We start from the raw sequence: 142,875 nt of genomic DNA on the forward strand, positions 1-142,875 counted from the left end.
GAGTCTATCATGGCATGGATCATGATGGGCCCCTTTTTGACTGACCACAGTGTGATCACTAGAAGAAAAAGGACTCCCGTTTGAGGCTCTTGAGTGGAATCTTTGACCGGGTTGGTGAGCCCATCTACACCCGGTCGCTGTCTTCCCCCACCGGCTTCATTTCGGCCACCTCAGTAGCCTCCGCGCTCGCGGATGACGCCGCCGCCAAACGGGTAGGAGGCTTCTTCTTTGCTGGGCACTCTCTGGCGAAGTGGCCCCCATTTCCGCAGTACCAACACAGGTTCAAATGCTGTCGGCGGGCCTTTTCTGCCACATCCAGCCTAGGGCGCACGTTGCCCAGCTGCATCGGCTCGTCTTCGCTTCCCAAGGGATTGGGGCCTGGTTGTGGTGGTCTCCAAACGGGGCGAGGCTGGGCGCTGGCGGTGGAAGGGGGTTTTGGCCCGGCTCTTCCACCCTGGCCCCGGAGCCACTGCCTCTTATTGGCGAGCAGAACTTCCGCCCGTAAGCAATGGGCAATGATTCTCAAGGGAGTCTGGGGGCTCCACCTTGGAGATTTCTTCCTGCATCTCATGGTTAAGACCCTCATGAAACTGTCCTCTGAGGGCTATGTCATTCCAGCCGGTGTTTTGAGCTAACACCCGGAATTCGGCTATGTACCGTGATAGCGGTCTGTCCCCTTGGAAAAGGCGCCGGAGTTTGTGGCCAGCCGCCTCTTGATCATTCTCGATTCCCCAGGTATTCCGTAGGTGAGCCAAGAATTGCTGTGCGGTAGCCAGGTATGCGGAGCCCGCATCGTAGAGCGCTGTTGCCCATGTGGCCGCAGGTCCATCTAGGAGACTGTAAATCCACGCCACTTTGAGATCTTCTTGAGGAAACTCCGTGTGGCGGGCTTCTAGGTACGCCATGCACTGGCGGCGAAATACGTGAACTTTGGAGGCTTCTCCGGAGAACTTGTTTGGCAAAGCCAAAGCAGGGAGACGGGCTCCTCAATCCTTCAAGCCCCGAATCTCTCCTTCTTGCTTCCGGAACTTGTCCCGGATCCGGTTAAACTCATCCTGGGAAATGGTGTAGCTGGCCGGCGGCGCGGCCGGTCTGGCTCCTGGTGTCACTGACATATTGGCCTAGGTTGCTTGGTGCTTTGGTGGTGGCAGAGACAAACTGTCACACACCAGAGGCAGCGGAGCACCAAGAACCAAACACAGAGGCCAATAAAACTATCTAATATCTTTATTAAGGAAATATATAAGAAGGATAAAAGCAAGTAGAGAATATAGTCCAGAAACAGACCTTTCAAATGAGGCCTAAAATAGTCCAGGAATAGTTTGTCCAATAAATGATATTAGAGTTCAAAGTTAAAATCCAATAACCGAAACACACACTATTGCCAGGCAATAGTGTGGGGAATTGTCCAAAGTCTTTCAAGGCACAAGGTAAATCCACAAGAAGGCTGGGAATAAGGCTTGGATCTAGGAAACAAGGTCCGTGGTTCAAAACAAGGCAAGGTAGTCCAAAAACTTGATTCTAAGAACAAAATCCGTGGCTGAGAACAAAGCAAGGCAATTCTTGGATACTTGAACAGGCGAGGAAAGGAAACTGGATTGCGGACTTAGCGAAGTCCACACTAGGCTGGAAACATGGAATTCACTCCCGAAGCTGAGCTGTTGTCTCCGCAAAGAATCAACAGAGCCCGATACTTTTATCTGGGTCTCGTTTCCCGCCAAACGGGCATCCAGCGTTCTCTTTCCCTAGAGAACAGGGAACGAAACCCAACTTGCAGGTGTGAGACTCTCTGGATTTTCCCAGGGGAAACATGGCTAATCAGTGTCTTGCTTGGTAGCAATTCGGGCACTCCTGCGAATTCTCTCTTTCACTCCCCTATCTGCCGAGAAGGATTGCTTTCTAGCGAAGGGAGGTGAGCGTTGGTCAAGGTCAGTTTTAATTGGTTCTTGGACAAGAACATCAGGCATCTGGAAAGACTCTGGCTGTTGATCCGGAGAAAACCCCATGTTTTCATCCTCATCTACCACAGTGACACTAGGCACAGGACTACAAGGCCCATGAGGCATCACAGTCCCGTCTGCAAACTTGATAATCGTGCCTTCTAATCCTTCTTCTAAGCTGTTAATAAAGGTGTTGAACAGATCCAGGCCCAGGACGGAATCCTGCTAAGGGCACTCCACTCGTCACTTCTTTCCAAGATGAAGAAGACGCATTGGTGAGCACCCTTTGGGTTTGTTCGCTTAGCCAATTACAGATCCACCTCACTGTAGTTTTTTCTAGCCCACATTTGACTAGTTACCTTGCCAGAAGGTCATGGGGGACTTTGTCGAAGGCCTTACTGAAATTGAAGTACGCTACATCCACAACGTTCCCTGCATCTACCCAGCTCATAACTGTATCGAAAAAAGAGATCATATTAGTCTAGCATGACTTGTTTTTGATAAATCCATGTTGACTATTAGTGATGACCGCATTCCTATCTAAGTGTTTGCAGACCACTTCCTTAATGATCTTTTCCAGAATCTTGCCTGGTATTGATGTGCGGTCGACTGGACAGTATCTTTCTTGGTTGCCACACTGAGATGGGACTTTGAGGCACTGTCTTACAGTGGGTCTGTTCCTATCTGGAGGGTCAAACCCAGAAGGTTGTGCTGGAGGACTCCTCTTCAAACCCTTGGCCATTGACCTGTGGAGTTCATTTGAGCTCCATTTTGGCCTCATGCTATTCAACATCAACATGGAACCTCTGGGAGAGGTTATTCAGAATTTTGGAGTGCAATGCCATATAATCATAAAATAGAATTACAAGTGCAGAATTCTCCCAGGTGATCAAGAAGCACAACTGGTACATAAACACCTACCTTCTAACATCACACATGACCTGAACATGACCTGAATCCAGCAATTCATTGTTTCTAAACCAGTAATAATAATCTAGCTGTTGTTGAAGGCTGTTATGGCTGGAATCACAGGGTTGTTGGCCTCTTTCCCCAACCTGGACCTTCCACAGATATATAAACCTTATTTGCTTAGTCTTTCCAATATACCTCACAACCTCTGAGGATGCCTGCCATAGATGTGGGTAAAACGTCAGGAGAGAATACTTTTGGAACATGGCCATATAGCCCGGAACCAACTAAATAATCTAGCCACTTGCAGAACTTATTTTCAAACCAAACTTATTTCCAGGATCTAGTCACATTTAGTCTTGAACCTGTTTCTCGGAGGCCTTAACGTCTGTCTTACCTTCAACCTCTGGGTACTTCTGGAGGATCAGGAGACCATACTTAAGTGTGGAGCTGGTTGTTTCGGTTCCTGCGCCAAACAAGTCCATACAGCAGGAAACCATGATCTCCATGGTGAACTCACAGGCCTCATCATGTTTCTCCTAGTGATACATGTCAAAAATGTCAATTACTTCACATTTATAAATAATAAATAAATAAAACTTTATTTATACTCTGCTACCATCTCCCCATGGGGACTCTGGGTGGCTCATATGGGGCAAAACCCGGTCAACATAGTTCACAGAAATAACGATATAAATTCATTTGCACAATATACACAAGTGAAAACACAATAAGGTAGTATCACAAGAGTTAATACAACAACAATAATAGCAAACAACCAACCATTTCTTAAGTGATAACATGGTTAATATCTCAGGCCTAACCACATGTGAAAGTGTTACATCGCTGTAATTAGTATGTGGAGGCCGATGCAACCAGGAAGTATAAAAGTTGCTTATTGTAAAATCCTCTGACAACACAGACAGCACCATCAGTAGAGTCCTGCTTCTTGGCAGGGGCTTGGACTGGATGGCCCATGAGGTCTCTTCCAACTCTACTATTCTATGATTCTATGATTCAGGCCAAGTACGCATATACCCATACCTAATAAATGTGGTTTGAAAGTATTCAGAGAGCTATGTCTGAATGCTCTCCTGGAGATAAAATCTACACAGTCTTTCATTAACCTGCCAAATAGTATTGGAAGAAGAAATAGGCACAGCTCTGACATGCCTAGGCCCAGATACAGATGAAGGGATCTGCATCCATGCCAGATGCCACTGCCCTTGCCTCAGAGGGAAAGAAGAAGAGACAGGCACACCTCCATCATGCCTCGGCCCAGAAGTAGAGGAACTATCATGGCTTCAGAGGGAAAGGAGAAGAAGGAGAGATAGCAGTGCATGTGAAAAATATCTTGGAGGTCTTGCGGGGAACAAGTTAAACATAAGCCAACAACGTGATCCAACAGCTAAAAAAACCAATGGGGTTTTGGCCTGTATAAATAGGAGCCTAGTGCCTAGATCCAGGGAAGTAGATGGAAGGTCCTCCTCCGGCCCAACTGCCACTACCCTTGCCTCAGAGGGAGAGGAAGAGACAGGCAGAGCTCCATCATGCCTAATCCCAGAAGTAGATGAAAGGTCCCCTTCAATCCCATCTGCCACTGCCTCAGAGAGAAGGAAGAAGATTGAGGAGCAGCTCCATCATGCCTAGACTCATTGGAGAAAACACTGAAGCTAAAATAACAACAACAACAACAACAACCGAAGTATGATCTAATACAACAGCCAGCACACTGTCTGCTGTGGACTCAACTTGTTGTGTTTCTAATAATAATAGTAATAATAATAATAATAATAATAATAATTGTGCGGTTTTCTGGCATTGTATAATTCTGCCGCTTCTGTGACTGTGGGACATCCGAATCCAGACTGACAAAGTTCTGGAACACAACACACCAGACATCACAGTTGTGGAAAAGACAAACGTTTGGATCATTGATGTTGCCATCCCAGGTGACAGTCGCATTGACGAAAAACAACAGGAAAAACTCAGCCGCTCTCAGGACCTCAAGATTGAACTGCAAAGGCTCTGGCAGAAACCAGTACAGGTGGTCCCGGTGGTGATTGGCACATTGGGTGCCGTGCCAAAAGATTTCATCCGGCATTTGGAAACAATAGACATTGACAAAATTACGATCTGCCAACTGCAAAAGGCCACCCTACTGGGATCTGCGCGCATCATCCAAAAATTCATCACACACTCCTAGACACTTGGGAAGTGTTTGACTTGTGATTTTGTGATACGAAATCCAGCATATCTATCTTGTTTGCTGTGTCATAAAATAAAATAATAACAATACTTTATTTCTATTCTGCCCTCTCTATCTCCCCAAAGGGACTCAGGTTGGATTCCAACAAACAACAAAATACATTCAATGCCTTCCTAAAGCAGATAGATATTGGCATACAATCCCACCAAGACCCCACAGATAAAAACAGGATTAAAAGCCTAACATCAAATTACACCTAATATCAGTGAATTGAACATAACATTGATAAATTAAACCAATATAGTCAGAAAGAACCAAATAAGAATTATATAGTGACATAAAATCTAAATAAATGTTCACAGTAATTTACAAAAACCAACTGAAGTTTGATTGCACATGCCTATTGTGTGGGTTGGATTATGTAGCCTATGGTGGTAAATTGGGCTGACATAGACTAACAGAGCCCAGATACACCATAGCTGTCAGCACATGTCACTCGTATTTGGTGCCTGACGATGGCTTCTGGTTATAGGTCCCAGTACTCTCCCTTACCTGATCCATTCTGATAAAGAAGCAGTCGATGAAATCCCGAGGTGAGTTGGGGTCCAGAGTAGCCCTGTGCTCCTTGGCTTCCTCCAAAACAAGTTCTGTGCATTTGTCATAGTTTGCTATCATGTGGTGATGGGGTCCTGGAACCCATTCCATGAAGGCAGGGAAGGCATTGAAAAGCTAGAAGAAAGGGAGGGGCATTTGATACACATTAAGAGGGAACATGAGAGCCAGGTTTAAATATTTAGAGGCCGGCCACATTGAGAAAGGGAAGAGCTTATTTTCTGCTACTCTAGTGATTGGGACACAATGGATCAAGAGATTGAAACTATAGAAAAAAAGATTCCACCTAAGGGCCAAAGCTGTTCACGAATGCAACATACTGTCTCTGAGTGTGGTGGAGTCTCCTCTTTGGAAGTTTCGAAACGCAGGCTGCCTGTTCATAGTCGGAGTGCTTTGATTGGGTATTTCTGCATGGTGGAGTGCATTCTCAGATTGGAAACAAGAATCACTGGGATTCATTCTCCCTCTCCAATTTACCCACTGACTACATTTAGGTGGTAAGTACCCAGGGTCATGGATCTTCCCTCCTCCATCACTTTTATCCCATTGTCATCTTTCCAACCCAAAAGCATTGCATTGTTTTTTAAACATTTTTTAACATTTTAAATGTGTTTTATCTCTTCACAAATGGATGAACACCAAAGATCTTTATCAAGACCATTGTCTATTATGTCTATTAATATAGAAGGTTTGTCACTTGCTAAGGAAGAGCTATTAGCCAAAATGTCTGAGGACATCTCGTGTGACATTTTATGTATACAGGAAACACACAGAGAGATCACAATGAGAAGACCAAAAATTCTTGGAATGCAACTGGCAGGGGAACGACCTCACAGACAACATGGTAGTGCCATTTTTGTACGATCTGGTATAGCAATATCTTCAACCTCTCTCACAAAACTAAACAACTTTGAAATCCTATCTGTAGAACTGGATAGTTCCAGTGTATCTTCACTCTACAAACCACCTGGGGCTTATTTCTATTTTACGCCCCCAAACAATTGTCACAATCATGAAGCCCATTTTATTGTGGGAGATTTCTATAGCCATAACTGTGTCTGGGGCTATGACGAAGATGATAGAAATGGTGAAGCAGTTCTAATGTGGGCCGACGATAGTAGAATGAGCCTCCTCCACGACAGTAAATTACCACCATCTTTCAATAGTGGCCGATGGAAGCGTGGTTATAACCCTGATCTGATTTTTGTAAATGAAAGCATAATCCACCAATGCATTAAAAGGGTATTAAACCCGATATCCAATACTCAACACAGACCAATATGCTGCGTAGCATATGCAGCTGTAAGACCAAAAAGTGTCCCATTCTGCAGAAGTTAACTTCAATTGTATTGAAGTTAACTTCAATAAAGCTAACTGGACAAAGTTTACAGAGACCCTGGAAGCTGTCACGCCCAAGGCAACGGAGCACTAAGAACCGACACACGGAGGCCAAAAACTATCTAATATCTTTATTAAGGAAATATATAAGAATAATAAAAACAAGTAGGAAATGTAGTCCAGTAAAAGACCTTTCAGGGAAGGTCAAATATAGTCCAAAATTATATTGTCCAATATTTTATATTAGAGTCCAAAGATATAATTCCAAACCGAAACACACTCTATTTACAAGCAATAGAGTGGGGAAGCGTCCAAAGATCTTTCCAAAGTTCAAAGTAAGTCCACGGCAAGAACTGGGAACAAGACTTGATACTAGAAACAAGGTCCAAGGCTGGAAACACGGCAAGATAGTTCTTGAATACTTGGCTAGGCAAGGCAAGGCAAGGGAACTGGAGTTGCAGACTTTACAAAGTCTACACTTAGCTGGAAACACGAAATCACTAATGAAGCTGATCTGTTGACTCTGCACGGAATCCTCCGTGTCGGGCACTTTTAACTAAGTCTCATCTTCCTGCAAAGCAGGTGTCCAGAGCTTCCTTTCCCAAGGGAAAGAGAAGCGAAACACATCTCCCTCGAGATGCGTTCCACCCTAGAATTTCCCAGGGGAACATAGCTAATTAACGTCTTGTTTAGCTGCTAATCTCAAGCTTCTCCGAAACTGCTCTTTTTCTCCCCGACTCGCAGCATAGGACTGTTTCCTAGCAAAAGGGGGGGAGGCAATAGGAAAGGCCTGCTCAAGGTCTTTTTTAATGGGCTCTTGGGTAGAATAATCAACAACAGGCATCTGGAAAAATTCCGTCTCTTGCTGAGCCGGCAAAAAACCCATGTTTTCGTCATCATCAATCACGATGGCGCTGGGATCAGAACTCCAAGGCCCATGGGACATCACAGAAGCAGCTATTTCTGATATAGAATTTTCTATAGAAAATTATGACCTGTTTGTAGAAGCTGTGAAAAGATCCTCGAGGCTGATATATGCTGATGACCTTGGCCTAACAACAGAAGCAAAATATTTTGAAACAGTTGAAAACCAACTCACTAATGCCTTGAAAGATCTCTCCAGCTACTACAAAAAGAACCACCTGAAGAATAACCCTGCCAAGACACAAGTGTGTGCTTTCCACCTACGTAACCGTGAAGCCAACAGGAAACTGAAAGTTACTTGGGAAGGCCAAGAGCTCGAACACTGTTTCCATCCTAAATATCTTGGTGTCACCTTAGAGCGAACATATAGGAAAGACTGCATGAACACCAAGCACAAAGTAGCTGCACGCAACAACATCTTGCGGAAACTGACTGGCAGCGCATGGGGTGCAAACCCACAATTAATAAGAACATCATGTTAATGTGGGATTTGTGTATAGATAGTGTTTAAATCAAATTTGTGTCTTGCCTGTATTGCATACTGATTGCATCATCCAGAGTGTACTATAGTCTGGAAAGAGTTAATTGCTGAGAAGCTGTGTTGACCTTGATGTGTGGCTGGAACTGGGGAGTGTCCAGACACAAGTGTGTGTGCTTTACTGATTACATCAGTTCTTTTCTGTTCTGTCTGCTGAGAAGTCAAGTCCTGTGTCCATTGTCTGCAAGTCTGTTTGTCTTGTACAGTAAAACTTTGTATATAGTTTTACCATCGTCTCTGATGTCTCTTCATTCTCCATTCCTCTGACTCCATCCAACTGCTGCTGCGCTGCGTAAATTACTCTGACACATTAGCCCTGGCCTTGTCTTTCTCAATTGCTGAGTACGCCTGTCCTTTCTGGCAAAAGTCTGCCCATGCGAAGCAGGTGGACATAGCACTAAACAAAACATGCAGAATAATCATAGAATGCCTTAAACCTACACTTGCTGATAAATTCTACAAGTTAGCTGGCATTGCTCCCTGGCTTCAGGTAGGATTTGGCTAAGATTTGGCTAAGATTTTAAACTGAGTTGGGGCTTGGCTCCTGTGGTCAAAGTCTAACTGTTGTGTGACTGTTGTGTTGAAAGAGAGCCAGGTACTTAAGTTGATTGACAGCAGGCATTGTCCCCTGTTAATTGAGTTTCTGGGAAAGCTTTATTTGCCAGTGTGAGTTTCTGCCAGAGCCTGATCCCAGAAGGGCAGTTGGTTCTCGCAGAAGCAGAGGAAGCAGGAGGACATTTTTGCTCCCTGGCTTCAGGTAGGATTTGGCTAAGATTTGGCTAAGATTTTAAACTGAGTTGGGGCTTGGCTCCTGTGGTCAAAGTCTAACTGTTGTGTGACTGTTGTGTTGAAAGAGAGCCAGGTACTTAAGTTGATTGACAGCAGGCATTGTCCCCTGTTAATTGAGTTTCTGGGAAAGCTTTATTTGCCAGTGTGAGTTTCTGCCAGAGCCTGATCCCAGAAGGGCAGTTGGTTCTCGCAGAAGCAGAGGAAGCAGGAGGACATTTTTGCTCCCTGGCTTCAGGTAGGATTTGGCTAAGATTTGGCTAAGATTTTAAACTGAGTTGGGGCTTGGCTCCTGTGGTCAAAGTCTAACTGTTGTGTGACTGTTGTGTTGAAAGAGAGCCAGGTACTTAAGTTGATTGACAGCAGGCATTGTCCCCTGTTAATTGAGTTTCTGGGAAAGCTTTATTTGCACCTTTACTAACTATCCTTTGCAGTACATACAGGAAACAAAGCAACATAAACAAATACACAAAGACGTGGTTTGTTGCAGTCTGCACATAAAGTGCGTGCATATTGCTTAACTGTACAAAGATCCCACTTGGCCACCACGCTCACCAAGAGATGCAACAAAAGCAAAACATTCCCATCACATGCACCAGCTGTCGCATGTTCCGCTTTTTCACACAAAAACTAGACAACTACATCTGCTCCAAATGCAAACAGATGACTCTGATGGAGCAGAGGATCCAACAGCTCGAGCACCGTATTAAGACCCTTAAGGACATTCAGGCACTCGAGCTCTTCTTGGACACTGCACAACACGCTGCTGTAGATCAGCAGCCTGCATCACACCAACACCACCAAGACCATGATCAGGAACCTTATGGGGAGATCAACTCAAAGGTAGACAACCCTCAGGCTTGGAAGGAGGTCACCCATAGAAGGAGACGCAGGACCAGGCAGCCTCCACAGAACTCCTCTGCTCAGCTGCATTTACACAACAGATTTGAAATTCTTACATCATTAACATACAATCAGGAAACACATCTTGTGGAGGACCACAGTTTCTTAGATACCACTCAGTGGACCATCCTGGATCAATGCGCAGGGGATAGCCCTGACAGGGACAGTGCATCACCACAGTCACACTTATGTAATCATGCAAATGCTCCATCCCCAATCATAGACCAGGAGCAACAGGAACATCCTTGGGAGAGTAATGGGCTCTCGGATGTATCTCAATGGATTGTCATTGATGAATGCACTGGGGATGTTGAGGAGGAGGACAACACTTTACACCTACATGATTCACTTCAACAGGCACACTCTTCAGGGGACATACACACTGTCTTGCACAAAAGGGACCCTGTCAATCCTCAAAGGAAACAGGTCTTGGTAGTAGGTGACTCCCTCCTTAGAGGAACGGAAGCCATCATTTCCAGACCGGATGGGATGGCTCGAGAAACATGCTGCCTCCCGGGGGCAAAAATACACCATATCACTCAGAGGCTCAGCAGGCTCCTAAAGCCCCATCACCCTCCCCACCTTATGTTGATTCATGTAGGTACCAATGACACCGCTAGGCATACTTTTCAAAAGATCACAAATGATTTTCGAGCTCTGGGAACAAAGCTAAAACTGTATAATGTACATGTGATCTTTTCATCCCTCCTCCCCGTTGTAGGACATGGCTCTACAAGGGCCGGAAAAATAGTACAGGTCAATAACTGGCTCAGAAAATGGTGTCAAGAGGAGCATTTTGGCTTCCTTGACCATGGTCTACTCTTCCAAGAGGATGGACTACTGGCAAGCGATGGGGTGCATCTCACACAAGTAGGAAAACATCTTTTTGCACACAGACTCACAAACCTCATCAGGCGCACTTTAAACTAAATCCACTGGGGGAGGGGAACAACAGCCTGGCGAACACTATATTACCCACGACCACAGGAAACCGCCGTAAGGCTAAACGGAGGGCTGCACAAACACAGCAAGGACCAAGTACAGAGAGCACAATAATCCCAAATAAACAGTTCGAGGGGAGGTCACAGGGGCTTACATGTCTTTACACTAATGCTCAGAGCATGGGAAATAAGCAAGACGAACTCCAACTCCTAGCACAGCACCACACATACGATGTCATAGGCATCACTGAAACCTGGTGGGATGACTCCCATCACTGGAATTTAACCATTGAGGGCTATAACCTCTTTCACAGAAATAGAACAAAGGGGAGAGGAGGGGGAGTAGCTTTATATGTCAAAAACAGTTACGTTGCAGAAGAAATGCAAGACTGTAATCCGGGAAACCAGCTTGAAAGCATCTGGATAAGAATCAAGGGAACCGGGACTCAAAAAGATCTTGTCGTGGGTGTCTACTACAGACCTCCGAGTCAGGATGAAGGACTTGATGAAGCCTTCTGTCAACAGCTGACCAAACAGGCACAAAGAAGAGATATAGTAGTCATGGGCGATTTCAATTATCCCGATATCTGCTGGAAAACAAACTCAGCCAAGAGTACAAAGTCCAACAAATTCCTCACTTGCCTTGCAGATAATTTTATGGTCCAGAAGGTAGAAGAGGCAACAAGGGGATCAGCAACTCTTGATCTAATCTTAACAAATGTGGAAGACCTGATCAATACAGTTGAAGTGGTTGGATCCTTAGGGGCAAGTGATCATGTGCTCCTGCAGTTTGCAATACAAAGGAATGCTGAAACTAAGACAAGTCAAACACGCATTCTGGACTTTAAGAGAGCTGACTTCCAAAAAATGAAGGAATTACTGAGCGGCATTCCATGGACGCCGATATTAAAAAACAAGGGAGTTAAGGATGGATGGGAGTTTTTCAAAAGTGAAATACTCAAGGCGCAAATGCAAACAGTGCCAACAAAGAAGAAAAATAAGACAAGTGCAAAGAAGCCAGAATGGATGTCCAAAGAACTTCTAACTGAGCTAAAGCTCAAAAGTGACATGCACAAGAAGTGGAAAAGGGGAGAAATCACCAAAGAAGAATTCAAACGTATAGCCAACTCCTGTAGGGAAAAGGTTCGCAAGGCTAAAGCGCAAAATGAGCTCAGGCTTGCCAGGGACATAAAAAACAACAAAAAAGGTTTTTTTGCTTATGTTGGTAGAAAAAGGAAGAAAAAGGAGGCGATAGGGCCACTGCAAGGAGTAGATGGGGTGATGGTGACAGGGGATAGGGAAAAGGCAGAACTGCTTAATGCCTTCTTTGCCTCGGTCTTCTCACAAAAAGAAAGCCATCTTCAACCTCAGCAACATGGAATGGACGAAGGATTGGGGGAAATCCAACCCCAAATAGGGAAACAAGTTGTCCAGGAACACCTGGCCACTCTAAACGAATTCAAGTCCCCAGGGCCAGATCAGCTACATCCAAGAGTATTGAAGGAACTAGCGGAAGTTGTTTCAGAACCACTGGCAATCATCTTCGAGAGTTCTTGGAGAACAGGAGAAGTCCCAGCAGATTGGAGGAGGGCGAATGTGGTCCCTATCTTCAAGAAGGGAAAAAAGAACGACCCAAACAATTACCGTCCGGTCAGCCTCACATCAATACCAGGCAAGATTCTGGAAAAGATCATTAAGGAAGTGGTCTGCAAACACTTAGAAACAAATGCGGTCATTGCTAATAGTCAACACGGATTTACCAAAAACAAGTCATGCCAGACTAATCTGATCTCTTTTTTCGATAGAGTTACGAGTTGGGTCGATACAGGGAATGCCGTGGATGTAGCATATCTAGATTTCAGTAAGGCCTTCGACAAAGTCCCCCACGACCTTCTGGCAAACAAACTAGTAAAATGTGGGCTAGACAAAACTACGGTTAGGTGGATCTGTAATTGGCTAAGCGAACGAACCCAAAGGGTGCTCACCAATGCGTCGTCTTCATCATGGAAAGAAGTGACAAGTGGAGTGCCGCAGGGCTCCGTCCTGGGCCCGGTTCTGTTCAACATCTTTATTAACGACTTAGACGAAGGGTTAGAAGGCACGATCATCAAGTTTGCAGATGACACAAAACTGGGAGGGATAGCTAACACTCCAGAAGACAGGAGCAGAATTCAAAACGATCTTGACAGACTAGAGAGATGGGCCGAAACTAACAAAATGAAGTTCAACAGGGACAAATGCAAGATACTTCACTTCGGCAGAAAAAATGGAAATCAAAGATACAGAATGGGGGACGCCTGGCTTGACAGCAGTGTGTGCGAAAAAGATCTTGGAGTCCTCGTGGACAACAAGTTAAACATGAGCCTACAATGTGATGCGGCAGCTAAAAAAGCCAATGGGATTTTGGCCTGCATCAATAGGGGAATAACGTCTAGATCCAGGAAAGTCATGCTCCCCCTCTATTCTGCCTTGGTCAGACCACACCTGGAATACTGTGTCCAGTTTTGGGCACCGCAGATGAAGGGAGATGTTGACAAGCTGGAAAGCGTCCAGAGGAGGGCAACTAAAATGATTAAGGGTCTGGAGAACAAGCCCTATGAGGAGAGGCTTAAAGAGCTGGGCATGTTTAGCCTGCAGAAGAGAAGGCTGAGAGGAGACATGATAGCCATGTACAAATATGTGAGGGGAAGTCATAGGGAGGAGGGAGCAAGCTTATTTTCTGCTGCCCTGCAGACTAGGACACGGAACAATGGCTTCAAACTACAGGAAAGGAGATTCCACCTGAACATCAGGAAGAACTTCCTCACTGTGAGGGCTGTTCGGCAGTGGAACTCTCTCCCCCGGGCCGTGGTGGAGGCTCCTTCTTTGGAGGCTTTTAAGCAGAGGCTGGATGGCCATCTGTCGGGGGTGCTTTGAATGCGATTTCCTGCTTCTTAGCGGGGGGTTGGACTAGATGGCCCTTGAGGTCTCTTCCAACTCTACTATTCTATGATTCTATGATTCTATGATTCATTGCCCCTCCTGACGTGTGATGGGAAGTTGCTGCTAACGGTGAGAGAAATAAGGTTGAACATTGTGAAAGCCACCCACTGCATGACTATCACCCTCCTCCCACCAGACTCAAATCAAGGAAGGGCTTCATGAGAACCACCACTCCTCTTGATGTTCCTCCAGCAACAGCACGGGTGTCCCTCTGGGCAGCTAAACCAGGCAATTCCAACTGGATGGCCCCCCACGAGGGTCTTCCTCCCAGGGCAAACCAAGAATGGGCAACTTGGAAGTCCCTGAACAAACTCAGAAGTGGAGTGGGCAGATCAAAAGACAACCTGGCAAGATGGCACTACCTGGAGGAATCCTCCACCTCGTGTGACTGTGGAGCTGAACAAACAACTCCGCATATGTATGCTTGCCCACAATACCCTGCCTCATGTATGGAGGAGGAGTACTCAAAGAGGCTTATATTAAAGGTATTTCAATACAATTTAAATAAAATAAAATTAAAATAGAATTAAATATGAATGGTATTAATTAAACATTAACTGCTAAAATCATTGAAAACATATTCAAAGCTAAAACCACAGTCATAGTGGCACAAAAGATGTAAACAGAGGGCCCATCTGCACTGACCACTTATCTCAATTTGAAACTGGCATAGTAAAAACTGATTTTCCTCTTTGGATGGTTAGACTGTAAAGTCGGGAACCAGTTTGAGGTCCAGATGGAGACCACAGAGTCCAGTCTCCAAACCAGTTCCAGGATATACACAGTACTACCCACAGCTTGCCAGCCTTGGAGAATGCATTTGTCAACTTCCCCTTCAGAAAATGAATGTGCAAATCAAAAGAGGACTCTGGGTGTCTGCATGGAAATTCGCATTCTGTGGAGATGATTTCTCTGTGTGATGTGGTTTATACCGGAGTGCTCTGATGACACTTAAGAGTTTCCTGTTAGACTGTCCCCTGCTTTGCTTGTTTTCAATTAACAGGCTTAAAGCATGCTGCAGTGCACTGTTGCTGTGTGCATACCCTAGCCACTAGGCTTGTGCAATTTGTTTGTAGTTTTGTTAAATTCAGATCTTATTTGGATCTAAAGCACTTTTGAAGCAAGTTTGATCCCACCAGCTCACTGCCTTTCCAATATTAAGAATTTGAATCAAAAGGAGCCTTCGTTTCTTATGTCTCAGATGTCTGTGTAATACATTATATTCAAGAGAACATATATCAGCTTTAGTGTGATGCATCTGCAACCTATCTGAGAGGTTTAAGGCAACACTCAAACCATTGGACTTTTTCATAAAAGATCTGCCATTGTCTTTGTTTCTGTGGCTCAGACAGTGTGACTTGCCCAAGATCACTTAGTGGGTTTCCTTGACTAAGAGGGGATTTTGACTCTGGTCTGAACTGCAGTAGAAAAATCAGAACTGCATACCTCCTCCTTTGTTGAGTTTATCTGCCAATGGTAGTTTTGGCCTGGCAGAAAAGTCATTGCCCTGGTCAATCAGTGCTTCTTTGATGGCATCATAGCCATTCAGCACCACAACAGGCTCCATCCCCAAATAAAGTGTAAACACTGGGCCATACTTCTCACTTATCTGAGTAAAAACAAAGAAAGAGACAGGTGGTCATATGACTAAATCTGGAAATGAACACATCATGCTGTAAGAAGTCTATAGGCGAGACAGAGGCGATGCTAAATCTGGAAAAGGACCTAGTTGAGATGGTTTTATTATGTAAATACCTAGAAGACCATTTGCTTTTACCATTACAATTAATAAAGAACTACATTAAAGGTGATTACATAATTTCTGGTGAAAGCAATGAAAAAGGTGCTGCAAGAGATCATAAATGAAGACTAAACTGCTTAATTGATTTATATATGTTTTAATTGCTCATGTTTTCGATTGTTGATTTTGTTGAGGTGCATTTTAATGTTTGTAAGCTGCTTTGAGTCCCCTTTGGGGTGGAGAAAAGTGGGATAGAAATGAAGTAAATAAATCAATTAATAAATAATCTGGGTTTCTACCCTAAGGTGCCCAAGAGAAAATACTATGAGTGCAAATGATGTCACAGAACACATCATCATCATCATCATCATCTATATTTCACCTTTTTCTCTGTAGGGACTCAACAACAACAACACTTTGAGTAGGTTATAAAGTGTTGTTGTTGTTGTCTTGGGGGGGGAGGTCTCACGTTCGACTTCACCTGAAGGTGCTGGGGTCCTGCTTCTTCCACTCACCTTGGAGAACTCCTGATCCCAGTATTTGCCCTTTAGCTGCAGAACATTCCCAAAGATGGGCAGCGGAGTGGGGCCGGGGGGCATTTTCGCTTTTCTGTACATCTTGCTCTTCCAGGTGGCAGAAAGGAGAAAGAAGGAGATCCAGATGACCAGGAGAGCAGTGCACGTCCCCAAGAGCTCCATCTCGGCATGCAGAGCAAGAATGGTCACAAATCCAAGGATGGAGAAGGTTTAGAATCGCTCCACTGAAAAGCAAAGGGATGGTCAACATTAACCAATGGGCATTTTTCAATTCTTTTTCTCTGAATAATGTAGGTTAACTTTTCAATAATCCACATCCGTCTTCAGATCTACCATGTTTCCCTGAAAATAAGACAGTGTCTTATATTTATTTTTGCTCCCAAAGATGCGCTAGGTCTTATTTTCAGGGGATGTCTTATTTTTCCATGAAGAAAAATTCACATTTATTGTTGAACAAAAAAAAAAGAATATTTATTATTTACTGTACAGTAGTTGTCATCACAAACCAGCATAACCAGACAAACTGTGGATCCTATCAAGAATTTCTTGTTACTACCAATATTTCCATGTACAACACTTTATGGTATGTACATTTACCGATCCTGCATGCTTTGGTGTTCTATTTGGAGGTCATGCTTCCAAACAAAAACTTTGCTAGGTCTTACTTTCAGGGGAGGCCTTATATTTAGCGATTTAGCAAAACCTCTACTAGGTCTTATTTTCTGGGGATGTCTTATTTTAAGGGAAACAGGGTAGTTATCAACAATTTTGTGCCTGTTCCTTGCTCTCCATTTTGCTTGTGTTACAGTCTTTTGGTGCAACCATGCAACCAGTGCGTTCCCCATTTCTGAAGGGAGAGTAGACTGAGCAGGAAGGTTAATCTTTTGGAGAAAATCTCTTACACCTGGCCTGCCCACCCAGTAGTACACCTCATAAATCCCTGACACCCACTCCCCCAAAGAAAGAGCCCCCCCCCTCCAGAACTGGTAAGGCTTACCTCAACCAGGTAAAGGCAGCAGCTTTCTCCCTCCTTCCCTTCCTCTGCCCCACGTTCCCTTTATGTGGTGAAATCCTGTTTGTCTTCACTGCTCTTCTCCCTCCCTCTTGCCTCTCTGCCATAATTACCTGCCCCTGGGCTCTCCTTCTCACTTTCTCTCTCCTCTCTGTTTCCTTCTAAGTTTTTCCCCATCTCCCCTCTTTTGCAGTCTGTTGTGCCCAACCTTCAGCCCCAGCTGAATCCTTTTCTGCAAGCTGGGGAGTGCCAACCTGCTAAGGAGTGAAAGAAGGAGTGAGCACAAAGGAAAGAAGGGAAAGCAAATTGAGAGAGCCTTGGAGAGGGGGCAGGACAGGACACTTTTAAGGATCAACAGAGGAGAAGTAGAAAGAGTGGGTTAGGGTAGGGGGAGGGAGGGAGAGAGAAAGAGCAAAAGGCAAGGAAAGAAGGGTGAGTTATTGAAAACCTAGACAATGGGGCCCAAAATCAGGGAATTCCTCCACCCCAGAATTAAGCAGGGTCATTCTTCTCAGGTCTTACCCCACCCTTTTACAAAGTATGAACAAGCACCACTCACTTGCAGCCTTCACAATAACCAGGGAGCAGCCATCAGCGGATCCTCCTGTCTCTCAAGAAACCCCTCCCTGCAGAGCCCACAAGCTCCTCAACCCACCTTCTTGCCCTTTGGTCTTCATCAATGGACCAGTCTGAGAAATTGAGACTAAGCACGGAGATTGATTTAGTGCTGATGGGACCTAACTCGTTTCCTCCATCTAGGGGGCATCTCCTGGCGTTCAGGTTCCAGTCCTCCATTATGTCGGTTAATTGCTTAACCGTTGATTCTGCAGCTAGTTTGGCTACTTCAGGTTCATAGTCAGCTTGCCAATCTGGCAAAGCCGGTCCAACAATGAGGCAAATTAAGCAGTCGCTTGGGGCGCAAAACATACGGGGGCGCAGTCGAGACTGCTTTTTCTGTTGATTGCTTGTAAAACTTGATGTTTTGGTGCTTAATTTGTAAAATCTTAATGTAATTTGATGTTTAATAGGCTTTTCCTTAATCCCTCCTTATTATCCAACATTTTCTTTTATCCAACCCTTTTATTTTTCAGTGATTGGTTGGTGGGGGCACCAAAATTCTGTTCTCCTACACTTGAAAAATACCTAGGTCCGGCTCTGCAATCTGGTGATCCAATACTGTCCTCACGTTCTTGGCCGGGGCAATTTCCTGGAGGTTCTGCAGTCAGAATCCCGAGCTCTACCAGACCCACCAAGGCTCCAATAGTAGCTTTTAGGCCAGACACTTCCCTTTGCAGCATATCCATTCTCAGAAATAACTTTTCTGTTGCCTGCTCTACTAGGAAGCATTGGTCTCGGATGAGGTCATGCAATGAGGGGATCGCGTTCTCCGATGGTATCACGTCAAGTCTGCCAATCCTATCTTTGAGAGTGTTTATAATTGCTATGTAAGCAGCCGATTGTCTTTTTGATGGAGGTGGAGGAATCAGTTCCATCAAACCTGGTTCAATGGACCAATTAGCAGCACCTTCATTAAGGGAAAGTCCAGCACTAGACACGTCCTCGTCCATTTTCTCTGCTATTGTACAAAATGTCTTTGAAGTACCCGCTCTGCCCATTGCAGTCAAGTTCAAGAATTCATGATCCAACTGGTGTTCACTTGCTTCTGGTTCTTTCCCAGTGTTTGCTGGATCGTAGTATTCTAGAATTGACTTCTGAACTAGGTTAGGCACAGTGTTCATAATGGAGGCTTTGCGTAGCTGGGCCCTTCTAGAAACCATCCTAGTGGTTGAAAGCTTCTCAGGTTAACAAAACCAGAACGGGTCGGTTCTCCTGTGCTTTGTGCCTTTTCCAAAAAATATGGCTCCCACTGAATGATTAAAGATACTAAAATGCTAGATTAAAAGATACTAAAATGGCAAAATAGTAAAATCTATAAAAATTACCTAATTCAAGAAATGTTCCGCACCCAGCTGGAAAGGGACCTGAAGCTGCAGTCTCCTCTCGAGTAGTTCCAAAGGCAGCAACAGAAAGGCTGGTTGGAGGTATTCTGACCCCTTCTGCAGCAGTGCAACAGACTTGCCAGGAACTTGTCCCTGTGGTCAGCAAACTTTGTGTTGACTTTCTTTAAGTTGTAAGTGTCCCAGAACTTCAAGCTCTGACTTGCTTGGTTGTTTCTTATACCTTCCTTCTTTCTTTCTCCTTCTTACGCTTCTTCAGCATTAGAGTAAGTTCACAGCAAACAAAAGCTTTTGACTCTGTAGCCACCGCAAAACTGACTATACCAGCAGGTGAAAAACTAATTACAAGCAAATACTTGTAATAGAATAGTTGTTATTTTTGCTGTATCCACTACACTGATTTTAAGTTTTGTGTTTGCTTCTGCCTCCCTTCCTTGGAATGTCAAAACAAATCAGTTTAGTTTAGTTTCTCACTCCCACCTCTTTTGGTCTTCAGAGTTAATTAGAAGTATGTTGAGAATTAAGTTCAGATTGTAATTTTGTCAATGTTTATTGTTTCCAAATGCTGGCTGAGATCTTTTGGCAGTGCACCCAGTATGCCCATCACCACCGGGACCACCTGCACTGGTTTCTGCCAGAGTCTTTGAAGTTCAATCTTGAGGTCCTGATAGCGGCTGAGTTTTTTCTGATGTTTTTCATCAATGCGACTGTCACCTGGGATGGCAACATCCAAATCTTTTTATTTTCCACAACTGTGATGTCTGGTGTGCTGTGTTCCAGACAGGGCCGGCCCCACTATTGAGGCACCTGACGCCGCCGCCTCGGGCGCAGGCCCGGGGGGGCGCCGTCAGGCTGGGCGGGAGGCGGGGCACCGCCCTGACGGTGCCCCGCCTCCCGCCCAGTGTGCCCTGGCCCGTCTGGCCTTTTCTAGCTGGCCAGAAAGCAGCGGAGGTCCCTCCAGGCCGCAATCGCGGCCTACAGGGACCTCCGCTGCTTTCTGGCCTGCTAGAAAAGGCCAGACGGGCGAGCGGGAGTAGCGTGGGAGGCGGAGCCAGCTCTGGCCCCGCCCCCCCACCCACGCTGCGTGGGAGGCGGGGCCAGGGCACGCTGGGCGGGGGGCGGGGCCAACTCTGGCCCCGCCCCCCTCACTAATCGCCCTGGCCCCGCCTCCCACGCAGCGTGGGAGGCGGGGCCAGGGCACGCTGGGCGGGGCCAGGGCGCGGGAGGCGGGGCCGGTGGCGGGGGCGCTTTTCAGCACCCCCGCTTCCCATTAAAAAATATCTCCGGCCGGCCCTGGTTCCAGAACATCATCATCATCATCATCATCATCATCATCATCATTATTATTATTATTATTATTATTATTATTATTATTATTATTATGTCAGCTTTGAGAATTGTTATCCTGTTTTTCACAAGCTCCAGGATAGAAGATTTTGGGCCTTTCTTTCATGCCATGTTTTTTAGTTTGGAGTTGGAGAGTTAGATATAGCTTTTGTTCTAAGTTCTGTGGGTTTTTGGCTCCACTTTTCATAGTGATCTGTATGGTTTGCTGCATCAAGAATATTATGACTGTAACCGGAATTTTGGAATGTTCCTTGAAACCAGTATTTGGGATATATTCATGATTCTGCCTTTTATGTATACTTTAGAGATACCTTTCTAGTTTTTATTTTGGAATGTATTTTGAACTAGTTTTTTCTAAATGACTTATTTTTATAATAATTTTAACTCAGTTCACTACTTTCCTGTTGGCTGAGCATTATTTTGGATGCAGAGGTGTCTCATTGGTGGCTGGGTTGCAACAGCGGAAAACGAGGGCCCATTGCCTGGCAAGATCACTAACTGCCAATGTTCTGGAAAGAGAGTGGGACTCACCAGGTGAAGGCAAACAACAGAGGCTTTATTCAGTCTGCAGAAGGGGTGTACTGTACAACAATGGATGTCAAAACATCATAAACATTATGGGATATGCAGTAACTTTTATACAGTAAAACCCCCATTCATTAACATTGTTGAGTTTTGAAATTCCCTCCCCCATCCCTGATTGGTCGGGCATTAGAAGCCGGCTGGCACCTCCTCTGCTCCTGATTGGTTAAGGGGTGGGCTCAGGTGAGTTAGAACTGTGGTAGGTCCAAGCTCCAGTTGGCAGGAAAGCCTTGGGGCTGCCAATCAGCTGTGTGAGGTGTGTCTTGGGGCAGAGAGGGCTCCCAGGAAGCTGTACCCCTTCTGGAAGCTCAAGCCGGAATTTCAGAAACAATGAACATCCGGGTGTAGGAATGATGGCTTGGGCAAATGCCAAATCCAGGATGCTGGTGACAATGGGTGGCAATTACGTATGTACATTCCCAGACTGAACAAACAAAGCGTGGGTCTTCAAATGTCTATTGGGAATGTCAGAGTAATCATATTCCTTCTGTCCGTGGCTTTATCTGCTTGATGGCTCATGTCCCACAGAAGAGGAATCTCAGATAACAGTCATAAGGCCATCAGTTTAGCTGCAGGCAAATCATGTCCAGCTAGTAATTGTCCTTGCTGCGCCTTCGGCTTTAGGTGTTGGAGGAAATTCCAGGGTTGTCGACTCTGCCCAAGGGTCGGGCAGAGGTTAAAACAGTTAATTGAAGCTTGCCTTTTGTACAATATATTTATTGTAACTCAATCAACTAATTTTTTAAATTATAAAAGTTACAATAGTACCGACACTTGAACAAGTCTCTTTGTAGGTTGTTAAACAGAGGCTGGATGGTCATCCAGTTGTTGTTTATTTTATTGTGTATGTCCTTTGGACTAGATGCCCTTTGGGATTCTCTTCCAACTTTGCTGATGCATATACTCCCTGGGAGTCCAGTGGAGCATCCTTCTCTGTAGGTATTTGAACAGAGGCTTTATGATGGTCTGTTGGGAGGGATTTTCTGGATCCATCACAGTCCGGCTTTAGACCGCTTGCTCCACTGGTCTTTCACCTTCAAGAGCTCAAGGGCTGTCAGAATTCAACTCCTCCCCACCCAAGTCTGCAGTCCTCAATGAGGAACAGTTAGCTAGCTTTAGAATAGACTGAAGGATTCCCTTCAATCCTGACTCATGAAAGTCAGTTGAAACATATCTATTTGCTCCCATCTGACTGGTGGTGTAGAACGGATCCCCTTCAGGTTGCATGCCTTCGCTTAAGACTTCTACTCTTCCCATGCTTGCATTCTGACCTCTCCCTACTCTGTGTGTTTGAACAGATGTATTGTTTGGAGGTTTTCCTCTTGCCTTGGAACTTAGAAGTTATGGAATTGGAGAGAAGCTTAGACCCAATTGTTTCCTATCAAGAAATGTAGTTCTTATTTTTCAATAAACATTTTTGTAACTTTAAAGATAGAACTCTTTGCCTCCTACACCCAGCATTATTTTCCAACCACAACACTTCACTTTTCTGCTTGCTGTGAACTGACTGCTCAATTAAGGATCCTGTTTTTATGTATTTATTGGATGCTCTACTATTCTGGGACATTTCCCCAACAAAGGCAACCGAGCCAGAGGAGCTGGAGCACCAGAATTTATCTCTGGCTAGCAGAACTAAGTAAACAGGGTTTCAATCAGGTCCACCCTTATTGGACCAATCCGGTTTGCTCCCGTTTGGTAGGGCGGATCTATGCATTCAAAGCCCAGAGTCTCATGGGGCAAAGGAGCCTGGGCATGGTGGCAGATGGAAAGAGCGCCTGCTGCTGCAACTATCCTACCCGTTATGTTGGGCAGGGGATTTATTTCCAAAGGTCCTTTATTGCTAATGCACAGAAGTGATGCCATTACTAATCTGCTTGTCAAAACTGGAAGAGTTACCTGTGTTTACATATATAAAAGCTTATATATTAATTGTATCCAGGATCATAAATCACACTAATTTCGTGTAATGCAGTGAGATAAAAGGCTTACTTTCCTTTTCCACTACTCTGGGCCAATGAACATTTATTGTTTCCTGATTATACATTCCTGCCATAAGACTTCTTCATATTCACTACACACACATATGACCATAGAATCATAGAAAAGTCATGACAGAACACAAAAATAGTTTTGAAAAGCAAAGCATTAAAAATAGTCTAGATGGAGGAATATAGCTGTCTGGAATGTCAGCATGCAAAATCAGAGACTAAGTTAAAGAGACTAAAATAATATTTCATAATTGAGCAAGTTAAACCCCACTTAGACTCCTTCGGCCATAATACAAAATTATCTTTTCACTTGAGGCTGGAATGCCTTTCAGGCATCTCTAAAGAAAGTCTAGGATAGTTGTTTCACAAAGAAGCGAAAGCTGAGTTTGTGCAGTGGCCCCTGGCTTTCCCAGGGCATCTCTTTCCCAGACAGGAGCTTTTCAGCGAGGGATAACACAGAACTCATAGGGTCGGGAGAATCTGCCGAATGGTTTCACCAGAGGTGTGACATCAATGTCCTTGGGGTCTGTGATGGGTTTCAGCTTGAAGTTCTGGATGATGGAGGTGAAGAACAAGAAGAGCTCCATGCGGGTCAGGCCTTCTCCAACACACAACCGTTTGCCTGCAAGGAGACCCAGGAAGGAATGGGAGAAACAGGGAAAGGGATCATAAAGGGAGCTGTAAGTTGCACTCAACAGAGTATAGTCTTGAAGTTGAAGTCAAAGGTGGGGCCGAGCTGTGGTGCAGGCTGGTAAACAGCTGCTGCAATAAATCACTCTGACCATGAGGTCATGAATTCGAGGCCAGCCCGTGGCGGGGTGAGCACCCGTCAATTTAAAAAACTAAATATATAGTCCCTGCTTGTTGCTGACTTAGCAACCTGAAAGATAGTTGCATCTATCAAGTAGGAAATAAGGTAACACTTATAAAAGTGGGTAGGCAAGTTTAACTAATTTACAACGTTGGAATGAGGAAGTGAGGAAGTGCCATCAGAGTGGATGATGAAGCAGCTGCTCCCCCCTGTGGCCAGAATCGAACATCCCCTCAGGAGAAGGTTAAATTGCCTCTGCGTCTGTCTGTCTGTTGTCTCTGTCTCAGTTCGATGTGTTTATGGGCATTGAATGTTTGCCCTATATGTACATAATGTGATCTGCCCTGAGTCCCCTTCGGGATGAGAAGGGCGGAATATAAATACTGTAAATAAATAAATAAATAAATAAGGTGACCCCCCAATAAAATATAGTAACTTATAGTTTTGCTAAGGACAAGGGCATCAGGCTAGATAATAAGGGTTAAGTCTTGGTCAATTTGCAAAGGCACCAACAACAAGGACCCTTTTCATGTCAGATAGTGTGTACGTTTATTAAAGGTTTTATGTCCTATATTTCATATATTTATAGCAGAAGGTAACAAATTCATTACTGGAAACCATGTCACAAAAGTTATTTGACTTTTTCCATCCGAGCCACACCTGGGCCAAAGAATAAACAACTCTTCTAATTGTTTCCCATCTCAGTCAATGACTCACAAACAAAGGGACTCCCTTTTGAGCTGAGAAACATTTACATATCTAGGCTAGAGGTTAACCTGGCCGGGCTGTGGCACAGGCTGGTTAGGAGCCAGCTGCGATAAATCACTATGACCAAGAGGTCATGAGTTCAAGGCCAGCCAGTGTCGGAGTGAGCGCCTGAGAATTAAAATAAAAAAATAGCCCCTGCTCATGGTTGACCTAAGCAACCTGAAAGATACTTGCATCTATCAAGTAAGAAATTTAGGTACCACTATGTGGGGAGGCTAATTGAATTAAATTTACTACACCACAAAAATCGTCCAGCTGCCGTTTGGAATGAGGAAGTCGGCATCACAGTGGATGATGAAGCAGCTGCTCCCCCTGTGGCCAAATCGAGCATATCCTCAGGAAGTTGGAAGCTGGAGGAGGTTAAATTGCCTCTGTCTCTGTCTCTATGTTCATATGGCACTGAATGTTTGCCTTGTATGTGTACAATGTGATCCGCCTTGAGTCCCCTTCAGGATGAGAAGGGTGGAATATAAATACTGTAAATAAATAATTCAAGAAAACATGCTTTATAATCTTTCCCTTGCCATTCATTTTCCCCTCCTGCATTAAGCCCTTGTATCCCTTGCACCATCTCCCAGTTCTAGGGGAACCCCAAAAGCCTTTTTGCCTAATTAGCTGTTGCAAAACCTATGGGATTCCTCTCTTTATCCCTCATGGGAAACACAGGGGAGATTGAAGCCCTCTGAAAGCCCCATGAGTCTACCTGCCTCTGTCTCCCAACACATGGGGATGATGGATCTTGTCTTTCTCCCCCATTGTGAATCCCACATGTGTTTTTTATTATTATTATACTTTATGATATCTTGCCCCTTTATAAAGAAGCACTGTGACCCTGATGTGAACTTTTGACCAGCACACCATCCTGACCTGGGTACCACCAGTCTGCCTCAGACCATATTCTACAAACATGGATTACTATGTTCACCATCTGGAAATAAAACAATTGACTCTTTCTCAAACTTTGGAGGGCGATGCCAGGCCATTTGTGAATGATGCAACCTTTGGACAATCCAATCATTCACCTAAATGGCTTACCTCCTCTGCGAGGAGGCTAGGGTAAGCCACAGCCATCAAAACAAAGTTATCTCCCTTCCTTGAACTCTGAATCATTTTAATCCCATTAAGATTTCTGATGCTGATGCTCTTTTGACAATAGGACTGACATCCAGGTGTCAGACTCCCATCCAAGGGACTTGTTATTCCAATCAGTATATCAATAGGGAGGTCCAGTTAGCAGGGCCCTGGGGCACTCACTGGACCATTTAATGAGGGTCACTCATTAATCCTTTCATCAACATTTGATTGCCTTTGTTTCTCCTGCTGCTGCACCTCCCTCTCCCCCATTGGCCAGCCAGGGAGATACGTCACAGGCAGGCGGTGCTCTCTCATTGGCCGAGGCATGTCAAGCTCCCACCTCTCCAGGGAGTCCCTGCCAATCACAACAAGGCTGGGTCCAGCCAGGGGCGGTGGGAATTTTGAACCTGAAAACTGCATAAATGTACACACTTTGCTATGTTATGTATCTCAGTCTATTTTTGGCAAACTATCGCAGGCTGGCATCACTTTCAGCTGAAATTACATAAAATTCCTCGGTGGCTTCTGCTTTGACTTGGTGAGTTATATTCTGGAAATTACTGGCTTCTTTTTCTCACCAGGCTTAACCCACAGCTTGGATTTCACTCTAAATTGCTCGATAACAATCTGGAAACCAAACCTTATGAGGAGCAAGCCAAGAAATTTAGAAATGTTTAGTTTAGAGAAGAGTGAGAGGTTTAGAATGTTAGAATCTTGGAGTTTGAATACACCACATGACCATCTAGTACAACCCTCTACCAGGCAGGAAAAGCACAATCAAAGCACCTCGGCCAGATGGCCATCCGACTTCTGTTTTGAAACCTGCAAAGAAGGAGCCTCCACCACACACACTAGGCAGTGAATTCCACTGTTCAACAGCTCTTTCAATGAGGATGTTCTTCCCAATAGTAGACCCCCACAACAACATCCTTGGAAGTTGGAGTGCTGTAATTGTGTATTCCTAAATAGCAACAAGTTGAACATGATGGTCCTCACAGAGCCTTCCAACTGTATGATTTCCTGGGTCTATATTTGCAAATGGTCTTCACCTGGTACACAATGGATATCACAACACTCATGGGACAGCAGAGGAGGACTTCTTAGATTGTGTTGCCAAAGACTTTCATGGCCAAAATCAATGGGGTTTTGTGTGGCTGTATTGCCGTGTCTAGCAGCATTTTCTCCTGACAGTTCTCCTGCATCTGTGGCTGGCATCTTCAGAGGATCTGATGGTAGTAAAGCTCCAGGGTTTCTTGGAAGATACGGATTTTCTGGACCAATCGCAGTCTGGCTTCAGGCCTGGTTTCAGTACTGAGACGGCTTTGGTCGCCTTGGTGGATGACCTCCGCAGGGAGCTGGACAGGGGGAGTGTGACCCTGCTGGTTCTCTTGGACATCTCAGCGGCTTTCGATACCATCGACCATGGTATCCTTCTGGGGCGGCTCTCTGGGATGGGCCTTGGGGGTACTGTTCAACAGTGGCTCTAGTCCTTCCTGGAGGGCCGTTCCCAGATGGTGAGGCTGGGGGACACCTGCTCGGACCCCTGGCCATTGACCTCTGGGGTCCCGCAAGGTTCTATTCTGTCCCCCATGCTTTTTAACATCTACATGAAACCGCTGGGTGAGGTCATCCAGAGTTTTGGAGTACGGTGCCATCTCTACGCGGATGACACCCAACTCTACTACTCTTTTCCACCAAAATCCAAGGAAGCCCCTCAGATTCTGGACCAGTGTCTGGCCGCTGTGTTGGCCTGGATGAGGGCGAACAAGCTGAGACTTACTCCTGACAAGACAGAGGTCCTCCAGGTCAGTCGTACGTCTGATCGGGGTATTGGGTGGCAACCTGTGCTGGACGGGGTTGCACTCCCCCTGAAGGCGCAGGTCCGCAGCTTGGGGGTCTTCCTGGATTCGGGGCTGACGCTTGAGGCTCAGGTGTCGGCTGCGGCCGGGAGGGCCTTTGCACAATTAAAACTTGTGCGCCAGCTGCGACCATACCTCGAGAAGTCTGATCTGACCATGGTGGTCCATGCCTTAGTTACCTCTAGACTGGACTATTGCAATGCGCTCTATGTGGGGCTGCCTTTGAAGACGGCCCAGAAATTACAACTAGTACAGCGACCGGCAGCCAGGTTTCTAACTGGAGTGAATTACAGGGCGCGTTCAACGCCTCTGTTTAAGGAGCTCCACTGGCTGCCGTTTACTTTCCGGGCCCAATTCAAGGTGCAGGTTATCACCTACAAAGCCCTAAACGGTTTGGGACCCACCTACCTTAGAGACCACATCTCCCCCTATGAACCCGCACATTCTCTTCGCTGTTCGGGGGAGGCCCTCCTCTCGCTCCCACCACCTTCGCAGTCGCGGTTGGTGGGGACAAGAGAGAGGGCCTTCTCCGTCGTGGCCCCCCGGCTTTGGAACTCGCTCCCCAGGGAGATCAGGCAGGCCCCTACCCTCCTCTCCTTCCGGAAGAGCCTAAAAACCTGGCTCTTCCAAAAGGCCTTCGACGATTAATTATTAGGTTGAACTATCTGCCCATCCAACTATAGGATTTTCTGCCACTACTATTTTGCACTTTATGTACTATTTTGACTGAGAAACTACCTCTCCCATTTTGATATATTCTGCACTTTGGCCCAGATCCTTGTTTTAGTCTCCTGTTTTTAATACTTTATGCTGTATGTTGATTTCTATGATGGTTTTATTGATATTGATGTTTTACTGTTGGAATGATTGTTTTATCATTTTATTGTTGTATGTTTCGGCCTTTGTCCCCATGTAAGCCGCTCCGAGTCCCCACTGGGGAGATGGGGCGGGGTATAAAAATAAAGTTATTATTATTATTATTATTATTATTATTATTATTATTATTATTATCCTCTGAAGATGCCAGTCAGCCACAGATTCAGGCAAAATATTCGAAGAAAATGCTGCTAAAACACGGCCATACAGCCTGAAAACCACACAACACTTCATTTCCGACATTCTTTCCATCATACACAAGACAAAGGTCCAACACAAGGAAAGGCTACTTTGGACACTATGGTAGTAAATCTCCAGGTTTTTATGAAAAAATGTCAACTGGGAGCTCTCTTTGGGCTGATGCAATCCATATCTCACCATCATGTCATGGTCCAGTGGAAGCCACTACTGGGAGGACCACAGAGACTTTTCCTCAACAATGGGCAACCCAGAAACCTAAAGAACTGCTTGACCACCTGATGTCCAAGGTTGCTGCCCAATGGGGAGAAGAGAGGGTCTTACCCATCGAAAAGGGCATGAAGTAGTCGCTCTTCCTGAAGGTCCCATCTTCATTCAAGAAGTGCCCTGGGTCAAACTCTGTGGGGTTAGGAAACTCCTTGCCATCATGCAGCACTGAGGTCAGAACAGGAAAAATCTTGGTGCCCTGCAGAGTATTGCATTTGGAGAGACAATAATCAACACATGAAGACTTTGGAATTGCAAAATCTGGGAAGGTGGATGATTGGGGTCAGGTAATGGCTAAATGGACCAAAGCAAGATTGTTGTATGTCTTTCGGGCTGTGTGGCCATGTTCCAGAAGTATTCTCTCCTGACGTTTCGCCCACATCTATGGCAGGCATCCTCAGAGGTTGTGAGGTATGGATAAACTAAGTGAGGAAAGGAAAGAATATATATCTGTGTAAAGTCCAAGGTGTGGCAAGAGTCCTTTGTCACTGGGAGCCAGCATTAATGTTTCAGTTAATCACCCTAATTAGCATTGGAGATGTTTTGTCCCTTGCCTGGGGGCATCCTTTGTTCAGTCAAACCTTCTGCAGGAGTCTACCGGATACCATGCAGCTGTGGACAAGTCTACATAGGGACCACCAAACGCAGCATTGCCCAAACAAGAGTCAAAGAACATGAAAGGCACTGCAGACTAATTCAACTAGAGAAATCAGCCATAGCAGAGTATTTGATAAACCAGCCTGGACACCGGATACTATTTGAGAACACAAAAATGCTGGACCATTCCAACAACTATCATGTCAGACTACACAGAGAAGCCATTGAAATCCACAAGCATGTGGACAACTTCAACAGAAAGGAAGAAACCATGAAAATGAACACAATCTGGCTACCAGTATTACAAAACTCCAAAATCAAAACAGTAGATGGGAACCAACACAATGAAGGCTTGGCTGAACAAAGGATGCCCCCAGGCAAGGGACAAAACATCTCCAATGCTAATTAGGGTGATTAACTGAAATGTTAATGCTGGCTCCCAGTGACAAAGAACTCTTGCCACACCTTGGACTTTACACAGATATATATTCTTTCCTTTCCTCATTTAGTTTATCCATACCTCACAACCTCTGAGGATGCCTGCCATAGATGTGGGCGAAACGTCAGGAGAGAATGCTTCTGGAACATGGCCACACAGCCCGAAAGACATACAACAACCCTGTGATCCCGGCCATGAAAGCCTTTGACAACACACAAAGCAAGATTGTTAATTTAGCGGGAATGTGCAGCTCGAATTATGTTCCTAATTGATGTAAAACAAAGCAAGCCATGTCCCTTATAGGCCTATTATGTCTGTTTGGTTCATGTCTCATGAGAGAGGAGGCCATGCCTCTGGATGCAGGGAATCTAAGAAGGGGTGAGAAGGCATGCATGGTTGTTTACAGTGGTGTCAAACCAAGTAAATCACAGGGTGCATTTACACATTATAAGGAATGCAGATTTATACCAATTTAAATGCCATGGCTCAATGCTATGGGATCATGAGAGCTGTAGTTTCAGCAGACTTTGGCAGAAAAGGCTCCAACTACAAGTCCTCCGATTCTGTAGCAGAGGATAAGAATAATAATCAGCATGGAGTTTGGTTTGGACAAATGTTCGACAGTGGCATTGAAGAAAGGAAAAATCATTGAAAGTGAGGGCATAAATATGCCTAATGGCCAAACAATAAAGTGTCACCAGCCAGAGGCCTATAAATATCTGGGCATATTACAGCTAGACAACATCAAGCATGAACATGTGAAAACTGTGGTCAGCAAAGAATACACACAAAGAGTCAGAAAAATTCTCAAAAGCAAGCTCAATGGAGGCAACACCATCAAGGCCATAAACACCTGGGCCATACCTGTCATAAGATATACTGCTGGCATTATAAATTGGACACAGGTGGAACTGGACAATTTGGACAGAAAAACAAGAAAACTCATGACCATCCATCATTCACTGCACCCTCACAGTGATGTTGACCGGCTATATCTGCCTAGAAGATCTGGTGGCAGAGGACTCTTACAAGTAAAACAAGCAGTCAAAGAAGAAGAACATGCCTTGGCAGAATATGTAAAGCAAAGTGAAGAACCTGCTTTGATTAAAGTCAAAAATCAGAAACTCCTCAAAGCACAGTGGACATAAAATCAGTACAAGAACACCGCACTACAAACTAGAGCTGACAGCTGGCACAACAAAACATTGCATGGAAAGTTCTTTGACAAAATTGAAGGAAAAGCTGATAAAGAGAAGACCTGGCTCTGGCTCACGAATGGGACCCTGAACAAGGAGACAGAAGGCCTGATCCTTGCAGCCCAGGAGCAAGTAATCAGGACAAATGCAATTAAGGCCAAGATCGAAAAATCAGCTGATGACCCAAAATGCAGACTGTGCAAGGAAACCGACGAAGCCATTGATCATATCCTCAGCTGCTGTAAGAAAATCGCACAGACAGACAGACTACAAACAGAGACACAACCACGTGGGCCAAATGATTCATTTGAACTTTTGCCTCAAGTACCACCTCCCAGCAGTAAAGAACTGGTGGGATCACAAACCTGCAAAAGTATTGGAAAATGAGCACGCAAAGATACTGTGGGACTTCCGAATCCAGACTGACAAAGTTCTGGAACACAACACGCCAGATATCACAGTTGTAGAAAAGAAAAAGGTTTGGATTATTGATGTTGCCATGCCAGGTGACAGTCACATTGACGAAAAACAGGAAAAACTCAGCGCTGTCAGGACCTCAAGATTGAACTTCAAAGACTCTGGCAGAAACCAGTACAGGTGGTCCCGATGGTGATGGGCACATTGGGTGCTGTGCCAAAAGATCTCAGCCGACATTTGGAAACAATAGACATTGACACAATTACGATTGCCAACTGCAAAAGGCCACCCTACTGGGATCTGCGCTCATCATCCGAAAATACATCACACAGTCCTAGACACTTGGGAAGTGTTCGACTTGTGATTTTGTGATATCCAGCATATCTCTCTTTTTTGCTTTGTCATAATAAAATAATAATAATAATAATAATAATAATAATAATAATAATAATAATAATAAATAATAATAATGTTTTTGTCAGTGCATAAAGAACACAGTTGATTCACAGTTGCATTAGATTTTAGGCATGGGCAATCAATTAAAGTGTTTCAAAATTCATTACAAAATTACGGTTTGCTGGTGTTTGATTTCGGAAGTGTTTCTAAAGTATAATTAGTGAAAATTTTGTTACTACATTGAGAGTGACAACTTTTGTTACTATTCTTGTTATTGTAATTGCGCAGTGGAGGAAATTCAGGGGCTCTTCCCTCCCTCATTTTTACAGCTATTGGGGTGAAATTTGCTACAGTGATAGAACACGTTTTCCACTGTTAGTCCACCAAGTTTCAGTACATTTCACTTATCCATACATTTTTGGGGAATAGTAAAACTTTTTATAAACAACATCTTTAAAAAAAATTGTACACAAGAGAACAGGCGATCATTCCCTGCAACTTTAAGAAATATCTCATGATTTTAAGGATTTTTTTTAAAAAAATGGATAAAAACTTTTTTTAAACAGCCATACCAGCTATCTCAATGAATACCTCTCTTATGTTAACCAATAGAACTTCAAAAAAGCAATTTCTTCCCAGCACAACACAGAGATGTACTACTTACTGGAAGTCTCAGCCAATCCTCCTCTTTGCAGATTCAACCATTCAATGTAACTCTGGCTGCAGGTGCGATGGAGGAACACATCCCTTCTTCTCCTGACTGGGGCTTCCTGATGCTGGGCAGAATTCTGGGAAATGTAGTTCAGGGCAGGGCCTTCTACATTCTCTGCCATAGGGCTCCCCACCTTCCCAAACTGTATCTTAGAGAATCCTGTGCTTTCTTTCTCAGCAAACTCTACTTTCTCCCTGCTGTCTCCCTCTCCTCATGGCAAGAGGCCATTCATTTAAAGTGGAAAGGCAGCCTTTTTGGCTTTGCTTTGCTTCCTTGTGCTGAAAATCCAACTGACTTTGGGAGGCTTCCGAGGTTTACAAAGTGTAAATGAAAATGTATTAGGTAAGCTTCAATTCTTTTTTTTTTTTTTTTAATAATCTTTATTGAGTTTTATATACATGTTAAAATTCTATACTGGGTCTCAAGACTGAGGGTTCGGGTGGGGGGGGGGGGGAGGGGTGATGATGGGGATAGACCAATAGGGAGCCCGCAGGGAAAGACCCCACCAAAAGAGAGAGAAGTCGGGGGAAAGAGAAAAAAAAAAAAAAAAAAAAAAGAGATTAAAATCTTGAGTGACTTCCGATCATCTTCCTTGAGGGTCTTGTCTTATCCCTTACTTAATTTTCCATCTCTTTCTTCTACGTCCTCCTGTCCTATTATATTGTCCTTTTGTTGGTGATTTTATCCTTATTCTTTTCTCCTTGTTCTATTTTCCATATTCTTTATTTAAGTAATTGGTGATTTGACTCCAATCTGTCTCTCTTATTGCTTCTCCTTTATTTTTTGATAATAAATATGTGAGTCTATCCATATTTCTAATTTCCATAATTCTTATTATCCATTCTTCCTCTTCTGGGATTCGTTTTTCTTTCCATCTCTTTGCGAAACATATCCTAGCTGCTGTAGTCATTAGGAAAAGTAGTTTGTCTTTATTTTTCCCAAATTTTTGATCCGTTATTCCTAATAGAAAGATCTCTGGTTTTAATGGAATTCTTATTTCTAGCATTTCTTGTAATCTTTTTCTTATTTTCCCCCAGTATTTTTCTGCTTCCTTGCATGTCCACCATATATGGAATAGTGTTCCTTCTCTTTCTCCGCATTTCCAACATTTCGTATTCACGTTTTTGTAGCATTTCCCCAATTTCTTCGGCGTCCAGTACCATCTGTGAGCCATCTTTATCCAGTTTTCCTTTAAGTCAATTGCGCATGTGTATTTCAGTTTCTTTCTCCAGATTTCCTCCCATTCCTCTTTCCTTATTTCTCTTCCTATGTTTTTTGACCATTTTTCTTGATATTTCTTTGTATTTTCCCTTTCTGTATCCCACTCCAATAATTTTTTATAAATCTTGGCTATTATTTTCTTTCCTGATATCATTATTTTGTCCCAAAACGTTTCCCCCTCTGCAAATCCAAAGCTTTTATCCTTTGTGAATTTTTCTTTTACTTGCCAGTACTGGAACCAGGATATGTTCTTATCTATTTTATGCATCTCTTGTTGTGACTTCAATTTCCATTCTCCTTCCTTCTTTTCCACTAGTTCCTTATATCTCGGCCACCGCCTCCATCCCATTTCTCTCCGCTGGACCGCTTCAAGTGGTGACAACCAGAGTGGTATTTTATTGCATAGCCTGCTCTTATACTTCATCCATATCTTCAAAATCGCTGATCTTACGAAATGGTTTCCAAAATTTTTTTCTTTCTTTTCTTTTTCGTACCATATATACGAATGCCAACCTGATCTTAATCCTATCCCCTCCAGAGTTAATATTTTGTCTTTCTCCATTTTAGCCCAATCTCTAAACCACGCCAGAGCGCTTGCTTCAAAGTATAATTTCAAGTCCACCATTGCTAGCCCTCCTTTATTTTTTTCTTCTATCATATTCTTATAATTTATTCTTGCTTTTTTCCCCTGCCATATATACTTCATTAAATCTCTTTTCCATCCATTTATTATTTTTTGATTCCTTATTATTGGCAAATTCTGAAAGAGAAATATCATTTTTGGTAGAATGTTCATTTTCACACTTGCAACTCTTCCTAGTAAAGATAAATTTAGTTTCCCCCATGCTTCCAGTTCTTTTTTTATTTCTTTCCATTTTTTCGTATAGTTGTTTTCTAGCAGTTGAAGATTTTTTGGTGTGATTATGATACCCAGATAGTTTATTTTTGTTGATACTTGTATGTTCCATTTTTCTTTTATTCTTTCCTGATTTTTCTTTGTGATATTTTTTGTGATTGCTTTTGTCTTATCCATATTTATTTTGAATCCAGCTACTTCACCAAATTTATTGATTGTTTCCATCCATTTTGTTAATTTTTTAAGAGGTTCCTCTATTATACAGATTAGGTCGTCTGCATATGCCCTCACTTTATATTCTTTTCCTTGTATTGTTGCTCCTTTTAGTTCTTTTTCCTTTCTTATTTCATTCAGCAATATTTCTAGTGTTAGTATAAATATTAGAGGGGATAGTGGGCATCCCTGCCTGGTACCTTTTTCTATTTTTATTTTATTCGTCTCTTGGCCATTTATAATTATCTTAGTTTCTTGCTTTTCATAAATTGCTTCTATGATATTTTGGCAGTAGTATCCTATATCCATTTCTTTTATTAACATCTTAACGAAGTTCCAATTGACATTATCGAATGCTTTCTCCGCATCCAGCGCGAGAAGCATTACCTCTTTCTGATTGTTTATTTCATAATATTCTATCAAGTCTATAACTGTTCTTACATTTTCTTTTTGGTGTCTGTCCGGCAAGAAGCCTGTTTGATCTTCCTTTACCCAGTCTTTTAGAAATCTTTTGAACCTTTCCGCAATCACGTTACTAAATATTTTATAGTCTACGTTTAATAATGATACCGGCCTGTAATTTTTAACATTTTCTGGGTCCGAATTCTCTTTATGTATTAGGCATATGTTTGCTTCTTTCCATGTGCTTGGCATTTTCTTTTGTTGTCTTATTTCGCTCATAATTTTCTTCAAATAGGGGGTTATCTCGTTTTGGAAGGTTTTGTAATAGATCGCCGTTAGTCCATCTGGGCCTGGGGCTTTGTTCGTTTTCATACTTTTTATAGCTTTTATTATCTCTCCTTCTGTGATCTCTTTATTCAATTCTTCTCTCTGTTCTTCTGAGATTCTTTGTATGTTACATTGTCCTATATATTCTGTTATCCTTTCTTTATTTATCTGTTCGTCCTGATACAATTTTTTGTAAAATTTTGCAAAATTGTTCCTTATTTCTTCCTCTTGAGTGTATATCTTATCTGCCTCCTTTAATTTTGTCACCACAGTAGCTTCTCTTTTTTTTCGTAACCTCCTCGCCAACCATCTTCCCGGCTTGTTCGCATTTTGGAAATAATCTTGTTTTATATATTTAAGTTGGTTTGCTCTTTCCTCCATCTCTAGGTGTTCTCTTTGCTTGTGTAGTAATTGCAAATTCTTTTGAGCGTTTTCATTCTTTGGCTCCTTCTTAAGTAACTCCTCTTCTTTACTGATTTTTTCCATTATTTTTTCGAAATCCTGCCTTCTCTTTTTTTTCTTTAGTGCTTTTTGTTGGATAAAGTACCCCCTCATTACCGCCTTACTGGCCTCCCAAACTGTGTACAGATGTACTTCTGATGTATCGTTTTGTCTAAAATACTCCGTTAGTAATTTTCTGTTCTTTTCAATGTCTTCTTCTTTTTTTAATAAATTGTCATCCAGTTTCCACCTTACTGTTTTTTTTTGAGTTATAGATTTTTAGTTCAATCGGGCAATGGTCCGAATCCAATCTTGGTAAAATCCTTATCTTATTTATTTTTGTTACTAGAGATTTTGAAGTCCAAACCATATCAATTCTGGACCAGGTTTTGTGCCTGGACGAATAGAAGGTATAATCCCTCGTCTTTTCATTTTTCTCTCTCCAAGCATCTACCAGATTAAAATCTTTTAACATATTTATCATTTGTTTTGGTAGATTACCCGAATTGCTTGTTTTGTCTTTCTTCTTCCCCATTTCTTTACTTCTGTCCATTTTTCCGTCTATTACTCCATTGTAGTCTCCTACAATCATTAGTTGATCAAATTCCTGATTATTTATATTTTCTTGTAGCTTGTCTATAAATATCTTTTTTGAGTCATTTGGCGCATAGATATTGCATATCAATGTTTTCACATTCTGTATCGTAATGTTTACGCCCACGAATCTTCCTTCCCCGTCTTTGAAGGCCAAATTTGCTGGTATTTCTTTGTTTACATACGTCACCACGCCCCTTTTCTTCTCTGCTGCCGAGGCATAAAATGCATTACCTAACCTTTTATTTTCTAAATGTGCTACATGTCTGTGTGCTATATGTGTCTCTTGTAATGCAATAATTTGACAGTTTCTTTTGCTTAGTGTGTCAAAGATTTTATTTCTCTTATATTGTGAGTTCAGGCCATTAACATTATTAATATATACTTTTAATTCACTTAGCATTGTCCTTCTTCTTTTTGATTTTCTTCTTCTTTCTCCTCTTTTTCTTCCTCTTCTTCCACTCTTTCCATACTTTCCTCCTGTGTTTCCTTTACTCTGTCCAGGTTCGCTATTTCTGTATTTCCTCTTAGATTTAATCTATAGTTTCCCAGATCCATCTCTTCCTTATCCGGAGAGAACTCTCGCAATCTCTTCTTTTTCTTCTCTCTTTCATTGTTTTCATGTTCCTCCTCTTCTCTATCCTTCCCCTTTTCTGATTTAATTTTTCTTAAGAACTCTTTAGCACCTTCTTCTGTGGTTATCCAGTATTTCCGTTCTCTAAATGTCGCCATTAACCCCTCTTCTCTTTCCCATTTAAACTTTATTTTCCTCTTTTTTAATTCGTCAGTGAGTGGGGTATATTTTCTTCTTCTGTTTATCACCGAACTTGGTTGTTCTTTTAAGATGGCTACCTTTTTTTCTTTAAAGTAGATTTGTTTTCTGTTGTTTATTTTCAATATTTCGTCTCTTATTACTTTCCTTGTCAGATGTACAATCACATCTCTTGGTGTTTTGTTTTTCTTTGCATATATTGTATTTACTCTGTATGTCCTATCCATCTGCTCTTCCATTTCTCTCTCTGTACATCCCAGGAGATTGGAGAGTATCTCCACCACCGTCAGTCTTATATCTTCTCTTGGTTCTTCCACTATGTTTCGTAACCTTAGCTGGAACTCCATTTCTTTTGCTTCCAGTTCTTCCTGTTTCCTTTCCATTTTTCTATTTCTTTCATGTATTTCTTTTATTTCCTTCTGCGTGGTTTCTTGAATTTTCCTTAACTCCTTCTTCTCTGACCTTAATTCTCTCAAATCTTCCTGGATTTGGTTCATCTCTTTTTTCATTTCTCCTAGATCTTCCTTCCATTCCTTTCTCATATCTGACATTTGTTCTTGCACCATCTTTTGAAGTATATCCTGCTTCTCTTGCATTCTATAAACCTCCTTCATCATGTCTCTCATCATATCCCTGAGATTCATGTCTTCCGGTATGGATGATCTCCTAGGTTGGGTCTTCAAGTCCTTTGTTTCTTTTTCTCCCTTTGGTTTGTAGTGTGCCATTTTATTCTTATTTCTTCTTCTCTCCTTCTTTCCCTTCTTTTATCTCTGCTCCTTCTTCTTTAGTTCTTTGTCTCTCTCCTGTAATTTATTTATTCGTTTATTTATTTGTTACTCCCTCGTGGTATTCCCTTACCTTGCCCTTATATCAATATCCTAATTGCCTCTTTCTTCGTTTATTTATTTATTATTTATTTATTTATTTTCTTTCCCTTCCCTAGTAAATCAAATTTTTACCTCTACTGCTTCTTCGTCTGGCTCCTTTTGTCTAACTCCTTCTTTTGCTTCTTTGGCCTCCTTCTTCCGTTCCTTTGTCAATCCAATTATTCTCACCAGCTTTCCTTCCTTATTTATTGATTGATCTTGCTTTTCACCTGTTGGCTCTCTCTCTGTTCTCGCGGGGTACTTTTGGCACGATCTCACTTTCCCTGTGTCAGCGTTTTCCCTTCTCTGTCCCCCGTTCTCGCGAGATCCCCTTGTGGTAGCGGGAGGATTATTTCCCCCTCCGTTCTCTGTTTGCTTATTTTCCTGGAGTCAAAACAGCCTCCTTTCTCAAGGCTCCTCTCAAGGTCAGATCTTCCCCTTCTCTGGTTTGTTTATTCTTTACTTTTAGCCTTACAGGTCCCTTCAACAAACCTCTGTGTTCCTCCCACGGCTTCACTCTGCCTTTGTGTGTTTTTCTTCCGTCCACCTCTTCCCCTTCTTTTGAGGCGGCGGCTTCTTGGCTCACTGGGTTGTTATGCCATGATCTAGATTTCCTAACTAGTGCAGTGATCCAAATAATATAGGTCCCGGATATAAAGTATTAAGTAATGTCCCACGTATTAGTTATGTTTAAGCACTCCCAGCTTAGCTCCTTCCCTTTACAATTGAGATTTTACCTTTATTTCCTTTATTTTCCTTTCCTTCCTTGTCGTTCCTCTGTGTCAGGCTCGCGCTCCCTTTCCTCTCTTCCGGGTTACTCTCTCCTATTTTGTCCGTTCAATTTTTTTTTTTTTCCGTCTCCTCACCCTTCACACTCTTTCCTTCCCCCTTCCTTTCCAGGGGACCTTCTTACCCTCCAATTCCGACAATCTTTTCTTATTTATATATATTTGTCTGTTTCTTTACCTTTCCTTTCTCGTCTTGGTGGGCGCGCGCGCGGCTGGAGATGTGGCGGGTTTCCCCTTGCGTTCCGCTGCGATCCGCCGTACTGATGGACCATCTACCGGATCCTTTTGGGGGCTCCTCTTGAGGAGAAGACCCTCTCAGGACCATCGGCTGGCACCCTCAGTTTCGCTGTCCCCCTCAACTCTATCCGTGAGGGGGAGGGAGCTCATGCTCTACCCGATCTTTGCAGCCAGAACCGGCACCTCCTAAAGTGCCTGACTCTCCGCCATTCGCGCACACCCGGAAGTCAGGTAAGCTTCAATTCTTATTTGTTTGGCGCGGGCCATGCCCACATGTCAGATATTGACTCGTAAGTACGAACTTAACTAATTTGATCCAACTTTTGAAGACTAACAAAAATATTGCACATCTCTAGTAAACATTCACATAGAGTGTCACATTATTGAATGGTGTTGAACTATTTGTCACGGTCTCTAATAAACTGCACAGCTATTCTGGGACCATGGAGCAGTCTACTCCTGGCAGAAGAAGTGGAGAACTCACTTTTGGGATGATGTATCCTCTGAATGGTGTGTCTTTGACCACAGAATGGGGGAGGGACAGTGAAACAATAGAGATGAACCTCTGGATCTCATGGATGACAGCATCTGTGTAGGGCATCTGTCTGCGGTCAGCCATGCTGGGCATCCGGGAGCGGCCAACCACCCGGTCAATCTCTTCTTGCACTTTCTCTGCCAGGAGATGGATGAGGTGAGACATCAAGAAACAAACATCCAGGGAATGTCAGAGAAGTCACACAAGAAGGATCTGCCCTCAAATCCATGTGAATCTTTTCATCCTAGCAAGCCACAATTTGCATTTCTGCCTATCAAAAGAGAGATGCTACCTAAAAGTGGAACCACTCCATCCTAAGAGGTGGGTGGCAACCTCCTTATGGACCTAGATGCTATTATATTTCAATTTGGATTCAAGACTGAATATGAGAATAAGACAGCTTTAGTTGTTTCCTCTACAGAGAGAACAAGAGTATGTCCTTGATGGTTCTGTTGAACCCAGAAGGTAGTGTTGGGGGAGTCCTCTTTGAACCCTTGGCCTTTGATCTGTGGGGTGGCTTTGGGCTCCGTTTCGTCATCATGTTATTCCACAGCAACATGAAACCTCTGGGAGAGGTCATTCAGAGATTTGGAGTGCAATGCCATATAGTCATAAAATAGAATTACAGGTGCAGAATCCCCCAGGTGATCAAGAAGCACTACTGTTCCACGAACAACTACCTTCAAACATCAATCCAGCAATTCAGTGTTGTAAACCAGAATTAATAATCTAGCCACTTCCAGAACTTATTTTCAACCCAAACATATTTCCAGGATCTGGTCACATTTAGTCTTGAACCAGTTTCTCTGAAGCCTTCATGTCTATCTTACCTGCAATTTCTGGGTACTTCTGGAGGATCAAGAGCCCATACTTGAGTGTGGAGCTGATTGCTTCTAATCCTGCAGCAAATAAGTCGATACAGCAGGTAACCATGTTCTCCATGGTGAACTCAGAGGCCTCTTCATGTTTCTCCTAGTGATACATGTCAGAATTCGTAAATTATCTGGAATTTCTGAAGTGATAACAAGGTTAATACCTCAGGCCTAACCACATGTGAAAGTGCTACATTGCTGTCATTTGTCAGTCCTTGGAAGCTATAGGACACAATGCAGGTCTCACACAGATAGTTCCATGGAAACGCTTTATTGAAATCCATCTTGCCAATATGAACACAAAGCTAGCACTAACTCTTTCCCGCCAACCCTCCAGAATATCAAACTACTCCTTCCCCCACGCCCCCCCTTTCCACATTCACACCTCTCTGTCAAATAGTTCCTTCCCATGCTTGAAAACCAGAGCAGGCCATAAATCAATCCTCCTAGCCAAATGGTTCTTATCATTCAGGCTATCTCCCTCCCCCATTGCTCTGGCAGGATGTGAACAGGTCAGCTAGGTGAATGCTGGGCATTTGCATCCTGACATCATTAGGGTGTGGAGACCGATATAACTGGGAAGTATAAAAGTTGTGTTCTCTCTGATTTGGGTTGATGAGGGATGGGTGGTGGTTGTTGGAGAGAATTAGAGAGATGTTGCTGGAGGAGAGAGTTTGTATATGTTGAATATGTGTTCTTGTGAATGCAGAAGTCTACTATTTGTGGGAATCTGGAGTTATTTGTCCCGTTCACAATGCCAAATGTTTGCTTATTGTAAACACCCCTGACAACACAGACAGCACCATCAGGAGAGTCAGGCCAACTATGCCTATAGCTTCACTGTAGAATTTATGTGGCTTGAAACCATTCACAGAGCTATGTCTGAATGCTCTCTTGGAGTTATAGCCTAGACAATCTTTTACTAAACTGCCAAATAGTACTAGAAGAGGAAACAGGCACAGCTCTGGCATGCCTAGGCCCAGATACAGATGAAGGGGCCTCCATCCATGCGAACTGCCACTGCCCTTGCCTCAGAGGGACAGAAGAAGAGACAGTCACAGCCCCCCATGACAAGTCCCAGACCTAGATGAAGGGGCCTTCATCCATGTCAGCTGCTACTGCCCTTGCCTCAGAGGGACAGGAGAAGAGACAGGCACAGCTCCATCAGCCTAGGCCCAGAAGTCAGTGAACTGTCACTGCCTTGGCCTCAGAGGGAAAGAAGAAGAGGGAGAGACAGCAGAGCATGAGAAAAAGATCTTGGAGTTCTTGTGGAGAACAAGTTAACCATGAGCCAACAATGTGATATGACAGCTAAAAAAGCCAATGGGATTTTGTCCTGCATGAATAGAAGTCTAGTGCCTAGATCCAGGGAAGTCATGCTCCCCCTCTCAGGCCCGGTTCTTCATTGATGCTGCTGAAGCCGTGGCTTCGGGTGCAGCCCTTCCTGGGCGCACCCGAAGCGGCTGTGGCAGCGGGCGGCGGCGGCGGTGACCATTGGGTTGCTCACTGGGGAACCAGGAAGTATTTTGTATTCTCACGATATTTTGCGAGATCCCGTGAAATCTCGCAAGATTTCAACAAGATCACGTGGAAATCTCACAAGATATCATGAGAATACAAGCTACTTCCTGGTAGTGTTGGATTATCTAAGCAATCATGTATGCATTTTCAATGTGGGATGGTTTATGTAGTTAGTTATGTCTGTTGCTTAGTAATCTGAGCCAAGCTACATTCCAGAGTTGAAGCCACCATTTAGGGGTTTTTGCATATGAAATGGGAAATGGGAGTATCCTTTCTGGGAACACACAGGAAGTGATGTACAGATGCCTCTTCCTGTCTCTCTTCCTCTTTGCTCCTGACCATGCCATGCTGATGTTCCTGTTTGTTAAGAGATATGTAGTATCCTGAACTGTTTTTTTCCTTTTGGAACTAAGATGTTTTTGCCTGTATGACCATCATCATACAAGATTGTGAGTAAACATATTTTTGCTATTTTATTTTGATGTCTCTGATGTTTATTTTATGCGCATAACTTTTTAAAGGGAAAGGGTGGCTGGATATTTTGTCTTGTTTATTTTCTTTTTACCTCTGCTCACATAAACCCCTAGTCTTCTGCGTTTTACTGCTCTGCACCAATATTTAACCATATTGGGATCATAATCTTAACAGGTTATGAATATATATATTTCTATTAGGTTATGAAAATATATTCCTATTAGGTAGCCACCAGTGATAAGTTTGGGGTTGGGGCATAATTTCGGGGGGGGGGGGGCACAGCCCTAGGTTGGCTTACAACCTGAACAAACCTAGGCCCACTCCTTGGTCTGCCTTGGTCAGACCACACCTGGAATCACACTGTTTCCAGTTCTGGGCACTGCAACTGAAGGGAGATTTTGACTCTAAGCTGGAATGTGTCCAGAGGAGGGTGAATCAAAGGATAAAGTGTCTGGAGAACATGCCCTATGAGGAGCAGCTGAAAGAGCAGGGCATGTTTAGCCTGCAGAAGAGAAGGTTGAGAAGAACCATAATGAGAGTCATGCATAAATATCATCATCATCATCATCATCATCATTTAATTACTTATTAATCACCCTCCATCCACGATGCTCTAGGCAATTTACAAGATAAAAAGGATAAAAATACATACATACAAATATTGATTAAAATATTAAAATAGATTAAAAGCTCTAGTAAAGAGCCATGTCTTGAGTGCGAGGGTAAAAGGCCCCAACTCACGCATGGCTCTCATCTAGGGCGGCAAGGCATTCCATAAGGCAGGGGCAGAAACAGAAAAAGCTCGGCGCCTGGTCCTCTCCAAGTGCACTTCTCTAGGACCCGGTACATAGAGTAAGTCTCGTTGGGATGGTCGTTGCGACCTCCGATGATGGGAGAAGGAGAGACGGCCCCTAAGATACGATGGACCCTGGCCGTAAAGAGTTTTAAAAGTCAGGACTAGCATCTTATATAGACCACGGTAATCAGTTGGAAGCCAATGCAGATGCTGCAGCACTGGTGTTATGTGGCATTTCATGGGTGTTCTTATGAGTAGCCTGGCTGCCGCATTTTGAACAATACGGAGCTTCTGGGTCGTGGACATCGGAAGCCCAACATACAGGGCGTTGCAATAGTCCAGCCTAGATGTGACCGTGGCATGAATGACTGTTGCCAGCGCCTCATCAGATAGATAGGGTGCCAGTTGCCTCGCTTGTCGTAGGTGGAAAAAGGCCTGTTTGCTGGCAGCAGCGACCTGAGCTTCCATTGTCAGCTGCGAATCTAAAACGACACCCAGGCTCTTAACGGTGGGCGAAGGAGATAGGGCAGCACCATCGAAGGTGGGTAGCAAGTGGGTCAGACCAGTCAAGCAGCCATGCCAGAGAATCTCAGTCTTTGCCGGGTTCACCTTCAATCTACTAGCACGTAGCCAGTTCGACAGAGCCTCCAGACATCAGGTGAAATTTTCTGGTATTGACGTTGCTCCAGGCTCCAAGCGCAGAAGGAGTTGGGTGTCGTCCGCATATTGATAACAGTCTAGGCCGAAACTCCGAACCAAGCTAGCAAGGGGTCTAACGTAGATGTTGAAGAGAAGAGGGGAGAGAATGGCACCTTGGGGTACCCCACATAGGAGGGGAGATCTGTCAGAGACTTGATCCATATACTCCACGCATTGGCTCCGGTTTCGCAGAAATGAGTTGAACCAATTGAGGGCCTGACCGCGAACTCCGGACATGGCGAGACGGTGAATCATTAGATCGTAGTCAACGGTGTCAAACGCTGCGGTAAGGTCGAGAAGTACCAGTAGCGCTGATCCGCCGCTATCAGACTGGCGACGAAGTTCATCTGTAATGGCAACCAGGACTGTCTCCGTCCCATGGCCAGGGCGGAAGCCTGACTGGAAAGGGTCCAGGCCAGCTGTATCATCCAGAAATTGTTGCAATTGTCCCAGCACAGCCCGCTCTATCATCTTACCCAAGAATGGGAGGTTGGAGACAGGACGATAGTTGGCAAGGGTCATGGGATCCAAGCTAGGCTTCTTTAGCAGGGGACGAACCCTTGCCTCTTTTAGGTTGTCCGGGAAGATCCCCTGTTCAAGAGAGCCATTGATGATATTACTCAACGGATCGAGTAGACCTTCCAGGCAGCTCTTCACCAGCCAGGAGGGGCACGGATCAAGGGAACAGGTGGTTGGTTTTGCAACAGCCAGGATTCTAGCGACAACTTCCTTGTCAAGCAGAGTAAATCGGTCAAAGATAGGCCCACTAAGCGGCCACAAAGTCTCAAGCTCACTTAAGGTATTAGCTGTAGGGGGCAGTTCCTGTCGAAGCACGGTGATTTTATCAGTGAAAAACTTCTGGAATGCCTTTGCTGTAAGAGCTGTGGTTGCTGGGTTTTGGACTAAGGGAGCCGGACTGGTCAAAGCACGAACGATTTTGAATACTTGAGCTGGGCGCGATCTAGCAGAGGCTATTAAGGAGGAATTGTAAGATTTTTTAGCGTCCTTGACGGCTGATTCGTAGGACCTGCGAAAAGCCTTGAACGCGGACAGTGACACCTCGTCGGGCTTCTGTCGCCACTGATGTTCCAGCCGCTTTTGTGCTTGCTTCATCGTCCGCAGCTCATTAGTGTACCAGGGGGAGCGATTCCGGTGAGGGCGAAGGAGGCGTCTGGGGGCAATCTCATCCAAGGCAGCCAACAAACTGACATTCCAGTTGTCGACTAGCTCATTGAGAGTGACGCACGCAGTTCCCAGGCCCTTAAGGGCATTCAAGAACCTAGAAGGTTCCATGAGTCTCCTAGGCCGAGCAAAGATTGGTGTGGCAAGATGGGGAGGGGGAGATGGAATCTCAATCAGGGCCTTCAGGACAGCGTGATCAGACCAGGGAACATCAATTACCGCAGATAGAGATGTTTGTACTCCGATATTAAAAATCAGGTCCAAGGTGTGGCCGGCCCGATGAGTAGGGTGAGTCTTGAGTAGTGAGAGGCCCAGAGCTTCAAAGGTTGGTACTAGGTCCTTAGTCACAGATGAAGATGGCAGTGCCTCGACATGTACATTAAAGTCACCCAAAACAATAAGTCTGGGGAACTTCAGGACCCAGTCTGCCACAAGATCTATTAAATTTAGCAGACTCTCTCCCGGAGACCCAGGCGTGCGGTAAACTACAAGAATGGCTAGGGATTCCCTGCTAGCCAGGACCACACCAACACACTCAATACCAGCTATCTTTGGAGTTGGAATAGCTTTGATGGTAAAATAATCACGGGAGAGTATTGCTACCCCTCCACCCCGACCCCCACTCCGTGGCTGTTGAAATATCTGGAAGCCTGGAGGTGTCAGTTCATGTGAGGGAATGTTATCACCCTCATGGATCCAGGTCTCTGTAATACAAACCAGGTCCGCTGCTTGATCGAGAATAAAGTCAGAGAGGGTAGCAGTTTTGTTGACAATAGACCTAGCATTGAATAATAGCAGGGACAGGAGGGGCGTTGGTAGCACTTTCTCGGCCGTATGCCTAGGGATGGAACGCAAGTTGGAAAGAGAACGAGTTTCCAATTTGCTCGATCTTACTCTGGCACTTGACCTAGGACCACTGTTATCATACTTGGGAATATCACGTAGGACAGATGAAGGCCGAATCTGTCGCTGACTTTGTCTCTTTTTAGAGACCAGCATGCTATCATTCTCATATATCCCTCTCCCGATGATTACTGGGATCGTCCTCCCAGTTCTGGGTTCGTCTGTAGTGTCAGTGAGGGGAAGTCCTAGGGAGGACGGAGGAAGACTAGTATGCAATGGAGTAATGGCTTCAAACGGTAGGAAAGAAAGGAGATTCAACTTGAACATTAGGAAAAACTTCCTGACAGTGAGAAAAAGGTGTTCAGCAATGGAACTCCTTTGGAGGCTTGCAAATAGAGGCTGGATGAGGGGGGTGGGGTGGGCTTTATATGTGATTTTCCTGCTTCCTGACAGAATGTGGTTGGACTGGATGGCCCACGAGGTCTCTTCCAACACTATGATTCTATAACAGCTCCATCATGCCTTATCGGCATGCCTAGTGAAACGGAAAATAACACTTTCAAACCAGGAACAGATTTCCTTTCTCAGAGGCTGATGGCCATCTGTGGGGAGTGATTTGATGGTGTACTATGATTTCTGTTCCTGGTTGATGAATGTTATTTCCTAATTGGTTCTGTCATAGAAACATGGCAAAATTTTATGACACTGCCAGAACTTTGTCTTTGCACAAGTGTCATGTCCCTGGCTGCAGAGCACCAATAACCTTACACAGAGGCCAGTCTCTATCTAATATCTTTATTAAAGAAATATATAAAATCAAATAAAACAAGTGAAGAATATAGTTCAGAAGCAGACCTTTCAGATGAGGTCAAATATAGTCCAGAAATGTATTGTCTAATATAAGATATTAGAGTTCAAAGTTTTAATCCACTTGACCGAAACACACACCTTGCCAAGCAATAGTGTGGGGAAATAACAGAGCCTTAGAGTCCAATGAAGCTTGACAACAAGGCTGGAAATAAACTTGATTCTTGACTAGATCCAAGACTGGAGGCAAGGTGAAACATGAAGCTTGAAGCAGGATCCGTGGTAAAAACGCAAGGCAGGGCAAGGCTTGAAGCTTGATCCGAGAAGCAAGGAACTGGGTTTACGAAGTCCACACACGATCTCTCTCCTGAAGGTGATCAATTGACTCCGCAAAGAATCCCTCGCGCCAAACACCTATATTGGGTCTCGTTTTCACGCCAACAGAACTCTTTCCCTAGAGAACGAGAAGCGAAACCCAACTCTGTCCAGATGTGTGACTCCTTAGAATTTCCCAAGGGAAGCAGGCCTAATCAGCCATTTGTTTGGCAGCGATGCATAAACTCCTCCGTTGGGCCTCCCTGACTCCCCTTTCTCTGGAATAAGATTCTTTTCTGGGAAACGGTGGGGAGTTCTGCCCAAGGCCTGTTTGGCTGAATTCTTGAGGGCAAACATCAACATCCTGCAGGTGAAGAGACTCCGGCTTTTGCTGAACCGGCGAAAACCCAATGTTTTCCTCTTCGTCTGCCACAATAGTACTAGGAACAGGACTACAAGGCCCATGAGTCCTCACAACAAGGGACATGATATGCACATTGCATTTTGCTGAGACACGCTGTCCACCAATTTCACGGAGTTTCAGCCACAAAAACAAAGTTTCCCAGGTAGAACAAGGACTTTTAAAGTAAAGACAACCCAAAGAAACAGGAAATAAGACTTTTCAAAGAAGGAACAGATTTCTGCAATTATTAAAAATAGTTTCTTATATAAGCTATGAAAATTTGCAAAAAATCAAGAGGATAAGGGAAATGTCCTGAAATTTGGTGAGATAGCAGGGATAGATATGTTCTATGACTGTACCAAATTTGATCAGGATAGCTAAAAAAATGAGGGTGAGAGAGTCCTGTAAACTTTCCTACAGTTCTGTTTTTCGCCACTGTGCATATGCACTGTCGTTAACGAATTAATTACGAACATTCCGAATTTTTGTAAAGTTTTGAAATTTTTTGTTCAAAAATTGGAAATGACTTTAGAAATGAAGCAGCAGTGCCCCCTACTCATGGACTGCACATGCCTATTGTGCACATGCCTATTGTGTATCCTATAGTGGTAAATTGGGCTGACATAGACTAACACAGTGATTCCCAAAGTGGGCACTACCGCCCCCTGGTGGGCGCTGCAGCGATCCAGGGGGGGCAGTGATGGCCACAGGTGCATTTGCCATATGCATTAATACATCTATCTTTCTGTTTAATTTTATTAAAATTTTAAAAACTTAATTTCCAGGGGGTGCTGAGTAATATTTTTTCTGAAAAGGGGGCGGTAGGCCAATAAGTCTGGGAACCACTGGATTAACAGAACCCACAAACAGCATAGTTCTCAGCACATGTCACTTGTATTTGGTGCCTGAAGATGGCTTCTGCTTATATGTACCCTCCCTTACCTGATCCATTCTGATTAAGAAGCAGTCGATGAAATCCCGAGGTGAGTTGGAGTCCAAAGTATCCCTGTGCTCCTTGGCTTCCTCCAAAACAAGTTCTGTGGATTTGACATGGTTTGCTATCATGTGGTGATGGGGCCCTGGAATCCATTCCATGAAGGCAGGGAAGGCATTGAAAAGCTAGAAGAAAAGGGGGGGGGCATTTGATACATGTTAAGAGGGGACAAGAGAGCCAGGGATAAATATTTAGAGGGGGTCACATTGAGGAAGGGGGTGAGCTTGTTTTCTGCTGCTCTAGAGATTGGGACTCAGTGGATTGAGGGATTGAACTATAGGAGAAGAGATTCCATCTAAATATTTGGAAGAACTTTCTGAGGGTCAGAGCTGTTCAAGAATGCAACATCCTGTCTCTGAGTGTGGTGGAGTCTCCTCTTTGGAGGTTTCGAAACACAAGCTGGCTGTTCATAGTCAGGGTGCTTTGACTGGGTATTTCTGCATGGTGGAGAGCTGGACTGGATGGCCCTCGGGATTTCTTCCAATTTTAGGAGTTTCAGATTGGAAACCAAGAATCATGGGACAAGGTGGATTCATGGCATCTCCCTCTCCTATTTATGCACTGACTACGTTTAGGTGGTAAGTGCCCAGGGTCCTGAATCTGCCCTCCTCCCTCTCTTTTATAGCATTGTCATTGATGAGAATGATGAGGATGATTAGGTTTATTTATGCCCCACCTTTTCTCTCCACAATGGACACTCAATGCGACTTATATTAAAAGCATTTCAATTAAATTTAAAATAAAAAAACCATACAAACATTCAAATAGAATTAAAAATCAATGGTATTAATTAAACATTAAAAACTGATTTTGCTCTTTGGATGGTTAGACTGTAAACTCTGGAACCAGTTTGAGGTCCAAATAGAGACCACAGAGTCCAGTCCCCAAACCAGTTCCAGGATATGCAGTACTACTCATGGCTTGCCAGCCTTGGAGAATGCATTTGTCAACTTCCCCTTCGGAATATGAATGTGCAAATCAACAGAGGACTCTCGGTGTCCACACGGCTAGTCACATTCTATGGAGACGATTTCTCTGTGTGATGTGTAGTGTACTATACTGGAGTGCTTTGATGAGTTTCCTGTCGAACTTTCCTCTGGCTTTGCTTGTTTTCAATTTACAGGCTTAAAGCATGCTGCAGTGCACTGTTGCTGTGCGCATAGTGAAGCCACCATGTTTTGAAGATAACCTGCAGTTGTAGTAAACTATCAGTGCAAATGAGGCCTTCAGGAGAAATATCATGCCACAAGCAATGAGATAAAAGGGCCTACTTGTCCCCAAAAGGAGGTAAAAATCTCAACGTTTTCAACATTCATGGTGATCAAGGTTTGAAACATCTTGTCGTCATATCCATAGTGCTTTCCAAAGATGATGGAACAGATGACATTGGAGGCAGCACTGGCGAGGAGGTGGTGTGGGTCAAAGGGTTGGCCTGGAAGGACCAAAAAAAAAAAAAGCACAGTCTTATCTCAGTCCATCTCTTAGGTAATCAGTCCAGTTTGACCCAATATGGAAACTCTTCTTCTGTTCCTGTTTCTGCCCAACCAGGACCAACCAGGAAAGCCATGCTTGCCCAAGTTCTCGCCAACGTTTTAAAGATGTAGAACATCTGAGCATCTGGGCTTAGAATATCTGAAGCCCAAGCCTCCCAGAAAAGACCAAGCCACAGAATGTTGAACCTCCAGATGGGAAATTCTGGGACTCTGGGTGAGCAGGAGGGGAAGTCCCTAACCCTATGCATGGGAAACCCTCTACCTAGAAGGACTATAAAACTGAGAGGCATGCAAGAGTTTGAATTGAGAGCCTTTCACCAAGACATTGCAAGAGGAATTTCCTGGAAAAACCTAAGAATAAGCCAATGGGGGTGCAGATGGGCAAATAGAGTCCACTTACCCTTTGTGTCATGGAATTTTTCCAGGAGATATTGAATTTCCTTTTGGATCCTCTCCTCAATGCTCCTCTTCCCCATCCCAAAGGTGCGGAAGGTAGTCAAGGTAAATTGCCGGAGCTGCTCCCATGTCTTCCCATTGCTGAAGGCCATCCCTGGAACAGATGAAGGAAGATGTCATGACCTCTTTTCCTGGTGTTGTGGGGAATCTTGCAAGTAGGTAAAGCCTTGATCAGTAGCACACCTGAAGCTAGGAGAGCTGACCAGGTCTCCATGGAAACAGGGCAGGTGCCGGGAAGGGGAGGGCCAGGGCCAGGGATGTGAGGTGGGGAGAGGGAAGACAACTTTCAGGTGGAACTTGGCTTTGTAAGCGGACTGTATGTTTGAGAAATAAAAGCCTTCCAGTCTGCCTGTGAGGTGATTTTGTCTCTAGAGAGCTGCAGGGCAGGACATAAAGTTCCATTTCCGAAACACACCTCTTCCTGGGGATCCAGTGAGAGGAAATTTCCTATCGGAGGAGGAAGCAGGCCACAAGCCAGGTAATATGAGTCCCGAGGAGACGTCTCCACAGGGGACTGAGGGCTGAGCCGAGGAGTCTGCAGAAGGCATTTCGCTGTGGGAAGATGAACTTGGAGCAGCACTGGGAGGAAAGGAGTCACTGTTCGGAGGAGAGCTCAGAGTTAAGTTTAATGGGAAGCCGAATCAGTCATACTAACTCACAAATGTGAGACATTATATTCAGGACTATGGTCCAACATTTCCATCTGAGGACGCTAACGTGCATGCGATGGGCTCCAATTTAAAGGGGCCTGCTGCTGACTGGCTAGTACAGCTATATGAAGTGGGGGGCTTTGCCTGTGTCTTCTTCCCTCCCTCTGAGGCAAGGGCAGTGGGAATAATTTTACTAGTTTATTTGCCAGAAGGTCGTGGGGGACTTTGTCGAAGGCCTTACTGAAATCCAGGTACGCTACATCCACAGCATTCCCTGTATCGACCCAACTCGTAACTCTATCGAAAAAAGAGATCAGATTAGTCTGGCATGACTTGTTTTTGGTAAATCCGTGTTGACTATTAGCAATGACCGCATTTGTTTCTAAGTGTTCGCAGACCACTTCCTTGATGATCTTTTCCAGAATCTTGCCTGGTATCGATGTGAGGCTGACCGGACGGTAATTGTTTAGGTCGTTCTTTTTTCCCTTCTTGAAGATAGGGACCACATTCGCCCTCCTCCAATCTGCTGGGACTTCTCCCGTTCTCCAAGAACTCTCAAAGATAATTGCTAGTGGTTCTGAAATAACTTCCGCTAATTCCTTCAATACTCTTGGATGTAGCTGATCTGGCCCTGGGGACTTGAATTCGTTTAGAGAGGCCAGGTGTTCCTGGACAACTTGTTTCCCTATTTGGGGTTGGATTCCCCCCAATCCTTCGTCCATTCCATGTTGCTGAGGTTGAAGATGGCTTTCTTTTTGTGAGAAGACCGAGGCAAAGAAGGCATTGAGCAGTTCTGCCTTTTCCCTGTCCCCTGTCGCCATCACCCCATCTTCTCCTTGCAGAGGCCCTATCGCCTCCTTTTTCTTCCTTTTTCTACCAACGTAAGCAAAAAAGCCTTTTTTGTTGTTTTTTATGTCCCTGGCAAGCCTGAGCTCATTTTGTGCTTTAGCCTTGTGAACCTTTTCCCTACAGGTGTTGGCTATACGTTTGAATTCTTCTTTGGTGATTTCTCCCCTTTTCCACTTCTTGTGCATGTCACTTTTGAGCTTTAGCTCAGTTAGAAGTTCTTTGGACATCCATTCTGGCTTCTTTGAACTTTGGTGACACTTTATTGTTTGGCCATTAGGCATATTTATGCCCTCACTTTCAGTGATTTTTCCTTTCTCCAATGCCATTGTCGAACATTTGTCCAAACCAAACTCCATGTTGATATCAGTGCTAAAAATTTGGACAGTGTTAGTCAGAGACTGGATTTCAGTTTCCGTTTTCCCATACAGCTTCAGGTCATCCATATACATCAGATACAAAATTTTGTGAGATTTTTTAGATGTTTGATATTTTGTCAATCAATAACTGATCTTTTGTGCCCCTGCTTTTTCATTTGTTGCTTTTCTTTTCTTCTGGCAAGATGTTTTTTATGCTCCTTTTGCTGGATTCTTTTGCATCAGGTATGTACTTCCAGTTGTTAGCCATTCACTGATACTTCCTTTCTGCAGCATCTCATTGAATTATTGGGCCATTTTTCCATGTAAACTAATCAGATATTTGAGCCAAAATCCATGAAGTTGATCACTACCAGGTGATGTCCAGTTCTTGACTTTTTGCACTCGTTTGCTGATCAATTCAGTTGTTATTTCCATCTGGTCCATTTTGTTCTGTGAGAATTTTCCTTCAAACTCCTTTATCCACCCATCATTTTTGTTGTAGTTATTATTATTTTCCCAAAGCTCTTTCAAGAACTTTGTTTTTGCAGTTTTCTCTGGCTTTATGGTTACTGTGTCTGTTGTTTGGTTCAGACTCTGGTAGAACCGTCTTTAGTCTGATTGAAACAGTTGATTTTGTCTGTACTGGATGATTCTGGCTTCTTCTTCTTCTTCTTCTTCTTCTTTGTAGAGGACTGACATGAAACCATGGAAAATAAGAGTCTGCAATGAGATCTTTATCTCCAACCCAAATATTGCAGGACCCATGTATGTTTGTGTGCCAATTTCAATGATGAGCATCCATTAAATTCAAAAGAGCATATATCAGCTGTCAAGACAGAACGCCACCAGATAAAGTTCAACACAGTTTATTAAAGTTACAGAACTAAAAAGTGCCTGTATGAAACAAAGGGCTAGGCAAACACTTGCCTTTAGTGTAAAAGATACACAAAAAAGACTCCGCTGATACTAAAAGTAGTTCAAAAGATAAACCGGATTAAACAGGAGTTTAATAATAATAATAATAATAATAAAACTTTATTTATACCCCGCCACCATCTCCCCAATGGGGACTCGGGGCGGCTAACATGGGGCCATGCCCAGAGCAATACAACATAATAAAATATAAGAACAACATATCATAACACCATTTAAAATACAATAAATAATAATAAACAGAACATCAAGAAATCAAAAAAGAAAAAAAAAACAATAAATCAAGGGCAGGCCGCTTGAACACAAAGATAAAACCCGGAGTGAGAGGGACAGAGAAGTACTCCACTATGGGCAGGGACATTTGGAAGGGGTAATCTAGAGGATAGATGTTCGGAGGGGAGTAATACGGAGATATATGACAGACATTACTCACCGAAAGCACAATGGAAGAGCCATGTTTTTAATTCTCTCCTAAAAGCTAACAGAGTGGGAGCTTGCCTTATTTCAGTGGGAAGTGAGTTCCACAGTCGGGGGGCCACAGCAGAGAAGGCCCTCTCCCTTGTACTTACAAGGCGAGCCTGGGATATAGGCAATGGTGATAACAGGGCCTCTCCGGATGATCGCAAGGAACGGGCAGGTTTATGGAAGGAGATACGATCACGGAGGTAGGTGGGTCCCAAACCGTTCAGGGCTTTATAGATGATGGTCTGCACCTTGAATTGGGACCGGAAGATGAACGGCAGCCAGTGGAGCTCCTTAAACAAGGGAGTGGATCTCTCCCTGTAATTTGCCCCCGTTATTAATCTGGCTGCCGAGCGTTGGACCAGTTGTAATTTCCGGGCCGTCTTCAAGGGAAGCCCCACGTAGAGTGCATTACAGTAGTCCAGTCTGGAGGTAACTAGGGCATGGACCACCGTGGTCAAGTCAGACTTCACGAGGTATGGTCGCAGTTGGCGCACAAGTTTGAGTTGTGCGAAAGCCCTCCCGGCCACCGCCGACACCTGAGCCTCAAGCGTCAACGCTGAATCCAGGAGGACCCCCAAACTGCGGACCTGTGATTTCAGGGGGAGTGCAACCCCGTCCAGCACAGGTTGCCACCCAATACCCCGATCCGACGCACGATTGACCAGGAGGGCCTCTGTCTTGTCAGGATTGATCCTCAGCTTGTTCCTCCTCATCCAGTCCGCCACAGCGGCCAGGCACTGGTTCAGCACCCGAGGGGCTTCCTTGGAGTCAGGTGGAAAGGAGTAGTGGATTTGCGTGTCATCTGCGTAGAGATGGCAACACCCTCCAAAACTCCGGATGACCTCTCCCAGCGGTTTCATGTAGATGTTAAATAGCATGGGGGATAAAATAGACCCCTGCGGAACCCCACAGGTCAATGGCCAGGGGTCTGAGCAGGTGTCCCCCAGCTTCACCATCTGGGAACGACCCTCCAGGAAGGACTGGAGCCACAGCAGAACCGTGCCCCCGAGCCCCATCCCGGAGAGCCTCCCCAGAAGGATACCATGGTCGATGGTATCGAAAGCCGCTGAGATATCCAGGAGAACCAGCAGGGTCACACTCCCCCTGTCCAGCTCCCTGCGGAGGTCATCCACCAAGGCGACCAAAGCCATCTCGGTACTGTGCCCAGGCCTGAAGCCAGACTGCGAGCGGTCCAGAAAATCAGTGTCATCGAGGAACTCCTGGAGCTGCGTGGCAACCACCCGCTCCAGAACCTTGCCCAAAAATGGAAGGTTGGAGATTGGTCTGTAATTGTCACAAACCAATGGGTCTAGCGAGGTCTTTTTTAGCAACGGTTTTACCATCGCTTGCTTAAAACAGGATGGAAATGACCCCTGACCCAAGGAGGCATTTATTATGGCCACAAACCACTCCAACAGCCCATCTTTGGCCAGTTTAACCAACCAAGAGGGACAAGGATCCAGAGCACAAGTGGTCGCCCTCACAGACCCAAGAATCCCCTCCACGTCATCAGGAAGAACAAGCCGGAAAGAATCCCATAAGATGGAACCGACAGGTGCCTCGGTTACCTCCGCTGAAACCACAGTCAAGCTGGAGTCCAACTCATGACGTATCTGAGCAACTTTGCCTGCGAAATGGTGTGCGAAATCGCTACACCGAGTTGCCAAGTCATCGGGAAGCTCCTGGGCCTCAGGAGGCCGCAGGAGCTCTCCAACAACTCGGAACAACTCCGATGGCCTATTGGCTGCAGACGCTATGCGGGCAGTCGTGAAAGCTTTCCTGGCTGCTCGCAGAGCCACGGAGTAAGCCTTAATAGAGGCTTTAGCCTGTGCTTGGTCGGACACATCCTGAGATTTCCTCCAGATGCACTCTAGTCCCCTCCTCGTACGCTTCATCACGGCCAGCTCCTCAGTGAACCAAGGAGTCGACGTGACTCTACGCAGCGAAAGGGGACGTTCGGGAGCGATCGTGTCAAGTGCCCTTGCCAACTCGCTGTTATAACGATCAGCCAGGACATCAACAGGATCGCCAGTCTCCAGAACAGGAAGATCCCCAAGAGACCTCAGGAGTCCATCCGGATCCATCAGCCTCCTGGGGCGGACCATCTTAATGGGTCCACCACCCCTGCGGAGGTTAGAAGCCACGGCGAAACTTAAACAGATCAGATGATGGTCAGACCATGACAATGGAAGAATATTTTGCTCTTCCACTCTGACTGTCCCACTGTCCACAATAAAAACCAGGTCCAACGTGTGTCCCGCCTGATGTGTGGGCCCAGATATAACTTGAGTCAGCCCCATGGTCGTCATGGCAACCATGAAATCCTGAGCTGCACCTGTTAATGTGGTCTCGGCATGGATGTTAAAGTCTCCCAAAACTATGAGTTGTTGGGAGACCAAGGCCGCATTAGAGACCACTTCTGCTAGCTCACGCAGGGAGACTGCTGGGTCGCGGGGTGGACGGTACACCAACAGAATCCCCAAGCTGTCTCGGGCTCCCACCTTCAGCAGGACACATTCAAACCCCATAGATTGTGGAACGGTGCATCTGATCAGGGCGATAGACTGCCGGAAGATCACCGCAACTCCACCTCCCCGCCCCTCCACCCTGGCCTGCTGATGGACCCCGAAACCCGGTGGACACAGCTGGGTGAGATTCACCCCACCCGGTTCATCCAACCAAGTCTCGGTAATACATGCCAGATCCGCCCCCTCATCCAGGATCAAATCCTGGATGATAGCTGTCTTACCATTGACGGATCTGGCATTCAGAAGCAGGACCTTAAGGTTGAGGGGTCTGTCCTGGAGACTACCACACCTATTCCTCTCCAGGGTCGCAATAACTCTGTTGCGCTTCTCCCTGGGTTGTTGGTGACCGTTCTTCCTTCTCCCCCACACCACCTCAATGGGCCCCCCCACGTGAGAACCCTCCTCCTCCTGAGGAATCCGGGTTAAACAGAAAATGCTTACTCCAGCCAGGCAATTTAAACAAACAAAAGTTGACAAACAAGGATTCAAAGAAACATAAGTAGCTGGCAGCAGATTCCTCTCTGCTACTTGAAAGCTGCAAATGAGTAACTAAGGTTGTTACTCCTCCGTGCAACAAACGAAATCCGGATCCAGGCACTTCAATCGGGATAGCAACGGTCAGCAGGGTCCCAGTCCGGTCCGAGGTCGAAAGCCAGGTACAGATGTCTTTGGTTCACCAATTCCACCGAAAGCCACAGAAGGGGTAGTCCGAGGTCGTAGTCAGTCAGTCAGTCCAGCGTCAATCCAGAATAGGCAATTAATGTCTGTCAAGAAGACGACGGGGGTCCAAGCTAATAAGATTAAACACAGGTTGCACAACAAAAGCCCACACAGTTCCTCCCGCCGTCTATGCCCAGTGTCTTTGGTAACTTACGTATTCAGCAAACGAAACACACCCGTCTTCAGGAAATTCCCAACAAGAGCCCAAGCGTTCGTCCAGATTACCTTGCCCAACGCAATTAGCCCTGGATTCTAAACCCCATTTTATGCCAGTTACAACTCCTCATCGCTGTCAGCTGTTACCCTAATTCCAGGTGCCTCATCATCATCATCCTCATCAGAGCTAACACACCTTTGACTACGCCCCACAGCATCCCCAGCTGTGGATCCCGTTCCATCCCTCCAGCTTGTCCACGGGTCCGATCCTGCAACCCGCCAGTCGCCTCCCACACTAGTATTGCCGGTGACACCCAAATCCTCCCTCACACGAGTCCATTCCATGTCATCCTCCTCTGAGCTAACCACCTCTTCCTCCATTCCCTCGGTAAAACCCTCAAAGGAGTCTTCGTCTGTTGGTTCTGCAAATAAGTCCCGCAGCCGTTTCCTTTCTCGCTCCTCAAGAGAGTCTGACTCTCGAGGAGTCTTACGACCACGTCTCCCAGTAGCGGAGCCATAAGGCTCAACCATAACATCAGCTTAGGTGCGATACATCTGCAGCCTAACTGAGAGGTATAAGGCAATACTCCAAACATTGGACTTATTCATAAAAGATCTGCCATTGTCTTTGTTTTTGTGGCTCAGACAGTGGGACTTGCCCAAGATCACTTAGTGGGTTTCCATGACTAAAAGGCAATTTTGATCCCGATCCTAACTGCAATAGATACATCAGAATTACATACCTCCTCCTTTGCTGAGTTTATCTGTCAATGGTATTTTTGCCCTGACAGAAAAGTCATTGCCCTGGTCAATCAACGCTTCTTTGATGGCCTCATAGCTGTTCAGCACCACAACAGGCTCCATCCCCAAATAAAGTGTAAACACTGGGCCATACGTCTCACTTATCTGAGGAAAAACAAGAAAGAGACAGGTGGATATGAACACATCATGCTGTAAGAAGACAGAGGCGAAGTGAAATTTGGAAAAGCTCCTAGTTGAGATGGTTTCATTATGATTTCTTGTAAGACTGTTCAGAAGCAGCAACTGGTCCAATGAGCATCCGTCAGATTGATCACCAGAGCTGTGTACATGGAGCATACAACCCCCCTGTTGCACCAGCTCCACTGGCTGCCAATCTGCTACTGAGCACAATTCAAAGTGCTGGCTTTAACCTATAAAGCCCTAAACGGTTCTGGCCCAGCTTACCTGTCCGAACGTATCTCCCTCTATGAACAATCTCAGAGTTTAAGATCATCTGGAGAGGCCCTGCTCTTAGCTCCGCCTTCTTTGCAGTCACGATTGGTGGAGACAAGAGACAGAGCCTTCTCAGTGGTGGCCCATCGGCTATGGAACTCCCTCCCCAGAGAGATCAGATCAGCCCCCTCCTTTTGCAAAAAAGTGAAGATTTGGCTCTTTGACCAAGCCTTCAAACATCTAGTGCAATAATACGAAAGACGTATAACTTTTATAACATAAAATTACCTATGGAATGACCTTAGACTACGCCTATGGATTAAGCAATTTTAACTCGTGTGGACTCAAATGCTTTTAATTTTTTTAATGGTACGGTTATTTTAAATGTACTATGTTTTTAATGGCATTGCCTATGTTGTGAAGCTGCCTTGACTCCGCTCCGGGGTTGAGAAAGGCAGGATAAAAGAGCTGTAAATCAATATATATATATATATATATATATATATATATATATATATATATATATTAGGCTTGATCGATCCACGAAAAATTTGATTCTAAACTCGTTTCAAAACTAGAGGGGGGCAGCTTTTCGTTTCTGATGGTATTTCCGAATTTGGCCCCCCAAAAAATTCGAAATTAACGAAAATTCGTTATTTTCTAAATTAATTCGTTAATGGCGGACGCGCATGCGCAATTCCCAAAAACAGCACAGAGGGAGAGGACTTTACAGGACTCTCCCACCCTCATTTTTGAGTGATCTTCTTCCAACTTAGTACAGTGGTAGAACACATTTAACACTGATAGCTCACCAAAATTTGGAACGTTTCCCTTATCCTCTGATTTTTGGCGAATTTTCATAGCTTTTATAATAAACCATTTTTTAATAATTGCAGAAATCTGTTCCTGGTTTGAAAGTCTTATTTCCTGTTAAATTGGGTTGTCTTTACTGTGAAAGTCATTGTTCTACTTCAGAAACTTTGTTTTTGTGGCTGAAACTTTGTTAAATTGGTGTGTGTGTGATATATACTGTGTATATAGTCCCTGCATAATGTGTGTGTGTGTGTGTGTGTGTGTGTATATAGGTAAAGGTAAAGGTATCCCTTGACGTTAAGTTCAGTCATGTCTGACTCTGGGGGTTGGTGCTCATCTCCATTTCTAAGCCCAAGAGCCAGTGTTGTCCATAGACACCTCCAAGGTCATGTGGCCGGCATGACTACATGGAGTGCCATTACCTTCCCGCCAGAGCGGTACCTATTGATCTACTCACATTGGCATGTTTTCAAGCTGCTAGGTTGGCAGAAGCTGGAGCTAACAGCGGGCACTCACTCTGCTCCCGGGATTTGAACCTGGGACCTTTCGGTCTGCAAGTTCAGCAGCTCAGTGCTTTAACACACTTCGCCATCAGGGCTCATGTATATATAATATACATACACATACACACAATGTGGAGAATATGTGGAAAGGTAGATAGATAGATAAGTTGGGAGCCACAGCGAAGGCACCTTCCTGGGAGCAAGGTCTAATAATAATAATAATAATAATAATAATAATAATAATAATAATAAAAAATCCCTTACAATATCCAAGATGGCTCACTGCTACAGAATCTTGGGAGGTTTAGTTTGATATGGTACCATTATTGGCAGAGAAAGCTAAGCTGTAGGAGTTGAAATCCAATCATTTATCCTCCCTATAGAATCAATTTTATATGCATTTTTAGCTACAGAAAAGCTAAAATCAGGACAGTAAAAGAACAACACCCAGAAAATGGGAATTCCAGACAGGAAACAATCAGGGCCAGCTAATACCTCCCAACAAAGGATTCCCCCAGGTAGGAAGCAGCCAGGCTTTGAAGCTGCAAGGCTATTCAATGCTAATCAAGGTGACCAATTGCAACATTCACACTTGCCTCCCACAGACAAGAGTTCTTTCTCCCACCCTGGACCTTCCACAGATATATAAACCCCACTTGCCTAGCTTCGCACAGACGTCAAAACCTCACCGCCGGGCCCCTCTCTGTCTCTCTCGGTCTCTCCATTCCCGGCTCCATCCGCCGCCTTCCCGCCTCACAGAGAGACACCAGGCCTGAGCTGAGGCGAGGCGGCGGCGGCGGCCATTTCCCCCCTCCGTCTTCCTCCTCCTCCTCGGCCTCCTTCCCCCTCGCCCCCTCCCATTGGCTGAGCCCGTGACGCCCCTTTTGCTGAGGGGCAAAAGGAAAGGGCCTGAATGGTGGGAGTTTGGGTGATTTGCAAAAGCTTTTTTTTCCTAACGAAAAAAACGACGACATAACGAAAAACGGCCTCTCGCGATTCGAAACCACGATATCCAGACGTGTGGACAACCAATGCTTCAAAATTGCTTCAAAACAAACGAAAATAACGAATTAATAACGGTTAACGGGGAAAACGAATTATTTGAGCAAGCCTAATATATATATATAAAAGCTGTGCCCGGCCACGCATTGCTGTGGCGAAGTCTGGTGGTCTGGGAAATAAAGTATTGAGGAATTGGTGGTAGTTAAGGTCAAGGGTAAAGGTTTTCCCCTGACATTAAGTCAGTCATGTCTGACTCTGGGGGTTGGTGCTCATCTCCATTTCTAAGCCGAAGAGTAGGCGTTGTCCGTAGACTCCTCCAAGGTCATGTGGGATGACTGCATGGAGCGCCGTTACCTTCCCGCCGGAGCAGTACCTATTGATGCACTCACATTTGCATTTTTTTGAACTTTAGGTTTGGCAGAAGCTGGGGCTAACAGTGGGGGCTCTCTCCGCTCCTCCAATTCAAACCTGTGGCCTTTGGGTCCAGAAGTTCACCAGCTCAGTGCTTTAACACGCTGTGCCATCAGGGGATATTATTTCCTAAAGGTTGTGAATATACAATATTTCTGACTGGTTTTTTTTTTTGGTCTGTTGGAGGCAAGTAAGAATGCTACAATTAGAAAAAATGATTAGGATGTAATGGCCTTGCAGATTTAAAGCCTGGCTGTTTCCTCCGAGTGAATTTTTTGTTGGGAGGTGTTAGCTGGCCCTGATTGTTTCCTGTCTGGAATTCCCTTGTTTTCAGAGTGGTGTTGTTTGTGATATTTTATGTGCTTCTACTGTCTGTGGCCCTGAGAAAACAGAGGGCTTGCCAGACTTTGATGATGCGAATACTTTGTTGGGAGGTGTTAGCTGGCCCTGATTGTTTCCTGTGTGGAATTCCCCTGTTTTCAGAGTGTTGTTCTTTATTTAGTGTTCTGATTTTAGAGATTGTATTGTTCTGTTTATTATACCACATTAATTTTTATATATTCTGATTTTAGTGTTTTTGAATACTTGGAGCCAAATTGTATTCATTTTCAAGGTTGACCGCAACACAATAATAATAATAATAATAATAATAATAATAATAATAATAATAATAGTAATATTAATGACTTTGGTAATACACAGTGCTTCACTGCCTTCGCAGCTTCCTTTCTGGAAGAATCCTTTCTTGGGAGGTGTTAGCTGGCCCTGATCGTTTCCTTTGTGGAATTTCCAATTTTCCTGCTTTCAGACTGTTGATCTTTATTTACTGTCCTTGTTTTAGAAATTATATTGTTCTGCATTATTCGATCCCAGTAATTATTTCATATTAAAGTAGAATCTCACATATCCAACATTCGCTTATACAATGTTCTGGATTATCCAACGCAGCCTGCCTTTTCATAATCAATGTTTTTGTAGTCAGTGTTTTAAATTCATTGTGATATTTTAGTGGTAAATTTGTAAATACAGTACAGTCGAGTCTCACTTAACCAACATAAACGGGCTGGCAGAATGTTGGATCAGCGAATATGTTGGATAATAAGGAGGCATTAAGGAAAAGACTATTAAACAACAAATTAGGTTATGATTTTACAAATTAAGCACCAAAACATCATATTATACAACAAATTTGACAGAAAAAGTAGTTCCATACGCAGTAATGCTATGTAGTAATTACAGTCGAGTCTCACTTATCCAAAGTTCTGGATTATCCAACGCATTTTTGTAGTCAATGCTTTCAATATATCGTGATATTTTGGTGCTAAATTAATAAATACAGTAATTACTGTATATCGTTACAGTATAACGATTACCTAATTTGATGTCGGCTTTTCCTGAATCCCTTCTTATTATCCAACATATTCACTTATCCTGCTAGCCTGTTTATGTTGAGAGTCTACTGTATATTGATTATCTTATATTATCTGCTTAGAACTGGATTATATGAGGCCCCTTCTTCACAGCTGTATAAAATGCACACTGGATTATATGGTAGTGTGGAGCCAAGATAATCCAGTGCAAAACAGATAATATAAGATTATAAATGGGATATAGCTGTGTGGAAGGGCCTTGAGTCTACACTGCCATATAATCCAGTGCAAATTAGATAATCTGTGGAAGAAGCGTAAGTGAGGCCTAAATCTGCCTGTCCCCTAACTGAACCCTGGCTGTCCCTTGGCTGGCAGGCTGGTTTCTAGGAAACCAAGTGGGCAGAGATTAGCCCTCTAAACTGGCAGCAATTGGATAAAAACAATTATTGCTCTCCCTCTAATTAGGACTTTATTTTGTTGTGGAATTTCGTTTGGACGCGGGTGAAGAAAGCAGACTGACAGCAGAAGTTGTCTTCAAGATAGTTTACTTTTGGCCAAGAGCAGGTGACAATGTTAGCTAATGCCCAGAAAATGCAATGCCACCCCTTGCCTGTAGTGGCTTTCCAATTTATACAATTTTGTCAGAACCCTGCTACTAGAGCCTGGATGTGGCTCTGAGTTTCAGGGTCACTGACATTGATAAGACACCTGCGTCCCAGGACTCGGAGGAGAAACGGCTGATGGACTTGGCGGGGAATTTGCGCGGGGTTTTACTGAGCGGGAAGAGACTGTTCAAATGAGGGGGAGGGTATATAAAGGAGGGTTGGCCGGAGCCTCCCATTCTTGGCTTTTCTGATGTTCATGTTTCCTACAGTAAAAGTTCCTGGTGATACCACAGAGAGTCTCGTGTGTTCATTCAGGAGCGGCTGTGGTGAGCTGACACTAAGCCAAGAATACGGACACCATCCCGCTGTAGCGGTGAGGTGTAACATGCAAGTGGAGGATGAAGAGCTCTTGGGCGCCGGAGGAGGAAGGTAGGAAAGGGCCACTCCCGAGACGGACGCTGAGTTCCACCAGCTGGCGGCCCTGGCGTCATCCACCGCTTATGCCCAGCCAAATGGGGTAACCCAGAGGCGCGGAGTGGTGCGGGGAGATAGCACCGGAGGAGAGGAAGGTTCACCTTCCCCAGGCCCGCAAAAGATGGTGTTTCTGGAGGAGAGGATGTCGGCGATGGAGACCACCCTGGCAGTGATGTCGAGGGCGATGGAGCGCCTGGCGGTTTTGGCGGAGCCGGAGCGAGGAAGGGAACTCCGGGCTAGCTCAATGTGGGACGTGAGCATGGGAAGCAGCCAGGGCTTTGCAGACCTCCCAGCACCGAAGGGAAGGGAAATGCGAAAGGAGCCCGGTGCCCGGCCCAAGATCCAAACGAGCCTGACGCGGGTGGAGGAGAGTGACGACGAAGGGGAAAAGCCTCCGAGAATCCCGGCTACGCTCCCAACTGAGACCCTGGTGCCCCTGGCGAATGCCGGGCGTGGCACAGGACAAAGGGAAGCAGCAGCGGGGCCCACTGGCCCGCAAGGGGGCTTGCGACGGGCGGAGAATTGGGGATTGCCACCACAGGGACCCCTACCGAGACGAGAGGAACTAAGGATCGAGTTTGGGGGAGAGTCCTCTGAACTGGATTTTTTCCTGACCACGGTGAGGGGCTATATGGAGGACAATGCCCACACTTTTAGAACGGAATCCAGCCGGGTACGGGCCATTGGTGCAGTGTTGAAGAGGGGAGCGGCCAGCTGGTACGTTCAACTACACGCGCGGCGCGACCCATGTCTGGGGTCACTCCGACGCTTTATGGGGGCCCTGGAGACCCGTTTCCGAGATCCACTGGAGCAGATCCGGGCGAGGGAGGAGTTGAAGACCGTCTCCCAGGGGCAGAGGTCGGTATCTGAGTATGCGGAGGAGTTCCAATGCCTCGCTGAAAAGGTGCCGGAATGGTCTGCAGTGACAAAGATAGAACTCTTCAAAGAGGGGCTCAGGCGGGAGATCCTCTCCTGGGCGGTGCATCGTGATGAGCCTGACACACTGCGCGGATGGATTCAGCTGGCGGGGCGCATCGAGACATCGCTGGCCCAGGCGAGGAGGCACCGAGGAGGGCTACAGCAGCGGCCGCAGATGAAAGAGGGGAGCCGGAAGGAGGGATCAACCCCAGCCGGGAGGAGAACGGAGCCGACAGGGAACGTGAGCACCAGCAGGAGGGGCTGCTTCGTGTGCGGCCGTTTGGGCCACAGGGCTGCCGAGTGCTGGCAGAGAAAAGGGGAAGGCGGAGGCCCGCCCAAACCAAGAGCCGTGGCAGGGAAACGCGCCGAGGAAGAACCACCGATGAGGCACCACTCGGGGGGGTTGGTAAGTCAGGACAAAGCCATGATAGTGGTCCCCATTCAGCTGGAAAGTGGCAGCAAACAAGCAACCTGCAAAGCATTTGTGGATTGTGGATGTTCCAGGAACATCATCTCCCCTGAATTAGCCGAGGGATTGGGATGCGAAAGAACGAACCTAGAATCCCCAATAGCTTTTTCGCAGTTGGACGGATCCACAGCATCGGGATCATTAGCTAAGTACAGTGCCGAAGATGTAAAGTGTAAGATAGGGAGTTGGGAAGGAAAGGTGTCATTTGTGATATCACAAATAGCCAGCTATAATGTTATACTAGGCATGCCATGGCTGGGGCAGGCCAACCCGCAAATCAACTGGGAGGATAAGAGCATGATCTTCAGGATGAAGTTGGAAGGAGGGAGCCAGGAAGTGGAAAGGGAGCCGGGGAAAAGGGGGGAGGAAGACTCTATCAGGATAGCAGAACTGGCAGATAAATTACCCCCAGAGTATCGGGATTTTGTGGACGTATTTGATGAGAAGGAAGCAGACAGTTTCCCACCGAAGCGGAGAGTTGAAGTGAAGATAGAGCTAGTCCCGGGAGCAGAGCTTCCTAAGGCAAAAATATACCCAATGTCGGCTAGGGAAAAGGAGGAACTGAGAAAATACATTGATAAAAACCTAGCGAGGGGTTTCATAGAGCCTTCAAATTCCCCTCTAGGGGCGCCTGTGTTGTTCAGGCGCAAAAAGGACCAAACGCTGAGGCTCTGCATTGACTACAGGGGCCTGAATGCAATCAGTTCTGGAAATAAATACCCCCTACCTTTAGTGAAGGACTTGATCGCCCAGTTATCGGAGGGACAGATATTCACTAAATTGGACTTAATTGAAGCGTACCATAAATTGCAGATTAAACCAGAGGACAGGGGGAAGACGGCCTTCTCCTGTGCATTCGGATTATTCAATTATCGTGTGCTCCCTTTCGGTTTGTGCGGCGGAGGCGCCGCGTTCATGCAATTAATCAACGAAGTGTTGCATCCATTGTTGTACAAGGGAGTCTTTGTTTTTTTAGATGACATATTGTTAGTATCTCGGACTAAGGAGCAACACATAGAACTAGTCAGGGAAGTCCTGCAAAAGTTGAGAGAAGCAAAACTGTATGCGAAGCTTGCCAAGTGCGAGTTCAATAAAGACCAGATAGACTTTCTGGGGTATAGGATTTCCTCCCAGGGAGTGGCGATGGACCCTGCGAAGGTAGAAGACGTGAGGGGGTGGGAAGCCCCCAAAACACGGAAGCAGCTGCAATCCTTCCTAGGGTTCGCAAACTTCTATAGAACATTTATCAAGGACTTTGCGCGCCTCACTTTGCCATTAACGGATTTGTTAAAGACTAAAGGTAGGGGAGAAACAGCCAAAGTGAAGGCCCCAGGGGCCAAACTGACCTGGACAATAGAATGCCAGGAAGCTTTCGAAGCCCTTAAAAAGCGTTTTACTGAGGAGCCTGTCCTACAGCACCCTGATATGTCTAAAGCCTTTGTATTACATTGCGATGCGTCAGACCGGGCATATGGGGCAGTTCTGCTACAGAAAGACGAGGGGGGGAACCTGAAGCCATGTGGCTATCTGTCAAAAAAGTTTAGCGATACAGAAAAAAACTGGCCGATTTGGGAGAGAGAAGCCTTAGCGATTCTAAAAGCACTAGAGTGCTGGAGACACTTTCTGGAAGGAAGTGGAACACCGTTTGAGGTGTGGACTGACCATAGAAATTTACAGTATCTAAGATCCCCTCGTAAACTATCAGCGAAGCAAATTAGATGGGCCCAATATTTCAGCCGTTTTGATTTCAGACTCAGATTCTTCCAGGGGAAACATAATATACTCGCTGACGCTCTCTCTCGGATGCCTCAGCACGGGGGAGGAATTCAGGAATCTGAAGGGAGTATTTTTCTTGATAAGCAATGGGGCCTGGCAGTACTAACTCGAGCACAAGCGGCCAAAGAAAACAAACGTACTGCCATTTCCACGGGGGGAGGAGAAATATGGGAGGAAGAGTTGAAGCGAGCGTATGGAATGGACAAATGGTTACAAACAAACAAAGAAAAGGGAGAATTGTGTGGGGATTTGGTGTTTGTAAATAAGAAATTGTATATTCCTGAATGTTTAAGACGAGAAATGTTAAGGAAGTACCATGATAACAAGGGTGCGGGTCATCTAGGCCCCACCAGGACTATTAAACTGTTGGCCAAACAATGCTGGTGGCCCGGAATGAGGAAAGACGCCAGGGGATACGTCACGCAGTGTGAATTATGTGCAGAGGGAAAAACACCACCGGGGAAGCCCCAGGGGCTATTGCAGAAGGTGGTGGAGCCCATGAGGCCATGGGAATGCGTAGCCATGGATTTTGTAGGCGAACTACCCCCCAGCAGAGGCCACAGATACATTTGGACAATATTGGACCTATTCTCAAAACAGGCACACTTTGTGGCTCTGCCAAAACTCCCTTCAGCTGAAAAACTTGCTGATTTGTATGTGAAGCATGTATATCGCCTACATGGGTGTCCCGACAAGATAATTAGTGACCGGGGAGTCCAATTTACTGCAAAATTTTGGGGAAAATTCTTACAGCTGTTAGGAGCAGAAAGGAACCTGAGCTCGGCCTTTCATCCCGCGACCAACGGGGGGGTCGAACGTACCCAACAGACACTGTGCCAATTCTTAAGGATGTACACCAATTATAGACAGGATGATTGGGCGGACCTTCTTCCGTTTGCTGAGATGGCTTTTAACGGGGCCGTACATTCGGCCACAGGTCGTGCCCCATTCGAAATAGTATACGGACAGGAGGTGGCACCTTTCCCCAGGCTACCCGAGTGGAAGGAAGGGGAGGGCCAGACCGACGAGGAATGGCCGGCCAAAATCAAGCAAGGGTGGCAAACCGTGGTAGAGGCATTGCGGGAAACACAAAAGAAGTACAAGCTCTTTGCGGATCGTAGGCGCCGAGAGGGGGACAAATTGGGCGAAGGAGATCTGGTTTGGCTGAGCACAAAAAACCTGAAATTGGGGTTCCCATCCAAGAAATTGGCTCCACGCTATATAGGGCCATTCAGGGTAGCAAAAAGAATAAACGAAGTGACCTATGAGCTGAGGCTACCAAAGGACCTAGGAAAGGTACACCCGGTATTCCATTGCAGCCTGTTAAAAAAGTATAAAGGAACTCTGGACAGCGGAGAACAATAGTTGTGTTTAATCTTTTCCTTCCAGGACGAAGGGGAGGAGGACGCCATGTCAGAACCCTGCTACTAGAGCCTGGATGTGGCTCTGAGTTTCAGGGTCACTGACATTGATAAGACACCTGCGTCCCAGGACTCGGAGGAGAAACGGCTGATGGACTTGGCGGGGAATTTGCGCGGGGTTTTACTGAGCGGGAAGAGACTGTTCAAATGAGGGGGAGGGTATATAAAGGAGGGTTGGCCGGAGCCTCCCATTCTTGGCTTTTCTGATGTTCATGTTTCCTACAGTAAAAGTTCCTGGTGATACCACAGAGAGTCTCGTGTGTTCATTCAGGAGCGGCTGTGGTGAGCTGACACAATTTTACAGAAGCATGCGCAGAAGCTAACTGACAATGGAATTTGCTGACTATTACAATCCTTTTGAACATGCATAGTTGCCTTGTAACTTATATAACTCATTACTCATCACATCAGGTGAAGTGTCCATAGTTTGCTCCACGTATGCACTATCCTCAGGTGAGATGTTCATAGTTCATCCCACGTATGCATCATCCAGCAGCCAAATCATTACTGTAGTTTGCATGACCTTATCTTGTGAGCAAAGAGCAAATGTCAGGAAGAACATGTCCTGTCAACACTTTCATGGAAAACAAGATTTCTGAGCAAGGGTCATCTAGGTAAGGGATTTTTAGGGTCTTTAAATAAAATATTCAAGAGCTGCTACATTAATTTTTCTTTTCTTTTTGTTGTATCAACCTAGAGGCATGGATGATGGGTTGTGTTGTCAAATTTAAAGGTTGGGGGCCTGTAGTTTTGTTGTTTTGTCTGGTGCCCGAATTCCATCACTCTTTTATATATATAATAGATAGATAAATAAATAGATGCCCAGAAAGCCTTTGATAATCTTAACAGGCAACCTGGTAGAAGATGAATTTTGGTTAAAAAAATACAAAATAAATATTTTCTCCAGTATCTTAAATTTGTGTTAGATGTATGTTGTCACCTTATGCAATACGTTTACAACCAGCAATAAAGAGTTACTATGAGATATTACTATTCACTGGCCGACACACATTTTGAAGCCTCCAACGCTAGCCTTGTTTCTGGGTATATTTGACTAGACATTTCCAAAAGTGTCACCAGCTTCCCATGTTTTCCTTGAGCCATTTGCCATTTACAGTAGAGTCTCACTTATCCAACATAAACGGGCCGGCAGAACATTGAATAAACGAAAATCTTGGCTAATAAGAAGGGATTAAGAAAAATGCTTTTAAAACATAAAATTACATTATGATTTTACAAATTAAGCACCAAAACATCATGTTTTACAAGAAATTGACAGAAAAAGCAGTTCAATACACAGTAATGTTATGTATTAATTACTGTATTTACAAATTTAGCACCAAAATATTGCAACATTTACTACAAAAACAATGATTATTAAAAGCAGACTGTTGTAGTTGGGTCAGCAGGCAATGTTACAAACGGTAGTAGGAGTACAAGTAGGGGAAAAATCATGAGCAGGTGTCAGATGAAGAACAGCAAAGGAAACGGATCTGGGATATACTTATGGCACCTTCTGATGAATACACGTTTGAAGGGTTTTCAAGTGGCGAGGAGTCAATGAGTGAGGAAGGAGATGGGCTGGATATGAATAGAGGCACTAAGAGGGTTACTCGGGAGCAGGAATCAGATGAGGAACGGGAGAGGAAGAAGCTCCGGGATATACTTACTGCTCCCACAGATGATGAGTTGTTTTTGGGTTTCTCTGGGGATGATGGGTCTGGGAGTGATGAGAATGAAGAGGGTACATTGGACTGGACTAAGATACAAGAAATAAGGGATATGTGTGCAGAGCCAACTTCTAGTGATACGTTTGTGGGGTTTTCGGGACAGGAGGATTGGAAAACAGGTGATACATCCAGGTCATGGGGAATCCTAAGTCTTGATAGGAGATGGAGCCATATTTCTATTCCATCCTAGTCTCCAGGGCAGCAGATAACAAGCCTATGACTTCCCTTCTCTCACCTCTTGATCCATGGCTTCATCATGTCTCCTCTCTCTGAGCCTTCTCTTCTGCAGGCTAAACATGCCCAGCTCTTGAAGCCACTCCTCATAGGGCTCGTTCTCCAGACCCTTGATCATTTCAGTTGCCCTCCTCTGGACACATTTCAGCTGAGACAACATCTCCCTTCCATTGTGGTACACAGAATTGGACACAGGGTTCTAGGCTGTTCCCTGGTTCTAGGCACTGGTCTCCTATTGATGCAGGCCAACATCCCATTGGCTTTTTTAGCTGCTGTATGACATTGTTGGCTCGTGTTCCCCTTCCTCCCTTCAAGGACTCCACAATCTTTTTCCCACGTCCTGCTGTCGAGCCAGGCATCATCCCCTGTTCTGTCTCTTTGCATTTCATTTTTTTCTGCCTAAGTGAAGTCTCTTGCATTTGTCCCTGTTGAACTTTGTGGTGTTAATTTTGAATTCTGTTCCTGTCTTCTGGAGTCTTGGCTCTCCCTCCCCAATTGGTGTCGCCTGCCAACTTGATAACCATGCCTTCTAACCCTTCATCTAAGTCATTCATAAAGATGGTGAACGCAACCAGGTCCAGGATGGAACCCTGTCCTGAGGCCAGTTCTGTCTGACATCTTAAAGAATAATGTAGATGAAGGTTTCATGCAGTGGTTCTCAACGTGTGGGTTCCCAGGTTTTTTTTGGCCTCCAACCCCCAGAAATCCCAGCCAGTTTAAAAGATGTCAAAAAAAGAGTCAACAAATCTAGATAGTGGTTCAAGGACTGAGCCAGATCCAGAAACAATGGGCCGGTCTAAAGGTGGCCTGATATCTTTGTGTATTTTGGGTAATGTATATAAGACTGGAATGCGTGGATAATGCTGGAAGGACTTAGTTTAGGATATATCACAGAAAAAGAAAAAGATTTCCTTATGACCTCACATCCACACATTCCAGTCTTATATACATTACCCAAAATACACAAAGATATCAGGCTACCTTTAGACCGGCCCATTATTTCTGGATCTGGCTCAGTCCTTGAACCACTATCCAGATTTGTTGACTCTTTTTTACAGCCCTTTGTAAAACAAACTATGTCATATATCAAGGACACCAAACATTTTATTAACATCATAGAGAAACTTTCAATTCCTACAGATGCTGTCTTTATGACAATGGATGTCTCTTCATTGTATACTAGCATTCCATTATTAAAGGCATGAGAAATCTGTGAAAAAACACTAGATTTAAGACTGAACTTACATCCCCCTACTCACTTTTTATTAGACCTTATCGATGTGATTCTTGAGAAAAACTACTTTAGTTTTGATCAATACTTTCAGATTCAAGGTGTGGCTATGGGCAGCGCAGCTGCTCCATCCATCACCAATCTATTTATGAATGATTTAGAGGTTAAATTTATTTTGAACCATACACAAAATCCTGTTTTTGATCATGTGGTGAAATACTGCAGATTTATAGATGATGACCCTTTCACAATGCAAGATTATCAAACAGCACAGGAACTTCTGACATGGGCCACCACTATTCATCCCCATATCAAATTTACTGGCAATATCAATTCCAACAGCATAGCGTATTTAGATGTAAAGGTCATTAAGGAGAACAATAAACTGATAGTCAACAATTACTGAAAATCCTCCAACAGGAATGCATTTTTACATTACAGTAGTTACCATAGTTTACCTCTAAAAAACAACTTACCATATGCACAGAAGTTAAGAATCAAGTGTAACTGTACCCTGCCACAAGACTTTAAATATAATTTGGAAACACTGAAAAAATCAATTTAGAAATAAAGGTTATCCTGAACATTTGATTCATAAGGCATTTTGATTCATTCAGATTTAGATTCCACACAACACATTACTAAATGCAACCTGGTGGGTAATTTTGCTTGTCACCATTGTTCTATATGTCCACAATTTGTACAGGCAAAGTTTTTTTTAAGGATCATCACATTAAATTTCAGTATAAAATAAACCACTTCGCTACTTGCTCCACTGAGGGGGTAATTTATGCCATCACATGCCCCTGCTCCCTAATGTATATAGGCCAAACGAGCAGGGAAGTCAAAGTCCGAATTATAGAACGCAAAAGTAAGATCAGGAAACATTCTACTGATTCGATTTTTTATAAACATTTTGAAGATCTAAAACACAATCCTGAATCACTTAGGGTCCAGGTTCTAGAAGTTGTCACACCCTCCAAAGGCATAGATTTCCAGACGAAGCTCCTACAGCGTGAATCTTTTTGGATTTTCACACTCCAAATGGAACATCCGAAGGGGTTGAACAATACCAACGCTTATGATTGTTTCTTGTAAAGATTGATAGTCTTCCTTTAAATGTGACTCTGGAGTAACAGCAATTACATTACTTTACAACCACTTGACCATTGTGCTTGCCATTTAAGAGTGAGATTAGTTACTCAGCTTCATTCTCGCATTGGAATCAAACTGTTTGCAGAGTATGCGTGTTTAAAACTTAGCTCTCTCTGTGAGTATGATTTTTACATTATCTTTGTTGTGTATCGTGCATGTCTCATGTAACTATATGTATTGTAAATAACTGGTAGCCACTATATATGTTCCCTATAGGATCCACATTTAAAAAACTCAAAAAAAAAACCAACTGCAAAAAGGACTACAATCCACCTGATGAAGACTCTTTTGAGTTGAAACCGGTTGTGGTTTTGCAGTCTATTATCCATAATGAAGGAACAAGAATAATCATTATATATAAGAAGAGGACTTAATTTGTGTATGTGGAACAATCAAAGAACTAAAGAACATTTATTGTTTATGAGTAGAGGAGTAAATTCATCCTTCAAGAGAAAAATATTGTTTCTACTGTGAATGTAACAGTCATTTGTTTGATTGTTTAACAACACCTTTTGTATCTATTTTCATATTGATGTATTGAACTAAATTTAGTTTTAATGATTTCTGTATTACTGTAATAGTGGATACTTGTCTTTGTAGTTCCAGGGAACCCATTTTCTTTTTCGATTATGTACTTATCACGTTTGCATGACACCAAATTAAGAGGGATAGCTGAGCAATAGCCAATATTCTAGAAGACCTCAAAATGACCGTAATGTATTAGAAAGCTGCACCAAAAGCAACAATGAATTCCAACAGAGAGAACTGTGTGGCACGACACTTGAGCAGGGAAAATGAAAGGCACAGATCTAGAATGAGTTAGACTTCACCTGAAAGTGCTGGGGTCCTGCTTCTTCCACTCACCTTGGAGAATTCCTGATCCCAGTATTTGCCCTTTAGCTGCAGAAAATTCCCAAAGATGGGCAGCGGAGTGGGGCCGGGGGGCATTTTCCCTTTTCTGTACATCTTGCTCTTCCAGGTGGCAGAAAGGAGAAGGAAGGAGATCCAGATGACCAGGAGAGCAGTGCACGTCCCCAAGAGCTCCATCTCAGCGTGCAGAAGCAAGAATGGTCACAAATCCAAGGATGGAGAAGGTTTAGAGTCACTTTGCAACCACTGCAAAACAAAGGGATGGTCCACATTAACTAAAGGGCATTTTTGCAAATAAGCAAGTGATATGGCAAAAACACCTCCCCTCCAAAGAAGGAGGCCCTCCTCCAGAGCTGATAAGCCTCACTTTGTGATCGAGGTGACCTCCCCTCCAGGACTTTGTAAAAGATAGTTCAAAAATCAAGACTTTATGTTCTATATTCCATATATTTATAGTAGAAGGTGATTGAGACTTTTTACTGGAGTTTACTGTGGATTATCCCTGCATTCTGAGGCAAGAGATAACAACTTCATGAATTGTAAAATCATGCTGCTAAAACTCCACTTCTATGACTTTCCATATTGGGTTCCCCAGATGTTGTAAACCTCGTTCTTATCAAATATTTTCAATTGTTTATATCATCCATGATTCCCCTTTATGCAATGTCACCCACCTTTATGGATTCTCCTTTATTTCCTTGAAATCTATCTATCTGCCTATATGTATTTGTACTCTTTGGGATCCCCGGAAAATATGTATTCTTCCCAGCAGGGTTTATGTTCCAACTTTATTTTAATTTTCATTCTATCCCATATAATTGTCAAATCATGAAATCAAATGGGAAATATTATGACCCCAACGTGAACTCTAGCCCTATGACCCAGACCTCCCTTCCCAAAAACAAAAGGATAATCTGCCACCGTTTAATCCAATCTCATTCCGATCGCATGGACAATATAGGGCTTGAGTCACCAAATTCCTAAAGGTGACTCGGCCCCAAGGCAAACATTGTCATATCCCAGGCCAGGACGCCTCAGGAAGGCACCCCTGTGGAGCCCGTCAATGACGGCTCATCACCACCCTTCTTTACTTCCCGTCTGACACCCCAAAGACATATCTAAAATCTGCGAACGTGACAGGACCCCGGACATCCTTGATGGGTGCCATTAATTCCTTTAGAAATCGGCTGGGCCAGGATTAATCTGATATTTCCTGTCCTGTCACCTCATTGTTTCAATAGCTCCCGCCTCCTCCTCTCTGATTGGCCCGAGCGGGGACAAAAAACGGCTCCCCATTGGGCCAGCAGAGCAAGGCGGGAAACGAAAGCCCGCCTCGTTCAACCTCCCAGCCTATCCGCGATCAGATGGGCGGGGGAGCAGGGCGGGAAATTCAAAGGGCTGTCAGACCGAAACATTGTATAAATATGGCTTTATTTGAAACATATGTTACGCTAGTAGATTGAATGATCGCTATTAGCATCCTTTTCAGCTGAATTGCTCAATAAAGACTCCTTGGCGGATTTTCCTTCACCCTTGGCGGACCTTCTTCATTTCAGGCTTCAGGTTGTATTGCGGCTTATATTCTCCTTTTGGTTTCGCCAAGGTCCGTACCCTCAGGACCGGGTCGGGTCTCTCCTAAAGGGCCCGATCCCCTAAAGTGCGGTCGACAACAACTTCAACCAGGTAAAGGCAGCAGCTTTCTCCCTCCTTCCCGTCCTCTGCCCAATATTCTCTTTATGTGATGAAATCCTGTTTGCCTTCATTTCTCTTCTCCTTCCCTCCTCCTCGATGTCTCTCTGAGATAATTGCCTGCCCCTGGGCAAGCAAGGCACGGGCAGAAGAAATCTTCCATTAGAACTTCCTCCGGAGCCTGCCTCCCTCCCTCGAGGCACATTCCCCGTGGCCTAAGGTTTAAAAGTTGTGCAAAGGGCACCTCTCCAGTTGGGCCTTCCCCTCCTCACCCCTGGAGGGGCTCCTCCATGCATGGTGGGCCAAAATCACCTCCCTCCTTGCCAAGCCCCTGACTTGGATAATACCCCCCCCCCCCCAAATTATCCGTTAGATTTGGTTATCCAACATTGGCCCGCTCCTTTATGTCAGATAACCGAAACTCTATATGTAAAACTCTACTATATATGTAAAACTCTATTTTTTAAGGGAAGGGCGTGGCTGTATTTCATTCTCACTTGTTGCCCTTGGCAAACTACCAAATCTCTTGTTTCTGTAACAATAAGTTCTTCCTATAATAATGTCACAATTACAGCCCCTGGGTGGCTTTGTCATGTCCAGATATCAGGGTCATCCCTCCCTTGACCTTGGCAAGGGAGCAACCAGGCTTTGTTCGGAAGCTTCAATTAGTCCAACGGGAGGGAGGCTGCCAGGTTAATAACTGGAGCAGAGTTCAGGGAGTGTACTACTCCTCTGTTACACCAGCTCCACTGGCTGCCGATTAGCTACTGAGCACAATTCAAGGTGCTGGCTTTAGCCTATAAAGCTCTAAACGGTTCCGGCCCAGCTTATCTGTCCGAACGTGTCTCCCGCTACGACCCACCTCGAAGCTTAAGATCGTCGGATGAGGCCCTGCTCAGGGTCCCGTCAGCCTCACAGGTGCGGCTGGCAGGGACGAGAGACCGGGCCTTTTCAGTAGTGGCTCCCCGCCTATGGAACGCCCTCCCCATTGAAGTCAGGCAGGCTCCCTCCCTCCTACCCTTCCGTAGGAAAGTTAAAACTTGGTTATGGAGCCAGGCTTTTGAATAAAAATTGGCAGCGTTAATTATTATCATGTATGCTGGAACTCAATCAACACCCAGTTTTTTGAACTGAACACGCCTATCTGTATTTTATAATGTGTTTTATGAATACTGATGTAAGTTAATAATAATTTTTAACTGATTTATATTGCACTGTATAATTTTTATATGTGTGTTTTTTGTAAGATGCCCTGAATCCCCTGTTGGGTGAGAAGGGCGGGATATAAATATTGTAATAAGTAAATTTGTTTGCTACGCTTAGATAATGCCTTAGAAGTCAATGCCAAAGGGAACACAGATCACAGATGAACTGGATGACTTAATGATTAACACAATGTTTTCAGATCAGTCCAAAGGCCATGCTTTGCAGATATTGAATGGCAAGCAGCATAGCACAGTGTCTCACTGTCACCTTCCTCCTTGGGCCTGGAGACCGTCTTACTGCTCACTTCAGGTTTTGGGATGGAGCCCTTGGGGACATCCACCGTTCTGCTGGTCATCTGCATCTCCTGCCTCCTCCTTTCCGCCTTCTGGAAGAGCCAGGCCAACAAGAGGAAAATGCCCCCTGGACCGACACCATTGCCCATCATTGGGAATGCTCTGCAGCTCAAGACCAACCACTTGGACCTGACTCTTTGCAAGGCAAGTGCAAGGGCCCCCATCTCCTCAAGAGAGCTTAATGACAGGCAAGGTGGCTATTCTGTCGAGACGACTTGGATTGTGCCTGGGGTTGGACCTGATGGCCCTTGGGGTCTCTTCCAGTTCTATGATTCTATGATGTGCCTCTTTGCTTAATCTCTTTCTCTGCAGCTCAGCAAGAGCTATGGCCCCATCTTCACCCTTTATTTTGGACCGAGGCCTGTTGTGGTGCTCCATGGCTACGGGGCAGTGAAGGAAGCCCTGATCGAACGGGCTGATGAGTTTGCAGCCCGAGGGAGAATGCCATCGATGGAGAAATACTTTCAGGGCAAAGGTACTTTACAGTGTTTGTGTGCTTGCCTGAGGGTGCAGGTAAGAGGCCCGGAGCTATGATCATTTTTCCTTTCTGTTATGTTACCAAACCAACCTGTGGCAAAGGGGATTCCACTGGCAGATCCAGCCAGGATCCTGAAAGAGCTGATCTCATTTGGAAACACAGCCTGAGAGGTTGTTGGACTTACACTAGAATAACAACAACAACAACAACAACAACAACAACAACAACAACAACAGTGGTGTTCGGCACACTGGGTGCAGTTCATAAAGGCATTGGCCTGCACTTTAAAACAATTGGCGCTGCAAGGAAATAGTATCAGAGGAAACTCACAAATCCAGGCAAGGAGAAAGAGGAGCAAGAAATGCATCTGAGCTGAAGCCAAGAGTTTGGGGCAAGATCAAAGGGGAGCAATAATAGGAATGACGGTGATGATGATGATGATGATGCCCCATTTTTTTTTCTTTGATTGAGGAACATTTGTGATGCTCCTCACCCCTGCATTACAGGAAAATCATGATTTTGGAAATCCCCACCAAAGTTGCCATGTAGGGCAAATGTGATTGTTATAGGGAGAGTAATGCTAACCCTGTTATCCCTTGGGAGAGGGAAGGAGAGGGAGCAAGGAGGGGAAAGCCTGGCTCAAACAAAGCCCCTTGCCTGCCTCCCTCCCTCCTTCCTCTTGCAGTGCTGCCAATTTGACAGTCCACCTTCATCCCGTGCCAACCCTGCAGCCAAAGCACACCAGGCAAAAAGGATCCACGCAAACCCTGATCTCCACCCAGGAGGCCATCAAAGGGGCTCCCTCGCCCACAGCAGTCCCAGCTTGGAGGTGTTGGGTGTGAATTATTTTGCTGTCATTTCCTTTCTAATCCTACTTCTTGGATGTGGAACATAACCAGTGTTCATATCATTGACGCTTGAGGTCTTTCCTGTGTCCTGTAATTTCCTTAATCTTAATCTGAGATTCAGTTTTTGTGAGGATTGTTATCTGACTCAGTACTCGGTTAGTACTTGAATGGGAGACTGAGGGCCAGACCAAATCATCTTGGGGCCTCCGAGCTGGACATGCCTCACTTCTGCTTTAACATTTGAACAGGATGTCTGTTGATTTGATGAGATCCTGAAATAATAGAGTTGGAAGAAACCATATGGCCATCCAGTCCAACCCCCTGCCATGCGGCCAAAGCACAAAGTACCCCTGACAGATGGCCATCCAGCCTCTGTTTAAAAGCTTCCAAGGAAAGAACTTCCACCACACGCTGAGGAAGAGTTTTACACTGCTGAGCATCTCTTCTTGCAGTCAGGAAGTTCTTTCTAATGTTAAGGTGGAATCTTCTTTTCTGTAGTTTGAACCCATTGCTCCATTGAGTTCTAGTCTCCAGGGCAGCATATATGGTCCTTACATGGTCCAGGGCCGATGTACCTGAGGGACCGCCTCACCCCCTACAAACCCCAGAGATCCCTCCGTTCTGAGGACCAAGACCTACTGGAAGTCCCCAGTTTTAAGGCCTTGCGTCTAACAGCAACTAGACGCAGAGCCTTTTCAGTAGTGGCCCCATCTCTCTGGAACACCTTCCCACCTGAAGTTCGTGCCTTGCGGGACTTGTTGGCCTTCCGCAGGGCATGTAAGGCACACCTGTTTCGGCAGGCTTTTGAGTTCTGTTGCTGATGTTTTAAAAGGTGCTTTTAGGATGTTTTTAAGATGTTTTTTTTTAAAGATGTTTTTAAAATGTTTTTAAAATTGTTGATTTTAGCCGGTTCTTGTAAGCCGCTCCGAGCCCTAGGGGAGTGGCGGCATATAAGTTTGAAAAATAAATAAATAAATAAATAAATTTCTTCTTGATAATACATGAATGCAAAATGTTCTTCTTTTCTTCTCTTTGCTTCCCAGGGATCATATTCAGCAATGGAGAGACGTGGAAGCAGCTCCGGCGCTTTGCCTTGACCACCCTCCGTAACTTTGGGATGGGGAAGAAGAGCATCGAGGAGAGGATCCAAGAAGAAGCCCAGTATCTCCTGGAGCAGCTACAGGGCACAAAAGGTGGGGGCCTTTGGTCAACCACCATCCTTTTGGTGCAGCATCAACCACTTATGTGCTTGTATTACACCAAAGACAGAGTCTTGAAACTGAGACACTTGCTTACAAAGAGTCTTGGACTCTTTGGACTATTTGTGAGCGCCAGGATCTGGCCTCCTCTTCAGGATCTTATCCAGTTCCTAGAACTTCCCACCAAGGCCTTCGAGGATCTATGGCAGGGGAAAGACTAAACCAGCAAACGGGAAGACCATCTTGTGGGTCAGATGTGGTGCAGGCCTGATCTAGGGCATGATGTTATCTGGGAGCTTTAGGTCATTTCTGCCAAGGGCCCCTCTCTTAGAACTGAAGGCATGTAGCCATGTCAAGGAGCCAGTGGCTCAATGGGTTAAACCCTTGTGAACTGCTGACCTGAAGGTTGGATTGCTGATCTGAAGGTTGCCAGTTTGAATCCGCGAGACGGGGTGAGCTTCCATCTGTCAACTCTAGCTTGCAAAGACATGAGAGAAGCTGCCCGGTAGCACATCTGGGCCTCTCTTGGGCAGCGTCTCTGTATAGGGCCAATTCTCTCACACCAGAAGTGACTTGCAAGTCATTTCTGGCATGTTAAAAAAAATCTAGCCATGTCTGGCATTCCTACACCAAATTCATTAACTGGAAAAGAAGAGAGGGGATTTCCATTTCTAGAAATTGAGTCTGGTCTAGTGGTTTGAGCATTGGACTGACTCTAGAGACAAGATTCAAATACCTTCCTCAAAGCAACCTGCTCGTATTACTCACAGTGAAGAGGGTGGGAGGTGGGTCACCTGTTCCATTTTGATTTCCATTTCCTTGCCCAAGAAGACCTTCAGAGGGTGATCGTCCCCTGTTCCTACTTGCGTAGAGGGGAGTCTAATTTATCCCAAGGGAGCTCTTATCTCTCCACCTGCAATCTTGGACCAGGGATGGTTGGGGCCTTTTTTATTGCGGGAGATGCCTGAATCACCAACAGAAGGGATGGAATGCTTTCATTTGCTGCAGACAACTTGCTACAACATGGATTGGCCGCTAAGGCAGCTATCACAGTGTAATGCCTTCCCTGGATATGAGACAAAGTCTAGGTGAGGCCTAAGAGTGCAGACAGGCCAAGCTCAGAGCACCAAGCCTTGTTGCCTCTTGTCCTTCCAGAGGAGCCCTTCGACCCCACTTTCCTGCTCAACTGTGCTACTTCCAACATCATCTGCTCTGTTGTCTTTGCAAAGCACTATGACTATGATGATAAGAAGTTTCTCGCCATCATGGCCTTAATGCATGAAAACTTTGAGATCCTCAACTCCCCTTGGGGCCAGGTAGGTCCTTTGACTTTTAGTTGCAAATACATCCCTGTGGTGTGCAGAAATTAGCTTTTTATGGTATCTCAAGGTGTACATCTCCACCGAAGAACTGTACTATGTGCACACATGTCCAGGGTAAAAGACGTTCCGATAACCTCCTCGACCCCAAACTCTGGATATACAGCTTTGCCAAAGGCTAAGAAAACACAATAAGAAGTCATTCTTCTATTCAAACATGTAGGGCACCAAACAAGTCAAAGGACTTCTGAGGATGGCTGATCCATAACACAAAAGACAGGAATATTAAAAGTGGGGAAAGCACCTGATATCTGGAGCAAAGCAGATGTCATAGTTATCCTGAAACCACAGAAAGACCCAAGGAGCATATAAGACCCAAGGTTTTTGTAGGCCAATTAGCCTATTAAATCAGGACTATAAAATATTTGTGAAAATCTTAGAAAATAGATTAGTAAAGATATTACCTAAATTAGTAAAAACAGATCAATATGGACTTGTCAAAGGCAATATTGAGCATCTAATTAGAAATATACTGCACATAAACAAAGCTTTCCTAAAATTAGACATACATAAGGCGTTTGACTCAAAAAACCATGAGTTCCTATGGGAAGTTGTGAAGAAATTCAGAGTAGGAGATTTACATTTTTTTTTGTTAATTAAATTTTTATTGGTGGGAGATTTACATTTTAATGCAACTAAGAGTTGTACATTAAAGGAACAACCACAGTTAGAATAAATGAAGGGACATCAGGGGAATTTCCAATCCAAGGAGGAGTAAATCAAGGGTGTCCTCTGTCACCATTGCTCTTTGTGTTCGATATAAAGGTGTTAGTAGATAGAATAAGAAATAGTATAAGAATACAGGGATGTAAATTTGGTTGAGTAGAACAGATTAAACTGAATATTTTTACTGATGACCTCTTGGTAATATTAACTAACCCTTTAGAAGGAATAAGAGAATTAAATATTACACTATTGTGTTGGAAGCAAATCAAGAATACAGCTGTAACCTGGCATTATGCTAGATTTCCTTTGACCAGACCCTGGCCACTTGGGGTGCCTCTGGTGTCGCTGTGAGAAGGTCCTCCATTGTGGGGGTAAACATAAATAAATTGGAAATTGTGTATTTTGAAGTAAATAGATTAGAAAAATATAAATGGATAAAATAGTGGGAATAGGTATGGGTAAACAAAATAAAATACTTGGGAGTGATAATACAAAAAAACACAGAAAAGATTATGGAAAATAACTATAAAGAGGTGTGGAAGAAAGTCCTTAAGATCATAAAAGGATGGGAGCGGGATAATCTAAGTATTTTAAGTAAAATAAAAGCTGCCAAAATGTTCTTAATCCCAAAACTAATGCACTTTATTTATTTATTTATTTGAGATATTTCCATATCTATATCGCCTTTCTCCAAGGACTCAAGGTGGTTTATGACCATGGTTAAAACATCTATATATATAAAATGATAAAGTTGTTTGCGCAGTGACTATAACAACAAAACTAAACATCCCAGAAATACGAAATTTGGCAACACAATGCAAAAGCCTTGCCTCCCAGTTGTAAGAACACAACCACACCACAAAACCACAATCCAGACCCACAAAACTCACAACAACGCATCATGCGATAACAACACAACTAAATGCCCCAGAAATACAAAACTTGGCAACACAATGCAAAAGCCTTGCCTCCCAGTTGTAACAACACAACCACACCACAAAACCACACAGGACCCACAAAACTCACAACAACGCATCGGGACTATAACAACACAACTAAACGCCCCAGAAATACGAAACTTGGCAACACAATGCAAAAGCCTTCCCTCCAGGTTGTAACAACACAACCACACCACAAAACCACAATCCAGACCCATAAAACTCACAACAACGCATCGTGACTATAACAACACAACTAAACGCCCCAGAAATACGAAACTTGGCACACAACTAAACGCCCCAGAAATACAAAACTTGACAACACAAAAGCCTTTTCTCCCGGTTGTAACAATACAACTACACCACAAAACCACAATCCGGACCCACAAAACTCACAACAACGCATCGTGACTATAACACAACTAAACGCCCCAGAAATACATATTTAGATAATACAATGCAAAAGCCTTGCCTCCCAGTTGTAAGAACACAACCACACCACAAAACCACAATCCGGACCCACAAAACTCACAACAACGCATTGTGACTATAACAAATACAAAATTTGACAACACAACTCATCCACCTCCCCAATCCCTACATTTACACTTGGCCTCCAAAACAAACAATTACAATAATAACAATGACAACAACAACAACAATAAGAATCAACACCATCACAGGCAAGAAACAGCCAGGCACTGAGGCTGAGAGGCCAGTCAGTGCTACACTGGGCCTCCAAAGAACAATACAGTAGCATCTAACTTATCCAACCTTCATGACCACAACAACAACAATAATAATAAACACCTACACAGGCAAAACAAAAAAAAAGACTATTGTACCACAATAAAAATATAAACCGCATTCAGCAGAATCAGACATTACAACTAACAACAAACCAAAGACAACAGGGATCTCAAGCAATTATCAATCAACACAAAAATTGAAGAAGGTAACAGACTTCAAATACTACTACTAATGTGAGTATAAAGAAGGTGGAGGTCACAGCATAAATACAACCTAATATAGACTGACCAACACCACCAGACTAAGCCACAGCAACGCGTGGCCGGGCACAGCTAGTAACAATATAAAATAACACATTAACTTAATCCCAAGTCGCTCCATGTCAGACATAAAGTTATCAAAATGAATTAAACTTTCTAAACTACCCAGGGAGGTAAAATGTGATTATAAAGTGCGGGTCCTAGGCTTCTGTCACCATTACGTAAAAGCTATTCCACACGGGAAAGTTTTCAAGTTTTTCCTAAAGGCCAAGAGGGTGGGGGCTGCTCTTACCGCTTCTGGCAAAGCCTTCCAAGGTTTTGTTGCCACACCCGAGAATGTGCCATCTCTAGCCAATTTTAAGTGATGGCCTTCCCTGAGCTGAGTGGAGAGGAGCATACTACATCTTAATAATCTACCCTGCTTGTATGGTAGGACATGTCTCAAGTATCCTGGACCAAAACCATGTAGGGCTTTATAGGTTAAAACTAGCACTTTAAATTGGGCCCAGAAGGCAATTGGGAGCCAATGGATCTGTCTCAGTAGTGGAGTGGTGTGCTCCCTGGAGTTAGCTCCAATGCGCAGTCTAGCTGCTGTACGCTGGAGCAATTGCAGTTTCCAGACACTTTTTAAGGGTAATCCCCCATAGAGCGCATTGCAGTAGTCCAAATGGGATGTAACCAGTGTGTGTACTACCATGGCCAAGTTAGATTTCTCCAGAAATTGGCACAGCTGACACACAAGTTTGAATTATGCAAAGGCAGCCCTGGTCATCGTGACCACCTGGACTTCCAGATTTAAGGCGGAGTCCAGGATCACTCCCAAACTGCGAACCTGCACTTTCAGGGGGAGTGTGACCTCGTACCACTCAAGTTGTAACCCTGTCTCCAGATCGAGGCCTACAGTACTTCAGTTTTGTCTGGATTAAGCTTCAATTGGTTTGCCCTCATCCAGTCCATACCATATTGAGGCAACGGTTCAGGTGTAGAACCGTCCTCCAGGTCCTCCCATTAGAAATCAAAGACAAATTAACACTTTTAGAGAGTGGATCTTGTGTCAAAAGAAATTTACAATCCCCCCAAAAAAGTATTCTATACTTTTCAGGTGGGGTACCAAACCTGGAATTTATTTATTTTATTTATTTACAGCATTTATATTCCGCCCTTCTCACCCCGAAGGGGACTCAGGGCGGATCACATTACACATATAGTCAAACATTCAATGCCTTTTAACATAGAACAAAGACAAACAAACATAGGCTCCGAGCGGGCCTCGAACTCATGACCTCCTGGTCAGAGTGATTGATTGCAGTTAATTGCAGCTGGCATGCTCTCCCGCCTGTTCATGTTGCTCTCCAGCCTGCGCCACAGCAAAATTATATTACAAACATGTAATGAGAAGAATTAACTTTGGAAAGAAGGTGACTAGATAACATAGAAATATTTTCATATCTAGAATGTATACATCCAACAGATGTTAATTATTCACAGATTGTGATACTATGTACTCAATTAAAAAAAATATATTTTTAAAAATCTCCACCGAAGAATTGAAGCAATTTGACACTACTTTAGTTTCCCTGGCCCAATTCTATGGAATCCTGGGAGGTGTCGTTTGGTGAGGCACCAGCGTTTCTTTGGCAGAAAAGGCTAAACTAGAACTCCCGGGACCCCATAGCATTGAGCCATTGTGGTGAAAGGGGTGCCAAGCTGCATTCATCCTGCAGTGGAGGTGCACCCTAGGGCTTGGTCTCCGTCCCTCCAGTTCTCATGTTCTAGAGCTGTAGAAGGACACCTGGATGTCCTTGGGATGTGGTCAATGTCCATCTCAATCTCTTCCTTCCGCCTTCCCTCCAGCTGGCCAACCTTTTCCCTTCCTTCATGGACCTCATCCCTGGGCCTCATCACAGAGTGGGGACAAACTTCAAAAAAGCCAAAGTGTTTGTTATGGAGGAAATGGAGGCCCACAGGGAGACCCTGGACCCCAGCTCCCCTCGGGACTTCATTGACTGCTTCTATATCAAAATGGACCAGGTAAGACTTAGACTATCTCATAGACCAGTGGTTCTCAACCTGTGGGGCCCCACTTGTTTTGGCCTACAACTCCCAGACATCCCAGCCAGTTTACCAGCTGTTAGGATTTCTGGGAGTTGAAGGCCAAAACAGCTGGGGACACACAGGTTGAGAACCACTGTTGTAGACCCTGTAATGCAGGAGTACTCTGGATTACCCAGGAGGATGGCCTGCATCTGATTGAACTCTTAAGACCTGTGGATCAATTCCAGTCCTCCGTGTCCTTTTATGTGGCCCTCACCCAGGTGCGGGATTCTGACTCCTGTGTTCCTCTTCATTAATCATCATGACAAGAGCTGGATGGGAGTTGGGATGCAGAAACATCTGGAAGGCTGCATTGGTTCTATTTGGTCAGGAGAGTGGTGGCTACATTTAGATACAAGGCTTGTGGATATAATATGATATGACTTTAAAATGTCCTTTAACCTCTCTCCAACCTCAGAGCCAAGAGTTGTTGGGCTGCCATGCCTATTATCTGCAGTCCGCATGGCGGATCATCAAAAAGAATGGGAATTGTTGTTCAACAACATCTGGGGAACCAAATTGTGTAAAATTGGTGGTCCACATTGTATTTCTAAAATGCCTCCCACTTTTCTTTCTCCGTCCAATTGTTTGCAATTCTGCAACAATTCAGGGATGCACCCGCCTTGAAAGATATTTCTAATCTTGCTTTAATTTTTGCTGTTTGTTGTATTTTACTATTGTTGTACATGCTTTAATGAAGTTACATTGATTCCATGGCTTCTGATTCATCTTCCTCCAGGAAAAGAACACTGAGGCATCTGAGTTCACCATTGAGAACTTGCTAATGTCTGCCATTAACTTGTTTGGGGCAGGGACTGAAACAACCAGCACCACGCTCAGATATGGGCTCTTGATCCTCCAGAAGTACCCAGAGATAGAAGGTAAAACCAATGGAGCTACAACAGGATTCCTCTAATGCAGTGGTTCTTAACCTGGGGTCCCCAGAGTTTTTTGGCCTACAACTCCCAGAAATCCCAGCCGGTTTACCAGCTGTTAGGATTTCTGGGAATTGAAGGCCAAAAATATCTGGGGACCCCAGGTTGAGAATCACTGCTCTAATGTTTCCTGCATGTTGGTTTCTTGACATTGAACCTCATCCATCCCCTGACAGAGAAAGTGCAAGAGGAGATTGACAGGGTGGTTGGCCGCTCACGAGCTCCTTGCATGTCTGACCGCGGGCAGATGCCCTACACGGATGCCGTCATCCATGAGATCCAGAGGTTCATCTCTCTCATCCCATTGAGTCTTCCCCATTCAGTGAACAAAGACACAGTGTTCAGAGGATACACCATCCCCAAGGCAAGTCCCCCTTTTCTATCCTCAAGACCATGCAGCCCAACCCCCTTCAACAGGAAAACACAACCAAAGCCCACACAGCCTTCAGGAGAATTCTTGGCTTCCAGAACTTTGGCCATTTTGACCAGCCTTCTTTGAACACCTTCCAGTTTGCCTCTATCCTTCTTGAATTGATTTGCCCAAAACAGGATTATTCCAGGTGAGATGCGGCCAAAGCAGAATAAAGGGGGACCATGACTTCCCTATATTCTGCTTGGTGCAGTCTAGAATAACATTGGTTTTTTAGCTGCTGCATCACACTATGGACTCCTGTTCAGCTGCTCAGCCCAGTAGCTCCTATAGAATCATAGAATCGTAGAGTTGGAAGAGACCTCACAGGCCACCCAGTCCAACCCCCTGCAAGAAGCAGGAAAATCTCATTCAAAGCACCCCCGACAGATGGCTATCCAGCCTCTGCTTAAAAGCCTCCAAAGAAGGAACCTCCTGGGTGTTTTTCACTCATAGTGCTGTCAAACCAGGAGTCTCTAGGTGTGCATTTTATTTTTTTATTTTGGAAGGGACCCACAAATCTCAGCCCCCCACCCCCCAATTGAATCACCCAGGATGCTGTGATGTGCAGGGTTCCTCATTGCCCTTATATAGGGGGTAGATTTAAGGATTGTGAGGTGTTTGCTCAGATGGCAAACCAATCATCTCCCTGGATCTGTTATTATCTGCAGGACACCACAGTGTTTCCTCTTTTGACCTCGGTGCTGCATGATGACAAGGAGTTTCCCAACCCCAGAGAGTTTGACCCACAACATTTCCTGAACAAGGATGGGACCTTCAGGAAGAGCGACTACTTCGTGCCCTTTTCTGCAGGTAAAAAGGCACTGCAAGTCTTGGGTAAGTTTTGGGGGTCTATTTGGTCAAGGACAAGCAGTGCCATCTCCATCTAAGCTAAAGCTAAAGACCTCATAAAACTGTAACTGCCAGGATCCCATTACATTGAGCACTTCTTTTAATCAGCGGAGGCATGGGACAAAAATGTCTGGCATTTTCCTGCTTGCAGTTGTTTTATTAACAGTAGGAAGAACTGGAGAGAGGTATAGTATAAAGGACAAAAAGGTGGCACCTTTGGCAACCTCTCAGTGGTATAGCTCCAAATAAATAAATATGTGAAAGGATGCCATAAGGAGGAGGGTGCAGGCCTGTTTTCTGCTGCCCTGGAGACTAGGACTCAATGGAGACATGGGTCCAAATGGCAGGGAAGGAGATTCCACCTGAACATTTTTAGGAAGGACTTCCTGACTGTAAGGAGTGCTGTTCAGCAGTGGAACTCTCTGCCTGGGAGTCTGGTGGAAGCTCCTTTCTTGGAGACTTTTAAACAGAGGCTTGATGGTCATACGTCGGAAGTGCTTTGATGGTGCTTTTTCTGCATGTCAGGGAATGGCCCATGCTATCTCTTCCAACTCTCTTATTCTGTGATTCTGTGAAATGTGGTGGAATTTCCTTCTCTGGAGGTTTTTTAGCAAAGGCTGGATGGCCATTAGAACTATGCATCTTTCCCATTAGTCTTTGTAAGTTGGAACAAACCTGTTAAATTTGTACTTACGAGGTGATATCTGACATGGGTGCCAAACATAAGAATCAAAACATACCCAATACGTTTTCATTTGCATTTTGTAAACCTTGGAAGTCTCCCAAAGTTGGTTTCATGCTCAGCGAAAGGAAGCAAAACAAAGCCAAAAAGGCTGCCTTTCCTCTTTAAATTAATGGCCTCTTGCTATGAGGAGAGGGAAGCAGCAAGGAGAAAGCAGAGTTTGCTGGGAAAGAAAGCACAGAACTCTGGGAAATGTAGTTTGGGAAGGCAAGGAGCCCTATGGCAGAGAATGCAAAAGGCCTTGCCCTGAACTACATTTCCCAGAATTCTGCTCAGCATCAGGAAGCCCCTCCTCTCCTGAAGAGGCGTGTTCCTCTGTCGCACCAGCAGCCAGAGTTCCAATGAATGGTCAAATCTGCAAGGAATCGGGCTGACTGATACTTCTAGTAAGTAATTATATATATACACACACATACATATTGCTGTGTCATACTCTAATTTTTGTTAATAATAATAATAATAATAAATTTAAATCAGTGCTGGGCTGGGAAGAAATCCCTAAATTGATGGTCCTTGGGAGTCCCTTCCAACGCAATAGTTGAAGAATATTAATTAGTTTAGAGGCTGGGTGGCCATCTGTCAGGAGAGTTTTGATGGTGCCCTTCTGCCTGGAAGAAGGAGTTGAACTACATGGCCCTTGGGGGTCCCCTCCAACTCTAGGATTGCCTGAAAATGTAGAATTGGTTGATACTGGTTTCTATTGGTTAATAATTGAGAGACATTCAGTGAGATACCTGTTGTGGCTTAAAAAAACCTTTTTATCAAAACCTACAAGAATTCCCTAAAATCAGTAGGCGTGTGAATATTTCTGAAAGTTGGGGAAAATGATCCTCTGTTATCTTGTGTCATTGTATACAAAATGCAAGGAAATAGCTCTTGTAGATTTTTTAAAAAATGTTGTTTATACAAACTTTGAAAATTCCCCAAAATCTGTGGATAAGTGAAAATTCTTAAACTTGATGGGGTAACAGTGGTGAATGTGTTCTACCATTGTATCAAGTGTCGCCCCACTAGATGTAAAGATGAGGGAGAATGGAGCCCATTAAGTTTCCCCATTTAATAATAATAATTCCTTTATTTTTATCTCCCATCACCATCTCCCCGAAGAGACATGGGGAGGCTTACAAGTAGGACCAAGCCCAACACAACAAAGTTTACAATCTAAAAACACATTTTTAAAAATACACATATAGCAATCTAATTAGACAATTAAAAACAGCAGAATATAATGAATCAAAGCAAAAAATAACCAGTAACCAGGAATGTAGTGGGCAAGATCAGAAATTAGAGAGCACTGGGAATGGGCTTGTGCAAAAAGCATATTATAGGGCCAGGGCTGGGGGTAAAGTGCGGAGTTCAATCTAGTGATCAGTTTGGGTTGGGCATTCATGGACAGGGCCTAACCATTCTCAAATGCACTTTGAAACATCCAAGGTTTAAGGTCCCCGTGGAAGGTGGACAGAGTGGGTGCTAGCCTAGTTCCAGAGCAGGAGGACCACCACCAAGAAGGCCCTCTCTCTCGTCTCCACCAACCGAGTTTGCGACGGTGGCAGGAGCATGAGAAGGGCCTCCCCAGCAGATCTTATGGTCCTTGGCGGTTCATAGGGGAGAATGTGGTCACGAAGGTAGGCAGGACCTGAACTCTGTAGGGTTTCGTAGGTGATAACCTGCAATCAGAATCAGGACCTACAATAGAAGAATGGTTAGTCAAAATATTAGAAATAAAAAATATGGATAAATTAACCTTTCTGATAGCCAAACAACAAGGAAGACCGAGAAAGGAAACTGATTGAGACAATTAGAAAAGTATTTAAAATCCAAACAAATTAACTAAAAGGAAAAAAAAGAAGATTGAAAGAAGAAGGGAAAACTAAGCCACCTCTCCACGGCAAAAGATACTGAAGACAGAGAGGACTGATATAAAGTATTGAGAAAAGAATGTGGAACTGCATTAAGGACTTGTACAGAAGGAAAAGGAAAATGATATACAACCAATGGGAATGTCCTGGAAGTACCTCCCCCGTAACCTTATCCCAACCCTGAACCTTCCCTATATTCTACCCCCACCCCACCCACCCCACCCTTCCACCCTTGTTGGGCCTCATCCAGTCCATCACCGCAGCCAGGCACTGGTCCCGGATCCGGGGGGCTTCCTTGGAATTTGGTGGAGAAGAATAATAGAGTTGAGTGTCATCTGCGTAGAGATGACACTGAGCTCCAAAACTCCGGATGACCTCACCCAGCGGTTTCATGTAGATGTTGAAAAGTGTGGGAGATAGAATGGAACCTTGTGGGACCCCACAGGTCAATGGCCAGAGGTCCAAGCACGTGTCCCCCAGCTTCACCAACTGAGTGTGATCCTCCAGGATCTTGCGCAATTACTATAACAAGAAAGTAACAAAATTTCATAACTCTTGTTATAGTAACAACATTTTCACTAATAATACTTTAGAAACACTTTATAAACAAAACACTATGCCTCCTAATTTTTAAAAGACCTTTGAAACATTTTTTATCAATTGCACATGCCTAATATCATCTATTGGAATGCTTTTATTGCACTTTCCCAGATGGCAGAAGAGGGTTGGACTGGATAGCCCTTGGGATATTTTCCAACCCTAGGATTCTATTATTCTAGAACACAACTTCTCTTTTCTTCTCTATTTTTCCCTTCCTTTTTGGGTCTCCTTGCAGGGAAGCGGATTTGCGCAGGAGAAGGCCTGGCCCGCATGGAGCTCTTCTTGTTCTTGGCCTCCATCCTCCAGAACTTCAAGCTGAAGCCCCTCACAGACCCCCAGGACATCGACATCAAGCCCCACCTCAGCAGCATTGGCAACGTCCCCCCGCCCTATCGGCTCTGTGTTGTGCCCCGATGAAAGGTCTCCATTCACAGGAGGAACCAACTTCTGCTTCTGTTTTAAGAAATATGACAATTCAGTGTTGGGAGCGAAGAAGTTTCAAGACCTGTCTAAAGAGCAATGCGGGACATCTCTTGTTTTTCCCTCTGTTCCCTAAAGCTGTGTATCTCAAGGTGTTTTGCATTCTGTCTGAATGGAGATGTCTCGTCGTCCTCCTCCTTCCTCTTTCTCTTCCTCCTCCTCCTCCTCCTCTTCTTCTTCTTCTCCTTCTCTTTCTTTTCTTCTTCTTCCTCCTCCTCCTCCTCCTCCTTCCCAGAAGCCCTTGGTGCTTTATAACCTTTTGTTTGAGAAGGTAGCTCCATGAGGCTTCTCTGGCGCAAAATTCCTGGCACATAGATATAAGAATCAGCATTAGGGACTCTTGTATCAAAGCGAGGTTGCTTCCTTTTGCTTATCTGCTCCTTTACCTGAGATATATTACTTGCAACAATAAAGGAAAGTTTTATCCTTGTGTAATCTTGTCAGCATCGTGTGTACTTCCTCTCCTGTTTCCTTCCATAGGCTCACACATAGCACTGGCTATACTGCACTCTACTCTGCTAAAGGTACCAAATATTCCTGCATTCAGATCAAGCTGTGACTTTGGTCAATGTGGTTAAAGGCTGTGCTAAGGTGGCCTTGGCTGGCATTAATGCAAATCAGCTCCGTGCGTCATTGAGCTGACTCACCGGCAATTTGGGATAAAAGATCAGTGTAGATGTGCATCACTTTGGATGAATGTGTGGCGGTCAGGAGGAGCAGGACCTCAGGGAACACACACAGGCCTCCCCAAGGATAATTCACTAAGGAAGTTGCGAACAAATAGCCTAGAGTTGTACTTTCATGGCTGGTTGGTGTTCACGGATCCTACATATTGATGGGATAATATTTGTGCTGGAGAAAGCAGAGGAGGTTTTTTTTCTGAATGAGATTTTATTTAGATCGTAAGAAGTCCTTGCAGAAAGAGGGAAGGACATAAAGGAGCCCAGCAGCACCTTGGAGAGCAACTGGCGGAAAGGAAAGGCATTTCCAGCAGAAGCTTTTATGGACTTCATCCTTGGTCTCTGTATTAACTGCAGTCCATGGAAGCTTGGGCTGAAAATGGCTGTTGCCCAATGGGTCCCCGAGGGGCCACTGGGTTCCTTTATGTTTCCTTATTGTAACAGATGGGATGTTTTTGAAGACAGATACAGGAAGTCAGATTTCCAAGCAAAAGTGAGGAAAAGAGGGAAAGAAGGAAATAATAATCTATAATAATAATAAAACTTTATTTATATACTGCCCTATCTCCTCGAGGGACTCACAGCAGTTTCAAATACAACCAGAAACATCCAAGTTAAAAACCATACAGCAATTAAAACATAATACCGTGGAAAATAGATACATAAGACATATACAGTCTTCCCTCACTTATCTCTGGGGTTAGGTTCCAGGATCACCCACAATAAGTGAAAATCCGCAAAGTAGGGATGCTATATTTATTTTAATATTTATACATTATTTTAGTAGTTACACTATTTTAAGGCTTTATCAACCAATCATGTGTTGATAAATCGCCTTCTTCTTTTCCCATTGGTGCTTGGGCTCCTTTTCTCTCCCTTTGGCTTCTCCTTCCTCTCTTCCTTAGGCTGTAAATTGTAATTTTTTATGATTTATAAGTCTTTTAGAGTTTATTGAAAAACCACAAAACAGCAAATCTGTGAAAAGTGAACCGCAAAGTGGTGAGGGAACACTGTAGTCATATAACAAGGATTTAAAACCAATGAGAAAACTCCATCAAAACCCCAACATGGTGACCAAGATTCAGCATTGGACTGGCCGGCTATAAAGTGCTAGGTGTGTCAGATGCTACGATACATAGTGGGTAAGCAGGTGGGTAAAATGCTAAGCAAGAGCATAGCCGGCTGGCCTAAGGGAGCTCTACTCAAAGATCTGCTGAAACCATCAGGTTTTCAGATCCTTACAAAAGGAGGATAAAGTAGGGGCTTGTGGCCCTTCTAAAACTTGCATGACTTATTTCATGCTTTGGAATTTGCCAAAAAAGATGTGGCTTCTTTGTGGATTTTGGATCTTGTTGTCTTTTTAGTATCTTGTTGACTGAGACATGAGATGGGGAGTAAGTTGCACAGAGTCAGCTGGTGCCAGGATGTTTTGCATCTCCTCCACTTTCAAGCAGTGGCACAGTACTTTCAGTACCTTGGGCTCATCATACAGTCCTGGCACTGGTGTAAATGTAGATCCACACATGAAAGTCCCATGTGAAAAAAGGGCATTTCGTTCAAGATTGCAGGAGTGGCCTTGCGCATGCTTTGCAATTGGGTCTCTGGAGAAGCATGGGCTTAGGCATTGCACTGAACTTATGCACTGTGTGAATTTGAGTGCTCTGGTTTGTCATTAACATAAAGGTTTGTGAAGCACATCCACATGTGGAGATTTACATTCTGTAAATCTCTGGTGGGATCTCAGCCTATATATCTTGCAAGGTCCCTTGGATTGCCTTCCAATAAATACACCACAATATATACATTACATTGGTGTATACACACACACACACACACACACACACACATATATTAGGGGTGTGCAATTTTTCATCAGTTTTCGAAAGTTGTATCAAATTCATTAAATTCATAATTACAAGGCAATATCTGACACATGGACATGGCTCGCACTAAAATCTTAAGAACTGAAACTTACTCAATACTGTTTTTGTTTGTATTTTGTAAACCTCAGAAGCCTCCCAACGTCAGTTTCATGTTCAACACAAGGAAGCTAAGCAAAGGCTGGCTTTCCTCTTTAAATGAATGGCCTCTCGCCATGAGGAGAAGGAAAGCAGGGAGCAGAGTTGACTGGGAAAGAAAGAATAGAATTCTGGGAAATGTAGTTTGGGAAGGCAAGGAGCCCCATGCCAGATAATTCAAAAGATCCTTTCCTAAACTACATTTCCCAGAATTCTACTCAGCAACAGGAAGCCCAATCAGGAGAGGGAGAGATGTGTCCCTCCGTTGTAGAAGCCAGCCAGAGTTCCAATGAATGGTTGAATCTGCAAACAGGACTGGCTGAGACTTTTAGAAAGTCAATCTCTGTGCTGGGCTGGGAAGAAATCTCAAAATGGATGGCTCTTGGGGGGTCCCTTCCAATTCAATAGGGGAAGCATATTAATTAATGTAGAGGCTGGATGGCTGTCAGGAGAGTTTGGATGGTGCCCTTCTAAGGAGAAAGTTGGACTAGATGGTCCTTGGGGGTCCCCTCCAACTCTAGGATTACATGAAAATGTAGAATTGGATAATATTGGCTTCTATTGTTTAATATGAGAGACATTCAATGAGATAGCTGCTGTGGCTTTTAAAAGTTTTCATCAAAATTCCCTGAAATCATTAGATGTATGAATATTTCCGAAAGTTGGGGGGAATGATCCCACATTATCTTATGTCATTGGATAGAAAATTCAAGGTGATAGCCTAATCCCGGGAGGAAAATGAGATGTGTTTGTGATGGCCCCAATCCTCCTCCCCAATACTCCTCACTCAATATTCGGGCTGCCCTCTCGGCATTATGCCGGCAGGAGAGTGAGGCAGGCGACGTCCGAGAGCAGCCCAGAGGGCTCTCAGCCGCTGCGTGCCTTCCTCCCCCATCCTTTCTGCATAAGGATGTGGTTGGCAGCTGCGGCTATATGTCAAGAGGGCAGGGAAAATGAGGAGGGCCTGAGGTAAGTGCCCAGGGGGCTGCATCTGGCCCCGGGCCTTAGTTTGCCCATGCCTGAGATAGCCCTTGTCGGTTTTTTTTTTTAAAAAAACAATGTTACAGTAGAGTCTCACTTATCCAACACTCGCTTATCCAACATTCTGGATTATCCAACACATTGTTGTAGTCAATGTTTTCAATACATCGTTGTCGTGAGTGTCTATTACAGACCTCCGAGTCAGGATGAAGGACTTGATGAAGTCTTCTGTCAACAGCTGACCAAACAGGCACAAAGAAGAGATATAGTAGTCATGGGCGATTTCAATTATCCCGATATCTGCTGGAAAACAAACTCAGCCAAGAGTACAAAGTCCAACAAATTACTCACTTGCCTTGCAGATAATTTTATGGTCCAGAAGGTAGAAGAGGCAACAAGGGGATCAGCAACTCTTGATCTAATCTTAACAAATGTGGAAGACCTGATCAATACAGTTGAAGTGGTTGGATCCTTAGGGGCAAGTGACCATGTGCTCCTGGAGTTTGCAATACAAAGGAATGCTGAAACTAAGACAAGTCAAACACGCATTCTGGACTTTAAGAGAGCTGACTTCCAAAAAATGAAGGAATTACTGAGCGGCATTCCATGGACGCCGATATTAAAAAACAAGGGAGTTAAGGATGGATGGGAGTTTTTCAAAAGTGAAATACTCAAGGCGCAAATGCAAACAGTGCCAACAAAGAAGAAAAATAAGACAAGTGCAAAGAAGCCAGAATGGATGTCCAAAGAACTTCTAACTGAGCTAAAGCTCAAAAGTGACATGCACAAGAAGTGGAAAAGGGGAGAAATCACCAAAGAAGAATTCAAACGTATAGCCAACACCTGTAGGAAAAAGGTTCGCAAGGCTAAAGCACATAATGAGCTCAGGCTTGCCAGGGACATAAAAAACAACAAAAAAGGCTTTTTTGCTTACGTTGGTAGAAAAAGGAAGAAAAAGGAGGCGATAGGGCCATTGCAAGGAGAAGATGGGGTGATGGCGACAGGGGACAGGGAAAAGGCAGAACTGCTCAATGCCTTCTTTGCCTCGGTCTTCTCACAAAAAGAAAGTCATCTTCAACCTCAGCAACATGGAATGGACGAAGGATTGGGGGAAATCCAACCCCAAATAGGGAAACAAGTTGTCCAGGAACACCTGGCCACTCTAAACGAATTCAAGTCCCCAGGGCCAGATCAGCTACACCCAAGAGTACTGAAGGAACTAGCGGAAGTTATTTCAGAACCATTGGCAATTATCTTCGAGAGTTCTTGGAGAACGGGAGAAGTCCCAGCAGATTGGAGGAGGGCGAATGTGGTCCCTATCTTCAAGAAGGGAAAAAAGAACGACCCAAACAATTACCGTCCGGTCAGCCTCACATCAATACCAGGCAAAATTCTAGAAAAGATCATTAAGGAAGTGGTCTGCGAACACTTAGAAACAAATGCGGTCATTGCTAATAGTCAACACGGATTTACCAAAAACAAGTCATGCCAGACTAATCTGATCTCTTTTTTCGATAGAGTTACGAGTTGGGTCGATACAGGGAATGCCGTGGATGTAGCGTACCTGGATTTCAGTAAGGCCTTCGACAAAGTCCCCCACGACCTTCTGGCAAACAAACTAGTAAAATGTGGGCTAGACAAAACTACGGTTAGGTGGATCTGTAATTGGCTAAGCGAACGAACCCAAAGGGTGCTCACCAATGCGTCGTCTTCATCATGGAAAGAAGTGACGAGTGGAGTGCCGCAGGGCTCCGTCCTGGGCCCGGTTCTGTTCAACATCTTTATTAACGACTTAGACGAAGGGTTAGAAGGCACGATCATCAAGTTTGCAGACGACACAAAACTGGGAGGGATAGCCAACACTCCAGAAGACAGGAGCAGAATTCAAAACGATCTTGACAGACTAGAGAGATGGGCCGAAACTAACAAAATGAAGTTCAACAGGGACAAATGCAAGATACTTCACTTCGGCAGAAAAAATGGAAATCAAAGATACAGAATGGGGGACGCCTGGCTTGACAGCAGTGTGTGCGAAAAAGACCTTGGAGTCCTCGTGGACAACAAGTTAAACATGAGCCTACAATGTGATGCGGCAGCTAAAAAAGCCAACGGGATTCTGTCCTGCATCAATAGGGGAATAGCGTCTAGATCCAGGGAAGTCCTGCTCCCCCTTATTCTATTCTGCCTTGGTCAGAACACACCTGGAATCACACTGGGTCCAATTCTGGGCACCACAGTTGAAGGGAGATGTTGACAAGCTGGAAAGCGTCCAGAGGAGGGCGACTAAAATGATGAAGGGTCTGGAGAACAAGCCCTATGAGGAGCGGCTTAAAGAGCTGGGCATGTTTAGCCTGCAGAAGAGAAGGCTGAGAGGAGACATGAGAGCCATGTACAAATATGTGAAGGGAAGTCATAGGGAGGAGGGAGCAAGCTTCCTTTCTGCTGCCCTGCAGACTAGGACACGGAACAATGGCTTCAAACTACAGGAAAGGAGATTCCACCTGAACATCAGGAAGAACTTCCTCACGGTGAGAAGGGCTGTTCGGCAGTGGAACTCTCTCCCCCGGAATGTGGTGGAGGCTCCTTCTTTGGAGGTTTTAAGCAGAGGCTGGATGGCCATCTGTCGGGGGTGCTTTGAATGCGATTTCCTGCTTCTTGGCAGAATGGGGTTGGACTGGATGGCCCATGTGGTCTCTTCCAACTCTACTATTCTATGATTCTATGATTCTATGATCATGATATTTTGGTGCTAAATTCGTAAATACAGTAATTACTACATAGCATTACTGCGTATTGAACTACTTTTTCTGTCAAATTTGTTGTATAACATGATGTTTTGGTGCGTAATTTGTAAAATCATAACCTAATTTGATGTTTAATAGGCAAAACCATGAATAAGTGAAATGTTCTGAAACTTGGTGGGCTAACAATGGTAAATGGGTTCTATTATTGTAGCAACTTTTACACCCAATAGCTGAAAAAATGAGGGAGAAAGGAGCTCCTGGAGTTTCCCCATTTATAGTAATTCTGTGCAATTATTATCACGAAAAAGTAACAAAATTGTGTTACTCTCTTTATGGTAGCAGTGCCCTTGCCACTCTTGGCACTTTCCCCATTTAACTGGCCAAGGACTCCACACAGACAAGATAAAAAGACCCAACCCTTTGTATATGTATGTATCTGTATCTGTGTTTGCAGGAGATTACGTAAGATGCCCGGCCTCCCCTCCCAACCTTTGGCAAAGAGCACAAAGGGTGTTTGTTTGCACAGTTGTGTAACAGCTTGAAATTCAATGCAGAGAAATTCAAGCTGATTGACACCATTTGCTCGGATACTCTGTGTGGCACTCTCTACCATTTGAACTCATGGCTCCCTTGTGTCCCAGTCTCTGGAGCAGCAAAACCCTTTCCTCCTCAATGGGATATTAGATATGTAGATATTTAGACCTGCCTCCCATGTGCCCTTCTCATGCCTTCTCTCTCTAAGCTTCTCTTCCCTCAGCCGCTCCTCAGAGGGTTTCATTCCTTCCAACCCTCTGACTCTTTTGACGGAAACCTTTTCTAGCCTGTCCATCTCCTTCCTAGGATCTGAAGTCTGGAAAGGCAACCGGCCATCTTTGGCACAGAAGGCTCAAGACTTTAGAAAACTACAGCTCCCAGCACCCCATAGCATTAAGTGGGGCCAAACTGCATCCATTCTATCAGTGGAGATGCACCCAAAGTCCACCTGAAGGTGCTTAGGGAAGCATTAGGAGTCACAACCTTTTCACCTTAGAGTTACACAATCCATTCTACACTAATCACAAGCCCTTGACCACATGCACGTACACACGTTGTCTTTTCCAAACTTCAGCAGAACAAACCAAAACCCCCAAAAAGTAAGCAAAGTCAGTTTGCCAAGAATTGTGCCTTGGGTGAAGAGCTTTCTGGGAAACGCACAATTTGCTGGCTCTTTAGCTCTGTCTCTCCCTTTATTAATGAATGCCTTGATTGATAACCTAATTCCGAAATCCAGCCAGTGCTGAAATTCCAACTTAATTTAATTACTTTAGTTAAAAATGAATTAAGTTCCCCCTGTTTTGTTTTTTCTTTGATCACTGAATTGATTTTTACTAGTTGGTTCCTGTCTCCAGATTAAATTGGCTATTAAAAAATGGAAACTCCTGGGACCCACAACGGAGAGAGATGCGGAAATCTCTCTGCCTTGGTTTTCTCGCCTTGCACCAAGTGCCTCCTGCAGGCCGCCCATGGCTTTCCTGTAATGGATTATGGGATTCCTCCTCAAGTATAGGATGTCCTATTGAGTGGAGATTTATCTTGCATTTAGATCTGTGCATATCATTAGCCCAGCTTTCCCAACGTGGCCACTGATTTGAGCATTTCGCTCCCTCATGCATCTACACCAGGTGCATCTACACCAGGCGTGGTCAAACTTCGTCCTGCCCTCCAGCTGTTTTGGACTCCAACTCACACCGTTCCTTACAGCCTCAGGCCCCTTCCTTTTCCTTTTCCTTTTCTCTTTCCTTTTCCATTTAAGTGGCTGAGGGGGGAAAGGAAGGGGCCTGAGGCTGTAAGGAATGATGGAATCTGGAGTCCAAAACACCTGGAGGGCCCAAGTTTGCCCATGCCTGATCTACACAGTAGAATGAATGCAGTTTGGCACATCTTTAACTGCCATGGCTCAATGCTATGGAATCCTAGGAGCGAGGCACTAGAGAAGGCTGAAGACCTTGCAAAATTACAACTCCCAGGATAGTAGGGTTGTTGTATGTCTTTTGGGCTGTGTGGCCATGTTCCAGAAGTATTCTCTCCTGACGTTTCGCCCACATCTATGGCAGGCATCCTCAGAGGTTGTGAGGCATGGATAAACAAAGCAAGGAAAGGAATATATATCTGTGGAGAGTCCAGGGTGTGACAAGAGTCCTTTGTCAGTTGGAAACCAGCATTAATGTTTCAGTTAATCACCCTAATTAGCATTGGAAAGGTTTGTCTCTTGCCTGGGGGGCATCCTTTGTTCAGAGTCATTAGCTGTCCTTGGGGCTCCTCTTCCTTCAGAGTGTTGCTTCCCATCTACTGTTCTGATTTTAGAGTTTTTTAATACTGGTAGCCAGATTTTGTTCATTTCCTTTCTGTTGAAGTTGTCCACATGCTTGTGGATTTCAATGGCTTCTCTGTGTAGTCTGACATGATAGTTGTTGGAGTGGTCCAGCATTTCTGTGTTCTCAAATAATATACTGTGTCCAGGTTGGTTCCTCAGGTGCTCTGCTATGGCTGATTTCTCTGGTTGAGTGAGTCTGCAGTGCCTTTCATGTTCCTAGACTCATGTTTGGGCAATGCTGCGTTTGGTGGTCCCTATGTAGACTTGTCCACAGCTGCATGGTATCTGGTAGACTCCTGCAGAAGAGAGAAGATCCCACTTGTCTTTCGCTGACCGTAGCATTTGTTGGATTTTCTTTGTGGGTCTGTAGATAGTTTGTAGGTTGTGTTTCTTCATCAGTTTGCCTATGCGGTCAGTGGTTCCCTTGATGTATGGTAAGAACACCGTTCCTCTGGGTGGGTCTTTGTCTTGATTGTGTTCTCAAATAATATCCTGTGTCCAGGTTGGTTCATCAAGTGCTCTGCTCTGGTTGACTTCTCTGGTTGAATTCCCATTGACACAGACTTGAGAGAGACTCAGAAAGAAAAGGAGGTGAATGTAGGAATGAATGAATGAATGAATGACTTGAAACAAAGGAAACATGCATCCTGAAGAATTCCATTCTAAGTCATCAACTAGGATGGGAGGAAAAAGCACAGAGAGCAAGAGAAAACACACAGAATCATAGAATAATAGAGTTGGAGGAGACCACAGTGGAGATTAGTGATGTGCAATCCATTTAAAACTGTGGGGTGCTGGCATTTTGTTTCTAAAGTGTTTCTAGTCCATCCCCCGAGTGGATAATTCAACAGAGGCAAAAATTCCCCTTCAGCATCAGCCAGTTACCAGTTTCTATAGAAATTGTATTTATTTCATACTGGTTGTTGAAGACTTAAACCTCATTCGACTTCATGAAATAAGATCAACTCAAAACAATGTATAATGTAAGAGAAACTAACTGGCTAAACGTACTGAGCAATTTCGCCCATTACAATAATTTAAAACAGTTTAAAAACTGTGCACAATTGGCAAGTGGAACTGAGGGACAAATACTTTCATAAAAACATGTTTCACTTGGTACCGGAATAGATTTCACACATCAGGAGTTTAGCCGGGCTGTGGCGCAGGCTGTTGAGCAACCAGCTGCAGCCAGCTGCAATGAATCACTCTGACCAGGAGGTCATGAGTTCGAGGCCAGCTCGGAGCCCCGTGTTTGTCTTGTCTTTGTTCTATGTTAAGGCATTGAATGTTTGCCTTATATGTGTAATGTGATCCGCCCTGAGTCTCCTTCGGGGTGAGAAGGGCGGAATATATGTAAATAAATAAATAAATAAAACAGAAGCCAGTCTCTGCCAGGCGATGCATTGTCCAGCGGTGGGCTATTTCAATGACAGATGACACCAGACCTTATAGGGACAGAGGACGTTGTTTGCCTTGCTGATGCAGGGCGTGGGTCCTTGGGGTCCTTGGGGTCCATGAGGGGCTTCAACTTGAAGATGCAGATGAGGAACAAGAAGAGCTCCATACCGGGCAGACTTTGTCCTATGAAGACCCTCTTAACTGCAAAGGACCCCCCCCCCCTTCCCAGCATGTGGAATCACAGAAGAATATTATTGGAAGAGACAACATGAGCCATCTAATCTCTGCTAGCCCATGACTCAGGTGCTGGGTGAAGCAGCTCTTCATCTTCAACCTCAACACTAGCCCTGACAAAAGGGCACTCAAAGGCCACCTAATCCAACCCCCCTTGTGCCAGGCAGGAAGACACAATCCAAGCACTCCCAGAAGATGGCCATTCAGCCTCTGCTTAAATGCAAGGAGGCTGCACTGAACTACCAGACAAAAGCACATTCTTCTGGTAGGGCCATTTGCTGTGGGTGAATCTGGACTGCCTTTTGAAAGTCAATGTAGTGGAATCCTGGGAGCTGTAATTTTGCGAGGCCTTTATCCTTCTCTCCTAGAAAGTGCTAGGGCCTCATAAAACTGGAATGACCCTTTGTTGAATGATTGGTTAAGTGAACGAACCCATAGGATGCTTCTCCCCAATGCATCTTCTTCATCCTGGAGAGAAGTGACGAGTGGAGTGCCATCAGTAGGGTTTCATCCTAGGCCTGGTTCCACTCAGGATCTTGATTCATGACACAGATGAAGGGTTAGAAGGCAGGATCACCAAGTTTGCAGATGGGACCAAATGGGAAGGGAGAGCCAAGACTCCAGAAGACAGGAGCAGAATACAAAACGATCCTCACAGATGAGAGAGAGGATTGGCCAAAACTCATACAATGAAGCTCAACAGGGACAAATGCAAGAGACTCTACTTAGGCAGAGAAAATGAAATGCAAAGAGACAGAATGGGGGACGATGCCTGGCTGGATAGCAGGACATGGGGAAAAGATCTTGGAGGCCTCGTGGATAGGAAGGGGAACATGAGCCAGGAATGTCATGTGGTGGCTAAAAAAGCCAATGGGATTGTGGCCTGCATCAAGAGGAGTCTAGTGTCTAGATCCAGGGAAGATATGCTCCCCCTCCAGTCTTCCTTAATGGTGAGGCCACACCTGGAATCCCACTGTGTCCCATTCTGGGCACCGCAACTGAAGGGAGATGTTGACTCTAAATTGGATGTGTCCAGAGGAGGGCGACTCAAAGGATCAAGAATCCCTATGAGGAGCGGCTGAAAGAGCTGGGCATGTTTAGCTTGCAGGAGAGAAGGCTGAGAGGAGACATGATATCCATGTATCAAAATGTGAGGGGAAGTCCTAGGGAGGAGGGAGCAGGCTTCCTTTCTGCTGCCCTGGAGACTAGGACGCAATGGAGCAACAGCTTCAGATTCCACCTGAACATGAGGGAGAACTTCCTGACCGTGAAAGAGAGCTGTTCAGCCATGGAATTCTCTCTCTGCCACAGAGGGAGTGTGGTGGAGGCTCCTTCTTTGGAGGCTTTGAAGCAGAGGCTGGATGGCCATCTGTCAGGGGTGCTTTGATTGTGATTTTCCTGCTTCTTGGCAGAATGAGGTTAGACTGGATGGGCCACCAGGTCGCTTTTAACTCTAGGATTCTATGTTATCCATGGATCATGCCCGAACCCATAATTTTGGCCTCAAAACCTGCCTTCAACTCATACATGGGCTTGACTTATGCATGGGGAGATACAATAACTGTTTTTCAGTGTCTTCAGTGGGCCTCTTCATTCTCTCCTCTTGCAGAAACAGCAAATGCATTTGCAGATGTGATATTAGTTGCACGGTGTTGGCATTCAGCAGAAGATTGTTGGAGCCCGACTGACGTGATGCAGATTTACATTGTTTAAGCACAATACAGGATCTCTGTTATTGTTTCCAACTATCACGTTTCAAGTTGGAGCATTGTATTTCTGAGCTTGCTGGGAGCGAACCCAACTGCATGGGAAATGGTTCCACTTGCAGAACTCCATTAGCACAATGATGAAGCCAGGGCACCCGTTGCTCCAATAGCTTCCTACAGAAGGGAGCCAGTTTGTACCTGTGATTTTAGCAGGGTTTTCAGGGCAGTGATTCCATCTCTTTCTCTCTGTCCTTCTCCCGCTTCTCTGGGAATCACACTCAGCAATGAGGAGAGATGGAAGCAGCTCTGGTTGCTGAAAGGATGTCCCATGTCTGAAAGGATGTCCCATCAAGGAAGGGAAAAGGAAACTAAAAGCAGCTTCCATTAAATGCATTTCCATACCATTTGAAATCTACAAATATAACATCAATCACACACTGTTGTTTTGTTGAGTTCACTGGTATTTTAGCTGCAATATTGTGTCATGGTCTGGGGAGGGCTTACATTGTGAATCTTTGCAGGGCAAAATGGGGATGGATGGCTGGGAAGGCCCTTCTCTTGCTCCCACCTCTCTCTCAAGCGTGGTTGGTGGGTCGAGGGAGAGAGGGGCCTTGTCGGTGGTGGCCCCTCGGCTCTGGAACTCCCTCCCCAGGGAGATTAGACTGGAACCCACCCTCTCCACCTTTCATAAAGACCTAAACACATGGCTGTTCCGGTGTGCCTTTGAGCAAGTAGTCTCACAAGATACTCAGCCCAATTATACCTCACTTTCAGCTACTGCACTTTATCACAGTCCCTATAGACTTTAGTGGGGGGGGGGTTATTGATACGGCTCCTCCACTGCCCAACACCATCAAATAAGCCCTACCCAGAGTTCTATGCACAAATTCTCACCCTCTGAATTCCCAGTAATTATTACTACTCAAGTTCTAAATTGCTGTTGATGTTGTTTCTTAGGATCCTAGAGTTGGAAGAGACCTCATGGGCCATCCAGTCCAACCCGCTGCCAAGAAGCGGGAAAATCACATTCAAAGCACCCCCGACAGATGGCCATCCAGCCTCTGCTTAAAAGCCTCCAGAGAAGAGTCTCCACCACATGTTGTTTATGTTGTTTTATGTGGTTATAATGTTTTAATTTTGCTGATTGTGTTTTAATCCATGTTGATCGGGTTTGTCCCCATGTGAGTCCCCTCGAGGAGATGGAGGTGGGACACAGCAAACAAGATAGATATGCTGGATTTTGTATCACAAAATCACAAGTCGGACAAGTGTCTAGGACTGTGTGATGTATTTTCGCATGATGGCCTTTTGCAGTTGGCAGATCGTAATTTTGTCAATGCTGGCTGAGTTTTTTTGGCACGGCACCCAATGTGCCCATCACCACCGGGACCACCTGCACTGGTTTCTGCCAGAGTCTTAAGTTCAATCTTGAGGTCCTGATAGAGGCTGAGTTTTTCCTGTTGTTTTTTGTCAATGCGACTGTCACCTGGGATGGCAACATCAATGATCCAAACCTTTTTCTTTTCCACAACTGTGAGGTCTGGTGTGTTGTGTTCCAGAACTTTGTCAGTCTGGATTCAGAAGTCCCACAGTATCTTTGCTTGCTCATTTTCCAATACTTTTGCAGGTTTGTGATCCCACCAGTTCTTTACTGCTGAGAGGTGGTACTTGAGGCATAAGTTCCAATGAATCATTTGGGCCACATAGTTGTGCCTCTGTTTGTAGTCTGTCTGTGCGATTTTCTTACAGCAGCTGAGGATATGATCAATGGTTTCGTCAGTTTCCTTGCAGAGTCTGCATTTTGGGTCATCAGCTGATTTTTCGATCTTGGCCTGAATTGCCTTTGTCCTGATGTCTTGCTCCTGGGCTGCAAGGATCAGACCTTCTGTCTCCTTCTTCAGGGTCCCATTCATGAGCCAGAGCCAGGTCTTCTCCTTATTATTATTATTATAATCAATGTTGATCGGGCTTGTCCCCATGTGAGTCACCTCAGGAAAATGGAGGCAGGATACAAAAATAAAATTATTATTATTATTATTATTATTATTATTATTATTTGTGAGTCAGAGTACTCTTGTTTCCACAGTTGATGCATCCTTTTTTGGTAGCCGCGCTTTTTTTATGAACTTCAAAGACTGGCAGAAACCAGTACAGGTGGTCCCGATGGTGATCGGCACATTGGGTGCCGTGCCAAAAGATCTCAGCCGGCATTTGGAAACAATAGACATTGACAAAATTATGATCTGCCAACTGCAAAAGGCCACACGACTGGGATCTGGACGCATGATCCAAAAATACATCACACACTTGGGAAGTGTTTGACTTGTGATTTTGTGATACGAAATCCAGCATATCTATCTTGTTAGCTGTGTCATACAACGTTGTTATTTTTTTTATTATTATTATTATTATTATTATTATTATTATTATTATTATTATTATCCCTACCAATTCTAGAAATCTATAATTCTGAAGGTTTTGAATCCAAGAGACAGCTTTGTTATTTCCCTTTTCTCTTGGAAATGTGTCCTTCTCTTTCTATCTTTTTTTTTTAATCCATTACTTTACGTAAACATAAACCAAGCTTTTTGCACCATTTGCAATTGCTCTCTGAGCAGAAGTGCATGTGATCTTCCTAAGGAGAAGAGATGTTGCCCCTTAGGGACTCATTTCCAGCCTCAGCTTCCATGGACTGCAGTTAATACAGAGACCGAGGATATAAAGTCCATGAAAACCCTTTCTGGTAATGTCTTTGCTTTCCGCAGTTGCTCTCCAAGGGGCTGCTGGGTGCAAAGATTTCCTATGATCTAAAATCACACCAAGAAAAACTCTTCCTCCGCAAATATAATCCCAAGCCCCTGCCTCAGGCCGGCCTTGCCTTTTAAATGAACCACTTCCCTTGGGAGAAAGGAGCCATCCCCTGAGTGATCTCTATCCCTGCTCTCTTCTGCACCTTTTCCCAGCAATAAAATATCCATATTGGGGATCTGGTGTGTGTGTATATATATGTGTGTGTGTGTGTGTGTGTGTGTGTATATATATATACACTTCCAATTGTGGTGATCAGAATATTAGTTTGAATCAAGGAGTGCATCTACACTGGGGCATTAACGTAGTTTATTGACACCACTTTAGCTATTGTGGCTCACTGCTACAAAATCCTGGCAGTTCACTATTTGCCAGAGAAGGCTAAAGACCTTGTGAAACTATAACTCCCACCCATGAATGAGGTCCAGTCCAAGAACTGCACAATACATTGTGGGTGGAAAGCTTTGGATGCTGCAGCAACCATATCAAATCATAGAATCATAGAGCTGGAAGAGACTATATGGGTCATCTAGTCCACCCCCTTCTGCCATGCAGGAAAAGCACAATCAACGCACTCACAACAGGTGACCATCCAGCCTCTGTTTAAAAGCCTCCAATGAAGGAGCTTCCACTAGACTCTGAGGCAGAGAGTTCCACTGTTGAACAGCTCTTACAATCCTAAGGTACTTCCCAAGAAAAGTGGTCTACATGGATATAGATGGACACTTGTGCATGGAACCCTAGGGGATTTTCATTATACATCTATGCTAACCATGAATCCTAGACTGGAGTGCACAGGAATAGAGTGGGCGACACCTGCCTTGACTACAATCCATGTGAAAGGGATCTTGGAGTTTTGGTGGACCACAATGTTGCACTATAGCCCTTTTCACTCAGCACCACACAGAGTCCAGTATGAGCATAGCAGTTAATTTATGAAAGCATGTACAAAAGGGAAAATTGGCATTTCCCAAAACGCAGTAGAAAAGGTGCTATGAAATAGCAATGGTTCAAAAATACAAAGATCAATAGTCCACGGTAGCAAGGTACACAAAATCCATGAAGTCAGGAACAAGATATACATCCATAAGCATGAAAACAGGAACTTTTCCAAGGCAAAAGTATTTCAGGAACAAAGGCAAACTTGAGAACTAAACATGAACCTGATGTCTGCTCTGAAGAGACCAGGAAAATACCACTCTATTTAAGCTCCAGCCTGACCAAGAAGCCGTGAGGTCATCCCTTCGGCACCTGGGTTTCAAGGACTGTTTCTCACAAAGTCTTTCGGACCTTCTAATTAACCTTTCAGAGAAGAGCCACCAAAAACCTCGAATCCCTCTGAGGAGTATTTTAGGGAGTTGAGGGTGTTTACCTTGGAGAAGTGAAGGCTGAGAAAAGGGACATGAGAGTTAAATATCTAAAAGGATTTCCTACTGAGGAGTTGCAAGCTTGTTCCTGCTGCTCTGGAGAATGAGACACAATGGATACGTGGGATCAAAATGCAAACATTAGGAAGAACTTCCTGACAGCTGGAGCTGTTTTGAGAATGAAATATAGACTGCCTGGGAGTCCCGTGAGTCTCCTTCTCTGGAGGTGATTAAGCAGAGGCTGGATGGTCATCTGTTGGAAGGGCTTGCATTGTGTCTTCCTGCCTGGCAGAAGAGGGTTGGACTGGGTGGCTGTGAGGGAAGCCCCTCCAACTCTACGATCCTATTTCCTTGTGGAATGGTTATGACTGTATCAAATTCCAGCTGTGAATATATAATGTAAGGATGAAACTGAGGAATGTGGTGGGAATCATAGCCTTGTTTCCCTTTAGTAAAGTTCTGGATAGTTTTCTTATGCTTTTCAAAAATCTTTAAATAATCTTTCCCTCTTATTACCAGTTATTGCCCCAGAGACATACACATGGTCATGGGACAGAGACAGTCCTGGTTGCGATCACAGATGAACTTCGTCGCCAGTCTGATAGTGGCGGATCAGCGCTTCTGGTACTTCTCGACCTTACCGCAGCGTTTGACACTGTTGACTACGATCTAAAGATTCACCGTCTCACCATGTCCGGAGTTCGCGGTCAGGCCCTCAATTGGTTCAACTCATTTCTGCGAAACCGGAGCCAATGCGTGGAGTATATGGATCAAGTCTCTGACAGATCTCCCCTCCTATGTGGGGTCCCCCAAGGTGCACTTCTCTCCCCTCTTCTCTTCAACATCTACGTTAGACCCCTTGCTAGTTTGGCTCGGAGTTTTGGCCTAGATTGCTATCAATATGCGGACGAGACCCAACTCCTTCTGCGCCTGGAGCCTGGAGCAACGTCAATACCAGACCATTTCACCTTATGTCTGGAGGCTCTGTCGAACTGGCTACGTGCTAGCAGACTGAAGGTGAACCCGGCGAAGACTGAGATTCTCTGGCATGGCCGCTCGACTGGTCTGACCCACTTGCTCCCCACCTTCGATGGTGCTGCCCTATCTCCTTCGCCTTCCATTAAGAGCCTGGGTGTCGTTTTAGATTCACAGCTGACAATGGAAGCTCAGGTCGCTGCTGCCAGCAAACAGGCCTTTTTCCACCTACGACAAGCGAGGCAACTGGCACCCTATCTATCTGATGAGGCTCTGGCAACGGTCATCCAGGCCACGGTCACGTCTAGGCTGGACTATTGCAACGCCCTGTATGTTGGCCTTCCGATGTCCACGACCCGAAAGCTCCGTATTGTTCAGAATGCGGCAGCCAGGCTACTCACAAGAACACCCATGAAATGCCACATCACACCAGTGCTGCAGCATCTGCATTGGCTTCCCACTGATTACCGTGGTCTATAGAAGATGCTAGTTCTGACCTTTAAAACTCTTTACGGCCAGGGCCCATCGTACCTTAGGGACCGTCTCTCCTTCTCCCATCATCGGAGGTCGCAACGACCATCCCAACGAGACTTACTTTATGTACCGGGTCCTAGAGAAGTGCACTTGGAAAGGACCAGGCACAGAGCTTTTTCTGTTTCTGCCCCTGCCTATGGAATGCCTTGCCGCCCTAGATGAGAGCCATGCGTGAGTTGGGGCCTTTCACCCTCGCACTCAAGACCTGGCTCTTTACTAGAGCTTTTAATCTATGTTAATTTTATCAATATTTGTATGTATGTATTTTTATCCTTTACAATTTTATCTTGTAAATCGCCTAGAGCATCTTGGATGGAGGGCGATTAATAAGTAATTAAATGATGATGATGATGATGATATACCGTATATATTCGAGTATAAACCGACCCGAATATAAGCCGAGGCACGCAATGTTACCACAAAAACTGGGAAAACTTATTGACTCGAGTATAGGATGGGGGTGTGAAATGCGGCAGCTACTGGTAAAATGTAAAATGTTTCAAAAATGGCTACCCTTTCTGGGCACTGAGTAAGATATTTGAAATTCCCTGTACACCCACAGGCTTAACATTCAAGGACATTCATACTGAGATTTTAACAAGCCGCTTAGGTGCCTGAAGTGATCTGGTTGAATAGGGACAAAAGCAGGCAGGGGAGGCTCTAGGGCTGATCCTTCGCCCCAGAACAACCCACCAGGATGAATGGGACTTGGTTTCCACGCACATGAGTGGGAGAGGCACTTTTGCTGATGTTCTTGAGCAGCTTCCTATTCACTTCCATTTGCATCATGCAAATGATGATGTGTTCAGATTCCATATTTATTTAACCCTTCTTTAATGCTTCTCGGCCTTTTGGCTAAGATCAAGTGTAGCATATTTATTTAACTCACATTTATTGAAAATCGCTCTATTGTTTTGCAAGATATATACATTTTAAGAGGAAGGGGGAGAATGAGGGAGTGATTTTTTTACTCTTCAAACAAATCGAGTCTCCCATATCCAAAAAGGCTTGGGAGCAGAAGTCTTCTGTATATCAGATACCATAATATATCCATAAACAGGAAGTCCCCAAGATAAGTTCTGTAAGTTTGTTCTTAGGTTGAGTTTATATTCAACTTGATATTCTGGATTACTGTATATAAGCCTAGTTTTTCAGCCCTTTTTTAGGGCTGAAAAAGCTCCCTTCGGCTTATACTCGAGTGGGGGTCCTGTCTGGCTTCTATTCAGGTCAGCTTATACTTGAGTATATAGGCATTCAGAGTTGGACAGTCTTATCTTATTAAAATCTTATTATTATCTTAATTTACAGTTTTATATAAATATTCAAACACATTTAACCTACGGATGCCTCAAATAATGCAATTTTATTAATATCTATTTCATTTTTGAAATTGACCCGTAGCTGCTGCATTTCCCACCCTCGTCTTATACTCAAGTTAATAAGTTTTCCCAGTTTTTTTGGTGAAATTGGGTGCCTCGGCTTACATTCAGGTCGGCTTATACTTGAATATATACGGTATATGGCAGTGTAGAAGTGGCCTGAGTGTCCTTCATTCAAAAAGTTTGGGGCCCAAGCTGCTTGGAATTTTAGAATAAAATATCTTGGTGTTGGGATATAAGTCTTAATGCAATATTAGTTTGTTTCATGCATGTCTTGCAGCCTGAAGGTTATTTTATAGCCCAAATTGTGCCTTTCTGTTGGGCATGACGCATGAGAAAGCAAAAGCGTCCCTGTCTCAGCCACCCATAGATTTGGGTTGGGGGAGGGGAGAAGGAGTCTTCAAACTCTGCCATGAAGGCACATAAAGAGGGAAGGCTGGGTTTTACTTTGGTCCCAATCCGGAGTGGCCAATGCCTGCACCACCAGCGTCTGCTCCAGGGCCGACCAGGAATGGCTATGCAGCCGTGGCAGCAGTAGATCCAGCCCAGAGCTGAGCCTGGAGGGGAGCCGGGCAACGGACAAATCCCGCCGCCATGGCTCCCTCCTCCTCTGCCGCCACCGAGGAAGGTGCACATGTGGCGAGCAAGGGAGGAGGAGGGCTGGGGTGCTGTGAGGAGAGGTGAGTTACGAGTTGGGTCGATAGAGTTACGAGTTGGGTCGATACAGGGAATGCTGTGGATGTAGCCTACCTGGATTTCAGTAAGGCCTTCGACAAAGTCCCCCACGACCTTCTGGCAAACAAACTAGTAAAATGTGGGCTAGACAAAACTACGGTTAGGTGGATCTGTAATTGGCTAAGCGAACGAACCCAAAGGGTGCTCACCAATGCGTCGTCTTCATCATGGAAAGAAGTGACAAGTGGAGTGCCATCAGCAGGGCTCCGTCCTGGGCCCGGTTCTGTTCAACATCTTTATTAACGACTTAGACGAAGGGTTAGAAGGCACGATCATCAAGTTTGCAGACGACACAAAACTGGGAGGGATAGCTAACACTCCAGAAGACAGGAGCAGAATTCAAAACGATCTTGACAGACTAGAGAGATGGGCCGAAACTAACAAAATGAAGTTCAACAGGGACAAATGCAAGATACTTCACTTCGGCAGAAAAAATGGAAATCAAAGATACAGAATGGGGGACGCCTGGCTTGACAGCAGTGTGTGCGAAAAAGACCTTGGAGTCCTCGTGGACAACAAGTTAAACATGAGCCTACAATGTGATGCGGCAGCTAAAAAAGCCAATGGGATTCTGTCCTGCATCAATAGGGGAATAGCGTCTAGATCCAGGGAAGTTATGCTCCCCCTTATTCTATTCTGCCTTGGTCAGACCACACCTGGAATCACACTGTGTCCAATTCTGGGCACCACAGTTGAAGGGAGATGTTGACAAGCTGGAAAGCGTCCAGAGGAGGGCGACTAAAATGATTAAGGGTCTGGAGAACAAGCCCTATGAGGAGCGGCTTAAAGAGCTGGGCATGTTTAGCCTGCAGAAGAGAAGGCTGAGAGGAGACATGAGAGCCAGGTACAAATACGTGAAGGGAAGTCCTAGGGAGGAGGGAGGGAGCTTGTTTTCTGCTGCCCTGCAGACTAGGACACAAGGGAACAATGGCTTCAAACTACAGGAAAGAAAGGAGATTCCACCTGAACATCAGGAAGAACTTCCTCACTGTGAGAAGGGCTGTTCGACAGTGGAACTCTCTCCCCGGGGCCGTGGTGGAGGCTCCTTCTTTGGTGGCTTTTAACCAGAGGCTGGATGGCCATCTGTCGGGGGTGCTTTGAATGTGATTTCCTGCTTCTTGGCAGAATGGGGTTGGACTGGATGGCCCATGTGGTCTCTTCCAACTCTACTATTCTATGATTCTATGATTCTATGATTATGTGAGGGTCCTGGCAGCAAGGCGTGGGGAAAGTGCTCTTCTTTCAGCCCCATGCCTTCCCGATAGGGCCTCACCTGAGTATAAGCTGAGGAAGCTTTTTCAGCCTGAAAAAAGGGCTGAAATCTCATCTTATACTCGAGTATATAGGACAGGCAGGGCTGTAGCCAGAAAAAAATTTCGGGAGGGGTTTTGAAAATTTGGGGGGGGGGGTTGAACCCCTAGCACACACCTCTCCCCGCTACAAACCTGTCAATATCTGCTTGAAATAGTGCCTGGAGGGACTCTTAATGTTTTGCGTCTCATAGACTTAGCATGGGGATTTGGTTAACCAGTTAAAATTCATGAGTAAACCAGGGTTTTTTTTATAACCTGAAAAATTGGGGGGGGGGGTCGAACCCCTAAAACCGCCCCCTCACTACAGGCCTGAGGACAGGGGTCCCCAAACTAAGGCCCGGGGGCTGGATGCGGCCCTCCGAGGTCATTTACCTGGCCCCCGCCCTCAGTTTTATAATATATTGTATATACATATAATATTGATAATATTATAATGTAATACAATATAACACTAATACCATATAATAATATTAATTATGTATTCTATATTACATATGATATTACTAATAATATTACAGTATAGTGGTATAGTTCAGTATAGTAATATATAATGCTAATATTGTGCTATGCTAATAATACCCTGTTTCCCCTAAAATAAGACATCCCCAAAAAATAAGACCTAGTAGAGGTTTTGCTGAATTGCTAAATATAAGGCCTCCCCCAAATGTAAGACCTAGCAAAGTTTTTGTTTGGAAGCATGCCCGGTGCCCACCAAACAAAGCACCATAGCATGCAGGGTTGGTAAATGTACATACCAGTTGTATATGGAAATAATGGTAGTAACAAGAAATTCTTGACAGAAGTCACAGTTTGTCTGGTTTGGTTATGTTGGTTTGTGATGACAGCTACTGAATAAATGTTTATTTTTTTGTTCAACAATAAATGTGAATTCTTCTTCATGGAAAAATAAGACATCCCCTGAAAATAAGACCTAGCACATCTTTGGGAGTAAAAAATAATATAAGACACTGTCTTATTTTCGGGGAAACACGGTATAATATATTGTATGTACATATAATTTGTAAGCCACTCTGAGTCCCCTTTGGGGTGAGAAGGGTGTGATACAAATGTAGTAAATAAATGCAGTAAATAAATAAATAAATAAATTTTAGACTTAGGCTCGCCCAAAGTCTGAAATGACTTGAAGGCACACAACAACAACAACAACAACAACAACAACAACAACAACAACAACAACCCTAATTAACTTGACTATCTCATTGGCCAGAAGCAGGACCACACTTCCCATTGAAATCCTGATAAATGTATGTTGGTTAAAATTGTTTTTATTTTTAAATATTGTATTGTTCTTTCATTGTTCTTGTTTTTGCACTACAAATAAGACATGTGCAGTGTGCATCGGAATTTCTTTGTATTTTATTTTCAAATGATAATCCGGCCCCTCAACAGTCTGAAGGATTGTGGACCAGCCCTCGGCTTAAAAAGTTTGAGGACCCCTGATATAGGATATATAATGAACTCCTACATGTTCTCAATACATCTGACTATAAAGGATATTGCAACTTTGGCCACTAGTGCAATTCTCGGCAAACTTGAATCAGATCTCATATTCACATAGAGGTCTCCAAAGCAGGGATTTTATTGATCATGCAGCAATCAAGACACACACAACAATTGCATTGGGAAATAACAAATGCTTTGGAAGAGTTCCATAAATGTCAAACAATACATGCAAAATGCAAACACTAGCAGCTAATAAAGTGCAATTGCTCAGACTGGAGAATCATAGACTCACAGAGTTGGAAGAAACCAGGTGACCATCTAGTGGCATGGCAAGGGGTTGGAGAAATGCTCACTCAGATTTGGAGTTAAGCCATGTGAAGCCATAACGGTCGCTATGAAAAAGAAAGAGGTGAACAAATAAAGGGAATATAATCCCTTCCCAGATATACACACCAGAAGAAGAGGGGAAGGCTTTGAGGAGCTGCAATGTGCAGGGAAAAGACTCTTCAAAAGGCAGCATGCTGCCCTGGTTTGCGCACTGGGATGTGTCTTTGGAAATCTGCTCAGCTTTGGGAATCCCCTGGGTCACACTCTCGGCCCCAGAAAAGCCTGAAAAGTCAACTGCTTCCCAAATGGCAGAAGAACAAGTTCATGTTGCTCACAGGGTTTTGTGCTTCCCGTGAAAGCCCTCAACTAGCTAATATGTAGGAAATGTGATCACCAGGCAGAGGTGACAGTTCGGACCCTTCTCCCTGCTCTGCCAATAATGCATTTAGCTTTATTTATGACAAATTCTGTGGAATATTTTTTCATTCATCCCTTATCCTCTGACCTTCTGCACCTATGGATGGTGGCTGATGCAACCCCTTCATCGGGGCACAACACAGAGCCGATAGGGCTGGGGGATGTTGCCAATGCCGCTCAGGTGGGGCTTGATATCAATGTCCTGGGGGTCCATGAGGGGTTTCAGCTTGAAGTTCTGGAGGATGGAAGTGAGGAACATGAAGAGCTCCATGCGGGCCAGGCCTTCCCCTGCGCAGATCCGCTTCCCTGAAAGAACAAAGAGAAATGAAGAGAAGCAAAGGGAAGGAGTGTCAAGACAATGCTTTGTTGCACCCCTAGGCTGCGTAGGCACCTCAAAACCACGCTGGAGCCCCAGAACATAAGCAAACAAGCTGTTCATTGAAGGTTATAATTAAGAACAAGCAAATAAAGTTCAGAGTCAATAAAATAGTTTTAAATCCACAAGAGCAATGTACTTGAAAATCTTAAAGCAAGAGTCTAAGAAAGTCACTCAAAAGCCATAGTCCAAACCAGATATCGAACTCAGTTCCATGAAAGGCATCAAGAATAGTCCAAACAAGATTCAATTCCAAGGCATGAGACAAACTGGAATCACAGGAAACACGGCTAGATTGCAGGATCAAACTCCAAAGTAATCCAAGGTAATAGAAATCCAAACAGCAAAGTTACTGGAACGTACAACTGGATCCAAAGGCAAAATAAGGCTGGAACGTGAAGCAAAATCCATGGCTGCAAGAATATACAGGACATGGAGCAAAGATCTTTCTCTCTTGAATTGCAATGTTGCCACCTCTGCTATGGCAGAGAAGAACCAGGCATTTAAGGGAAATCCAAGGTCTTTCTCTCATGAGAAAACTATTCATTAGAGCACTTCAAAAGCAGTAGTTTACTTCTCCGCAAACATAACTCCTTTGATGAGTTATCACTCCCCTCCTGTCAAACACATTATCCTCCTCTAAACTAGAATGCCCATCTGGCACCTTGAGATCTGGCCTTGACTGCAGGGAGGAATGCAGTTCACAATGCCTGCTTGCAATCATTCAGTCTCTGGTCCCAGAATCCACTGGAACAAACTCTGGCTGCATGTCAGACCCAAACTCTGGCTGCATTTCAGGCCCAAACCCAGAGTCCTCTGGCAAGGCAGGTGCAGGGACAATTACTGGCTGAATGGGCCCAATCCCATGCTGAGGCTGAGCTACAACATGCTTCAGCATTTCTTTTTGGTATCACTGAGGATCTGCCAAAGGTATTACTGCTCTTTTGTCTTTCTACTATTGTCCATCTCCTCGGCCTTTCCTGTTGTGACTAAAATAGGCAGATACCAGGAGTTTCCTCATGCCACCTCCTCCATTGATTTAACAGAAGTGCAAGAAGGCAGGTGGAAACCATAACAACAACAACAACAACAACAACAACAACAACAACAACAACAACAACAACAACATTTTTATTTATTACCTCTCCTAACTGCCATAGCTCAATGCCAGGAAGTTCTAGAAGTTCTAGATTTGCAAGGGCTGTCAGAATTATTCAGGATGTCATTTGTTAAGTAACAGTTTGAAAGTGTAAATAAATGTAAGGATCAAGCCCAACCATACTATAAGCATTAAGAATCAAGCCACCTGTGTAATTTACAGGTAGGGTGGAGCAGCTGTAAAATGTACTAAAATAGCACAAAGCTTCTTTATTGTTGAGGGTTGGGGTTGATGGAGAGCTGTTGGAGAGAAAGTTGCAAAGATACAGAAGAATCGGAAAACAAGTAAGAAGGTTTCAGCTACTTGGGAGTGTCTGGAAGAAGAATTTGAGAAGAATCATATTCTTCTGATATACTGTAAATATTCCTTGTTTAAAGTTTTATCTACTACAAAGAGAAGTTGTGTATGGATTCTCCTTAACCAGAAAAGGAGTATATCTGCTGCAAAGGTGTTGTTTCTGTTGATTCACACAGAACCACATCAATTTCACCGTGAATAGGGTTTTACCCTGCTCTTCCCAAGAGTGCTGGTGCCTCACCAAACTACAACTGCCAGGATTCCATAGCAGGTAATCTGGTGCCAAACTGCATTCATTCTACGTGGGATGCTCAGCCCAGCAGCTTGTTCAGGACTTGGGTTTCTCTGCTAGAAAGACCTAACTCTAAAAGTTGGTGGGATGACATTCCCCAGAAAAAGGATCAGAGACCTCTTTCTTGACCTACAAATCTCAGGATTTAGCAGAAGGAAGCCATGGGTGCAAAAGTGGTTCCAATCTGTTACAAATTTCCAGAGTGGGTTCAGCAATGAACTTCTCTATGAAAGGGACACCTTCTTAACTTTGGCTTTGTGGCAGGTGCATAACATGGGAACACTGGTGGTGGTGGAAGATACATCTCACCATTGCAAAAAAGAATCTGAACGAGTATTGAAAGACACTGGGAACCCATCCTGCTTGGCATTGGACTGTGCCACTCCATGTTCCCTTAGGAGGAGAGCCAAGGGCTGGCCCTTCCTTGTCTCCATAGGGTTCTGTATATTATGGTCGGATTGATCGTCCAGCAGGAGATGGAGATGCCACTGTGTTTCCTTGCCCGAATGCATATCCCAAAACTCGCCCAAGACCTGCAGTGCCATCCTTACCTGCAGAAAAGGGCATGAAGAAGTCACTCTTCCTGAAGGTCCCATCCTTGTTCAGGAAATGCTGTGGGTCAAACTCTGTGGGGTTGGGAAACTCCTTGCCGTCGTGCAGCACCGAAGTCAGAAGAGGAAACACTGAGGTGTCCTGCAGAGAAGGATGCATCCAGGGAGAGAAGTGGTTTACTAGTGAGTTCACACTAAGCAGACACCTCACATTCCTTTAAATCTGCTCCCTTCATAAAGGCAATGTGAGACCCTACCCATGGCAACATTTTGTGTGGCTCAACTGGGGGGGGGGGTGATGTCATACATTATGCTGCCTACATAATTCATGGTTGGAGTGATATCTTTTATGCTATTGGTTTCACCAAAACTACAACTCCTTTTCCCCACTGGCTCCTTCCCATGCAGGATCCGAAATGAAGAGACTGGGATTTTACAAGTGTGAATTTTAGAAGATGACAGTTTGGTGAATGGGTTAAAGAGATGGGGTGGAAGAAGTGAAAAGAGTGAAGGAGGTGGAAAAGAGAGCATTGCCAGGCAAAGTGTGTCGAAGGTGAAGAAAGACCAGAATGACCTGGAAAGGGTGGGAGAGGGAAGAAGTGCAGGAGAATTGTTTTGGATTAGAGAAGAACAGGAGAGAAGGAGAGAACTGGGAAGGAGAAGTGAAGGAAAGGGGAAATGTTGGTCTCTGTGTGCATAGTTACCTCAATCTGACTTTGGTCAACTATAAAACCCATGATGCAGATCAGTCTGAGGTGGCACTTTGTTGTAGTGTTATGTAGTGGGACCGGGCTGTGGCGCAGGCTGTTGAGCAGCTGCAATAAATCACTCTGACCATGAGGTCATGAGTTCGAGGCCAGCCCGTGGCAGGGTGAGCACCCGTCAATTAAAAATAAAAAATAGCCCCTGCTCATTGCTGACCTAGCAACCTGAAAGATAGTTGAATCTATCAAGTAGGAAATAAGGTATCACTTATAAAAAAAAAAGTGGGGAGGCAAATTTAACTAATTTACAACCTGGAATGAGGAAGTGCCGTCAGAGTGGATGATGAAGCAGCTGCTCCCCCCTGTGGCCAGAATCGAACATCCCCTCAGGAGAAGGTTAAATTGCCTCTGTGTCTGTCTGTCTCAGTCTCTGTTTGATGTGTTTATGGGCATTGAATGTTTGCCCTATGTGTGTATAATGTGATGCGCCCTGAGTCCCCTTCGGGGTGAGAAAGAAGGGCGGAATATAAATACTGTAAATAAATAAATAAATATTCTGCAGATTAAACTATTATATTTTAGTCTCCTCGTTTCTAATGCCTGATTGGAAATAGATACTAGAGATTTTTTGGGGCACTGAGCCTCAACAAAACAGTGCAATGCAGCAGCTAAAAAAAACTAACATGAGTCTAAGCTGCATCAACAGGAGCCTAGAATAAGGGAAGTTGTAGTCCCATTCTGTGTTACTTCGATCAGAAATGAGCTGCCTGGGAATGTGTTTCTCTGAAGGCCTTTAAATGGGCTGCATGGCTGTCTGTGAGGAGGGCTTGGATTGTGTATTCCTCAATGGCAGAAGAGGTCACACTGGAGGCCCTGGGGGTCTCTTCCAAAATGAAACAAAAAAATGAATTGCACAGATATAGGATGGGTGACAGAGAAGGTTAGCAAAATAGTCAAAGCTCTCTCAACTGGGTCACCATTATATGGTTCTACACTTGAAATGCACATGTATAGGACAGGTGAGACCCGTCTTGAAAACAGTCAATGTGACAGGGATTTCAAAAACTTAGGAGACCACAAGCTGAACCTGAGATGAGAGTGTGATGCGGCAGCAAAAAAACCAATATGATTCTAGGCTGCATCAATAGGAGTCTGGTATTGAGATTGAAAGAAGTCCTGGTCCCACTCTGTTCTGCTTTGGTCAGACCTCACAGTTCAAGGAAAGTGTGGACAAGCTGGTCAAAGGTTTGGAAACCACGAATCCCTGCATGGATTGAGTGGGCTTGGATTGTGTGACAGAAGGGCTGGACTGAGTGGCCCTGGGGGTCTCTTCCAACTTTGGGATCCTACAATTTTACCTTTTTTGACCCAGAAACCCTCTCTAGTTTGGGTCTATAACAATTCAAGGATGATATTTCTCATATATCACCCCAGACCATCATGGGTGATATATGTAGGCCGCGACCAATTCCATCCTTCATAGAGGAATCATGTTGAGTTCTTGAAGCAGAAAGAAAGGACTTGCCTTGGGGATGATGTATCCTCTGAACAGCGTGTCTTTGGCCACTGAATGGGGAAGACTCAACGGGACAAGACTAATGAACCTCTGGATCTCATGGATGACCGCGTCCGTGTAGGGCATCTGTCCACGGTCAGCCATGCAAGGAAGACGTGAGCGGCCAACCACCCGGTCAATCTCCTCTTGCACTTTCTCTGCCAGGAGATACAGGAGGCTCAATGTCAGGAAAACAACATGGAGGAGACATCACCGGAATCCCGTGGGTGCTGCATTTGTTTTACCTTCTATCTCTGGGTACTTCTGGAGGACCAGGAGCCCATATCTGAGGGTGGTGCTGGTCGTTTCAGTCCCTGCCCCAAATAAGTCAATGGTGGACATTAGCAGACTTTCGGTGGTGAACTCAGATGGCTCGTTGTTCTTCTCCTGAAGAAATATGCATCAGAAGCAGTGGGATCAGTTTAATTCCATTCAGTCATATATCATACCAAAGATTAAAGGTGATGGCAAACATTCTGTCCATGCAGCGAGCTGAGGAGTTAAGTGTCTGGTGACAGATTAGACATGCATTTGAAGGACATTGCTTGTCTCTGTCAAAATCTTTGCAGAATTGCAAACAATTCAACTGAGGAAGAAAAGTGAGAAGCATCTAAGAACAAGGTGGAGCATCAAGGATGTTATCGCATGAGGCTGCTGTTGCAAACTCTTCTTGCTTGAGACTAGCCAATCTTCTTATTGCATAACGACTTCTTGAAAGCGTAATTGGATGATGATCGATAGATAGATAGATAGATAGATAGATAGATAGATAGATAGATGATAGATAGACAGATAGATAGGCAACACAGGAAAACAAGAGGGTCTGCCTAGAAAGAGACCATCCTCTTGGAAAATCCAGTTACCCAGCACCTCCTCCTGCCTTGAAGGGTCTATATTGTGGTCTTACCTGGTCCATTTTGATAAAGAAGCAGTCAATGAAATCCCGAGGGGAGCTGGGGTCCAGGGTCTGCCTGTGGGCCTCCATTTCCTCCATGACAAACGCTTTGGATTTCTCCAAGTTTGTCCCCACTCTGTGATGAGGCCCAGGGATCCAATCCATGAAGGAAGGGAAAGTGTTGGCCAGCTGGAAAGGAAGGAAGAAGGAAGGGAGTGAGCTTCACCATCAGACAATCTGGAAATTGTCCTCAAGTCCTAAAGACACCTTCCAGAGCAGAACAGAAGAATTGGTGGGATGGAGATCAAGTCCTAGGGCATGTCTACACTACAGAATGAATGCAGTTTGACACCACTTGGTTCAATGTTATGGAATTCTGGGAGTCATATTTTTACCTGGTATGCTGGTTCCTCACCAAACTACATCTCGCAAGATTCTAAGCCATGGCAATTAAAATGGCGTCAAATTGCATTCATTTTACGGTGTAGATGCACCCCTAGAGAGAGAGTATTCTGGTGCTCTTGCTCATCTCTCCAGTTGCATAGCAATAGATATGTCAATATATGTAAATGAGGAATCCCACAGTACTCTTCCTGCTAAATGGGAGCGTCAAGCTTTTTGCACCCATTGCAGCTGCTCTTTGAACAGAAGTGCATGTGATCTTCCAAAGCAGAAAAGATCTTTCCCAGTCCCTCAAAGGCTCATTGGGATGCAACTCTTATATTTCTCCTGTTGCCTAAATATACCTTGTTCACCCTTCTAGGAATCATTCTATTCTCCTCTCTTCACATCCATCGCTGTGCAAGGAGACACTAGTACCATAAAAAACCTATATCTGCCCAGCACAGGAGTGTATGTGCATCCAAATGACAAAGGACCTACCTGGCCCCAAGGGGAGCTAAGGATCTCAAAGTTGTCATTCATTAAGGCCATGATGGCGAGGAACTTCTTGTCGTCATAGTCGTAGTGCTTTCCAAAGACAATGGAGCAGATGATGTTGGAAGTAGCGCAGTTGAGCAGGAAAGTGGGGTCGAAGGGCTGCTCTGGAAGGACAAGAGGCAACAAGGCTTGGTGCTCAGAGCTTGGCCTGGCTGCACTCTCAGGCCTCACCAAGACCTCGTCTTATACCAAGGCATTAGACCAGAGGTCCTCAAACTAAGGCCCGGGGGCCGGATGTGGCCCTCCAAGGTCATTTACCTGGCCCCTGTCCTAAACTTTAGACTTAGGATTGACCTAAGTCTTAGGGTTGACCAGATAGTCTTTGGAGGTCTCTTTGCTTACTTATGGCCTTATGAGACCATCTAGATGGTCTTTGGAGGTCTCTTTGCTTACCTATGGTCTTATGAGACCATCTAGATGATCTTTGGAGGTCTCTTTGCTTACCTATGGTCTTATGAGATCATCTAGATGGTCTTTGAAGGTCTTTGCTTAGCTATGGCCTTATGAGACCATTTAGATGGCTTTTGGAGGTCACTTTCCTTACTTATGATCCTAGGAGACAGTCTAGATGGCCTTTGAGGGTCCCTTTGCTTACTTATGGTCTTATGACATCATCTAGATCAGAGGTCCCCAAACTAAGGCCCATGGGCCGGATGCAGCCCTCCAAGGTGATTTACCTGGCCCCTGTCCTAAACTTTAGACTTAGGGTTGACCTAAGTCTGAAGTAACTTGAAGGCACACAACAACAATCTTAATTTTGGATTATTTCACCCTAGTCTGGCCCCCTAACAGTCTGAGGGACTGCGAATCGGGCCCCCACTTAAAAAGTTTGAGGACCTCTGCATTAGACAATGAGACTGAGAGTACAAGATCAATTGTCTTGGTCACCAATCCATGCTGTAGCAGGTTGATGCAGTAAATGAAGGTGCCCATCCCTTTTGTTGGTGGTTCCACCATCTCCCTGACCATCCCTAAAGATCCATATGGAGCGATGGATTGGGCACCTCTCTATGCAAGTTGGAACAGGGGATGATCAAACTCTGAAGGTCTTCTTGAGGAAAAACCAAACAAAGGAAGGAGAATGGAACAAGAATGACCCATCTTACCCCATTACCACCATGAGAACAATACAAAGAAGCAAGAAGAATGGGTTTGATGCCTGGTCTTCAGCATCAAAGTCCCAGAAGGTCCATAACTGAATGGCGGTGGTGGTGGTTGACCCAAGCGATGTACCTTTTGTGCCCTGCAGCCGCTCCAGGAGATACTGGGCTTCCTCTCGGATCCTCTCCTCGATGCTCTTCTTCCCCATCCCAAAGTTGCGGAGGGTGGTCAGGGCAAAGCGCCGGAGCTGCTTCCATCTCTCCCCGTTGCTGAATATGATCCCTGCAAAGGGAAGAAGATAATAGTGGTGTATTATACATCCAGATATTACTAGGAGAAAAATGGTTTCCCCAAACCAACTGGCATCCTGTTCAGCAGTTAGAAGAAGATACTCTGAACTGCTGGAGATTCACATCTTGGGAACGTCACAGAATCTGAACTTGAAAGCAAAGCAAGAGCTAACCCTCTCTGAACAACTCTTGCTAAGAAAATCTAGTGTGGTGATTGCAGAACCTTGGTAGCAATTAAATTCACTCACAAGGAAATCTTGGAAATGTCTTTAATGCTGGGTTACTACTATACAACAAAGTTACGGATTATGAAAACATGGGCAACTTCTCAATTTCCATCCCAAGCCCTCATTCCCTCAACCTGAGAAAGTTCCTCCGTCCAGTCTCCAGGTCTTCCAGTCCAAGCCGGCATGGAGATGTTCTGGTGTCTCAAACACACCAGATACAGATCTATGACACCCAATGCGATGTTCGCCTTAAGACTGCCACTAGTTGGCAATGACTTGAAAACCCACAGAAACAATTAGCCATCATAGCTATACAGGCTCTCAGATATGATAGTGATATAAGGATATCTGGCTAAATCTACGCAGGAGTGGGCATGTCACAGACCATGGTGTGCTTGTGGCTGTTTTGTGGCCCCCAGGAATAAAAACAGTTATAGTTTTCGCCCCTCAAGCTCCATCCATGGCATTGGATTTCAATGCCTTTTTCCGGCTGCCAAGACGCATTGGGAGAACAATGCACACCTTTGGGAGGCTCAAACAGGCTTTCCCAAAGAAATAAAAGACACAGAAATGCATGAAAATGACTAAAGGAGGGTGCAGCTTGGAAAGTAAACAAACTGTAATTCAGTTGGATGCAATGCAGACATCAGGTGAAATGCCTAAATCAATGCATTATCATCCTAATCACCATTATTATTATTATTATTATTATTATTATTATTATTATTATTATTATTATTTATATCCTACTTTATTTTTAAATTCTTATATTCATATTTAGAATTCTAGAGTTGGAAAAGACCTTGTGGGCCATCCTGATTCTGCCAAGAAGCAGGGAAACCGCATTCAAAGCATCCTCCACCACCGCCTGGCGCAGAGGATTCCACTTGAGTGCATTGAATTATGTTTTCATTTGCCTTGAATAATATGTATTAGAGCTGTGCAAAACTTCATTTGTAATTCGATGATCATATCTATTTCGTAAGATTTGTACATACAAACTGATATTTAACAAAACAGAGGAGTTATGTAAGTCATGTGAATGGCTCCAGGTCTCCGTCACTCACATGGTCGGCTCAGAGAGAGACAGGCAAAGACCACACTCACACTGAGGCTTTAACACAGGAAGCCAGCAGAATTCTGGGAAATGGAGTTTAGGGCATGGACTTTTGAATTCTCTGCCACAGGGCTCCTCACCTTCCCAAACTCCATTTCCCAGAATTCTGCTTACCGCTTTGTGCTGCCTCCTCATCCTCACCCTTCTCCCCAAAAGTTTTGGTGGGGGAAAGACCATGTTCATTCTCTAAAGGGATTTTGAGATAAAAGGGGATTATTCAGAGTTGCCTGTTATTTTATTTATTTATTTATTATTTAAACTTATATGCCGCCACTCCCCTAGGGCTCGGGGCGGCTTACAAGAAAGGCTAAAATCTAACAGTTTAAAAACATCTTTAAAATATCTTTTTTAAAAAAAGAATCTTAAAAACACTCCCCCAGGGCTCGGAGTGGCTTACAAAAACAGCTAAAATCTAAGCAATTTAAAAACAAAGGATGGCTGGCATCTGTTGGGGGTGGTTTGATTGTGCTTTTCCTCCCTGAATTAAAAAAATGTTGTTGATAAAACTTTTAAAATTCCCCAAAATCAGTGAATGAGAGAAATGTTCTGAAACTTTGGGGGGGGGGGGGGGGAGAGAGAGAGAGAGAGCCAACAGTGATAGGTAAAGGTAAAGGTTTCCCCTGATGTTAAGTCCAGTCAAGTCCGACTCTGGGGGTCGGTGCTCATCTCCATTTCTATACCGGCATTGCCCGTAGATACCTCCAAGGTCATGTGGCCAGCATGACTGCATGGAACACTGTTACCTTCCAGCTGAAGCGGTACCTATTGATCTACTCACATTTGCATGTTTTCAAACTGCTAGGTTGGCAGAAGCTGGAGCTAACAGTGGGCGCTCACTCCACTCCCCGGGTTTGAACCTGGGACCTTTTGGTCTGCAAGTTCAGCAGCTCAGCGCTTTAACACACTGAGCCACCGGAGTTTGTTTATTCAATTATTTACTTCATTTATACCCGATCTTTCTCACCCCACAAGGGACTCAAGGCGGTTTAAGGTTGAGAACCACTGCTCTAGATGGCTCATAAGGGGAGATGCTTTCATAGCAAATTTCATCCCGATAGCTCTAAAAATTAGAGAGAGACAGGAGTCCCAGAAGCTTCCACACTACATAACAGAAAAGTGACAAAAATTTCATTACATCATAATTGTTAAGATGCAGACCCCTAACGATATATTAGAAACGCTTCAGAAATTATTTGCCACCACCCCCTAATTTTGTAATGAGCACTGAAACATTTTTTCAGGCCTAGTAATCATTATATATACAGTCTATCACTATCTATCTATCTATCATCTATCTATCATCCATCATCTATTTATATCTATCTATCTACCGTATCTACCGTATCTATCTATCTATCTATCTATCTATCTATCTATCTATCTATCATCTATCTATCTCTCTGTCTATCTATCTATCTACAGTAGAGTCTCACTTATCCAACATAAACGGGCCAGCAGAACGTTGGATAAGCGAATATGTTTGATAATAAGGAGGGATTAAGGAAAAACCTATTAAACATCAAATTAGGTTATGATTTTACAAATTAAGCACCAACACATCATGTTATACAACAAATTTAACAGAAAAAGTAGTTCAATGCGCAGTAATGTTATGTTGTAATTACTGTATTTACGAATTTAGCACCAAAATATCACGATATATTGAAAACATTGACTACAAAAATGCATTGGATAATCCAGAACGTTGGATAAGCGAGTGTTGGATAAGTGAGACTCTACTGTATCTCTCTCTCTCTCTCTCTCTCTCTCTGTCTAATAACAATAAAAATATGTATGTCTATTTGTATAATCTGGCATGTCTCCATCATGGCCTGCTGGAACTGGACCAAACTTGGCACATGTACCCATCATGACCATCTTGAAATATTGGTGGGCTTTGGGAGAGATTGACCTTCGTGGATTGGTGGGTTTCCTCACAAACGACTTTCCTACCAGGGAGCCAGAAAACCATTTGCCACTTTAAATGTTCCTGCCAACGCAGTCCCAGTTTGTGGAAACAGAGCTGTTCTCTTGGTGGCTCCTCCCTCACAAACGCCAACAAAGTGGCCCAGAGTTCATTTGGCAAAAAGTCAGAGTGCAGTCGGCGGCACTTCTCCCTCATATTCATTCTGTCATTCATGACCATATGGAAGCAACTATCTTCCCTCTGTTTCTTCTCCCCATCGTTTTTATCCCTTGTATTTGGAGGAGAGAGTTCCCCTTGGTCCCCTTTTGGGAGCCAGCAAACACCACAACGTACCTTGGCCTCGAAAGTATTTCTCTACTAATGGCATCCTCCCTCGGGGAGCAAAGTCCTCGGCCTGATCAATCAGGGCTTCTTTGACGGCATTGTAGCCGTGGAGCACCACAACGGGCTTCGTTCCGAAATGCAGGGTGAAGACGGAGCCATACTTCTCACTCAGCTGCAGAGACAGAGGTAAAAAAAAAACAAGAGGCAAATCATCACTGAATAGTCACCAAAGCATTGCCATGAAAGGGTCACGGACCTTTCTACATCTATCCTTCAAACCGTTATGGTGTGCTGTCTTGGTACTATCTATAAATTGAAATTGAGTTCCTCAGCAAGGCAGAGAGGCTCAAGCACACTAACAATCCTACCTTGAAGCATGCCATAAGGCTCTATTGGGGAGATGGGGCCCTTGCACTTGCCTTGCAAAGCGTCAGGTCCAGGTGGTTGGTCTTGAGCTGCAGAGCGTTCCCGATGATGGGCAATGGAGTCGGTCCGGGGGGCATTTTCGTCCTCTTGTTGGCCTGGCTCTTCCAGAAGGCAGAAAGGAGGAGGCAGGAGATGCAGACGAGCAGCAGAACGGAGGTTGTCCCCAAGGGCTCCATCCCAAAACCTGAAGAGAGCACAACAATGTCTCCAGATCCAATGATGGGGAAGGTGAGTTTGGGTACTCCACATCCAGATATTTATACTCTGGAAATCATGGCTTTATCAGAACAAGTTGTGTTAATCATTAAGTCCTCCAGGTTCCTTGCCATCACCCGGAAACAAACTTCTCTGAACTTCTCTCTGTGTTCTCTTTTGCAATGATATTATCTAGGGTGTTATGTAAGTCCTGGGTGCTCCCTGGCCAAGTGTCAGAGGAAGAGTGCCATGATGTTTGACACAGCAAAACCAGCCAAAACTCAGAAAATCATAGAAGCCTAGAGTTGAAGGCATCCCTAGGACATTGCAGTCCAATCCCCTTCCACAAAGGAAGGCACCATCCAAATCCTCTCAACAGATGGCCATCCAGCCTCTGTTTAAAACCCTCCAAAGAAGGAAGATCATAATATCTCACAGTCAAATGCTGTTACTATTAGGAGGTCCTTCCTTTTGTTTTGGTGGAATCATTTTTCTTTTAATTTGAATCCATGGCTCCATTGTCTCTAGAGCATGAGAAAACAAGTTGGCCCTTCCTCCCAATGTGGTCCCATCTACAACTGGATCTGCCTTCCCTCTAAACCTACATCCAAGTCATTAATAAAGATGTTGAACAGTAGTAGGCCCAGTGCTGAACCCTCTTTATGGCATTCCACTAGTCACTTCTTTCCAGGATGAAGAGGAACCATTGGAGAGATGCTCTGCTTAGCCAATAACAGATCCATCAAATAGTAGCATAATCTAGCTCACATTTTACTAGTTTGCTTGCAAGTAGGTCATGGGAGATTTTGCCAAACGCTTTACTGAAATGAAGATATGCTCCCTCCAGAGCATTCCCTGCATCTACCAAGCTTGTGAGTCTATCAAAGAAAGAGAAAAGATGAGTCTGACGTGACTCGTTTTTGAGGAATCCATGTTGACTTTTAGTGATCACTGCATTCCTTTCTAAGTGATTGCAGACCACTTCCTTAATGATCTGCTGCAGAATCTTTCCTGATGTTGAATTCAGGCTGACTGGACACTGGTCACTATTTTGGGTTGTCCTTTTCCCCCCTTCTTTAAGATAGGGACAACATTTGCCCTCCTCCAGACTCCTGCTGGGAATTCTCCAAGAATTCTCGGTGGTTCCGAAATGACTCCCGCTAGTTCCTCCAAGACTCTTGGATGTAGTTCATCTGGCCCTGGAGACCTGAATTCATTTAGAGTTGCCAGGTATTCCTATCCCGCCCCTCTGCCTTTTGCTGTGCTGCATTTCCCCTCCTGTATCCACTGCTCCACCCTCCCCAAGTTGACTCCTGTTGCCCTTTTGGGAGGAGACTGAGCCCTTTAACCCCCGAAAGGCTCACAGGTTTAGGATAGCTGGATCTTTCCTCGAGTACAGGGGATCCAATGCATGTATTGATGTGCACAGGTGAGTGTTCACACAGACACAGATATATGCAGAGTGGGATGCTATACTCTAGGATGGTGGGCAGTCTGGAATCACAAAAGTCAGTGGCCATTTAGATGGTGAAAGTGTCCATTGCCCTGGATAACACAAACATTGCAGAACTCTCGAAGCTTTTTTTACAATGTATACAAGCTGAGGGTTCCCAGGAAGTTGCCTTGTGCAAATCTCCTCAAGCAGAATCATAGAATCCTAGAGTTGGAAGAGACCTGGTGGGCCATCCAGTCCAACCCTATTCTGCCAGGAAGCAGGAAAGTCGCCTTCAAAGCACCCCCGACAGATGGCCATGCTATGCAATCCGTTGTGTTGAATGGAAAACTGTAGCAATGCACAGGCCAACACACTTGCAAGGGTCCAATGAAACAGCTACTCACCATCTGTGACCATTCACTGGGTATCAGACTCCCATGTGTGATATGTGCACATTACCCTCTGAGCATGTGTTTGTGCATTTGAGGAAGAAACAGAATGGCTGCCCCATGCACAATGTTTTGTCATTCTGTAACCACTCCTACCACCATGGGATGAAACCCTGTCGATTGTGGGACCAGAAGCATGGAATGGGCACCAGGAACATTAAAGTCTGTCATGTAAAGTGGGACATGGTGTCCTGTGAGTGGCAGTTGTGCACAATAACCCCTCGGCCCCTCCCTCTCACAACGGACAGCCGTCCATAAACCAAGCAGAGCCTCTGGGCACATGCCACAACCTTTGGGTGTCTCTGCCTTTGCTTTTCCCCCTCCATCAGAAGACGTTTTGCAATGTCACACATGCAAATACAACCAAGCCCAGGGAATGACTGGTTTGAATTGAAATACAATGGTGGATAATGGGAACTTGTCTGGAGGATCTCTGGTTGGGAAGGCTGTGCCACTGGTCCTACTCTTTGAACCGAGGTGCCTTGGAGGCACCCTTCAGACAGAGATGGGACGGACACCCTTGTTTGCAGACTGGCTGCTTCTTCTCTTGCGCTAGGAAGTGGCTGTGGGTGAGTGTCCCCACCTTTGTGAACTCTGGAACACCATACAAACAGTGTGTCCCTCTTGACCGGGTTATCTCCTGAACTTCCCTGACTCTCCATCTAATCTGTCATCGCCGGCCCCACGGAGGCTGCACTTGGCTGAACTTCTGCAGGTGCATCAGAGGCTCCAGAACAGCAAGAGAACAAGGATGCGTGACCGCCTGGGAAATTCAACTGCATTGGAAAAGGAGAAGGGAGGGGAAGATTTAAACCAATAGAAAGGAGAACAGAGCAATAGAAGAACTTAGAAGAAAGGTAGCTTGGTGTGGCTATCTTTCTTCTTTTTCAATGTTTTGGAATCCTGGGTGCAGCATTCTCTGCCTTCTCTGCTAAGGAGTGTTGGGGTCTCACCATTTTAGAAGTTAACAGAAAATTGTTAAGAAAGTTTCTGCAAATAAAATGTGTTTTAAAAAGAATCAGCAGCCCCCCCCCCCCAAAAAAAAGGTTTTCTTTGAATTTTGATGAGCATGGAAGGGTCACATTAATCAGTACCACTTCTCCCACTCCCACTGGCTTTCGCTCCCCTCAAAGACTGGACTCTTGACCCAGCAGAACCACCTACACCACGGCCATGCCATATATATATATAGGTGATCCCTCGTAGTTCGAGGATGATTGTCTTTCATCTCTGGTGTCTTGGGGGTGGGTTCTTAGGCGGCTGAAGAGACCTATTCTTGATCTGTATGTTCTCCCACAGTGAGGACATCGGTTTCCAGGTGGAAGGTGGACCCGGTCAGGGTTGGCTTGACGGCAGAGCCGGTCCAACAATGAGGCAAATTAAGTGGTCACTTGGGGCACAAAACATATGGGGGCGCAGTCGAGACTGCTTTTTCTGTTGATTTGTTATAAAACACGATGTTTTGGTGCTTAATTTGTAAAATCTTAATGTAATTTGATGTTTAATAGGTTTTTCCTTAATCCCTCCTCATTATCCAACATTTTTGCTTATCCAATGCTTTTATTTTTCAGTGATTGGTTGGGGGGGGGGGGAATTCTGTTCGCCTACACTTGAAAAATACCTAGGGCTGGGTCTGCTTGACGGGTCTTCCTCTTGGCATGCTTCTCCCTTAAGCCCTTCATTTGTGCCTCTTCGAACTCCGCAGCACTGCTGGTCACAGCTTACCTCCAATTAGAGCGCTCAAGGGCCAGGGCTTCCCAGTTCTCAGTGTCTATGCCACAGTTTTTAAGGTTGGCTTTAAGCCCATCTTTAAATCTCTTTTCCTGCCTACCAACATTACGTTTCCTGTTCTTGAGTTCGCAGTAGAGCAACTGCTTTGGGAGATGGTGATCTTTGGGCATTCAGACAACATTGTCTGAATGCCTCATATCATAGGCTATCACTTGTGGCTTAATATGATTACATTCCAAGGGTAGGGTCTTGGTAGTGGTTCCGCAGGTGACTGGAGAGACCTATTCTTGATTCACAGTGAGGACATCCGTTTCTGGATGGAAAGTGACCAGGGTTGACTTGATGCACCTTCCTCTTTACACGTTTCTCCTTTTTGCCTTCCATTCATGCCTTTTTGAATTCCACAGCATTGTTGGTAACAGCTGATGTTGACTTTTGTGGAGAGATAGCTGGCTGCTAAGGTAGCGGAAATTTGACCATTTCCTAATGTTACACCATTAAGCTGTATTTCAGGCATTGCAGAGGGATTGGCTGGTGCCTTTTGTTTTTTAAAACTTTTTTTATTAATACAAGATAACATAATCTTTGAGCAGATAATAAATGCCTCTTGTGGGTTTACAACGTGGTAAAGTGTTTCTACATTATCTGTTCACCTTTCTCTTTAATCACTTCTGTTTCGTCCTCCTGTGAACCATCTGTTCTGTGATCTGTGAACCCTGGGGAAGAAGAGCGGTATATAAATTAAATAAATAAATAAATAAATAAATACAGTGTTCCCTCACTACTTTGCAGTTCACTTTTCGTGGATTCTCTGTTTTGCAGTTTTGCAATAAACCCTAAAAGACTATTATAAATAATAAAAATTTACAATTTACAGCCTAAGGAAGGGAGGAAGGAGAAGCCAAAGGGAGAGAAAAGGAGCCCAAGAGACAATGGGAGGAGAAGGAGGCAATTTATCAACACACGATTGGTTGATAGAGACTTAAAATACTGTATAACTACTAAAATAATGTATAAATATTAAAATAAATATAGCATCCCATCTTTGCAGATTCTCACTTATTGCAGGTGGTCCTGGAATCTAACCCCCGCGATAAGTGAGGGGACATGTACATGCAATAATGTCCGATTGAACTTACTCAAATAAATGGTTATTCCAATTTTCTAAATTCCATTTTTTAATCTCTCCATCCACAGGCTATTCCCGCCTTTCCTGCTAGGATCATTGCTTTAAATAGATCTTGGTTCTTCACAGCATTGTTCTTATTCCCCATAATTGCTATTAACATAAGTTCCATGTTAACCTGAATTGTTATTTTGAAAAGTTTCTTGATTTTTCTAATTATATTATCCCAAAAAAATGCATTTAAGCAATCCGACCACGTATGTACATACCAGCCTTTCTCTACTTTAGAATGTCAACACCTTGAGCTTAGTCTTGTTCCCATGTTTGTGAGTTGGGCTGGTGTCCTATACCATTTCCAGATACATTTTCTTTCTAACTCTTTATATTTTTCCCATTTAATTTTCTTAACCCCCTTCTTTATTTCCTCTATCGTATGTTTTGTGAGTGGCTCTTCCTTCTGCCATTTATTTTGTAGGCTGGTGTCTTTTGCGGGAAGAGCACTTTGGTTTTCTCGATGTGCAATGAGAGACCAAGCTTTCCGTATGCTTCCGCAAAAGTGTTTAGAGTGGCCTGTAGGTCTTCTTCTGAATGCACACAGACTACATTATCATCAGCATATAGGAGCTCTATAAGAGATGTGGTTGTGACCTTGGTTTTGGCTTTCAGTCTGTTGAGGTTGTCCGATAGGTGATTTCCACTCTGGTGGGAAGCTTCCCATCAAAAAGGTGAAATATCATAGCAATGAAGATGGAAAATACGGTTGGGGCAATAACACATCATCCCTGTTTGACACCTGATTCTATCTTGAATGGGTCGCTTTGGGGGCCGTTTCTGCCCAAGACTGTTTCCATCAGGTCGTCATGGAGGAATCACAGGATGTTCACAAATTTATCAGGGCATCTGATTTTTTGGAGGGTGGTCCAGAGAGCACTGCCATTCCCTGTGTCAAATGCCTTTGCAAGGTCCTACCCACTGTTCCTCTTGGGGAGGGGGCATTCTGAGAGATTGTCTTCTGAAATAGGTAGAGAGCAGTCTGCAAGGATTCTTACCAGGGTTTTCCCAGTGGAGGTTAGAAGGAAAATACCTCGATAGTTTCCTCATTCCGTTCTTTCCCCCTTTTTAATGATGGTGGAGTCCTTGAAGTCTGGTGGGATTTTCTTAGTCACCCACACATTTTCAATGAGCTGGTGGAGTTGTTGTGTCAGCTGAGTTCCACTCTCTTCAAAGATTTCAATGGGGATCCCATCAGGTCCACTGGCTTTGTTAAATTTGATGGTGGTATTGCTGACTTCCTCTAAACTAGGTAGTGCTTCAAGCTCATTCTTTGTTTTGTTCTTGGAGGATTTGCAATAGAACCTCTTTGTTCACACTGAAGCTGAGGCTAAGGAGATTATGATAGTGCTTTTTCCAACATAATTTAATTGGTTTTTTTTATCCTTTAGAAGCTTGGTTCCTTTTGTTGAACGTATAGGGTGTACACCACGATTTTTGGACCATAAATTACCTTTGGGGCTTTAAAGAATATGAATCATATGATTTTATGATGAATAGAATTGGAAGACTACATGGGCCATTCTGCCAGACAGAAAAAGCACAATCAAAGCACCCCTGACAGATGACCATCTAGCCTCTGTTCAAAAGCCTCCAAGGAAGGCAATGGGGCTTGGAGGTGCTGTTCTGCAGTGGCTCCAGTCATTCCTGGAGGGTCGGTCCCAGGAGGTGGTGGTGGGGGACACCTGCTTGTCCCCACAACCATTGCCTTGTGGGGTCCCTCATGTTGTTTAACATTTACATGAAGCTGTTGTGTGAGATTATCAGGAGATTCGGAGTATGGTGTCATCTGTATGCAGATGATGTCCAACTCTGTCATTCCTTTCCACCTGTCACTAAGGGGGCTGTCCAGGTCCTGAACTGGTGCTTGGCCGCTGAGACAGACTGGATGAGGGTAAACAAATTGAAATTGAATCCAGACAAGACAGAGGTCCTCCTGGTCAGTCGGAAGGCCGAACAGGGCATAGGGTTACAGCCGGTCCTGGATAGGGTTACTCTTCCCCTGAAGGCACAAGTTTGCAGCTTGGGAGTAATCCTAGATTCATCATTGAGCCTGGAGCCTCAGGTCTCAACAGTGGATAGAGGAGCTTTTGCACAATTAAAACTTGTGCGCCAGTTGCACCCATACCTTGAGAAGTCTGACTTGGTCATGGTGGTCCATGCTCTTGTTCTATCCTGAATAGACTACTGCAATGCACTCTATCTTCGAGAGTTCTTGGAGAACGGGAGAAGTCCCAGCAGATTGGAGGAGGGCGAATGTGGTCCCTATCTTCAAGAAGGGAAAAAAGAACGACCCAAACAATTACCGTCCGGTCAGCCTCACATCGATACCAGGCAAGATTCTGGAAAAGATCATCAAGGAAGTGGTCTGCGAACACTTAGAAACAAATGCGGTCATTGCTAATAGTCAACACGGATTTACCAAAAACAAGTCATGCCAGACTAATCTGATCTCTTTTTTCGATAGAGTTACGAGTTGGGTCGATACAGGGAATGCTGTGGATGTAGCCTACCTGGATTTCAGTAAGGCCTTCGACAAAGTCCCCCACGACCTTCTGGCAAATAAACTAGTAAAATGTGGGCTAGACAAAACTACGGTTAGGTGGATCTGCAATTGGCTAAGCGAACGAACCCAAAGGGTGCTCACCAATGCGTCGTCTTCATCATGGAAAGAAGTGACAAGTGGAGTGCCGCAGGGCTCCGTCCTGGGCCCGGTTCTGTTCAACATCTTTATTAACGACTTAGACGAAGGGTTAGAAGGCACGATCATCAAGTTTGCAGATGACACCAAACTGGGAGAGATAGCTAACACTCCAGAAGACAGGAGCAGAATTCAAAACGATCTTGACAGACTAGAGAGATGGGCCGAAACTAACAAAATGAAGTTCAACAGGGACAAATGCAAGATACTTCATTTCGGCAGAAAAAATGGAAATCAAAGATACAGAATGGGGGACGCCTGGCTTGACAGCAGTGTGTGCGAAAAAGACCTTGGAGTCCTCGTGGGGAGGAAGGGGAACATGAGCCAACAATGTGATGCAGCAGCTAAAAAAGCCAACGGGATTCTGGCCTGCATCAATAGGGGAATAGCGTCTAGATCCAGGGAAGTCCTGCTCCCCCTCTATTCTGCCTTGGTCAGACCACAACTGGAATACTGTGTCCAATTTTGGGCACCACAGTTGAAGGGAGATGTTGACAAGCTGGAAAGCGTCCAGAGGAGGGAGACTAAAATGATTAAGGGTCTGGAGAACAAGCCCTATGAGGAGCGGCTGAAAGAGCTGGGCATGTTTAGCCTGCAGAAGAGAAGGCTGAGAGGAGACATGATAGCCATGTACAAATACGTGAAGGGAAGTCATAGGGAGGAGGGAGCAAGCTTGTTTTCTGCTGCCCTGCAGACTAGGACACGGAACAATGGCTTCAAACTACAGGAAAGGAGATTCCACCTGAACATCAGGAAGAACTTCCTCACTGTGAGAAGGGCTGTTCGACAGTGGAACTCTCTGCCGCGGACTGTGGTGGAGGCTCCTTCCTTGGAGGCTTTTAAGCAGAGGCTGGATGGCCATCTGTCGGGGGTGCTTTGAATGTGATTTCCTGCTTCTTGGCAGGGGGTTGGACTGGATGGCCCATGTGGTCTCTTCCAACTCTACTATTCTATGATTCTATGATTCTATGATTCTATGATTCTATGATTCTATGATTCTATGTTGGGTTGCCTTTGAAAACTGTTCAGAAGCTCCAATTAGTCCAACTGGCAGCAGTCATGTTGCTTACCGGAGCGGCGTATAGAGAGTATACCACCACCACCACCACCACCACCACCATCCGCTATGTCAGCGCCACTGGCTGCCAATTTGCTACCGAGCACAATTCAAAGTACTGGCTTTAGCTTATAAAGCCCTAAATGGTTCCAGCCCAGCTTACCTGTCTGAATGTTTCTCCTGCTATGATCTGCATCACAGTTTAAGATCATCGGGGGGGGGGGGGGGAGGCCCTGCTCTCGATCCCACCTCCTTCACAAGCACGACTGGAGATGATGAGACGGGGCCTTCACAGTGGTGCCCCCCCCCCCCGGCCTGTGGCACTCCCTCCCTAACGAAATCAGGTTGGCTCCCTCCCTCCTGTCCTTTCGTAAAAAAAACCCTTAAAATTTATTTGTGGGACTATGCAGCATTAATTGTAAAAATGATTTTATGACTGATAATAGACAGACCTGGATCCTGACTTGAATTGCGCTTTCTAAATGGATGTTTATATGGTTGTTTTAAATTAATTTTTATTGTTTTTAGTTGTAATTGTTTTAAATATTATGTTTTCTAGCATCTAATGATTGCTGATTGCGAGGCTACCCTGAGTCCCCCCTTGGTGGTGAGAAGGGCAGGCTCTAGATGCCTGGAATAAATAAATAAATAAATAAATAAATAAATAAGTTCCGAGGCAGAGAGTTCCATTGCTGAACAGCTCTCCTTACAGTCAGGAAGCTCTTCCTAATGTTTAAAGCAGAATCCCCTTTCCTGTCATTTGAACCCATGGCTCTGAGTCCGACTTTCCAGGGCAGCAGAAAGGAAGCCTCTTCCTTAGGACACCCTTTCACCTATTGATACATGGCTTCTCTCATGTCTCCTCTCAACCTTCTCTTCTGTAGGCTAAACAGACCCAGTTCTTTAAGATACACCTCATTGGGATTCAGGGTCTCCATATATTTGATCCTTTTAGTTTATTTTTACAGTATTTATATTCCGCCCTTCTCACCCCGAAGGGGACTCAGGGCAGATTACAATGAACACATATATGGCAAACATTCAATGCCAACAGACAAACGACATATAAAGACAGACACAGAGGCATTTAACATTTTTTTCCAGCTTCACGATTCCGGACACAGGGGGAGCTGTTGCTTCACTGTCCACTAGTGGCTGTACTTCCTCATTCCTTTCCTCATGTTTTGCTGGCAGTTTTATGATGTTGTAAATTAGTTAAATTAGCCTCTTGCATAAAGCGTACTTAATTTTCCTTAATTGACAGATGCAACTGTCTTTCGGGGCTGCATAGGTCAACAGCAAGCCGGGCTATTTATTGGTCGGGGGCTTAACCCGACCCGGGCTTCGAACTCATGACCTCTCGGTCAGTAGTGATTTATTGTAGCTGGTTACTAGCCAGCTGCGCCACAGCCCGGCCCTCTTTCTCTGGAGTCTTTCCAGCTTAGAGTCAATATTTCTTTTGAATTATGGGGCCCAGAATGGGACACAGTGTGATTCCAGGTGAAGAGGTCTGACCAAAGCAGAATACAAAGGCACCAGGACTTCCCTCAATCTGGACACTCGACTCCTTTGGACGCAGCCCAAATCCCATTGGCTTTTTCAGCTGCTCTTGGCTCATATTCAACTTGCTGTCCATGAAGACTCCAAGGTCTTTTTCACATGTTCTGTTGTGGAGCCAGGCATCACCCATCTTGTATCTTTACATCTCATTTTTTCTACCTAAGTGAAGCGAGTCTCCTTCTCTGGAGGTGCTTAAGTGGAGGATGGATGGTCATCTGCTGGAAGGGCTTGCATTGTGTCTTCCTGCCTGGCAGAAGAGGGTTGGGCTGGATGGCATCAGGGAATCCCCTCCAACTCTATCATCTCATTTCCTTGTGGAATGGTTATGAATGGATCAGATTCCAATGGTGAATATAGAATGTAAGTTGGAAACTGAGGAATATGGTGAAGCCATGACCCCATTTCTGGATAGTTTTCCTATGTTTTTCAAAACTCCAATCTTTCAATAATAACGGTCCCTCCTGTTACCAGCTATGGCCATAGAACCATATATACAGTAGAGTCTCACTTATCCAACATAAACGGGCCGGCAGAATGTTGGATAAGCGAATATGTTGGATAATAAGGAGGCATTAAGGAAAAGCCTATTAAACATCAAATTAGGATATGATTTTACAAATTAAGACCCAAAACATCATGTTAGACAACAAATTTAGCAGAAAAAGTAGTTCAATACGCAGTAATGCTATGCAGTAATTGCCATATTTATGAATTTAGCCCCAAAATATCACGATATATTGAAAACATTGTCTACAAAAATGCGTTGGATAATCCAGAACGTTGGATAAGTGAGTGCTGGATAAGTGAGACTCTACTGTATAATGAACTCCTGTATGTTCTGAGTACATCTGTCTATAGAGGATATTAAACGTAAACATAAACGTGAAAGGATATTGCAACTTTAGCCATTAGTGCAAATCTCCGCAAACTTGAATCAAAATCTCATATTCACATAGACGTCTCCAAAGCAGGGATTTTATTGAACAGGCAGCAATCAAGACATATACAACAATGGCATTGGGGAGTAACACGTGCCTTGGAAGAGTTCCATAAATAGCAAAAATACATGCAAAATGCAGAAACCAGTAGTTAAGTGCAATTGCCCAGGCTGGAGAAATGCTAACTCAGATCAGGAAACTTGCAGGACAGGAAAGGTTTGGAGTTAAACAATGGGAACCCATAACAGTTCCTATGAGAAAGAAAGGTGTGAAATAATAAAGAGGATATAATCCCTTCCCTGATATACACAACAGAAGAAGAGGGGATGGTTTGAGGGAGCTGCCATGTGCAGGGAAAAGACGCTCCAAAAGGCAGCATGTGCAGTGGGATGCGCACTGGGCTGTGACTTTGGAAACCTGCAAAACTTTGGGATTCCCCTGGGTCACACTCTCTCGACCCCAGAAAAGTCTGGGAGATGATTGCTTTGGGGTCACCATAGAAATAACCTAGAGGCACACAAAAATATTGAGCTGGACTGGAGAATGAGCGAAAGGTTGTCTCTCTCCCAAATCCTGGATCCAGGGGACACGGAAGGGGAATTCAGCCTAAAAGGAGCAAAGCCTCTGCTCAGTCTCGGCCCCAGAAGAAGGCAGAGGGAGGCCAGAGATGCACTCAAGGCCTCTTGTGGGAAAGAGACAAGCCCTCCGTCAATGGCTTCCCTATTGGCAGAAGAATAGGATTTATTTTTTATACCTAGTGCCTTGCAAGTGTTTTTGTTGTATATTTGTCCTTCAAATCGCTTGTTGACTTTCTGCAGCCCCATGCATTGCGTAGGGCTTTCTTAGACAAGGAAGGCCCCTCCAATTTGGAGTTTGCCTCCTCCTTCCTCTGAAGCAATGCCTGCAGCACTTGGAAGTCATTGGAGGTCTCCCATTCAAGTCCAAACCAGGGCTGACTCTGCTGAGCTTCCAGTATCTGCTGCTTTTGAGATGTTTACAACAGACGGGAGGTAAACTTTGTTGCCCATGCACTTTGCTGAGATGAGAAAAACTGGACTTTTCAGGCAGTAGATCCCATCTGGCCTTGGAAGCCAAGCAGGCCCAGAATGGGCTAGTCCTTGGGTAGGAAACCACCAATGAATCCCAGCTGCTCAAGGCTCTGGTTCAGAGGAACGAATGAAGAAGACCTCCTCTGAGGGTCCCTGGCCTAAGGAAACCCTGTGAAAGCAAGGCCATAGACACATGTACTTTTGTGCTGGGAAGTGGAAGGGCTGGTAAACATCTCTTAAAACAGAAAGAGAAGCTGGGTCCTTTGGCCATCTGCACCTATGGATGGTGGCTGGTGCGACCCCTTCATCGAGGCACGACACAAAGTTGATAGGGCGGGGAGACGTTGCCCATGCTGCTGAGGTGGGGCTTGATGTCGATGTCCTGGGGGTCCGTGAGGGGCTTCAGCTTGAAGTTCTGGAGGATGGAGGCCAAGAACAAGAAGAGCTCCATGCGGGCCAGGCCTTCCCCTGCGCAGATCCGCTTCCCTGCAAGAAGAAAGAGAAAGGAAGGGAAGCAAAGGGGAGGAGGGTCACGGGCAATGCTTCCTCATTTCCTTTTGGTGTCACTGACAGGCTGCCAAAGGTACTACCTTTTGTCTTTCTACCATTGGCCATCTCCTTGGCCTGTCCTGTTGTCACTACAACAACAGCACACAGGAGATACCAGGACTTTCCTCATGCCACCTGCCCCATGTTGGACAGAAATGCCTCAGCATTGAGTCTATGTGTAAAATACAGTTCTGATGGACATGTGATAACACACCTGTGGAATGACTAAGAGGGTAATGATGAAATACCTATGGGCCAGGCAGAGATGGATGAGTCGTGATCATGTGAGGTTCACGACAAGGGGTTGCATCACTTATTTATCCCTTACTGATGAGAAGTCACTATAAGTCACAAACCTATCCCACAGCACGCCACTGATTTAATGGAAGCGCAAGAAGACAAGGAAGACACAGAGGGTGCATCTACATTGTAGAATGAATGCAGGTGGAAACCACTATTATTATTACTAATATTATTATTACTATTATTATATTATTACTCATGTCTCCTAATTGCTATGGCTCAATGCTGTGAAGTCCCAGGAGTTATAGTTTTCCAAGGGCTTTAACTTGCTCTGCCCAAGGGTGCTGGTGCCTCACCAAGCTACCACTCCCAGGATTCATGTGGCACCAAATTGTATTCATTCTACAGTGTGGATACAGCCTGAGAACTTTTGATCTCTGTCATGGTGAGGTCCATGCATCAGCTCTGAAATACCTTATAGTCTCCATGCGTTATGGATCAAGACCATGAAACCTATCAGACCCAGAACAGAAACAAGGGTTGCATTTGCACCGTTCCATGGGATCCTCAGCATGGCTGCAGCTTGTTGAAGGACTCCATATTCTATGTTAGAAAGATCTAGGAGGAGGGATCTGACTCCTCTTCCTCAGCCTACAAATCCCAGGATTTGGCAGAATGAAGCCATGGGTGTGGAAGTGGTTCTCAACTGCTATTGGCTTCACCAATGAACTTCTCCACGGCAGGGACACCTTCCTAACCTTGACTTTGCAGTATGATCATCCAGCAAGTGAGGGAGATAGCATTGCTCTTCCTTGCTTAAATGGACCCCCCCCCCCCCCCCCCCCGGCAAAAAAAAACCACTCAAGACCTGCAATCTCTTCTTTACCTGCAGAAAAGGGCATGAAGAAGTCACTCTTCCTGAAGGTCCCGTCCTTGTTCAGGAAATGCTGTGGGTCAAACTCTGTGAGGTTGGGAAACTCCTTGCCGTCGTGCAGCACCGAAGTCAGAAGAGGAAACACTGAGGTGTCCTGCAGAGAAGGATGCATCCAGGGAGAGAAGTGGTTTACTAGTGAGTTCACACTAAGCAGACACCTCACATTCCTTTAAATCTGGCCCCTTCATAAGGGCAATGTGGGTCCCTACCCATGGCAACATTCTGTGTGGGTCAATCGTGTTGATGTCATACATTATGGTGCCTACATAAGCACAGAAATGATGGTTGGGGTGAGATCTTTACTACTATTGATTTCACCAAAACTACAACACCTTTCTTCTACTTGTTTATTCTCAACCAGGATTCAAACGGTGTGATGCAGCAGCTAAAAAAGCCGACACAATTCTAGGCTTCATCAAAAGAAGTCTCATGTTCAGATCCAGGCAGGTCTTGGTCTCATTCGATTCTTCTTTGGTCTTTAAACAGATACTGCATGACTGTCTGTGAGAAGGGCTTGGATTGTATATTCTTTCATGGCAGAAGGAGTCACACTGGAGGCCCTGGGAGTCCCTTCCAAAATGAAAAAAAAATGAATTGTGTAGATATAGAATGTGTGACAGAGAGTGCAAGCCAAATGGTCAAAGGACTCTAAATGCCTCTCAAGGGGGGCAACAGGGGAAATTATATGGCTCTACCTGTGAAATGCACAGATATAGGATAGATCAGATGTGGCTTGAAAACAGATCTTGTGAAAGGGATCTCGGAGTCTTAGGAGACTCTAAGTTGAGCATGAGACTAGAGTGTGATGAAGCAGTGAAAAAACCAATATGATTCTGGGCTGCATCAAGAGGAGTCTGGGCTGCGTTTTCGGAAGGTGGACAGGGAAGGTGCCAGCTTAATCTCCTTGGGGAGGGAGTTCCAGATCCGGGGGGCCACAGCCGAGAAGGCCTCTCTCTCATCCCGACCAGTCGTACTTGAGAGGAAGGGGGAAGCGAGAGGAGGGCCTTTCCAGAGCATCTTAGAGATCATGCAGGTTCATAGGGGATGACGCGGGCTTGAAGATGAAAGAAGCCATCTATATATATAAAAGGGTAATGAAATTTCGGCCTAGGACAAAACAACAAAACTAAACACCCCCACAACCTTGAAAACTGACAGCACAACCCCTCATCCATGCCTCTACGTTCATACAACAAAAAGAAAAGAAAAATAAGGAATAATTGTTTTTATCCAATTGCTGCCAGTTAGAAGGCCAGGCTCTGCCCACTTGGTCTCCTAGCAACCCATTCAGCCCAGGGGACAGGCAGAGTTAGGCCTCACTTAGGCCTCTTCCACACTGCCTATAAAATACAGATTATCAGATTTTAACTGGATTATATGGCAGTGTTGACTCAAGGCCCTTCCACACAGCTATATAACCCTTTACCCTTTACTTTAACTACCACCAATTCCTCAATACTTTATTTCCCATACCACCATACTTCGTCACAGCAACGCGTGGCCGGGCACAGCTAGTAGTCTAATATTGTGCTATGCTAAACATGTAATACATTGTATGTACATGTAACTTGTAAGCCACTTTGAATCCCCTTCAGGGTGAGAAGGGCAGGATATAAATGTCGTAAATAAATACATATATAAATAATAGTCCCACTCTATTCTGCTATGATAAATTCAAAGAAAGTGTAAATAAGTTGGTCAAAGGTTTAGA

General features: G+C 44.6%; 7 protein-coding genes and 1 pseudogene across 9 annotated transcripts in view; 3 read left to right on the forward strand and 5 right to left on the reverse strand.

Annotated features, from left to right (window-relative positions):
• LOC100564665 (cytochrome P450 2C16) overlaps positions 1–16,892 on the reverse strand; it is a 30,772-nt gene extending 13,880 nt beyond the window's left edge. Inside the window, exons 1-5 of the mRNA XM_016996001.2 lie at positions 16,339–16,892; positions 15,522–15,691; positions 5,978–6,077; positions 5,611–5,787; positions 3,247–3,388 (exon numbers count right to left, since the gene is read on the reverse strand). Of these exons, the coding sequence (XP_016851490.1) occupies positions 3,247–3,388; positions 5,611–5,787; positions 5,978–6,077; positions 15,522–15,691; positions 16,339–16,521 (772 nt within the window). The 5' untranslated portion in view covers positions 16,522–16,892. The remainder of the gene's footprint in view (positions 1–3,246; positions 3,389–5,610; positions 5,788–5,977; positions 6,078–15,521; positions 15,692–16,338) is intronic.
• Positions 16,893–21,211: 4,319 nt separating this feature from the next.
• Positions 21,212–74,084, reverse strand: LOC100564865 (cytochrome P450 2C31). Its single transcript, XM_062968742.1, has 9 exons — positions 73,791–74,084; positions 58,364–58,526; positions 50,908–51,057; positions 50,286–50,446; positions 48,963–49,139; positions 40,939–41,080; positions 40,058–40,245; positions 29,157–29,298; positions 21,212–23,868 (listed from the first exon to the last, which is right to left on the reverse strand). The coding sequence occupies exons 1-9, from the start codon at positions 73,971–73,973 to the stop codon at positions 23,687–23,689; spliced, it is 1,488 nt and encodes a 495-aa protein (XP_062824812.1). The 5' UTR covers positions 73,974–74,084; the 3' UTR covers positions 21,212–23,686.
• LOC134295636 (trichohyalin-like) lies at positions 36,572–39,402 on the reverse strand. Its single transcript, XM_062968744.1, has one exon. It carries the CDS (start codon positions 38,405–38,407, stop codon positions 37,307–37,309), a length of 1,101 nt encoding a protein of 366 aa, XP_062824814.1. The 5' UTR covers positions 38,408–39,402; the 3' UTR covers positions 36,572–37,306.
• On the forward strand, positions 63,546–68,871 carry LOC134295635 (uncharacterized). Its single transcript, XM_062968743.1, has 2 exons — positions 63,546–65,316; positions 68,545–68,871. The coding sequence occupies exons 1-2, from the start codon at positions 64,114–64,116 to the stop codon at positions 68,584–68,586; spliced, it is 1,245 nt and encodes a 414-aa protein (XP_062824813.1). The 5' UTR covers positions 63,546–64,113; the 3' UTR covers positions 68,587–68,871.
• Positions 74,085–76,911: 2,827 nt separating the features above from the next.
• Positions 76,912–91,968, forward strand: LOC100561903 (cytochrome P450 2C18). 2 transcript variants are annotated; one of them, XM_008117021.3, is made up of 9 exons: positions 76,912–77,188; positions 77,357–77,519; positions 79,414–79,563; positions 80,725–80,885; positions 85,417–85,593; positions 86,396–86,537; positions 86,768–86,955; positions 87,672–87,837; positions 91,289–91,968. In XM_008117021.3, exons 1-9 carry the CDS (start codon positions 77,009–77,011, stop codon positions 91,468–91,470), a joined length of 1,509 nt encoding a protein of 502 aa, XP_008115228.2. In that variant the 5' UTR covers positions 76,912–77,008; the 3' UTR covers positions 91,471–91,968. The 2 variants fall into 2 exon arrangements, with proteins under 2 accessions (XP_008115228.2, XP_003224942.2); XM_003224894.4 differs by having other exon boundaries at positions 76,913–77,188; positions 87,672–87,813.
• An 18,198-nt stretch (positions 91,969–110,166) lies between these two features.
• LOC134295753 (U2 spliceosomal RNA) lies at positions 110,167–110,314 on the forward strand (annotated as a pseudogene).
• A 4,020-nt stretch (positions 110,315–114,334) lies between these two features.
• Positions 114,335–127,352, reverse strand: LOC100562097 (cytochrome P450 2C9). 2 transcript variants are annotated; one of them, XM_008117022.2, is made up of 10 exons: positions 127,140–127,352; positions 126,730–126,892; positions 122,968–123,117; positions 121,678–121,838; positions 120,808–120,984; positions 120,146–120,287; positions 119,871–120,058; positions 117,642–117,783; positions 115,055–115,272; positions 114,335–114,614 (listed from the first exon to the last, which is right to left on the reverse strand). In XM_008117022.2, the coding sequence occupies exons 1-9, from the start codon at positions 127,320–127,322 to the stop codon at positions 115,091–115,093; spliced, it is 1,488 nt and encodes a 495-aa protein (XP_008115229.2). In that variant the 5' UTR covers positions 127,323–127,352; the 3' UTR covers positions 114,335–114,614; positions 115,055–115,090. The 2 variants fall into 2 exon arrangements, with proteins under 2 accessions (XP_008115229.2, XP_003224943.2); XM_003224895.3 differs by having other exon boundaries at positions 114,335–115,272; positions 127,140–127,351.
• An 11,054-nt stretch (positions 127,353–138,406) lies between these two features.
• The window catches only part of LOC100562300 (cytochrome P450 2C19), a 9,672-nt gene continuing 5,203 nt past the window's right edge, over positions 138,407–142,875 (reverse strand). Inside the window, exons 8-9 of the mRNA XM_003224896.4 lie at positions 141,117–141,258; positions 138,407–139,924 (exon numbers count right to left, since the gene is read on the reverse strand). Coding sequence (XP_003224944.1) covers positions 139,743–139,924; positions 141,117–141,258 — 324 coding nt within the window. The 3' untranslated portion in view covers positions 138,407–139,742. The remainder of the gene's footprint in view (positions 139,925–141,116; positions 141,259–142,875) is intronic.

Source organism: Anolis carolinensis, chromosome 1, assembly GCF_035594765.1.
Source record: "Anolis carolinensis isolate JA03-04 chromosome 1, rAnoCar3.1.pri, whole genome shotgun sequence".
In the NCBI taxonomy this organism is placed as follows: Eukaryota; Metazoa; Chordata; class Lepidosauria; order Squamata; family Dactyloidae; genus Anolis; species Anolis carolinensis.

Coding starts and splice junctions, on each gene's coding strand:
- LOC134295636 (XM_062968744.1), bottom strand. CDS start 38,407: ATGGCACACTACAAACCAAAGGGAGAAAAAGAAACAAAGGACTTGAAG.
- LOC134295635 (XM_062968743.1), top strand. CDS start 64,114: ATGGTGTTTCTGGAGGAGAGGATGTCGGCGATGGAGACCACCCTGGCA. Junction 65,317..68,544: donor GGCACCACTCGGGGGGGTTG/GTAAGTCAGGAC, acceptor TTTTCCTTCCAG/GACGAAGGGGAGGAGGACGC.
- LOC100564865 (XM_062968742.1), bottom strand. CDS start 73,973: ATGGAGCTCTTGGGGACGTGCACTGCTCTCCTGGTCATCTGGATCTCC. Junction 58,527..73,790: donor GGGATCAGGAATTCTCCAAG/GTGAGTGGAAGA, acceptor GTTTTTCCTCAG/ATAAGTGAGACGTATGGCCC. Junction 29,299..40,057: donor GAGGATACATCATCCCAAAA/GTGAGTTCTCCA, acceptor AATACTCTGCAG/GGCACCAAGATTTTTCCTGT.
- LOC100561903 (XM_008117021.3), top strand. CDS start 77,009: ATGGAGCCCTTGGGGACATCCACCGTTCTGCTGGTCATCTGCATCTCC. Junction 86,956..87,671: donor GAGGATACACCATCCCCAAG/GCAAGTCCCCCT, acceptor TATTATCTGCAG/GACACCACAGTGTTTCCTCT. Junction 87,838..91,288: donor AAAGGCACTGCAAGTCTTGG/GTAAGTTTTGGG, acceptor GTCTCCTTGCAG/GGAAGCGGATTTGCGCAGGA.
- LOC100562097 (XM_008117022.2), bottom strand. CDS start 127,322: ATGGAGCCCTTGGGGACAACCTCCGTTCTGCTGCTCGTCTGCATCTCC. Junction 120,059..120,145: donor GAAGTACCCAGAGATAGAAG/GTAAAACAAATG, acceptor ATCTCCTGGCAG/AGAAAGTGCAAGAGGAGATT. Junction 115,273..117,641: donor CTTCATGCCCTTTTCTGCAG/GTAAGGATGGCA, acceptor TTGTTCTTTCAG/GGAAGCGGATCTGCGCAGGG.